The following is a 144,179-nucleotide window of genomic DNA, read 5'->3' on the forward strand; positions in this document are numbered from 1 at the left end:
TCTTAAAAGAATCCTCTGTCAAATAATATTTGCAAGGGCTTTTTTATGATGCATAATATCTGCTTTTCAGAAGCTTCAAGGAAAAGGAACATTTTTCTTGTTGAGATTTTTCCTGTTGCCAGTGAAAAGGGCTTCGAGTTTTAAGGCTAACTGCAGGAATTCTACTAGTACTAAGAGAATAAAAGCTCAAAAGTGGTACAATAGTATTATCAAATGCAATACAGAATGTAATATTTTTTATTTACATTAGCAAACTGCATTCCTTGAATTTTGAGCTTAAATACTCTTTTGGAAGCCTCTGATTTTACCCAGCACTCCATCTACTGTGCTTCCACTGCCTTTTGCTTAACTCTATTCATTACCACTGTTGATCCGTGGTTTTCAAACTTTAGCATGCAGTAGAATAATCTAGAGCAGTGTTTTTCAACTGCCAGTCTGTGGGCTGCTGCCAGTCTGTGAACTGATGCCGGTCCACCAGAAATTTCGTGTTGGTTTGTGAAAGAGTTAACTACCCTGATGTTGTGTTAAGATTATAGACCCAATAATCTTAGTCGAATTCACTAATGCTTAGTAGGGTGATTTCTGCCTTAGCAGTCCCCAAAATAATTCTCCTATTTTTCACAAGTCCCCAAGGTTGAAACCACTGATATAGATGGCTTGTTAAAAACAAATTGCTGGCCTGACCTGTGGTGGTGCAGTGGATAAAGCGTCACCCTGGAACGCTGAGGTTGCTGGTTTGAAACCCTGGGCTTGCCTAGTCAAGGCACATATGGGAATTCATGCTATCTTCTCCTCCCCCTGCTCTTCTGTCTCTATCTCTCTCCCCTCTCTAAAATGAATAAAATCTTTTTTAAAAAATTGCTGGCCGCAGCCTTGGAGTTTGATTCAGTATCTGGTTGGGCCTGAGATTTGCATTTATATAGATTAGCTGTTGCTGCTGTGTTGAGACTACACTTTGAAAACCACTGAGCTAAACTACATGCTTCTGGAGAGCAAGGGAATGCATCATTTTATGTTTAAAGCATGCAGTTTAAAACAATTTCTGTACATTATGCTTGTACATCTTGATATCCTCAAATATACAGTATAGTGAATATATGAAGGAAGAAATGAATGTAGCCATCCTTACAAACTCTAAACATTCTCCTTAAATCTATTAACTTCACTTTGAGCCTTTCATTCAGTCTTGGAATGAGTTTGCTTTCTAATATGTTGGGATCAAAGCCAATCCAACATTACTCTCAAAACTTCCCTCCTCTTCACCCCCCAATAAAGTCTTTTTATCTTTACACCTTCCTTTCCTCACCATGTATCCTGTAATATTAATGTTCCTTTACATTCTGAAGCTAGATTTTTCTTACTCTCTTTCTAGTCCCAAGAACTTCATTTATAGTTCCTTCTTTTTTCTGGTATCTTTAGATTATCCCTTTCCATTGGTTCCTTTCCTCTGCCTAGAAATGAAAATGTGTTCCTATTTGGTGACGATGGTTTTGGATATAACTGAAAGAATAATTGACTATTGCTTTAGCAATAGGGACCTTTATTGGCTGACCTGACTTGATGTCCAGAGACTAGACAAACTCAAGAGTTAGCAGAGCTAAATCACATACTTGAATTGACTCCGGTTCCTTTCACCTGCTCTGCCTTTCTCAATGACAAGGGCATTTCCTTTGTGTTTTTTGTACCCTTTGTTTTAATTGGGACCACATGCTTCCTTCATGAGAGTAGTGTGAGGTAGGTTGGAAAGAAATCCAGAAACTCTCATGAGAACAAGCAATAACTTTCTCAGAAGCCTGCATTAAAACTTACCTCTCACCTGCCAGAACTGCTCTACAGGCACATTCCTGAAACAACCACTGACAAGGGAGCTAGAATTAACTGGAGCTGGAGCTGAGGCTCAGTTTCCTTCCTTTGGGTATACATGGCTGCCTGAAGATAATATGGCCACTGGTCAAATTTGAAGTTGTGTTTGGAAAGAAGGGAGGATTGATAGGCAATCAGTGATTTCCACTGCACCTAGCTTAAAAAGAGATAGTGGTTGGAACACACAACCTGTTATTCTGGTTACTGTCATATTTTGTTTTTGTCTTTTATAGTCAAAGTTATGGAAAATTAACTTTACACCTACTTGCGCATTGCCTCTTCAATTACTAACTTCTTAGTTCTTATCTAGAGTTTTTCTCATCACCTCTTGGGAGCAACTCTATGAATGACCAATGTAGTGGGCGTTGTTAGTCACAACCACAACTTCTCTCTTCACTGTATATCAGCCAGATAGGACTGACCTTAATTGCAGCTTCAGCAATGGGTCATTATCAGTCTAAGACTACAAAAATATTACTATTTCCCTTTTTATCATGACCATTTAGGGAGGGGTAAGCCAGTCAATGCACAGCATTTCCTTGGCTAGAGTAATTGGCTCAGGAGTGAGCACTGACCTTAGGTTGATCTGATCAGATGAAACCTCATACTTATTTCAATGATTGAGGAAGAAGAAGTGAGTGAAGAAAGACTTTCTTTAATCTGATACCAGGACATCTGCTAGTCTGGTGACGAAGTCAAGACACAGAAGAGGGTGTGTGTGGGGGTGAAAGTGGATAGGAAAAGGAAGCAGAGCCAAAGAATCATAAAGAAATGGAGCTGGAAGTCTGATTAAACTGCCTGAAGCCTAACCTTTCTCTAGACCAGGGGTAGTCCACATTTTTATACCTACCGCCCACTTTTGTATCTCTGTTAGTAGTAAAATTTTCTAACTGCCCACCGGTTCCACAGTAATAATGATTTATAAAGTAGGGAAGTAACTTTACTTTATAAAATTTATAAAGCAGAGTTACAGCAAGTTAAAGCATATAATAATAATTACTTACCAAGTATATATGTCGGATTTTCGCTGTTTGGCAGAATAAATCTTTACAAAACAACTTACTATAGTTATATCTATCTTTTTATTTATACTTTGGTTGCTCTGCGACTGCCCACCATGAAAGTTGGAACACCCACTAGTGGGCGGTAGGGACCAGGTTGACTACCACTGTTCTAGACTCTTAATTATTTATAATTATAGTTTTCCTTTATTTTACAGCCAATTTGAATTAAAATTTATGTTTATTACAACAAAAATATCAACTATTAATTTTCATCAAATGCTTGTCTAATTGCCGAATCCAACCCTATTGCCATTCCTATCCACCCATTGGGGCATTAGATATGCTTGTTATCATGATTTTGGTGTGCTCTCATGGATATATGACTGAAAATGGGTCAAACATTACTCTAGCCTGACCAGGCAGTGGTGCAGTGGATAGAACGTTGGACTGGGACGCAAAGGACCCAGGTTCGAAACTCCGAGGTTGCCAGCTTGAGTGCGGGCTCATCTGGTTTGAGCAAGGCTCACCAGCTTAAGCCCAAGGTCGCTGGCTTGAGCAAGGGGTCTCTCGGTCTGCTGTACCCCCCCCCCCTCAAGGCACATATGAGAAAGCAATCAATGAATAACTAAGGTGCTGCAACGAAGAATTGATGCTTCTCATCTCTCTCCCTTCCTGTCTGTTTGTCCCTGTTTGTCCCTCTCTCTGTCTCACACACACACACTCCATATATATATATATATATATATATATATTCAGTTCACTGTATGTCAGCTTATATATCCATGAGTCTTTTAAAAACAGTTAAAACCAAGCCCTGAATTTTCGGTCCGTATTTTCACTATTTCCCATTTTAGGGCCCTAAAGGCAGAAACTAAAAGCAACTTTGAAGTTTCTCCCTTTCCCAGCAATTTATTTAGGGAAACCCTTTCCCAACAGAATCTACTTGCCTCCTCACTGACATCTCAATCAGCCGCTGGGTGTTTTCTCTGGGTGTTTCCCACTAGGGGGAGCAAGCGGAGGAGGTCGAAGCCTAAGCCTCTCTAGGTCAGACCCCCTGGCTGCATAGACTTCCGTTCCTGATCCGTACAGCTTCCGGGGGAACGTGCGGGCTGCGGTACGCGTTCCTTGTGGGACGGTGAAGGCTGGAGATACTCGGCCTGGAGGGTTCTTGCTTTGCGGGCTTAGGCGGCCGGAGCCGCCTCACTGGGGAAGTGCATAGATCTCACCGTTGCTTGGAGAGGTCCTTTCTTTTCCACCGGAGCGGAGGGAGAGTGCTGCCATGGCGGCTCCGCCTCAGCCCAAGAAAATCGTAGCCCCTACGGTGTCCCAGATCAACGCGGAGTTCGTGACCCAGGTACGATTGGGCGAGTCCGGTGGGTGTGAGGGATGAGGGCACGCTAGGTGCGGGGGATGACGGAGAAAGAGGTCTTCCTGCCCTGAGGAGTTTACGTTCCGGGGAAGGCAGACATCGAAGGAAAGCTACTGTGCGAGCTTTGCTGTATTAAAGTCGCGATGGATTCACGGAAGGTGGAACACCCAGTCTACCTTTGCCTGGCAGGAAGGCTTCGTAGCAGAGGTGATGCTGAACTGATGGATGAGAAAGGAGTAGGCTTTTTCTTAGACGTAGAGCACCAGGGTTTTTGCGTGGAGTGACAAGAACCTGCTCCAAATAGGTGCGCCTGTGAAGAGAGCAGTCCTGTGGTCTGCTGTGGTTTACTGTGTTGCATTGTGAACCAAAGTTGGCTTTGAATAGGGAAGCACAATCTTCTGGCCCTCGGCAACATTCTTAATCCTTATTTGTGGCTTTGGTTATTGCATGAGTGCAAATAGCTTCATGCAGAAGTTGTGACCCCACCTGCTACCTGGTTCTTGACTTGGAGGATTTGCCAGGGCAAAGCCTTGGAGTCATTTTGAGCCCTCCCCTTCCCTTAACCCCACGTATTCCTCATCCTGAATACTCTTAACTCTCTGCTTCCGCACATCTGTTTACCGTAAGCCAGGTTGCCATTGATGTACCTAGGCATCCTGACCTGTCTTCTTTTTCTTCTTGCTATCCTCCAGCCTGTTCTTTATATTGCTGTCAGAGTGATTTTACACAGGTACAAATCTGATAATATTACTTACTTTTCAGATCTTTTAGAAGAGTTCTAAGTGCTCTCGGGATAATGACCCAAATCCTTCAGAATGTCCTGTGATCTAGCTGTGCTTATATTTAGTTTCCAGTTGCTTTCCTCTCCCTTTCTAACTCTGTGCTTTAGCCATCCTGAACTTCATTTCTTTGAATGTGCCTGCTATCTTTAACCTCCTGGCCTTTCCACATTGTTCTGTCTGCTTGGAATACTTATCCCCCCCCCCCCCTCCTTTCTTTATATGGTTAATTCACTTCTGTTCATCTTCATTACTTTGGAGAGGCTTTTCCTCACAAGGTATACTAGATTAGATATTCCATTTTTCATATATATATTATATGTGTGTGTGTGTGTGTGTGTGTGTGTGTGTGTGTCTTTTTCTGAAGTTAGAAGCGAGGAGGCAGTCAGACAGACTCCCACATGTTCCCACCTGGGATCCACCCGGCATGCCCACCAGGGGCCGATGCTCTGCCCATCTGGGACATTGTTCCTCTGCGGCCGGAGCCACTCTAGCGCCTGAGGCGGAGGCCGTGGAGTCCTCTTCAGCACCTGGGCCAACCTTGCTCCAATGGAGCTCTGGCTGCGGAAGGGAAGAGAGAAATAGAGAGGAAGGAGAGGGGGAGGGGTGGAGAAGCAGATGGGCTCTTCTCCTGTGTGCCCTGACTGGGAATCAAACCCGGGGCTTCCACACGCCGGGCTGAATCTACCGCTGAGCCAACCGGCCTGGGCCCTTATATCTATATTTTTTTGTGGTAAAAATCATTTATTGGTTTCTTTTTCTCAAGGAGCTTGTATTTTAGAGGGAGGGATGACCCAGACAAATGAGCAGTATCATTTCAGGCAGTGGTAGGTGGCGCGATAGGTGCTGTCAGGGAAATGAAACAAGGTGTTGTGACAGGGACTCGGTTGAGGTGTATGAAAGGCAGTCAGGAAAGTCCCCTCTAAAGTGACATTTGGCCTAAGACTTGAATACAAAAACAACAACAACAAAAACAACAGTTTTGGGAAGAGCAGAAGCAATCCAGGGAATAGCACATGCAGATGGTCTTATGATGTGAAGATAAAGAAAGCCAGGAGAGCAAATATAAGAAATAAGATGGAGAATGGTATGAGATGAGGACAGAGAGTATATGAGGTACAAAGTTTGGATTTCATTCTAAGTACAGTAGATTTTCATTGCAATCAGTGGATAATTTTTTTTAGAAAGATCACCGTGACTAATGTGCTGAAATTGAATAAGGTAGGAGAGCAAAAGTAGTAATAGGGTTCCCATTTCATCCAGGTAAGAGATGATGGTTTTCTCTACTTTCAAAGATTGAAGTAAACCAATACTACACTGAACCTGGAAGGACTACGATTTCATGATGATAGATTGTGGAGGAATGGAAGAAGAGACAATTGAACATAGTTTGAACAACTGGGTGAATAACTTGGACATTTACTGTGATAGGAGAGACTGGGAAAAGGGAAGGTTTAGTGGGAATGACAAGATTTCTGTTTTGGCAATGTCAAGTCTGAGATTCCTGTTGACATTCAATTGAAAATGTTGAGAAGGCTCTTGAATATGTGAGTCTAGAGCACATTGGCAAGATCTGTGTGTGAACATCAATTTGGAAGTTATTCACTCAAAATGGTGTTTAAAACTATAGGGTTGACTGAGATGTACTATAGAATGTTGTTTGTAAACATATAATATTTATTGTATCCTGCTTTTGATTGTGAGAGCTGAGACTAGGGAATATGTCAGTTTTATTACCCCTGTACTGCCAGCACCTAGCGTTGTATTGGATGCTGTTACACATTGTATAATATGTAAGTATTTGCTTAAGGAGTGAGTGAATTAATGAATAAGTGTACAGTACCAGGTCATTAAGATGTAGGGAGAGGAACAAACAGTCTCAGCAGTCTAGGGCCATGATAGCAAACATTAATGCTTAATATTTGACAGGTAACTATTTTTGACCACTTAGGCTGCAAAGATGTCTTTGCACATGTCTTCAGGGAGTTCACAGTCTGTGGATGGACACTTTAAGAGACAAAGAACTCATTATTATAGTCCACTGTGATAAATACCAGAATACCGACGTGAGGGAAATACTTTGAGAACAAAGTTTTAAATGATTATATTTGTTTAAGGAATGAATTTTCTCATTGAGAAAGTGCCATTTGAAATGGACTTTGAAATATAAATAGGAAGGTGGGGAAATGGGTTTTCTAGGTAGAGAGTATGTTAGGTGATCTTCCTTCCCTTCCCTTCTCTTTCTCCTCTACCTCCTCCATCTCTTCTACCTCCTCCTCTTCCTCCCTCTCCCCTTACACACGTGACCAGAGAAAGTGCTTTTAATTATTATTGAATGAATGAGATGTAGAGCTTAAAATTTAGTATTAAGATTACATATCTGAACTTTGCCATGAATTTTTTGTGCTACTGTGTTTTTATTTCCTTTTTGCCTTTAAGATTTTACTTTGAACAATTTGTGCTGTCGTAGCTATACAGAGTGGAGAATGGGAAGAGTTTCTATTTTACATGAGACTAGAGAGTGTGGGAGAGGGCAATATATTCCTGGTGGTAGAGGTGTCTAAGAGGTCACAGGTTAGACCCCAAGGAAAAGGAGAAACTCAGAAAAAAAGAGACATGATACATACCTAATAGATGTTTGCTAGATCTTTAATGAAGTAGAGATGGACAGTAAGCAGTTTGGATTAGAAGATGGGATTTACATATTTATTTGGAAGTTCCTGAATCCAAGAAAACATCAGATTCAGTTCCCTTAATGGTGTGATGTTAGGAAAGAGGGCTGAGTTTGGTGATGCCTATAGGGAACAGAATGAAGAAGTGAGGATACCACAGAATAATTGGAGGTGAAGTATTTTCTTTTGAGTTGGAGGGTGATTGATAATTTGGGAAAGTGTCATATGAGTGGGCCATTATTGTAATGTTTTGAGACTTCCTCAGGGCCAATGTCCTCAGTGCTTGAGAGGTTCTTTAAGTGTATCTACTGTGGTAGATACTTAGCTATGGTAGCAAAGGAGACATAGGTCCCATCTCTTATGTTTTCCAGTTAAGTTGGCAGGAAAGATAGATAGCAATCACATGGTGAATAATACAGAAAGAGAAGACTATAATAGTGATATTTACAAAATGAAGAGAAGGGAGAATCAATTGATCACCATCAGGTGGGGTTGAAGAAAGCCTCAAAGAGGTAACATTTCAGATTTTACTTCATTCAGCCATTCATCAGCGATTATCTGAGTGCTTCCAATATGCCAGCCACTGCAAATTAATCTTTTTATAAATATATGGGGTCTTTGTGATTGCCAGGGTTTTCTACTTTTCAAGAGATTGTAGTTAAGGTTCTTTTAAAAAAACAACAACTCAGTAAGACCATGTTGTTTCTTGAATATTATGCAATCCAGCTAAGTATCTGGAGACATGGTATATATGCATGTAAAATTCACAATTTCCAGGTAAAACCCAATCTGCTGACATATGACCTACCAACTCTTCTTATTCTCTGTAATAACTCACTGATAGATTACAGTTTTTTAAGGTTTTGTTTCGATGTGTAATCATTTAAAGATTTATTTTAGAAATCAACATTATCGAAGATTTTGATTCTGATTTTTAATACTGACTCAACTGTTAACTAATTGTAATGTTGGGCAGCTCACTTTATCTAGACTTGGCTTTCCTTATCTCTGTGCTGAAGAGGTTTGACTATGGTTATTAACTTGGCTCTGTTGTTTCCCTGTGGGTAGTTAAAAAGTATGTTATGTTTTTGTTTTTTTAAAATCACAATGGCAGGTGGTGGTGCAGGGCATTAATGGTATTTAGTGGGATACGGCAAAGGATGTAAACTGGCCTGCAAGCCAATATAGTTCCCTTAGAGGGTAGAATTACTCTGTCCCCCAGTGTCTGTAGTACCTTGTTAAGAAACAGCTTGTCACTGAGTGATCGCAGTGTTTTAGCTCTACAGTGCTATGAATCTGTGACTTACTGTATATCTACTGTTTCCTTTTGCAGTTAGCATGTAAATACTGGGCTCCCCACATCAAGAAAAAGTCACCTTTTGATATTAAGGTAAGTATGGATTTGCAACATATTTTTTGAATAGGTCTGCTCTTTGTAGCTCTCTCTCTCCACGTTTATTTTATTGATTTTATAGAGAGGAAGGGAGAGAGCAGGAGGAGAGACAACATCTGTTCCTGTATGTGCCCTGACCAGGGATTGAACTGGCAACCTCTGCGTTTAGGGGTGATGCTCTACCCAGAGATAGTCAACCTTTTATAGCTACCGCCCACTTTTGTATCTCTGTTAGTAGTAAAATTTTCTAACCGCCCACTGGTTCCACAGTAATGGTGATTTATAAAGTAGGGAAGTAACTTTACTTTATAAAATTCATAAGCAGAGTTACAGCAAGTTAAAGCATATAATAATAATAATAACTTAAAAAGTACTTTATGTTGGATTTTCGCTAAGTTTGGCGAAATAAATCTTTATAAAACAACTTACTATAGTTAAATCTACCGCCCACTGTGAAAGCTGGAATGCCCACTAGTGGGCAGTAGGGACTAAGTTGACTACCACTGCTCTAACCAACCGAGCTATCCAGCCAGACCAGGGCTGATCTTTTTTTTTTCTTGTTTTTTTTTTTTTTGTTTTGTTTGTTTGTTTGTTTTTTTGTATTTTTCTGAAGCTGGAAACGGGGAGGCAGTCAGACAGACTCCCATATGCACCTGACCGGGATCCACCCAGCATGCCCACCAGGGGGTGATGCTTTGCCCATCATGGGCGTTGCTCTGTTGCAACCAGAGCCATTCAAGCGCCTGGGGCAGAGGCCATAGAGCCATCCCCATTGTCCGGGCCAACTTTGCTCCAATGGAGCCTTGGCTGTGGGAGGGGAAGAGAGAGACAGAGAGGAAGGAGAGGGGGAGGGGTGGAGAAGCAGTTGGTGCTTCTCCTGTGTGCCCTGGCCGGGAATTGAACCTGGGACTCCTGCACGCCAGGCCGACTCTCTACCACCGAGCCAACCAGCCAGGGACTTCCAAAATTTTTTTAAAAGTTAAACTACAGTTGTCTAATTGTCAAACTAATAATATTTAAGCTAGAAAATTTGGAAAATCTGGAAGGTACCGATAGGAAAATAAAAATCACTGCTAAGAGATAACCTCTATTATAATTTTATTGAATTTCCTCTAGGTTTTAAAAAAAATTGTGTGTGAATTTCCTACTTAAGACTCTTAGGTTGTTTTAAATTTATTATTATTATAAATGACAATTTAATAAAAATCTTTGTAAATAGACAAATTTTCCTACAGTTTTTGAAAGGTTATTTAAAATAGCATCTATTGTTTTCTCTTTTATTTTTAGGTTGATGAACTGAGATAAGGTATTTAATAATGGTCAAAGAAGTGGGAGTTGTTTAGTGTGAGCAGTGGTTCTCAACCTTTCTAATGCCGTGACCCCGCAATACAGTTCCTCATGTTGCGGTGACCCCCAAACCAAAACATAATTTTGGTGGCTACTTCATAACTGTAATTTTGCTACAGTTATTATTTGGAATGTAAATACCTGATATGCATTATGTATTCTCATTGCTACAAATCAAACATAATTTAAACAGTGATTAATCACAAAAACAATATTTAATTATATATTGAGAAATATTTATTTCTAATGGACCTCCTTACCTAGTGTATTGGGGCTACCATTCTGTAAATAGCTGCTTAACTAATGGGTCTATTTTTTTCCAGATTAGTGGCAAGTTTTCTATAGAGAACAGTGTGAACTATGTCATAGGATACACTGCAGTTTCTGCACAGCATGGTATCTTTCAGGGCTCTTTCACACTATAAAGCAGCGGTTTCTGCGGTGGAATCCACATCTCATTTACTTTGATGGGAGACCCGTGGATTCCGCAGAAGAGAGATCCCCTGTACGGCAGAAATGCAGTTCCAACACATTTCTTCCTCTCCTATTCAAGTCAATGGAAGGTCGCAGCAGATTCCACTCAAATATAGAGCATGTTGCTTAATTTTTTCCACGCTAGAACTTTTCCTAGAGCAGAAAAATTCCAAAGGTGGAAACCACCACCCCCAATAGACTTCTATAGGAGGCAGATCTTTTACACTGCAGAATCCACACAGCAGATTCCTCAGTGTGAGGCCTCTTTCACTCTATTGGGGGTAGGAGGCATGTCTTTTACACTGCAGAATCCACACAGCAGATTCCTCAGTGTGAGGCCTCTTTCACTCTATTGGGGGTAGGAGGCATGTCTTTTACACTGCAGAATCCACACAGCAGATTCCTCAGTGTGAGGCCTCTTTCAGTCTATTGGGGGTGGCGGATTCCACCTTTGGAATTTTTCTGCTCTAGGAAAAGTTCTAGGGTAGAAAAAATTAAGCAACATGCTCTATATTTGAGCGGAATCTGCTGCGGCCTCCCATTGACTTGAATAGGAGCGGAAGAAATGTGTCGGGAACTGTCATTTCTCCGCCTCTTATTGAAATCAAAAGGAGGCTGCGGCGGATTGTGTGGTAACCCGAGATTCTGGGGAGCTCTCTTCCACAAAATCCGCCGCACTCCCAATGAAATCCATAGGAGGCAGATTCAATGCCTGAAACCGCTGATTTCAGCAGTTTCCTCATTCAGAATATGGGAAAATAGTGGGAGATATGGGAGATAATTATACATTGGGGAACAGTGTGCATCTTATAGTGGTCTCTTATAGTATAAGACCGATGTAGTTCACACTGTGTAAATGTATGGTGCTTTGTGTAAGTGTAAGCTGCTTTGTGTACTGTGTAATGATTACACACAAAGCACCTTACACTTACACAGTATTGTGTGTATGGTGTGTGTACTGTTTTTACATTATTAACCTTTTTAACACCAGCAGGCTGTCTCGCAGGCTCTCTTGGCTCTCCACCTCTTGCCTCTCTGCCTCCTAGGCTTCTGTCCTCCAGCAGCTGCGCTGCTATGGACTGTGGAGCGTCCCCCCCTTCCCCCGCCCCTTAGGCCCCGGAGGGATGGTGCAATCACGTCTGCGCATGACCGCAGGCATTCAGTTTGGAACGCATGTCCATAACGGCTGCATTCAAGCTGAATAGCGCTGCTGCAGACAGTAGTGCGGCTTCTCAGCGGCTAAAGCCATTGGAAATATGTATTTTCCGATGGCTTTAGGCGACCCCTGTGTTTTGGTCGTTAGACCCCCGCTGGGGTCGCAATCCACAGGTTGAGAACCGCTGGGAGGATTAGATGACTAAGGACCAGTAATAATCAATAAAGGAATGGGCTTAGGGTATAGTTGATACAATTTAGAATAAATGAAAGGGGAAAAAAATCCTAAATGTTCTTGTTGAAATGGGTTCCTCAAGAGGGGTCTTTAAATGAAATGGCGCTGACATATTGCATTCCATTTAACAAGTAATGAGGATTTGCTTAAGCTTTGCCAGTATGAATTGAATTGTAATGTTTAAGGCACTCTTAGTCAAACTGAACCCGAAATTTCTTACATTATTTGAGCTTAAATATTTTATTTGTAAATATATTTGTTTTGCCAGCAATCCCATTTTATATATCAGGAGGATATTAATAAACATGGCACATATTAATTCTTAATTATCAGCAGGGTTGCTTTCTTTTATTATATGCTGTTTGTATACATGTTTGTGTTTCTATATGTTGGGCTTGGGGGTTTCTAGGAACATTTTTTATTAATAACAAAAATATTTTGGTGACTCTGCTAGATTGAGTTGAACCTAATTATATTAAGGTTTTTAGAAATTAAATTTATATCCAGAATGTTTTAGTTAACACAAGTAATAATTCTAAATGAACCTATATATGCCTGTTTGGTATTTAAGGAAGATTATGCCCTTTATTTTATTATTTAATTTGAATTCTGATAAAAAGAAAAGCAATAACAGAGAATTTCCTATAGGATGAAAAGACTTGCTTGCTTCATTGTTTCCCTGTACCACCCACATTTATTTAACAAATGTACTTTGAGCAGTTAAAAAACATAGTTACGCCTGACCTGTGGTGGCGCAGTGGATAAAAGCGTTGACCTGGAAATGCTGAGGTTGCCAGTTCGAAACCCTGGGCTTGCCTGGTCAAGGCACATATGGGAGTTGATGCTTCCAGCTCCTCCCCCCTTCTCTCTCTCTCTCTCTTTCTCTCTCCTCTCCCTCTCTCTCCTTTCTATAAATTAATAAATAAAATAAAATAAATTAAAAAAAAACAAAACAAAAAAAACAAAACAAAACATAGTTACCATAAAATAACAACATATTATACCATGTTAAAGGACTTAATAACGTTACAGTAGGATTTTTTCCTGTTACTACTTTTACTACTATGACCTCTACTGATAACTATTAAAGGCTCACCATGTTACCATATTATTGTCTCTGGCTCTGAGTTTTTTGTTTATGTTTATTTATTTGTTGCTTTCTGTTTTGTATCGCACACATGAGTCCTTTTCCTTCTGACTTATTTGGCTTAGCACCATACTGTCAATCGATACTCTCAATCCGTCCATGTTGTCACAAATGGAAGTATTTCATTTTCATCTTTTCTTATTCCTGAGTGGTATGTACCACATTTTTAAAATCTAATCAGTCATCAAAGGACACTTAGGTTTGAACACATCATTTTAATGATCCTTTCTAGAAATCTTTTATGTAGATATGTTTTATTATTTATGTTTTCTAGTATTTTGCTTCCTGTTAAGACATTTTGAGAAATGTAATGGGATTATGAAAAATCTCAAGTATTATTTCAATGGCAGTAATATTTGATAGCTTTCTTAAACTAAGCTATTTTGTGTAATCCAAGTAATTGATAAACTCTTTAATAGGGTTTGAAAAAAAGTTGTTTGAGAGAGTAAACATTTTTGTATTTTTTATAACAGGTCATTGAAGAGATATATGAGAAAGAGATTGTCAAATCAAGGTAGGAATGAATTTAATTTTCATATATAGAGATTACATTGGACTAACTTGGATTTTATCCCAACTTCTTAACTAAGTGTGATCATAATTAGAATTTTCTTTTCTTTTTTGATTTGCCTATCAGGGAAATGGTGACTAGAAAAGTTTTTATCCAGTTGCTGAAGAGTCACAAGGGTTTATTTTGTTTTTGAAGGAATGTGAGAGAGAATAAATATGGAAATTGTTTTAATTTCAGTTCAACTAATACTAATTTTCTGGTTAAATTTTTTTTTTTTTTTTTTTTGGTATTTTTCTGAAGCTAGAAACCAGGAGAGACAGACAGACTCCCGCATGCGCCCGACCGGGATCCACCCGGCACGCCCACCAGGGGGCAACGCTCTGCCCACCAGGGAGCGATGCTCTGCCCCTAAAGGGCGTCGCTCTGTTGCGACCAGAGCCACTCTAGCGCCTGGGGCAGAGGCCAAGGAGCCATCCCCAGCGCCCGGGCCATCTTTGCTCCAATGGAGCCTCGGCTGCGGGAGGGGAAGAGAGAGACAGAGAGGAAGGAGAGGGCGAGGGGTGGAGAAGCAGATGGGCACTTCTCCTGTGTGCCCTGGCCGGGAATCGAACCCGGGACTTCTGCACGCCAGGCCGACGCTCTACCACTAAGCCAACCGGCCGGGGCTCTGGTTAATCTTTTTAAAAGAGTGTTTAAAATTTAAAAGTAAACAAATTTTACTTTATGTATAAAATACATATTTTATTTTATACATAATATATAAGTATATGTAATAAAAATAATTATTTTGAACAATATAAAAAAGGAGGTAAGTATAAATAAATCTTCTGGGTTTTTTTTGTGTTTTTTTTTGTAATTTTCTGAAGCTGGAAACGGGGAGAGACAGTCAGACAGACTCCTGCATGCGCCCAACTGGGATCCACCCGGCACGCCCACCAGGGGTGAAGCTCTGTCCACCAAGGGGCGATGCTCTGCCCCTCCTTGGCATTGCTCTGCCGCGACCAGAGTCACTCTAGCGCCTGAGGCAGAGGCCAAGGAGCCATCAGGGCCCGGGCCATCTTTGCTCCAATGGAGCCTTGGCTGCGGGAGGGGAAGAGAGAGACAGAGAGGAAGGAGGGGGGGGTGGAGAAGCAAATGGGCGCTTCTCGCCGGGAATTGAACCCGGGTCCCCTGCACGCCAGGCCGATGCTCTACTGCTGAGCCAACCGGCCAGGGCCAATCTTCTCTTTCTTTTTTTTTTTTTTTTTAAAAAACTTTTTTTTTTTTAATTTTTTTTTTAATTTTTATTTATTCATTTTAGAGAGTAGAAAGAGAGGGAGAGAGAGACAGAGAGAGGGGGGAGGAGCTGGAAGCATCAACTCCCATATGTGCCTTGACCAGGCAAGCCCAGGGTTTCGAACTGGCGACCTCAGCATTTCCAGGTCGACACTTTATCCACTGCGCCACCACAGGTCAGACAATCTTCTGTTTCTTAACCTTCAGATTATTTATGTATATGTTTCAGTCCATTACCACTCCAGATTAACAAGAGAGAGTTTATGTTCTATATACTGTTCAGCATCATGCCAAAAAACAAACAATAAATCCAGTGTGTCTTGGATATGTTTTCATATCTGCACCTGTAGACATATATGCTCAGTGCATATTTTAAAAGGATAAATTGACTAAATATGAAATAGAAGTATTTATGTTATAAATGTCACAAACCTTTTAAAATCTCAAATTTGATATTTTTCATGTGTTCTATCTTCTGAGGTAAATTTTGCTAAATATTGTAAAAGCAAGCATGGCAATGTCAAAATAAGAGATTAGTTTTATTTTGTTTTTGTTTTTGGTTTTTTTCTTTGTTTTAGGGAGAGAGACAGGAAGGGAGAGAGATGAGAAGCATCAGCTCATAGTTGGGGGACATTGTTCATTGATTACTTTCTTGTATGTGCCTTGATAGGAGGGTGGCTCCAGCCGAGTCAGTGACCCCTTACTCAAGCCATTGACCTTGGGCTTCAAGCCGGTGACCATGGGGTCATGTCTGTGATCCCACTCTCAAGCTGGCAACCCCACGCTCAAGTTAGATGAGTCCGTGCTCAAGCTGGTGACCTCAGGGTTTTGAACCTGGTTCCCCAGCATCCCAAACCTGGTTCCTCAGTGTCCCAGGCCAACACTCCAGCAGGGGTCCCCAAACTTTTTACACAGGGGGCCAGATCACTGTCCCTCAGACTGTTGGAGGGCCACCACATACAGTGCTCCTCTCACTGACCACCAATGAAAGAGGTGCCCCTTCCAGAAGTGCAGCAGGGGGCCGGATAAATGGCCTCAGGGGGCCGCATGCAGCCCGCAGGCCGTAGTTTGGGGACGCCTGATTCATTGTGCCACTGTCTGGTCAGGCTAGTTGTTTTACTTTAACAATTGTTTGATGAGCCTGTAGAAGTACGCAGGGCCAAAGACCATGTTAAAAAAATTTTTTTTTAACTTGAAGAGTAAGGGGAAGCCAGTGAAGAGTTTTAAGCACAATGATAATATTTTTGAAAGACTGTTTGGAGGGAGAAAGAGGCAGGAAATTAGGTGAGTATTATAGTTGTTGGGTTCAAAATAATGATGGCTTGGATTAGTGTAGAAAGTTGGGATGAAGAGAAGTTGCCATTTTGAGAGAGAAGTGAAGAGATGGTTGGTGGTTGGATGTGGTGAGTGAGGAAAAGGGAAGAGTTAGTGACGACCTCAAAGTTTTTGGCTTAGTTGCTAGGTGAGATTGGTGCCATTACTGACTTTTGTTGTTGTTGGGTAGGCTTGGGTATGGGTCATTAATTCACTTTTGTAAATGTTGAATTTTTGCTACTAATGAGCCATGCAGTCGGGTATCTGGGTGTCGAGCTCAGAAAAGAGGACTGAATTGAACCCACTTTATATCAACCATCTTTTCTATGCTAAGGATACAGTGTGGAACATGGCAGTTAAAGTCTCAATTTATGGGACTTACCTTCTACTTCTTGTCTAGATACAAAAGATATACAGATATGTAATATCAACAGATAGTAAATGCTATGTTAAAATAAAATGTGGTTAGAATTTACTGACTAAGGTTGCTACAATATTTTGGATTGAATGATAAAAATCTAAAGATAGGACATTTGAGCAAGTATATGTAACAGATGACTTGTTGGTCTGAGAGTCGGTATGGATGAAATTTCTTGAGGAAACTTAACTAAGGATGAGCAGGTAAATTCTTGCATCCTTTTTTCTTATATATTGAGGATATACCAATATGAAAATTACCTTGAACTTTAAAACTAGTTCCCTGCCTCTTTTCAGAACAGGCTTTCAATCTAGTGGATAGTAATTGCTTGTGTTTTTTGTTTTATTTGAACCTTTGTTCCTCCAAGGTAATTTTTGTATATTTAAAAGCTACCAATGATTTTTAAGTTATCTAGACTTGAATACATTATTTTTAATTGCTGAAAGAGGTAACCATCATCGACTGGGCTCAGTTGGCTCTATCATGGCACTTTTAACAGCCATATTCTCATCGTGTACCATTTTTAAATATTTGAATACAGTGAAATGATTGCATTCTGCCTGCAAGTCTCAAAGTTTAAAAAATTAAATGCACTTTTATAACATAAATTATACTGTATATTTAAACATTTTTTATTTTTATTTTATTTTTTTATACAGGGACAGAGAGTCAGAGAGAGGAATAGATAGGGACAGACAGACAGGAACAGAGAGAGATGAGAAGCATCAGTCATCAGTTTTTCATTTTGACACCTTGTTCACTGATTGCTTTCTCATATGTGCCTTGACCTTGGGCCTTCAGCAGACCGAGTAACCCATTGCTCAAGCCAGCGACCTTGGGTCCAAGCTGGTAAGCTGTTTTTGCTCAAACCAGATGAGCTCGCACTCAAGCTGGCAACCTCGGGGTCTAGAACCTGGGTCCTCCGCTTCCCAGTCCGATGCTCTATCTACTGTGCCATCTCCTGGTCAGGCTATTTAAACATTTTTATTTTAATTTTTTTTGTATTTTTCTGAAGCTGGAAACGGGGAGGCAGTCAGACAGACTCCCTCATGTGCCCGACCGGGATCCACCCGGCACGCCCACCAGGGGGCGATGCTCTGCCCATCCAGGGCATTGCTGTGTCCTGACCAGAGCCACTTTAGCGCCTGGGGCAGAGCCAAGAAGCCATCCCCAGCGCCTGGGCCATCTTTTGCTCCAATGGAGCCTTGGCTGCGGGAGGGGAAGAGAGAGACAGAGAGGAAGGAGAGGGGGAGGGGTGGAGAAGCAGATGGGCGCCTCTCCTGTGTGCCCTGGCCAGGAATCGAACCCGGGACTTCCGCACGTCAGGCTGACGCTCTACCACTGAGCCAACCGGCCAGGGCTATTTAAACATTTTTAATGATTGTTTTTTAGATCAGTGCCTTGTGGAAGCTTTGTTTCTATGTTAATGTGCTCATTATCTTTATTATGCTCAGACCTTCATTATTGGGGAATGGCTATTTATTAACTTGTTTGTACTCTATCAAAATAAGTCATTTATAGCCATAAGCACTTTTTTTTTTTTTTTGTGACAGAGAGAGAGGGACAAATAGGGACAGACAGACAGGAAGGGAGAGAGATGAGAAACATCAGTTCTTCATTGCGGGACCTTAGTTGTTCATTGATAGCTTTCTCATATGTGCCTTGACCTGGGGGCTACAGCAGACTGTGTGACCCCTTACTCAAGCCAGTGACCTTGGGCTTCAAAATAGCAACCTTTGGGCTCAAGCCAGTGGCCATGGGGTCTGTCTATGATCCCACACTCAAGCCGGCAACCCCGTGCTTAAAGCTCATGAGCCTGCGCTCAAGCCCGGATGAGCCTGCACTCAAGCCTGCAACCTTGGGGTTTCAAACTTAAGTCCCCAGCATCCCAGGCCGATGCTCTGTCCACTGCGCTACCTCCTAGTCAGGCTATTCTCAGGAAGTTTTAAAAATAAAATAAGCTACTCTGAATCAAAAATATATAAAAGCAAAATTAGCTTTCATCAGTGCATATCTAAATATGATCATCTAGTATGTGAGTCAATATTAAAGCAAGACTCCAAAGTACCGTATACATTTATAACTAGAAATGTTTGTATTTTCTGTTTAAATATTTTTATTATCTTATATTTTCAGGTTTGCCATCAGAAAGATAATGCTCTTGGAATTTAGGTGAGTTAAAAGTCTTTGATGAATTTAAGAATGACAACATGATTTTACTTTTAGCTAAATTTTCTGTGCATTTCTGTATAAAATGGTATGGTTAAGAAAATAATTCTAAATTTTTAAGATTTATGTTTATGTGATTTGCTTATTTTGGAATATGTGTATGGTATCCTTTGCATTCTAAGATGATGCTCCATTGTCAGTTTCACGTGTATTTTGAGTTGTTTCTCACTAATTAAGATAGGGTGCGCTGAGCAATTTCTGCACTCTTAGTTCCTCTAGTGATCAGTGTGAGTAAGTTGGAATGCATTCTATGGCCACTTTTTTCTTCCAAGCTAAGTTGTTATTACCAAGGCAGCTTTGTTCTGACCTAACCACTTAAAAATATTTCAGACTAAAATAACAATTTTTAGATCATGAAGGTAGATTAGATTATAACTAGGTATGTCCCATAGGCTGGAAGTAAAAGCCAGGGGTTTTGTTGGTAGTAATATTTACTAGTTATTGAACACTTGTCTTGTATCAGGCAAAATATTAAATATTTTATATACAGAGCTCTTGTAGCAACCCTGAGATTCAGTATTATACTTTCTATTTAGTGGAGGAAGAAACTGAGATCAGCGATATTAAGTAATTTGTTCAAAATAATGCAGTTAAACAGTTGTCAGAGCTGGGGCACCTGTGTCTGATGCCAAAGCTCATTTTTCTGCTTCTCTACACTACCTTGAGGTGTATCTACATCAGAGGTCAGAGACTGTGTTAGCAACTCTCACTCCACCCACACACTGATTTGATCCTCACCAAAATAAAAAATGGCATGAAATAGGTGTTCTTATCATTTTTACAGAGAGAAATTCAAGTTTATAGTTGTCAATTAACTATTAACTAGTAAGTTAACTGCCTCCTATATCCTAATAATAGTATTGTATTGAATACTTGATCTCATTTAAGGTCTAAATAACCCTAGTAAGATCTTCCTTATTTTATAGGCAAGAACACTGAGGCTAGAAATTGGAATCATCTGACCCTTAGATTGATATGCCCTTTTTATTGTATCATGCCATCTTTCAAGAAGACAAAAAAATTGAGAGGATCCTGATAAACAATTCGGAGGAAATCAGAATTCTATGGTTCTGGCAAATATCAAATACCAAGAGCAGTGCAGGAAGGAGAAAGCAACAGAACAGCTGGCAGATGCCAGTGACAGTGAATGACTTTTAATAACTGAAGAACTGGGTTGTTAGAAGCTTTTATGTAATTTCTATGTGACAATGCAAATTTTGAACAGAGCAACTGCAAGTAGCAAAGAAAGAGTGAAGATCTTAAAATCTGCTGGAGAAAGACATTACTCGGAAAGGAGGAAGGAAAATAGATTAAATGTAAAATTCTCAATTGTAATAATAAAAAAATAATAGAATGAGATTAATACATAGAAAAACATAACTATCAACCTAGAAAGAATTTTATAACCAGCTAAATCGTCATGAAATAAAGCTATATCAGACACACTAACAGACTACTGCTAACAGTAGCTCACTATAATGGACACAATTCAGGAAAAAGAAGTTTAAACTTATAAGAAAGGAATGAAATTAATCTTTATGTATTTTATTTATGAAAGAGTGCTCTAGTCTCTAACTTGAGACCTTTTGACCATTATTTTGAGTAAAATGTTACTTATCCAGTTTCCTAGGTTCTCACAAATTAAGCAAGAATAATTGTTTAAGGTAGACTCATGGAAATACTGAGGTGAGCAGACCTTCGAAGTGTTAAGAAGTAGTGGAAAAATTGTGATGCATAGTGGAATCGAAAGCACTTAACTGTGTGTGCACATGCACACACGTATAAGTGATTAAAATGTGTACATGGAATGATTTAAAGTAGGAACTAAAAAAATCCTGCTTTTTAAAATTAGTGCTTTCAAGTACTGCCCACTACAGTAATCAATGCTTATAACTACCCAGAATGATAAAAAATGACTAAGTTATGTTTTGTAAATCAGAAATATGTAATTTGTTTAGGAATATTCTCACCAAAGTTTTTGGTTTTTTTTGTTTTTTTTTGTGTGACAGAGACAGTGAAAGAGACAGAGAGAGGGACTGATAGGGACAGACAGACAGGAAGGGAGAGAAATGAGAAGCATCAATTCTTCTTTGCGGCACCTTAGTTGTTCAATGATTGCTTTCTCATACGTGCCTTGATGGGGGTAGGGGGGTGATACAGCAGAGCAAGTGACCTCTTGTTAAAGCCAGTGACCTTGGGCTCAAGCCAGCGGCCATGAGGTCATGTCTATGATCCCACGCTCAAGCTGGCAACTCTGTGCTCAAGCTGTGAGCCCGTGCTCAAGCTGGATAAACCCACACTCAAGCCAGAAACCTTGGGGTCATGTCTATGATCCCACGCTCAAACTAGTGACCCCGTGCTCAAGCTGGATGAGCCTGCACTAAAGCTGGTGACCTTGCTGTTTCTAACCTGGGTCCTTTGCATTCCAGGCCAACGCTCTATCCACTGCACCACTGCCTGGTCAGGCTAGAGTCTTAAAATAATCATTTTGGCATCTTGAGAGGAAAAGTGCTAGTTATTTTTAAAACTGACTTAATGTTGAATACCTCGTAAATTAAATATTATAAAGATTCTTTTGGATTGTTAGGTATATTTCTTAGTTTCTGGAAGTCATTTGGTTTTGATAGAAGTTAGTGTTAATTTCTCTGATACATTTATCTGTGAAATTTCCCATCATTTTATTTTAGAACTGATATTTGTTAGATGTTTTTATTTTTTACTCTACAGAGAGCCTTAGATAAGGGACTCTCTAGTGTTCTGCTGGTGATAATTACATGTCAGTAACCTTTGATGTCTTCCTGTTTGAAATATAAAATTCTTATTATCCAAAGCTGCATTTGCTGTACATAAGTTTGTAGTAAGTAGCAGTGACCTAGATTACTGGTAAATTTGTGAATGATTCTCAATATAAATATAGATACTAAAAATGTTTTCAGGAGGTTGTAAATAATTATGCTTTTTCGGGTGAATGACATATTGCAACTATTAATAACTAATGAAATATTCTGTGCCTTTTCACTCTTCACAGCCAGTACCTTGAAAATTACCTCTGGATGAACTATTCTCCGGATGTGTCCAGCAAGGCCTATTTAATGTCAATCTGTTGTATGGTGAATGAGAAGTTCAGAGAAAATGTCCCTGCATGGGAGGTAACAGACTTAAATTATTTCATACTGTGCTCACTTAAGCCGTTACAAAGTAGTTGGAACTATTTACTGGTAATAAGTAATGCTTTTGGAACAGAACTGTACCCAATAATAAAGTAAATGTTAAGAAAAAGAAATAGATACATGAAAAATAATACTGGTTTCAATACTTTCTTCAAACTCATTTATTATTTAAAAATTATTAATGTGGAGTTGTTTTTTCTGCTTTGTGTTTGAAACAAAGAATGACACGGGTTATAAAGACTTTTACATCAGATAAAGTAAAGTTTATATTGATTAGCATAAATAGATAATGCTCAAATGAGCTAATATAATTTCCTTGTTTGACAACTGAGAAAATATATTTGTAGTTTTTTTTTTGTTTTGTTTTGTTTTGTTTTTGTTGTTGTTGTTTTTTTTCTGTATTTTTCTGAAGCCGGAAACGGGGAGAGACAGTCAGACAGACTCCCGCATGCGCCCGACCGGGATCCACCCGGCACGCCCACCAGGGGCGAAGGTCTGCCCACCAGGGGGCGATGCTCTGCCCTTCCAGGGCGTCACTCTGCCGCGACCAGAGCCACTCTAGCTCTTGGGGCAGAGGCCAAGGAGCCATCCCCAGCGCCCGGGCCATCTTTGTTCCAATGGAGCCTTGGCTGCGGGAGGGGAAGAGAGAGACAGAGAGGAAGGAGGAGGGGGTGGAGAAGCAAATGGGTGCTTCTCCTATGTGCCCTGGCCGGGAATCGAACCCGGGTCCCCCGCACGCCAGGCCGACGCTCTACCGCTGAGCCAACCGGCCAGGGCCTATATTTGTAGTTTTATATGTATAAAGTAGTGGTTCCAAAGCCAAGACAGATGTTTATATTGTAATTTCAGTTTTCTCTTTGCCACTGATTTGGGATCTGTTTTCCTTTTTTGCAATTTCTGATAGCTTGACATTTTCTCTTTGCTTAGTGTAATAGAGGCTTGGCCAGTAGAGGTTCAAAATCTAGGTTTTCTTTGGCCACCATAAAAATGTCAGCTCATCAAGAGTCCTTTTCTCTTTCAGTTATTCCTTTTTAAATGAAGAAAAGGCATGGATACTTGTCATCTATTTTGAGGGGACGGTCTCCAAAGTGAAGAGATGTTAGGCTGTTTGAGATGAAAGCATGGCCACATCTTTCACATGTTCATTAAGTGACTACCATCTTATGGCAGATTGATCCCAAAGGAAAATATGGGCCTGTGTCTTATTGAGAAATCTTAGGGATTTCTTGGAAGTTGCTTCAAACTACTATAGAAAAGGAGAGGGAAAATCTTTTGAGCCAGAGAATGATCAGTTTGCATATTATAAAGATTTACTTGAGTGATTTGAAATAGAGAAATGGCAATACAGATTAAGAGAAGAGGTTGCACAGAGACTTAGAAAGTAGAGTTGATTGGATTGGATAATTGAAGTAGCTTTGGAGAAGAGTACTATTTTCTTTCCCTTTTTTTTATTTTCTTTTCCAAGTGAAAGGAGAGGAGATAGACAGACTTCTGCATGTGCCCTGACTGGGATCTACCCGGCAACCCCATCTAGGGCCAATGCTCTGTCCATCTGGGGCCATGCTCGCAACCGAGCTATTTTTAGTGCCTGAAGCATAGGCTCCACGGAGCCATCCTCAGCACCTGGGGCCAGTGCACTCAAACCAATCGAGTCATGGCTGTGGGAGGGTAAAAGAGAGAGAGAGAAAGAAGGGGGGGAAGGTGAGGGGTGGAGAAGCAGATAACTTCTCCTGACAGGTAATGTCAATGGATGTCCTGGGTACCTGACAGGGAATCAAACCCTGAATATCCACACTCTAGGCTGACAATCTACCATTGATTCAACTGTCCAGGGCCAGAAGGGTACTATTTTCAATAATCTTTCAGGCTTGGGCAACTGAATATAAAAGATGGTAATGCCATTTACCAACATTGGTAAAAGAGGATTGAGGAATACCTTGGAGGGCACAAAATTGTTAACTGAGTTTTGGATTGACCAAGTTTTAATTGCCTTTGTAATATCTAGAATGAACTTGTCTAGTAAAGAAATGTAAGGATTAGAGCTAAAGAGAGAAATCTGAACTGAGGATATGTACAGGGGGTCCTTGGGTTACGACAGTCTTGACATAACGACATTTTGAGTTTATGACACTCGTGCCCATGAAAACTTTAAAAAATTGAGACATGAGTGTTTTGGCTTACACCGTTAGTATCATACTTACAGACTATGTGGGCGAACTAGTTTGGTTGCGCCTGGTGGAAGAATATGCAGTAATGAGGCGTATGAGTTGAGGGGGTCGGTATCCCCCAGTACACTTATCTGTGCCATTTTAGACTGTTTAAAGCACAATTTTCCATTTGTGTTAGGCTAGGATGTGTTTTGACTTACACCAAAATTTGGGTTACGTCACTGTCATAGAAATAGAACTACGTCATAACCCGAGGACCCCCTGTATTTGGAATCATTAGCATACGGTAGTTGAAGTAATAGGAAGGGTAGCAGAATGAGGCTAGAACCCTAGGAGCACTGCCAAATGAGTGACAAAGGAGGAGGAACCTGGATCGCACTGAAAAGGGGCGGGAAAGAGTCCATTGGACTTGACACTCATAACAGCGTCACGGGCTGCTGTGGGTGGAAGCTTGTTTCAGAGAAATGACTGAAAGAGCTGGTATGGAGCATACATTTGGAGCACTTTTCTATGAAAGAAGAGAGATGTGGCAGAAACTAGATAGGGAGGTAGATCAAAGAGAGATCTGAATATTTTTACATTAGTTATACTTTTAAAAAAATTTATATGTTAAGAGTAAAAAGGGAATATAAAACTAGAGAGGTTGTTCTTGTTAATTAGAGTGTACGTGCTATAATTTTGCTGAAGATGTTGTTTTTGTTTGAATCAGAATTAAAATACTTTATATCCTGAATACGACAACAGAACCTAAGCTGATTGTAGGCATTATCTACAGAAGAAAAAATAAAGGAATTAAAGCCAGTATTTATTAGCCAAAGTTCTGCAACTCTCAGTAGTCCAGAAACATATATTTATTTGACTTACTACTATTAATTATAAGTAAGCAAATGATCTTTTCATTATTACTTGTTCGTTTGTTTTTTAATAGGTTCCTAAAAAATGTCTATCAGTACTTGTTTAAAAGAGAAAAAAAATTGAGCAAGCCATTTCTGAATTTTTTTTTTTTTTCAGACTTTCAAGAAGAAACCAGACCACTTCCCATTCTTTTTCAAATGTATCTTGAAAGCAGCACTGGCTGAAACTGATGGTGAATTTTCACTCCATGAACAGACCGTCTTACTGCTTTTTCTTGATCACTGCTTCAATAGTTTGGTAATTTTACTTTATCTTTGGTGGAACTTTCAAATTTTCTTGTTCTTTTAAGCTGAACGTAGATAAGGTTACCTCTGTAGCCAACTCTTCATTCATAGTAATGGAGAATGAAGATAATGCTAACAGTTTAATTTCAGCCAGTTCTTAATTTTATAAGATGTTTGCTTTTTAATAGATGTGGGCTTACTCCTTTTTTCTGTTTTACTTAAGGAAAAATGATAATGAGAACTGAAATTCTCCAAGCTAGAACAGCAAAGTCTGGTTAATCAGAACTTTGAGCAATGAGATCTGTGCTATAATCTACATACAAGAATAGTTTCATTATTCTTCAGTCATACTTCTGCACAGATCCGCGGTCAGTGGGAGAGTTGTTTGGAATTAACTAACTGGAGGCACTTTGAAAACCTCTTGGGTTGTATATGATGCATTTCTAGTCTTTCATAAGATTACCTTTTTAAAAATTAAATATTTACAATAATTAATATTTTATTTGCACTTTCCTACTGTGATTTTCTAAATATATTTACTTATCTATTTAAAGATAAGTGCTTCTGACTTGATAGTGCACTTAGACCCCTGCAGGAGAATGCATGGAATTATTTCTTATGCTGAAGACTGACTGTTGATTGACAGATACTTCTTACCTGTTTCCATGTAAATACTACCCCACATCGATCTTGAAAAGGCATTAAAAAATAGATAAAGTCCCCTTTGAATGCCACTATTACCTCTTTAACATTTATTAAACTAAAAAAGGAAATACAGCCTGACCAGGCAGTGGTGCAGTGGAACAAGTGTTAGCCTGAGACGCTGAGGACCCAGGTTCAAAATCCCAGGGTCTCCGGCTTGAGTGCAGGCTTACCAGCTTGAGTGTGGGATCATAGACATGACCCTGTAGGTGCTGGCTTGAGCCCAAAGGTTGCTGGCTTGAGCACAAGATTGCTGGCTTGAGCAAGAGGTCACTGGCTTGGCTTGGCTGGAGCCCCTGGTCAAGGCACATAGGAGAAAGCAATAAATGAACAATTAAAGTGCTGCAGCTTTGAGTTGATGTAGCTACAAGTTGATGCTTCTCATCTCTCTCCCTTTCTGTCTTATCTGTCCCTGTCTGCCGCCCTCTGCTAAAAAGAAAAAAGAAAAAAAAGAAAGCAAATACAAATAAATGTAATTCTGATTCCTTATCAAGAATTGAATAAAAACAATATTTAGTTAGTTGGTGCTAGGTTTAATTAACTTAAGAGCTAGCTTATTGAAATACGAAATACTTTTATTTTTTTCAATATACTGTCAATTCTCATTTTCTGAGGTAGTTGTGTTCTTTAAAATTGCTGCGAGCACTCAATTAACTAAAACAAAACCATTCTTCCTAAGGGACTCCACTGTAGGGTTAGGTTCAACAGGCCTCTCTGGTCACATTTTCATCAGTCAATACATAAGTTTATTTTATATGCTTTTCTGTTTAAAGACACTTTATGTAATGTATATTGTTAATTCATTAACGTTGAACTCATGGCAAACAGCGGTATAACTTATGTCTGAATGAACCTTGAATAACATATTTTTTCTGTAACGTACATCTCACACCCTAGTTGAGCCTAGGAACAATAGACAACACTTTGACCCTGTTGTTGGGGGCCATTTTCAATAGCAAAACCACCAACAAAAATCACACAAGTGTGAAAATATAGCACTTTGTAGACAAGGAAAAGGACACTTATTTATAGAGCTGAAACAAGCAGACAGCCAGAAGTGTGCATGTTGGGCAGCTCCCATTGTTTGCAGCTGTGTGCTGTCTGTGCTGTGAAAGCGTCAGGAGTATTGAATTTGGGGTTACAAATACATTTTTCCAATTAGATAAATTCATAAATCTAGAATTTGCAAGTAACAAGGATTGACTGTATCTTTTGAAACAAAATATCGAACTTCTAAGTATTACAACATCATTAATTTGAAAGTACTTGTGGCAGAAAGTACTTTCTCCCTAGAACTTGAAAAGACTTAGGTTTAAATTCTGGTTTATTATAAACTTGTTTTCTTCATACTTTACACAGGAAGTCGACTTGATACGAAGTCAAGTACAGCAGCTTATCTCCCTCCCAATGTGGCTGGGCTTACAGTCTGTAAGTATCTAATTTCAGAAACTTACTTGTCTGGGTTATGTGTGTAACATGGGGTTGTACACTTTATATGTAGCTTTAATGTGAATATAACATGGAAACTAAAACTTCCCTTTCCTGCTTAAAAAATTTAATTTATTATGCATTAATCTCATCATAAATGGTTTTTAAAGTTCTTAGGTTCAGATTAATATATATTTTACCTAATTTCTGTAGTGTAAGGTGAAATAAGGTAATATCTATTGAGCTCATATAGAAGAGCCTTAATTTAGCAAAATATGGTTATTACGTATGTCTTTGGATGAGACTCAGACATGATTGGAATGTACATAGAGCTATAGGAGAAGGTCTGAATCATGTTTAATATTAATGACTTCCTTTTGTCACTCGATCTTCATTAGAAATACGTACTGATATCAAAGTCAAATTAAAAGAACTGACCCTGGCCGGTTGGCTCAGCGGTAGAGCGTTGGCCTGGAGTGCGGGGACCCGGGTTCGATTCCCGGCCAGGGCACATAGGAGAAGCGCCCATTTGCTTCTCCACCCCCCCCCTCCTTCCTCTCTGTCTCTCTCTTCCCCTCCCGCAGCCAAGATTCCATTGGAGCAAAGATGGCTCGAGCGCTGGGGATGGCTCCTTGGCCTCTGCCCCAGGCGCTAGAGTGGCTCTGGTTGCAGCAGAGCAACGCCCCAGAGGGGCAGAGCATCGCCCCCTGGTGGGCAGAGCGTGCCCCTGGTGGGCGTGCCGGGTGGATCCTGGTCGGGCGCATGCGGGAGTCTGTCTGACTGTCTCTCCCCGTTTCCAGCTTCAGAAAAATACAAAAAAAAAAAAAAAAAAAAAAGAACTTAGGGAGTAATGATAAAACGCAAATTTCAGTGAAATATTTATTCAGGATTCCATTTCCCTCTTGTGAGTGTTTGCAGACACTCAGATACGTGAGCTCATTCATTCGTACCAGTTGATGAGGATGAAAACAGGCATGTATAAATAATTCCTATTAAGTTAAAAACCACTAAGTGCCATATGAAAGAACATGGTGATGTGGACATTACCATGTCTACTTGTAATAATGTTTTATGTTCACTATTCCAGATTCATTTTTCAAATTTTTCAATCATTTTGCTCATAAGTTTTAATGCTCATATTTTTCAAACTGAAGCTAATTTTAGAAAGGAAGAAGGAATTTAAATGATTATTGAGCTTAAAAATCTTGACTAGAAAGGCAGTTTCTTTTGTCTTAATTCTTTTCTGTTACCAAGTGCTAGAATGGAACAGTGTTTTGAACTGGAGTTTTAGTTTCTTGGTTCCCAGGTGTGGCCGCACTGCTCTCAGGTGTCACCCCGTTGCTCTGTGTTGTAGTCGTGTGTTAGAAAACTAAAAGTTGATCAGTCTTTATCCTGGTAAACTTGGAGTTACTGGTGATTTAATATCTCATTATATATTCTTTCAGGCACGATTGGAATTAGAATTAAAAAAGACACCAAAGCTAAGAAAATTCTGGAATTTGATTAAAAAGAATGATGAAAAGATGGATCCAGAAGCAAGAGAACAGTATGTCAGCCAAGCTTCGTTCCGTGCTGGTTTATTATGTCGGGTTGTGGGTCGTAGTGATGTTGACTGGTTTGCCATTCCCTTTGGTAGTGCTGAGCAAATTAATGATCCGAAATGTTCTACCATGTTTTCCTTCTTCCCCTTCTCTCTGCCCCAGGGTAAATCCATCTTCCCTTCCTGCCCCAGGCTAAGTCCATCTTCCCCTGCTCTCTGCCCCAGGATGAGTCCATCTTCCCCTTCTCTCTGTCCCAGGATAGGTCCATCTTCCTTTTCTCTCTGCCCCAGGATAGGTCCATCTTCCCCTTCTCTCTGTCCCAGGATGAGTCCATCTTCCCCTTCTCTCTGTGCCAGGATAAGTCCATCTTCCCCTTCTCTCTGTCCCAGGATAAGTCCATCTTCCCCTTCTCTCTGCCCCAGGATAGGTCCATCTTCCCCTTCTCTCTGCCCCAGGATAGGTCCATCTTCCCCTTCTCTCTGCCCCAGGATAGGTCCATCTTCCCCTTCTCTCTGTCCCAGGATAAGTCCATCTTCCCCTTCTCTCTGCCCCAGGATAAGTCCATCTTCCCCTTCTCTCTGTCCCAGGATAAGTCCATCTTCCCCTTCTCTCTGTCCCAGGATAAGTCCATCTTCCTTTTCTCTCTGCCCCAGGATAGGTCCATCTTCCCCTTCTCTCTGTCCCAGGATGAGTCCATCTTCCCCTTCTCTCTGTCCCAGGATAAGTCCATCTTCCCCTTCTCTCTGTCCCAGGATAGGTCCATCTTCCTTTTCTCTCTGCCCCAGGATAGGTCCATCTTCCCCTTCTCTCTGTCCCAGGATGAGTCCATCTTCCCCTACTCTCTGCCCCAGGATAGGTCCATCTTCCCCTTCTCTCTGCCCCAGGATAGGTCCATCTTCCCCTTCTCTCTGCCCCAGGATAGGTCCATCTTCCCCTTCTCTCTGTCCCAGGATAAGTCCATCTTCCCCTTCTCTCTGCCCCAGGATAGGTCCATCTTCCCCTTCTCTCTGCCCCAGGATAGGTCCATCTTCCCCTTCTCTCTGCCCCAGGATAGGTCCATCTTCCCCTTCTCTCTGTCCCAGGATAAGTCCATCTTCCCCTTCTCTCTGCCCCAGGATAAGTCCATCTTCCCCTTCTCTCTGTCCCAGGATAAGTCCATCTTCCCCTTCTCTCTGTCCCAGGATAAGTCCATCTTCCCCTTCTCTCTGCCCCAGGATAGGTCCATCTTCCCCTTCTCTCTGTCCCAGGATGAGTCCATCTTCCCCTTCTCTCTGTCCCAGGATAAGTCCATCTTCCCCTTCTCTCTGTCCCAGGATAGGTCCATCTTCCTTTTCTCTCTGCCCCAGGATAGGTCCATCTTCCCCTTCTCTCTGTCCCAGGATGAGTCCATCTTCCCCTACTCTGCCCCAGGATGAGTCCATCTTCCCCTTCTCTCTGTCCCAGGATGAGTCCATCTTCCCCTACTCTGCCCCAGGATAAGTCCATCTTCCCCTTCTCTCTGCCCCAGGATGAGTCCATCTTCCCCTTCTCTCTGCCCCAGGAGAAGTCCATCTTCCCCTACACTGCCCCAGGATGAGGCCATCTTCCCCTTCTCTCTGCCCCAGGATGAGTCCATCTTCCCCTTCTCTCTGTCCCAGGATGAGTCCATCTTCCCCTTCTCTCTGCCCCAGGAGAAGTCCATCTTCCCCTTCTCTCTGTCCCAGGATAAGTCCATCTTCCCCTTCTCTCTGCCCCAGGATGAGTCCATCTTCCCCTTCTCTCTGCCCCAGGATAGGTCCATCTTCCCCTTCTCTCTGCCCCAGGATAGGTCCATCTTCCCCTTCTCTCTGTCCCAGGATGAGTCCATCTTCCCCTTCTCTCTGCCCCAGGATGAGTCCATCTTCCCCTTCTCTCTGCCCCAGGATAGGTCCATCTTCCCCTTCTCTCTGCCCCAGGATAGGTCCATCTTCCCCTTCTCTCTGTCCCAGGATGAGTCCATCTTCCCTTTCTCTCTGTCCCAGGATGAGTCCATCTTCCCCTTCTCTCTGTCCCAGGATGAGTCCATCTTCCCCTTCTCTCTGTCCCAGGATGAGTCCATCTTCCCCTTCTCTCTGCCCCAGGATAAGTCCATCTTCCCTTTCTCTTGTCCCAGGATAAGTCCATCTTCCCCTTCTCTCTGTCCCAGGAAAAGTCCATCTTCCCCTTCTCTCTGCCCCAGGATAGGTCCATCTTCCCCTTCTCTCTGCCCCAGGATAGGTCCATCTTCCCTTTCTCTCTGTCCCAGCATAGGTCCATCTTCCCCTACTCTGCCCCAGGATGAGTCCATCTTCCCCTTCTCTCTGCCCCAGGATAGGTCCATCTTCCCCTTCTCTCTGTCCCAGGATGAGTCCATCTTCCCCTTCTCTCTGTCCCAGGATGAGTCCATCTTCCCCTTCTCTCTGTCCCAGGATGAGTCCATCTTCCCCTTCTCTCTGTCCCAGGATGAGTCCATCTTCCCCTTCTCTCTGTCCCAGGATGAGTCCATCTTCCCCTTCTCTCTGTCCCAGGATGAGTCCATCTTCCCCTTCTCTCTGCCCCAGGATAAGTCCATCTTCCCTTTCTCTCTGTCCCAGGATAAGTCCATCTTCCCCTTCTCTCTGTCCCAGGAAAAGTCCATCTTCCCCTTCTCTCTGCCCCAGGATAGGTCCATCTTCCCCTTCTCTCTGCCCCAGGATAGGTCCATCTTCCCTTTCTCTCTGTCCCAGCATAGGTCCATCTTCCCCTACTCTGCCCCAGGATGAGTCCATCTTCCCCTTCTCTCTGTCCCAGGATAAGTCCATCTTCCCCTCTCTCTGCCCCAGGATGAGTCCATCTTCCCCTTCTCTCTGTCCCAGGATAGGTCCATCTTCCCTTCCTGCCCCAGGATAAGTACATCTTCCCCTTCTCTCTGCCCCAGGATAGGTCCATCTTCCCTTCCTGCCCCAGGATAAGTACATCTTCCCTTTCTCTCTGCCCCAGGATAGGTCCATCTTCCTTTTCTCTCTGCCCCAGGATAAGTACATCTTCCCCTTCTCTCTGTCCCAGGAGAAGTCCATCTTCCCCTTCTCTCTGCCCCAGGATAAGTACATCTTCCCCTTCTCTCTGCCCCAGGGATAAGTCCATCTTCCCTTTCTCTCTGCCCCAGGATAAGTCCATCTTCCCTTTCTCTCTGCCCCAGGATAGGTCCATCTTCCCTTTCTCTCTGCCCCAGGATAAGTCCATCTTCCCCTTCTCTCTGCCCCAGGATAAGTCCATCTTCCCCTTCTCTCTGTCCCAGGATAAGTCCATCTTCCCTTTCTCTCTGCCCCAGGATAGGTCCATCTTCCCTTTCTCTCTGCCCCAGGATAGGTCCATCTTCCCTTTCTCTCTGCCCCAGGATGAGTCCATCTTCCCCTTCTCTCTGCCCCAGGATAAGTCCATCTTCCCCTTCTCTCTGCCCCAGGATAAGTCCATCTTCCCTTTCTCTCTGCCCCAGGATAGGTCCATCTTCCCTTTCTCTCTGCCCCAGGATAGGTCCATCTTCCCTTTCTCTCTGCCCCAGGGATAAGTACATCATTTGTCTTCTCCCTCCCTGTTGTCCATAGTCTGTCTGTCATCAGTGGTTTGTAATTTTCTCCACAATCTTCAGGCTGTCGATACAACTTTTCTTTCTCTTTTTTACTCCCTCACTCTTTTTTAAATTTTTTATCAAGAGAGAGACAGATAGGCAGGCAGGCAGGGAGAGAGGTGAGGATTATTAACTCATAGTTGAGGCACTTTTTAGTTGTTCATTGATTGCTTCTCATATATGCCTTGGTTGGGACCTTGGGCTCAAGCCAGTGACCGTGGGGTCATGTCTATGATCCCATTCTCAAGCTGGCAACCCCGTGCTCAAGCTGGCGAACTTGGGGTTTTGAACTGGGGTCCTCAGTGCCCCAGGCTGACACTATCCACTGCACCTCCTCCTGGTCAGGCCACTTCCTCACTCTTAACAATGACTTTTATATGTTCTAATCATAATTTATTCATTCGTTCAACAAATAATCAAGTGTTTATGATTTTTTTCCCTCTATTATTGAAGGTATAGGCGATATAGCAGAGACCATAATGGAGAGTAATTCCTGCTCTCCTTAGCATAGATCACCATCTAATACATAATACACTAAACAATTTATCTGTTTAATGCAGTTTTCCCCAAGAGCAGGCATATCTCAATATGATTTACCCTTAACCTCTCTTGCCCTGACTTCTGTACTTTCCTGTCTTTATATAACTCTTTGCTGTATACTTCTGTTTAGATACATTGCCATGAATTCCAGTTAGCCTTAACCCAGTAATACTCACTGTTTTTTCCTCCCAAACTCGCTTTTTTGCCCATTTCCTCTGAATTTTTTCAGCCATTTGGGCTTGGAGCACTCTGATTCTCTGATTCACTATTTATCTGTCCGGTCAGCCAGTGCTTTCAGATTCATCGTTTCCTCCGTCCCTCATCTCCTGTCTTGTCTATTCACACTGCTGTTGCCTAGTTGAGGCTTGTATAGTCTGTAAGTCCAGTGGCTGTGGCCATGCAGATTCACATTTGATTCGGGCAACAGTGAAGGAAATGTGGAGCTGGAAAACAGTGGGCCATTCCGTTTATTAAAATCTCCTAACGGCAGACAAGCAGACAGGCAGGGAAGACCGCTTCCCTTTCTCCCTCTGGACTCACCCAGACTCACCCAGACTCTCAGGCCCCCACCAGCAAAACAGCACCCCCAGCCAAACAGACCAGGCCGAAATCTCAAAGGCTCTCAGGCCCCTCAGCTCTCTCTCTCTCTGCACTCTCCAGCAGAACAGGCTGGAGGAGGAAAAAACTCTTCTCCAGCAACTAATACAACCAACGGCCCCTCCCGAGCAGGGAGGCAATCCGCAATTTGCAATATGCTGCCCTGGGGGCAAGCACCCAGCCTTCCATAGACTGTACACACATGGCGCTGCCCCATGCCAACGCAGAACCCAAGCGAGCAAACCTAAACACACCGGTTTACCGAACAGCCTCTTGACTAAACCACTACAGTAAATTCCTGTGATGTTTCTTGTAGCTTTCCTAAAATAATGAGCCTAACTAGCCGTCTTCATAGGAAATTATGTGTACTTTGTCTTATTTCTACTAACAAGTATTCAGTGGTTTCCTAGTTCCCACAGGATAAGCTCTAAACTCCTTACAGTGGCATCCAGAAACCTCCAGCTATTTCTTGTGTCTCTCCCACATTCCCAGACTAGTCTCTTTATTATTTCTTAACAAATACTCCTTCCCTAAGGGCACTTTCCTCTCCACTCCATTTCATTGAAGGTTAACTTTCTAAACACTCTTCCAGAATGGCTGCTTTAGGCGGTGGTGTGGTGCTTTGTTTGGAATTCTTGAATCATGCTGTGTTTTTTATTTTATTTTATTTTATTTTTTATTTTATTTTAAGTTTTTAATTTTCTGAAGCTGGAAACAGGGAGAGACAGTCAGACAGACTCCTGCATGCGCCCGACCAGGATCCACCTGGCACGCCCACCAGGGGGCGATGCTCTGCCCACCAGGGGGCGATGCTCTGCCCCTCCGGGGCGTCGCTCTGCTGCGACCAGAGCCACTCTAGCGCCTGGGGCAGAGGCCAAGGAGCCATCCCCAGCGCCCGGGCCATCTTTGCTCCAATGGAGCCTCGGCTGCGGGAGGGGAAGAGAGAGACAGAGGGGAAGGAGGGGGGGGGCGGGGGTGGAGAAGCAAATGGGCGCTTCTCCTATGTGCCCTGGCCGGGAATCGAACCCGGGTCCCCCGCACGCCAGGCCGACGCTCTACCGCTGAGCCAACCGGCCAGGGCATGCTGTGTTTTTTATTGAAACACCAGCTGTTTTGTGTAAAGGTTAGAAAATGTACCGTTGTTTACTTAGAGTTTTATTCTACAAGTAGACTTAACTAGGTTCCCCCACTCAGTTGCTGTGTAACTTTGGGCAAATAACCTCATGTGTTTGAGCCTCATTGTGAAATTGAGACAATAGTACCTATTTCATAGAATGGTTTTCTGCATTAAATGAGATTGTTTTTATGAAGTACTTAACACAGCTCATCCTGCCACAGTAAGTGCTCAATGAACATCAGACAGTTTTATTAATTACATACTCGTTTGTTTTACTGTCTTTATATTCTATAACTTGTTATTTTGTATTGCCAGCAGGACTGGCATAATTATTTGCAGCTATCCAGGACCTGATGATTGTTTGTGAATTAATTGGTACCTAGTGCATCCTAAATTAGTAAGGATTAAAAAATTGTTTTTTAAATTGACATTTAATATTTAGACATTTTAATACTCTATTATATTTAATACTTTGTATTAAAGTATAAAACTGCTCATCTTATTTTAATTGCACACTTAAATATTAGATTTTTAACATTAAGGGCAGGCTATAAATAAAAATTTGAAAACTCTTTTCCTGTCCTGACTTTTAAGTCATAAGGTAAAACTTTTACATGAAGAAGAGATAGGTGCTTTCCTCGGTGGCGTGCTAGGCCAGTGATGAGGCGGCTCCTTTTCATGTGCTGCTGTAGTTCCGTTTGAAGGAGACGCTGTGTGCTCGCCATGGCCCCAGTTTCAGAGAGAAAGGGAACATGTGAACAGTGTAAGAAAGGCTTGTTCAACATTTTTACTTTGGAAATTATTTTTAAAATAATGGTCAGTGCTTTCTCTCTGATTTTAGAGCCTATCAAGAAAGAAGATTTCTTTCACAACTCATCCAGAAGTTTATCTCTGTGCTGAAGTCAATCCCACTTTCTGGTAACTGTCTTCTTTTTCTCAGCTTATTTGCGACATTATTTAGATGACCTGTAGGATTTACTAAATTTTTCTCTAGAAACTGCTCTTTGAATGATTTTAAATTATAATGACAAAGTGTGTGTTCTCCTCCTTCCAAATATTACCAGTCTAAATATCATGACTGCCAGGAAAAATGATTTCAAGTGACATTAAATACTGTTTGGAGAGGAAGGGGAGATTTTTTTTAAAGTATGAGATACAAGACAAAATGGGAAGGATTTCCCTCCATTGTGGCCCCCATTTATTGATGGAACAAATATAAGTATATACTACGTAGAGTATACACTTTGAAATATATCATGACTATGCTATATATAGATATATGCACGGATAAATATAATATAGATAGGGTGTGCATGTGGGTGTTATATGCTTATATGCCAAGCCAATTACATTATGCTGGATTTACAAGATCTTTATAAACAAATAGGAAATGCAAATAGAATATTATTTATTTAATCAAGGTGAATATATGTAAGATGTTATTGGTTAATAATATTTTGTTTTCTAAGTGGAATATAATCTAAGAACAGCTCTATAGATGTACCATAGTTCTGTTTTTGCATTAGAGATTGTAGCTTTGTTTAAACTAAAAATACAACAGAATTACTTATAAATACTGACCCTCTAAATATAATATGTATTTCCGATGGTTTTAGGCGACCCCTGTGTTTTGGTCGTTCGACCCCCGCCGGGGTCGCGACCCACAGGTTGAGAACCGCTGCTCTAAATAGTATTTTACAACTGAAAAAATCATACCTGTAATTCAGTGAGGAATAATACTAATGCTATAAATCAGTTATACCCAGTTTACTGTCAGCATCTGTATAAAGAAAAAATTACCATATGCTTGTAATCTAAGTCACTCAATATTATTATATTTAATTCTTTTAGTAAAGCTGCTTCCTTAGAATAGGACTTTGATTTGGTTTTCTTACAGCATTAGTAATAATGAGTGCTTAAAATTACTTATTTGTAATAATTAGGTTATAAAAATTGATGTCTCTATGGGATGTTTATCTGTCGTCATTTAGGAAGGTTTGACAATAAAGTAGCAACAACATAGGGCCTGCAGTAATTTTAATAACCATTAAACCACTGACTGTTGCCATGGTTATTATGTATTGTCAGAAAACAATGTCTTAGATTGATCTTGAGCTCCAATCAGAATATATTAACTCGCTACAAAAGAACAGACAAGATGCTGAAAACAGTGTGTCAGTTCACAGAGGCTATAAAGATGGATAGATTATATATAGTTAGGAAACAGAAAAATGATTTCCAAAAGAATAAGAATTGTAGTTTCATTTTACAAGGCCATTAAAAACAACATGTCCTTATCAGTTGTTATAAAGGAAATCTGTATAGGATGATCTGAGATGCCAGGACTGCTGTCAAAAGAAAGAAAAAAACAATACACGTAGGAAGCAAATGATAGGCTATATTGATGTCTGAGATCAGGATAAGGTTTCAATTCTAAATGCTATTCCCAGCAGGGCAACTAATTTAAAAACACGCAGCTTTATCCACCAAAGCTCAGAGTTAAGTGCCAAGCATCATATTTAATCTTTAAGTCATTGCCATAATTTTTTCAAGCTGTAAATAAAAATACTGAATATAGAGTTTGCTCACATTTTAAAATTAGGCAAAAATATTTTTCTTTGTTCATAACAGTAACGAAAGATAGCAACAGAGGACTAGTTTGAATGGATCTAATTTAGAAGTTGCTCCTTTAATTTCTTTAGTTTCAACAGCTATGTGGCCTAGACTGTGTTGCAGAGACCTGGATTCCAGTTCTAACCAGCCATTACTTTCTTCTACATTTTTGTCAAGTCTTCTTCTTTGGTCCTCAGTTTGTTTCTCACCTGGAAAATGGAAAGCTAAAATAGAAGTTCTCTAAGATCTTTTCCAGCTAGAAAGTCTGTGGTTATGTAATCTTAGACTTTGCTCCAATGGGGCCTTGGCTGCAGGAGGGGAAGAGAGAGACAGTGAGGAAGGAGAGGGGAGGAGTGGAGAAGCAGATGGGCACCTCTCCTGTGTGCCCTGGCCGGGAATTGAACCCGGGACTCCTGTACGCCAGGCCGACGCTCTACCACTGAGCCAACCGGCCAGGGCCTTGTCTCTTTTTTAATAGAAACAAACTCAGCAGGAGGGTGTTAGCTAGTAAAATGGTAGACCATTTCTGGCATTAGGGAAAGCAAACTTGTACTCTGAAAGCATGTCATATTACAAGGTTGTAATTATTTAAAAACAAAAGTATAAATGTTTTTTAAGGTAGTACATTAATACTTATAAATAGTATGAATAAGATAGTGATTTAAAAATATTTTATTGCTCAATGTGTCATTGACACTTTAATGTCGAAAGGAATACATGTACAGTCGGAAAAAAGTCATAAAAATTATCCCTTTAGGTTTTTTTTTTTTTTTTTTTTTTGGTATTTTTCCAAAGCTGGAAATGGGGAGAGACAGTCAGACAGACTCCCGCATGCGCCCTACCGGGATCCACCCGGCACGCCCACCAGGGGCGAAGCTCTGCCCACCAGGGGGCGATGCTCTGCCCCTCCAGGGGTCGCTCTGTTGCGACCAGAGCCACTCTAGCGCCTGGGGCAGAGGCCAAGGAGCCATCCCCAGCGCCCGGGCCATCTTTGCTCCAATGGAACCTCGCTGCGGGAGGGGAAGAGAGAGACAGAGGGGAAGGAGGGGGGGGGGCGGGGGTGGAGAAGCAAATGGGCGCTTCTCCTGTGTGCCCTGGCTGGGAATCAAACCCGGGACCCCTGCATGCCAGGCCGATGCTCTACCACTGAGCCAACTGGCCAGGGCCAGTTTTTTTTTTTTAATTGATAGAAGAGGAGGTAGAGAGACTCCCAGATGTGCTCAGACCAGGATTCACCCAGCAAGCCCCTTACGGGGGATACTCTGCCCCGCTGGGGCATTGCTCCATTGCTCAGCAACTGAGCTATTTTTAGTGCCTGAGGTGGAGGCCATGGAGCCATCCTTCGCACCTACAGCCAACTCACTGGAGCCGATTGAGCCATAGCTGCAGTGGAGGAGGTGGGAAAGAAGAGAGAAGGGTGGAGAAGAAGATAGTCACTTCTCTTATGTGCCCTGACTGGAATTGAACCAGGGACCTCCATACACTGGGCTGACACTCTGCCACTGAGCCAACTGGTCAGGGCCCCTTTTAATTAGTTTGATGTGTATCTTTCTACCCATTTTCTATGTATTTTAGAGTATCTTCATATGTGTACATGAACACATATATGTGTGTGTTTATGCATATGAAAGTAGTTCTAGAAGCTTAGTATGTGAAGACAATAAGGAAAGTGAGCCAAAAACTGATATAAAACTGCCTTTCTAGTTTTTATATCTCAAGCTTTTTTGAAATCCAATCATTAGGTTCAGATTTTTAAAGATATTTTTGCAAATCTTATTTTTATAATGTGTTTCTGATCCAAGCTAGGTTTTTCATTTTCTCATATTTGTAGAGCTAAATATAAGGGTAAGGCTTATCTTTTTTTGAAATCTAAGTGAGGTCCTTACTCTGACCATAGTCCAAAATGATGATTAAGAGACAAGTGACCTTGTTTAAATAACTGCAAATTTTAGCATATAGTACCACAGAATGACCTAAGTAAGAAAATTCTAACATGTTTTCTCCATTATGCCTAGAACCTGTCACTATGGACAAAGTTCATTACTGTGAAAGGTTTATTGAACTGATAATTGATCTAGAGGTAAGAGGTGTGCAGTGATCTTTCTGTTACATAATTATTAAGGAGGCTAAAATTAAGTATATGACTACATGTGAAATATTTTTTATCACATCAAATTGGCTTTTGGTTGTATGCATTTCAAGGTGTGTCATAGAGAAAAAAGTCAAAGGCAGTTCACCCTTGAAGTTTTCAGATGGCTGCTCTTTGTAGAAAGGAACAGTATTTGGTATAGTTGTTAAACATGACTTCAGCAGTGTCAGTTTCTTTTCTGTCACATTTTAACAGCCCTTCATAGAGGTTGTTTTTAGTTTTTGGTTTGTTTTTTTGGGGAGAAGACGGGAGATAAGAGACTCCCGTGTGCTCCCAACCAGGATCCACCCAGCAACCCCCGTTGCCAAATCAACCGAGCTATCCTCAGCATCTGGGGCCGATGCTGGAACCAGTCGAGCCACTGGCTGCGAGAGGGGATGAGAAAGAAAGAAGGGAGAATGGGAGGGAAAGAGAAGCAGATGGTCACGTCTCATGTGTGCCCTGACCAGGGATTGAACCCTGGACTTCGCACACCAGGCTGATGCTCTATCCGGCCTAGGCCTCATAGTTTTAAATAGTGGCTGAAGTCATGGGTGTATGGCAATCTCTGCAGTAATCTCACTTTTTAAATTTCCCTGCTGGTGATGAAGAGGGATAGCTGCTATTGTCTGTTCTTAAAATTAAGACTCTTAAAAAGAAGATTTTAGCGCTCACTTCGGCAGCACATACACTGAAATCAGAACAATACAGAGAAAATCAGCATGGCTCCTGCGCAAGGATGACAACGCAAATTTGTGAAGTGTTCCATATTTTAAAAAAGTTTTTATACTATTAGGTAAGAGATTCTGATGGAAAGTTCAGGTGCAGAGTTGGTGTAGTTCAGATTGAATTTATTTTCTTTCCTTTCCCTCTTTAATGAAAAAAATTGAAAGAAAATTCTTTCTGTCCTAAGTTTATCTGGAAAGGTAGGGTGTTTTCTTGACATGAGGATTAGAGTATTACAGTAGCAGTCATTCATGAGATGTCATTCAAATTCTAGCTCCTACAGTAACCAGTTTATGACCTCTGAGGGTCTCCACCTTACCTGTAAAATGGGGGTGCTGCATTAGACTAGTGGTTTTCAAGCTGACTGTCAGCGTTTCACAGAATTGTCTTGCTGACTGTCATAGGGGGTTATGGGAAGTGAAAACCAGAGGAGTTTCCACTCAGGGTTCCTCACTTCCTTTTTTCTCAAAGCAGCTCCATTTTTAAATCTATAGACAGTGCATAGTAAATATTGGTATTTCATATAGGGTTTTGCTTGAAAAGTGCTGGTTGAGGTGTCTGAGATTTTTTTCAGTGCTGTAAATTTTGAGAAATATTAACACTGAGTTTATTACAGCATAGGCCTTGCTTTATGCATGGTGTCTTTGGGAGACTGAAAGGTATTTTGGTTGTGATTAATACTTCTAAGTTAAATATTAGTACTTTCCACCTCTAGCTGCAAAGAACCTGCAGACTGACTGCTGTGCTGTGTACTTTCCTAGGCCCTGCTCCCTACAAGGCGCTGGTTTAATACCATCCTGGATGACAGCCACCTCTTGGTTCACTGCTACCTTTCCAACCTTGTTCATAGGGAAGAGGATGGCCATCTTTTTTCCCAGGTGAGCATTGAGCTATCTGAACATGCATACTTTTTTATTTCTACATCGATTTTTTCTTTGCTTTGAAACAGGGAGTACCAGGGCATGACACAAATTAGTTTTGTACTGAGTTGAATAATGACAATTTCTAACTAGTCATTTTAAGTAAAATCAAGTGTTAATGTTCAAAATGAATGCATTCTTGTATAGGTGGTCTCTAGTACTGATATAACCTTTTGTTAATCATATGTGATTTTATTATGATTTCACTAAATTATGTGTGATTTGGTTCCATATAACCACTGTGGACTATAACAGATGATGAATATTAATAACAAGTGAACTATGCCCTCAAACCATGGCCCTCCTCCTGTGAGGCGGCGGTGACAGGCAGGTGTTAGCGTGGAGAGTATGTGCGCTTGTCTGCTGAAGGCACAGGCGCTCTTTTTGCTGACGGGGGCAGGAAGATGAAGTGTTAGGGTTTTGTATTGCCTATAATGTCATCCAGAAGAAAAATCTTCTAGCAAACTTTTCCACTTGTCTTTCAATGAGATCACAATTAGACATACAATTTTTATGTGTTTACATATCATAAGACTTTTTTTGTGTGTCTGCATGTTCCTTTAATTTTTTTATTAACTCCCAGTGATTTGACACATATATTAAAATATACTGAAATCCTAATATCTGATATGCCATAGATTAGAATTAATAATAAAGATTTGGGGTGAAGGCAGCCAGTGAACTCTTTTGATGCTGCTGCCACAGGGGGAAAGCAGGCCTCCATTAGCAGCAGGAACCAAGCCAAAGAAAGGGCTTGATTGCCATGGAGACCGGGAGAGAAACAGATTATTTAGCTTTCCACATCTTGCTGTTTTTCTGTCACAGAGGCAGCACATGGAGAAAAGCATCTCCAATCTTGAATTCCAAGCCCTCAGTCAGAAAATTCTGTGGCAGAAGTAAAAGATCTCGGGCACTCCCTCTAGTGGTAGTTCTATACATTTGCAGTGAAGTAGATTTAAGGGTTTTGTTTTTGTTTGTTCATTAAAATGATTGCCTTCCTTTGATTAGATCCTTACTGCTCTTTATTACTGGGATCAGAGCTTAAGTTTTCCTCTGTATAGGTAGACCATGTGTATGAAATAAACAGCGATTTATTCACAAGGCACATACATGCCTATTCTTATATAAATAAAACACATTTGGACATACTCTGAAATGTTTGTTGCACTGTTTATATTACAAAGTTTTTCAGCACCTCTGAGAAGGTAAATGACTTATTTATTATTTGTAATAAATAGTGTTTGTTCATGTTTTCGGGCTCTTATTTCACACAGTTGACTAATTTAGATGTATCCTTTCAGCTTTTGGACATGCTTAAGTTCTATACGGGTTTTGAGATTAATGACCAGACCGGGAATGCTCTGACGGAGAATGAGATGACTACAATTCACTATGACAGAATCACTTCTTTGCAGGTAACTGGATGCATGGTAGCCTTTGCTTCTACTCCAGCAAGTCAGCTCATGAATAAATTGGGATTTGTATAGTACAGATAGAAAAGGTATTAATTTAATACTGTTTTCATCTTGAATTTTTAGTTCATGAAAAAGAAAATGGCTTTCTTTCATAGGCCTCATCCTGAGAATCACATACTGAAATTTGACAATTGGAAATATTAATTACTAGGCCAATGTAGTACATTTAAGTATCAGTTTTTTATTATGAAAGAAGATATTTCAGCATTGGACAAGGCAGAATAAACATTTAGTACATTTTACAGATAAACACTGGTAATGAAATTTACCAACACAGCTCGGATGTGAAAACTGTCCCTCGTTCCATTACTGATCTCATCTTACTCTTGCGCGCCATTTCCTCTGGGGGCAGAAAGAAGCTTTTCTTGGTCAGTGTAAAGTAATTCAGTTCTTTCCATTCTAAAAAGTCATTTTTTGGGTAAAGACTCAGTCAAACTTAAGTTCAATTGTCTTTCATAGTCAGTTTCACTCCCTCCCTTTTTCCCACGGCATCTGGGTGCGCGAAGGCAGCTAGCCTCACTGGAAGGGAGTGACCTGCACTGTCCCGGCTCAGATGTCTTGACGTGCTTTTCTCAGAGCACTACTGTTCTTGTCCTTCTTCGTCAGCCTTTGAGTGACCACAGCTGATAGGGCATGTGGTCTGTTCTCCTGGCATGGGCGAGGCATGATGGCTGCTCACGAGAGCTTGGCTGTCCCCCAGGTGCCGAGGCCCAACTTTGTTCGCGATGGTGCTAAACCTCTGCTGAGAGCTGATTCTCATTCATTTCCTAGCGTAGCTCACTCTTCAGGTTCGGGTTGTGGGGTCATTTTGCCATTGTCTGTAGTAATCCATGACATGCTCATTCATAACCTTGGCAACCTTCTGCATGATCCACTCTGGGGCACATGAAACCCTCTGGATCAGGGGTCCCCAAAGTTTTTTTACACAGGGGGCCAGTTCACTGTCCTTCAGACCATTGGAGGGCCGGACTATAAAAAAAACTATGAACAGCCTGACCTGTGGTGGCGCAGTGGATAAAGCGTCGACCTGGAAATGCTGAGGTCGCCGGTTTGAAACCCTGGGCTTGCCTGGTCAAGGCACATATGGGAGTTGATGTTCCAGCTCCTCCCCCCTGTCTCTCTCTCCTCTCTCTCTGGCTCTCTCTCTGGCTCTCTCTCTCTCTCTCTTTCCCCCTCTCTCCTCTCTAAAATGAATAAATAAAATAAAATAAAATAAATTAAAAAAAACAAAAAAAACCCTATGAACAAATCCCTATGCACACTGTACATATCTTATTTTAAAGTAAAAAAACAAAACGGGAACAAATACAATATTTAAAATAAAGAACAAGTAAATTTAAATCAACAAACTGACCAGTATTTCAATGGTAACTAACTATGGGCCTGCTTTTGGCTAAAGAGATGGTCAATGTGCTCCTCTCACTGACCACCAATGAAAGAGATTCCCCTTCCGGAAGTGTGGCGGGGGGCGGGATAAATGGCCTCAGGGGGCCGCATACAGCCCGTGGGCCGTAGTTTGGGGACCCCTGCTCTGGATCCTCTCGGCCACACGGGCATCAAGGAAGACGAGGGATGGTATCTCAGGTCTCCTGTCTGATCAGCACAGTGCCGCTCTCTCTGTTCTCCTGCAGCTTATCTGTGTGGGCGGGGAGCACCGTAAGGCCCTCTCTTTCCTGCGTTCCAAAGTGAAGCAGGACTCCAGCATGCTGTGCTTTTGGCCTCTCCCTCAAGCTGTCATTTTAGTGGGAATTTTCCTTGAAAACTAAATTTTCTTCTAGTTTTGTTAGGCCAGTTCTTGATGATAAAGTGTTTTGTCTTTCTCCTCTCCTATCAATGAAGCTGGCCTTCCTGTACATTCAGAGTACTACAAGTTTAGAAACAAAAAACTGAACATTGACTTCTTGATTTATGCATTCCTCCTAGAACAATTCTAGTTTTTTCACATTGTATTGAATGAACACTTTGGCTGACTAAGGCAGAGGTCACATAAAAGAAGCATAAAAAAACCAAGTGCATTAATATTTTAAAAAATGTTTTCATTATAGAGTATATAATTGTAGTTGATTGTATTAATGCATAGACATTAATCATTGCTTCTTTTTCTTTCTGTTCTTCTCTAGAGAGCTGCTTTTGCACATTTCCCTGAACTCTACGATTTTGCCCTCTCCAACGTGGCAGAAGTAGACACTCGGGAGTCCTTGGTCAAATATTTTGGTCCTCTTAGGTAAGGCAGCATGAAGAAAACTGAATTTTAATTTTCTTGTAATCAATTTTGCGCTAAATTTAGGTAATGGTACTTATGGCCCTATTTATTGACAAGTAGAGCTAGTGCTTTTCTCTAGCATTTTATATCTTTGAGTCACTTATATATAATTATTCATCTCCTTTTCTTGGTAAAATTTATATTTTTCATAGCATACAACCTATCTGTTTCTGTCTTTCTCTATCTCTGTCAATCACACACACAAAGAAAGTTAAATAGCATACATTTGTTTACTATATGGTGGGTACTCTGCTAAATATATAAATAACTTAATCTTGAAAATATTCATGTGAGAGGAGTAGGTATCATCTTCCATGTGAAGTAGTTGAGGCACAGAATAGTTAAGTAACACCTAAGACACATAGTAAATGGCAGATAGGATTTGAACCAAGGTAGTCTGCTTTCTGAACCCTAACATTAAAAAAATTTTAATTGAGATATGATTGACATACAACATTACCTTAGTTATAGGTATACAACATAATGCTTGGATATTGGTATAGAATTCAAAGTGATCACCACAGTAAGTCTGGTTAGCATCTGTCACCATGCATAGTTACAGAATTTTTTTCCTTTTTTTAAAAAAATTATTTATTTATTTATTTTACAGAGACAGAGAGTCAGAGAGAGGGATCGACAGGGACAGACAGACAGGAACGGAGAGAGATGAGAAGCATCAATCATTAGTTTTTCATTGCGTGTTGCAACACCTTAATTGTTCATTGATTGCTTTCTCATATGTGCCTTGACCGTGGGCCTCCAGCAGACCGAGTAACCCCTTGCTCAAGCCAGTGGCCTTGGGTTCAAGCTAGTGAGCTTTTTTTTTTTGCTCAAACCAGATGAGCCATTGCTCAAGCTGGAGACCTTGGGGTCTCGAACCTGGGTCTTTCGCATCCCAGTCCAACGCTCTATCCACTGCGCCACCGCCCGGTCAGGCAGAATTTTTTTCCTTTTGACGAGAATTTTTAGTATCTACCCCCAGCAACTTTCAAGTATGTAATACCACATTGTTAACTATAGCCATCATGCTGTACAACATCCCTGTGATCTGTTTATGAACTGGAAGTTTGTATCTTAATGCCCTATCAGCCCCTGACCTCCTCCCCTTAGGCAACCATCAGTCTGTTCTCTGTATCTATGAGCCTCTTTTTTTATTAGAGTCCACATATAAAATCACACATTCCTGATGGGAATTCAAAATGGCAGTGATACTTTAGAAAATTTCGACAATTTCTTGTCAACTTAAGCATGCAGGTACTGTATGATGTAGTGTTCTCACAGACATGCCCGAGAGAAATGAAAACTTACATTCACACAAAAATCTACAGAAATATATATAGTGGCTTTATTTACAGTTGTCAAAAACTAGAATATACAAATATCCTTTAACTGGAAAATGAATAAACATACTGTGATATATATACCCATAATGGAATATTACTCAGCAATAAAAAGATACAAAATGTGGGTGGATCTCAGATGCATTATGCTGAGTGAAACCAACCACTGTGAAAAGGCTATGTGGCCCTGGCCGGTTGGCTCAGCGGTAGAGCGTCGGCCTGGCGTGCGGGGGACCCAGGTTTGATTCCCGGCCAGGGCACATAGGAGAAGCGCCCATTTGCTTCTTCACCCCCCCACCCTCCTTCCTCTCTGTCTCTCTCTTCCCCTCCTGCAGCCAAGGCTCTATTGGAGCAAGGATGGCCCGGGCGCTGGGGATGGCTCCTTGGCCTCTGCCCCAGGCGCTAGAGTGGCTCTGGTCGCAGCAGAGCGATGCCCCGGAGGGGCAGAGCATCGCCCCCTGGTGGGCAGAGCGTCGCCCCCTGGTGGGCGTGCCGGGTGGATCCCGGTAGGGCGCATGCGGGAGTCTGACTGTCTCTCCCCCGTTTCCAGCTTCAGAAAAATACAAAAAAAATAAGAAAAAAAAAAAAAGGCCTCGTAATGTATGATTCTACTTCCTTGACCTGGACAGAGGACAGTTACAGAGATTGAAAGCCAGGGGCCGGAGAGAGGGGGGAATAGAGGGTGTGGGTGACTAAACTACTCCTGGAGTGGACAGCTGTCAAGCCCATAGTGGCAAACGCAGATTTCCCAAAATGCCAGTTTTTCATTTTGAAATTTAAATTTTATCTTCAGCAACAAATACTGTCGGTTTTATTTCATTCAAATTAAAATTTTTTCAAGCCATTTATTTAAGTCTGAATAAATAACCATCATTTGTTAGTTCTTTCAAGTGAACATTGGGTACAAAATGTACACTTCCCATTTTGTCACACAGAATTTTTAAAATACCCTCAAGGATCGAAGTTTAATAACTGCTTCATCAAGGAAGTTCTTAAAACTGGCTTTTTGTGTTGTTTTTTTTGAAAACTGCCTGTGGCATGAAGAATGGTATGACTACCTATAGTTCTGGTTGGTGTCACTACCCTGATCCATGTCAGCAGTTTTACCCACTATGGCTTTTGCATTGTCACTGTTTATGTAAAGACAGTGAAGAAAATAATGTTTTAGCATTAATATAAAAATACGATGTCCAGCCTGACCAGGCAGTGGCGCAGTAGATAGAGTGTTGGCCTGAGATGCTGAGGACCCAGGTTTGAAACCCTGAGGTCACCAGCTTGAGTGTGGGGTCACTGGCTTGAGTGTGGGATCATAGACAACCCCGTGGTCGCTGGCCTGAAGTCCAAGGTCGCTGGCTTGAGCAAGGGGATCACTGGCTCGGCTGGAGCCCCCCCCTAATCAAGGCACATATGAGAAAGAAATCAATGAACAACTATGAGTGACGCTTCTCATCTCTCTCTTTTCCTCTCTCTCTCTCTCTTTCTCTCTCTCTCTCTCTCTTTCTTTCTTTCACTAAAAGAAAAAGAGAAAAGAAAGCATCCATACACATCCCCTGAAAGGCTCTGGGAGGTTATCAAAAGACATTTTGAGAACCCTTTATTAGGAGTTTAACTTTGATTTTATACATTTTGATATTTTATATTTGCTTCTCATGTCATGGGATTATATTTTCTAGGTAAAACTTTTTAAGCAATCTATAAAATTACATGTTTCAGAAATTAAGTAAGTTGTTAATAAAGTATTTTGATTTGACTGATTTCTATTCTGCAGTTCAAGTACACTCCACCAGGTGGCATCATACCTCTGCTTGTTACCAACTCTTCCTAAAAATGAAGATACAACTTTTGATAAAGAATTTCTTCTAGAATTGCTGGTAAATACATATTAATGTTCTCTGAATTTTGCATGTGGTCTTTCCTACCTTTTTGAATCATTCTTAAAGATGTATATTGGTACAGATTTTTTTTTCCAGGCTAAAAATAAGATCATTTACTCTTTGGAAGTTATATTTTTTAGTTTTATCTTTCTTTTCTCATCTTAGATTTCTGTTTTCAAATCTTTTTACCTCTTAAAACTTCTGTATGGCATGAATTTATTCCATGCTAACATGTCTGAATACATGTATGTTATGCATGGAGTCAGGCTTTGGGGACACATCGATGACTGACACTTTCCTGCTTTTTAGAGGCCACAGTTACACACTGTTCTTTAAATACAGCTTCTGGAATATGAATATTAAGCCATACCTTTTTTTTAAGTCATACCTTCATCACTAGACAATTTAGCAATGCTTAGAAATAAAGTTACCAGTAACTTAGTGGTTTAAGAACTTGAAGGACTTTCTTAATCATTTTGGGAAATGAGGGCTTTAACCTCAAACTAATACTTTTTTTTAGATAAAGTTCTATTTATTAATGCAGTTTTAGGTTCATAGCAAAATTGAGGGAAGGAGATATACTTTATTTTTAACTTTAGCAAAATTCTTCATAAAATGGATGAGTATCTAACCATATTTCTACTATGAAAATTTAGTTTGTTTGCAGTGTTTACAATGACAAATAATGAAGCAGTCCTTGTACATGCCTCTCTGTGCCTGTAGGTAGACATTTAGGGACATACCTAGAAGTGAAATTATTGAAGTGTATGCTTATTTAAATTAAAAAAAATTTCCATTGATTTGAGAGAGAATGGGAGAGAAAGAGGAGTGAGAGATGCTTTAACTCATTTCGCTTAATTGTTCCATTTAGTTGTGCCCTCACTGATTGCTTCTCCTATGTGCCCTGACTTGGGGTCAAACCCACAACCTCTGGCAAGCTGGGTCGGCGCTTTATTCACTGAGCCACCTGGCCAGGGCTGAAACATTTGCTTATTTAAAAAATAAAAGATGCAGCCATATTATCCTCTAGAAGGTATATGTTCCCCCCAACAATGTATTAAAGATGTCTACTGAAGCTCTTACTAACATTGGATGTTATGAATCATTCCAGTTTTTGCCAGTTTCATGGCTAAAAAAATAGCTTGTTTTAATTTTTTGTTTCCTGACTGCCAGAAAATTGCGTTGTTCTTATGTTTTAGACTTTTTCTATACCTATACAAATGTACACAGTGGATGGATGTATACATATAACCTGGAACAATAATGGGCACGTGGGTTTGTGAGCTATCGTGTTTTTCACTCCGTAAGACGCACCTGACCATAAGACACACCTAGGGTTTTAAGGAGGATAATAAGAAAAAGAATATTCTGAACCAAATGGTGTGTTAAAATATTTAATAAAATATCATATGTTTTGCTCCATAAGACACACGAGCATTTTCCCCTCCACTTTTAGGTGGGGGAAATGCGTCTTATGGAGCGAAAAATACAGTATATTCCAAGCTGATATTTTAATGTAGGGCATGAAGGATAATCCCTTACTGTAGAAAGAAAGATGACATGCTGGTTTGGGGGAGTAACAGGGAGTGACTTGCAGCAGATGTTTTAAGCCTGGTGACAGGTGGGTAAGTGCCGTTTGGAGAGAAGTCCTTGGGAAGGGTTTGAAATTAATTCCTGTATGGAAAATACTTTTTATCAACGTATTTACTTACTTGAAATATGTGTCCTGGGTCATCATCTTTGCCTTCTTATGAATCACTTTTCATTTTCTCTGACTACAAGTGCTTTCTAAAAAGTCCTTGTCCTATTTCCTGGCAATGTAAAATCTCTTGTAAGTCAGGTTTTGGGGATTAATAATAACTCCTTACTATGGAAAGAAACAAGGATTTTTCCAGGAGTTTTTCTAATGGAAAATAATTCTGAGTATGAAGTTGATTCTTTTCCTTTTTAGAGTCTTACAGCTAAAATTTCATCTTTAAAATTTAAATTGTTATGCCAAAGGAAAATAACTTTTAAAATTTATAGGCTCCAGTATTGTTTCTTTTCTTTCATATTTCCTTCTAATAAAGGATTTCCTCAGGCTTTGAATTCTTCTGTCAAATTATGATTTAAAAGGTGAAATATGCAATTATTTAAGTGATAACACACTATCTTCTTTCTTAAACTAATACTGTCTCTGCTGAGGAGAATGTGACACATTTTTCTAATATATCATTATTTTAGCATCTGTTAATTATGCAATAAACTTATTTCAGTATTTGAAATAAAGCACTCTAATATTAACAATGGAAGGGGGCCCTGGCCGGTTGGCTTAGTGGTAGAGCATCGGCCTGGCGTGCAGAAGTCCCGGGTTCGATTCCCGGCCAGGGCACACAGGAGAAGTGCCCATCTGCTTCTCCACCCCTCCCCCTCTCCTTCCTCTCTCTCTCTCTCTCTTCCCCTCCCGTAGCCGAGGCTCCATTGGAGCAAAGATGGCCCGGGCGCTGGGGATGGCTCCTTGGCCTCTGCCCCAGGCGCTAGAGTGGCTCTGGTCGTGGCAGAGCGTCGCCCCCTGGTGGGCAGAGCGTCGCCCCCTGGTGGGCGTGCCAGGTGGATCCCGGTCAGGCACATGTGGGAGTCTGTCTGACTGTCTCTCCCCGTTTCTAGCTTCAGAAAAATATAAAACAAACAAACAAACAAAAAAAAACCACAGTGGAAGGGTACGTAGAGATCATCAAGTCTAACTCTAACATACTACAAATTAGGCCGGGTTAGTAACAGACTTTCCCACATTGTTTAGCAAGTTAGTAGAAGAGTGAAAACCATCCCCTAGGACTTAGGGCTCCCTGTTTTCTCACATAAACCACTGCTGAGTGCTATGGTGCTGGAGATCTTGGTGTGTGCCAAGCACTTTGACACTATTTTACAGTATTTCATTTCCTTTTCATAGAAACCCGAGAGGTGACTGACATTTTATCTTCTTCACTGAAAAGAAACTAAGGCCAGGGAGGCTGGAGTGACGTGCCCAGCTTTTACATAGCTCAGAGGTAGCGGGACTGGAGTCGAGCTCACCTCTGTCTGATTCAGAAGACCGTCACGATGGATACCTCCTTTTTCTTTCATTATGGGGAAGATGTGGGATAAGGGAACTAGATCTCTCATTAAGTACTACAGTATCTGCAAGACATGAAACTTCTCATGCCGTACTTTTGGTGAATTTCTCCATAAGTTATTTTGATTAAAAAAAAGGATGCTTCTAACTTTGTGCCTGAACTTGTTCTTTTAGGTTTCTCGTCATGAACGTCGAATTTCTCAGATTCAGCAGTTGAATCAGATGCCTTTGTATCCAACTGAGAAAATCATATGGGATGAAAATATTGTCCCAACGGAGTACTATTCAGGGGAAGGTATGGTAAAGAATTACAGGATCCAGGTGTAACATGAAACTTAGTTTAGAATTCATATGTAACTAAAATACTCCTATGCACTATATATTAGGGTAATTTTATGATACTCTCAAGTTCAACTTTAGAACCTAGAAACTATTTAGTATTTTGAATGCTTAGCATTAGGATTTTTATGAAATTTAACAGTGTGTGTGTGTGTGTGTGTGTGTGTGTGTGTGTGTACACGTGTACCATCCTGTGAAATACGACCATAAAGCAATAAAATTGTGTTGTAAGAACACTTAGTAACACAGAAAGTATAGCTTTTCATTTTGTCACCATAATAGGCTTTGTTTTGTAGGCTTTGTTTCTCAAGGACTTTTTTAGAGGCTCTTTTAAATTCCTTATAGAGTCAAGTAATGACCACCAGGAAGAGACATCATCATTTATTAATAATAAACCATCAGTTTTGATTCAAAATGGTATTGCCTAGTTTGTTTACCTGCCTATTTTGACAGATTGTTTCTAAATGCTTTTGCTCATCCTCTAAGGATGAGAATTCACACAACTGAGCACATACCCAAGTGTATTCTGACACATTTTGAGGACATATTTCAAAAAAGTTTGAGGAAATCTTTTGACCAACAGTATTACATGTGGCTATTTTAAAGATATCACCAGTGTAAGTATTGGTACATTTATTTAAAAGTAAAACTATGACTTCAGAGTGATAACCTGAGCCATAACTTCAATAAACCCAGTGTACTAAAATTTTACTAGATTGCAGAATAGGCAATCTTCATATCTTTGAATGTTCTGATGGTGGTTAATGCATTCTTTTCTCACTTTTCTAGTTTGTTCATACTTAAAGCATTTATGACCATATATGTATGGCTTCTAACACTTTGACTAATCAGTCCCTAAAAGGCAAGGAACACTTAAGAACATTTTGTCTTTTTAGTAAATTTATGTGTCCTTAAAAATGTAAGCAGTCTTCTATCTACTAGCTTTTGGTACTATTTAACGATGATGCTAGTCTTTGAGTTTAAAACATATTTTGCTTAATATAAAGTATTACTTTTCTCTTACTCCCATGGTTAAAGAATTTAAGTGAAAAGTAATACTTCTTAGAATTTAAAGTCTTTGCATCTTTCGTTGAGTGAAAGAATTTCAGAGCAATATTAGTTGCCAAGTGGTTGGACTCTCAGCAGCTGTTTCAGAGACTGCTGCATCGTGCTGTTGCTCTTTACAGACCATGATGGCCTGTGTTGTGGGGCACGATACCTGGCGCTGTGCGTGGGCCAACATCAGAGCTGTGACTGCACGCTTATGCAAGCTGCTTCCAGCTCCCGAGAGAAAGTGCAGAATTAGGACAGATGTAAAAAACACAGTGTAAAAACTGTAAAGAAAAGCTTTGTAAAACTTTGCCTTTTTAAAACCTTTTTATTGTAAAATAAACACAAATATTGAAAAGTCACACTATAAATGCAGAGCTTTTCTGATTATCAGGGGAAACTCCCCGGAACCCGTGTGCCCACCTTGTCAGCTGTCCTGGGACCCTCCCGTGTGCCCCTTCTGGTCGCTGTTTCCTCCCTCTTGAGTGTAACCATTTGTTTCTTGGCTTTTGTAGCCATCACTATCTTGCATATTTTAAATAGTTGTATCACCCTTGTAGATCCCTGGACCCTAAAGTTAGTCTTACACATTTTAATAATGTCTTTTGCTTTACAGGTTCCCCCTATAGCCTTCCTTTTCTTTTTACTGAAGAACCTGCATTGTTGGTCTGTATAGTGCCCGTAGTCCAGCTCTCTATGCCTGAACTCGGGCCTGTCCCTCTGCTCTTGATTCTTCTAGGAAACTGGCAGCAGAAGCTCAGTCAGGCTGAGGCTCTCTTTTCCTGGCAAGATTCTTAGTGTGGTGTTGTATTTTCTTTTTTTTTTTCATCAGAAGGTCCATAATGTCTGGTTGGCTTTTTTTTTTTTTTTGGTCACATTAGTAGCCATTGCTGCATAACAACTAGATTTGTTATAAACTGGTGACATTTTATTGTCTTTTCTTTTTTAATAAATATATGCTGTCGAAGGAGATGCTGTCTCTCAGCCTCTGACCTGAAAGCAATTGAATTAGATTTAAGTTAGAGTTTACTAACATAAACGATGTGAAATTTTTATGTATCAGTATTTCTTGCTCTTAGATGTAAGTATAGATAGGGATGGATGATGAAAATAATATGAGTTACCAGTAAAGTATGTCTGGTTTCCTTTTTTTTTAACCTTTTGATATTGTTGATGAATGCTTGGTCACTTATTATCTAAGAAAGGTACTGTTAAACGAAGGTAATGGAAAGAATGTTGTTCATTAATACAGTCAAAGAAGGGAAATAACCCGGGATGACATGTACAATCAAGGCTTAAAGTCTAGCGAAGACAGAGGCTCAGAAGAGCACAGTGGTGGTCCCTGGAGATAGATTTGTACGGTGTAGTATGCTAATTCAGTTTTCTTGGTAATTTTATCTTGGACTAATTTTATGGTAGCATTATTTATTTTGAGATATGTCAAGTGTAAAGAATTTTTAAACTACTTAATGTGTCAGAGTATCTTTAGATACATTTTAGAAGCACTGTTTGGATAGAAATTACTGATATGCAGATTATAGATATTAAGGAAATTAATCTTTTATTTTCATTTCTTAACTTGGTTTCACTTATGTGTAGAAGTAGAAAAGACCTTATTAAATATGCTGTATTTTACACATTATTAAATTAGGTTCTTACCAAACCAATGATGCCTTTTTTATAGAGAGAACAGATGTCTGATTAAAAAAAATAATTCAAATATGGATGTTATTTTTCTTTTCAGGCTGTCTTGCTCTTCCCAAGTTGAATTTGCAGTTTTTGACTCTACATGATTACCTTCTAAGGAACTTTAATCTCTTCCGCTTGGAATCAACTTATGAAATTAGGCAGGATATCGAGGATAGTGTCAGCAGAATGAAGCCATGGTTAGTAAATTGGTTCTGCTTGCAATGAAGAGATGCAGCAGTGACTGCCTGGAAGCTCATTTATGTCTTTAGAAATAATATACCTGGCTTGAAGGTGCCCTCCAAAATGAGATAGTTACTCTTGAGAAATTCTTTAATGTGAATCAGAATATATCAGAAGTGCTCAAGTATAAAATCTGGGTATTTGGGGAAGGGACTGGGGATAAGGGAAAAGGTCATTGTTTTGTGGGGTGAGGGAGTCAGTGTAAGGTCAGTGTCAGGAGTAAAGGGGAAAGGAGATGGGCTGGCCTGCCAGGCCTGTACGAGAGCAGGATAGTTGAAGTCCTTGAGACGCTATGATCAAGGAGTATTCAGCTACTCCGCCTGCTCTGTGGCTGTCACCACTAGCCTCAGCCAGCCTGTCTAAGGAACCTGGCAGGAGGTGAGGGGTGTTGCTGAGCATTTCACATTGGAAAGTCCTCCCCGGTCCTCTGTCCATCACTTGCCTTGAAGAGATTAAATCACCAGCATTTCCTTTTAGGGTTGGTTGAGTAGTTCTTGTTATTTGAGAGACTCTTCTGCTTAAACTCAAATCCCCACCTGCTAGCTCATTCCTTTAGCTAATTCCTTTTGCCAAGAAAAGTCTTTCATTCTAGTTTCTATGGGCAGTTCTGCAATATATTTGTGAAGGTTAGTTTTGCTTTTTAGATATGACTGACTTTGCGTAAATACGCTTGGTCACTATTTTATTCTAAGTATAAAATGATGGAAATAAGTCACATATCACAAGTGACTATAAACGAGTAACATCTATAAATGAATATTTGTTACATTATAGTTACCCTGTGCATACATATACAATTATACTGTATTCTTTATGAAAAGCTTAACATATTTTTTTTGTTTTGTTTTGTTTTGTATTTTTCTGAAGCTGGAAACAGGGAGAGACAGTCAGACAGACTCCCGCATGTGCCCGACCAGGATCCACCCGGCACGCCCACCAGGGGCAACACTCTGCCCACCAGGGGGCGATGCTCTGCCCCTCCAGGGCGTCGCTCTGCGGCGACCAGAGCCACTCTAGCGCCTGGGCAGAGGCCAAGGAGCCATCCCCAGCGCCCGGGCCATCTTTGCTCCAATGGAGCCTTGGCTGCGGGAGGGGAAGAGAGAGACAGAGAGGAAGGAAGGGGGGGCGGAGAAGCAAATGGGCGCCTCTCCCATGTGCCCTGGCCGGGAATCGAACCCGGGTTCCCCGCACGCCAGGCCGACGCTCTACCGCTGAGCCAACCGGCCAGGGCCAAGCTTAACATATTTTGAATGTGAACTGATTCAGGTATCTTTCAGGCTTCTCCCCTTCCTAATTATAGAGAGCTACATGGACACTGTGATTATGATCTATTTTTTTCCTTTTATATTTTATTTCATACACAGTTCTATTTTTTAATTTTTTATTATGTGCATAGTTATTCTGGATGAGACTATAAAACACAACATAAAGTATTTTTTACTTAATAATCAGTTGAGTCAGTAGGCAGGCTAGCACTGTGACATTTGTATACCCGCTGGCTGGTGATCCCTGCCTACAGCTTTGCTGAAATTATTGCCCATTGTTTGGACTCGGGAATGCTTGATCAGAAGGCTTCCTTAGAATTTATGGTTACCTCGCATTTCCATGCTCAGATTCTGGACCTACTTTGGCCATTTTGCAAAGTAGGGATTTATTAACTAGCAGTTTATCAAATAGAATTCACTTATATTTTACTTAAATGCCAAATAAAGCAGTAACACAGTTCTTATGGTCTCTTAATAAAGGAATTTTTTTCTTAACTTACATTTTCTGCTAGGGGGAAGAAAATGTCACTTTTTGTAGTTAACTTGTGATACTAAATTTTTCTAATTTTATTCCTAATTGTCAATGATTAAACGATGAGATCTCAAAAGGGGCTGGGTTTCTTTCTGTTCCCTGTATCCTGAAGGTAGCAGATCGCAGAGGCAGTTTTCCTCGTTGCTCAGTTCTGATGATAATGTTTTCAGACGGGGACACTGCTGAGCACGATAAGAGAGGGTGTACTGATGAGGGGCTGAAATCTGCACTTCTCAGTGCTTCCTGGTGCAGGTGGACTTCATGGGGGAGAGGATCAGGGAAGGCTGATTAGTGCTCGCCGGGAGGTGGGAACAGGGATCACTGCAGTTGGCCGAGAGGAATCTTTTCAGTATGCTGGAAATGTTCTGAAATTGGATCGTGATGATGGATGCACCACTTTATAAATTAATAAAAATTATTGAATTGTACTTTACAGTGAATGAATTCCATGGTATGTAAACTATACTGTAGTAAAGTTGTAAAAAATAGGGGCAGTGAAAGGCAGTTATTACAGAGGGTTTAGATATAAGGTAATGTCTTTTAGAAATTGTCCCAGTGTGAACCAAGTCATTGGATTGCAAAATTTTTATTTTTAATTAGTTTTACTCTGGTATTATGAAGTTCTACAAATTTTTGTTAATGGCACAAAGCCTTTATTTAGGATGTGGTTTATCTTTGTAAGCATGTCATTTTTGGCAGTATTTCAACTTTTGGAGCATTGCTACAGTTTTTATATTACCGATTTTCCAAAATACTATCGAATGTAAAAATTACAGCACTACTTAGACTAATATAAGAAGAAAGAATGAGCATTTGGATGTTAGTAGGTCTGTTTATTACAACCAGCTTGATTATTTGTTCCCCAGTCCATGGTAGCAGTTTTTAAATGATTTAAGTATTATACCCTAAAGAGGGCATTTGCATAGATATTATCATTTGTTTGCTTGTTTTTAATTATTTTAATTTTAGCTTGTTCTAAAATGTTTTTGAAATACTTATAGTACATAAGATAAAATTAAACAGTTGAGACTATTTTGAAGAAGAAGGGAAAAGAATAAGAATATAAAATAAAACTAAATGTGTTTTATTCTTTGACAAAATGGCTCAGCTTTTATATACATAGAGCTACCTTTTTATCTGAGGATTTGGGGATGTTCCACTATTTTCCTTTCTTTTCTAAACCGTGTTTGCCTGTTTCATTCTGCCATATGTGTGTGTATGTAGACATACACACACAGAGAGAGAGAGAGAGAGACTTAGATTTTTTTTCAAGTGTAGAAATAAGGGTTACTAATGTTAGGGCTTATATACTAGCTAGACATGTGTTCTTACTAGTTTTACTTATCCAGAAATTATATTCTGTTTGAGTAATCATCTGCTTCTTTGACTTCCAGGCAGTCTGAGTATGGCGGTGTAGTATTTGGTGGTTGGGCACGAATGGCTCAGCCTATTGTGGCTTTCACTGTGGTTGAAGTTGCCAAACCCAACATAGGTGAAAACTGGCCTACCCGAGTTCGTGCAGATGTTACCATCAATCTGAATGTCAGAGATCACATCAAAGATGAATGGGAAGGTAATAACTATTAGTAAAAAATATCATGGATCGTATTAAGAATGATTAAATATTCTAAAACTTTAACAAAATCATAAAATACATTTATATCAGAGTGTTTTGAAATTTTCAGTTGTTAGAGCTGAAAATGTTTTAAGTCTTGTTAGTGAGGTAATGTTTATGCATTTGTATGATCAATATAAAAAGTAAAGATATGGAAAGTAAGGCTGCAAAATCAAAGTCAGATGAACTCAAAAGAAATTTTAGGGGGATCTAGCAAAACAGCTTAGAAATAAGTAATGATACTTAATTGCACCAAGTGAGGAAGTCAGAGAATCAGGGAAATCCTGTGAACTCAAGGGTAAATAATGGCAGAGAAATTAAATTAAGGGTTTTTTTCTAGTTTTCATCAGGCCAGATTTGAGAGATAAGAGTTCTACAATTAGTTTATTTAGGGGCAGATATATTCAGAGTTACTAAGTCAAATAGAATTAAAATGTCGATAACACCTGTGCCAGAAATGGCACATGAACTGGGTTTTGATTGGCACTTCTATATTTTCCTCCCAGCTGTCTATGAGAGAGAGCTCTTGCTGTCTTGTGAGAAATAGCAGCCTGCATTTTTATCTCCTTTCACCTTCTCGGCATGCCAGGAGGAAAGGGATAGTCTCTTAGTGGTTCAGTTTTCAGAAATTACTGCTCTTGATAGAGCTGTTTATAACCATAGGGACTATGTGATGTATTTATCACATAATTCTGAAGGAACCAGAACAAAGCTGGTCAAATGCGTAACAAATGGCCACTGTAGTGGGTATAGTTTGTGACAGATTTTGTGACTCCAGTTTCCTTCAAAAGAGTTCCAAACTGAGTGTTATATATCTAGAATAATGTGTACCTTTATTATTTCTGGATGTTGAGAAAGGTGTTAAGTTGCTAGAGAAGAGCTTATATTTATTACCCTTCAGAGCTTAAGGAGGTATTATAATAAACAATAAACACCGTTTTACATAGTAGGTAATAAACCAAAATGATTTATTGACTACCCCTACATGTAATAGTAAAAATAAACTAAAAAAAATTAAGACCCTTTACAAAATTTATAAGTGACAGATGGTAAGTCTGTAGTATGGTGTTAAGTGCAGAAGATGTTGTATCCAAACTCCTTCTCTCCATTATTCTGCAGACTGCTATCAGAAGGACATCAGTCTTTTGGGGAGGGGGTGAGGGAGAGCTCTTTTTTTCTTTTAAACATTGACCTCTGGTAGAATAAAAAATAGATTGGTGAATTTTGATGGGCAGGGTAGAGAACAATAGGGTATTGTGTGAGAAACAATTTATATTTTGAGTAACAGTAGGAAGAAAAGTATTTTCGAGGAGGCTAGAGCCAAAATTCAAGACCCAGTATTGATCGCATATAGAACAACCAAGTAGAAAATTGAGGCAACAATTTAGAGCAGGGGTCTCAAACTCGCGGGCCGCATGCTGCCCGGATTGTGCTTGTTGTACTGATTTTTTTGTTGTTTTCAACTGCAGTGAGAAAAGTGTTGCGTAACAGTTGCCTTTTGTAGACCTAGTGCGGCCCGCGGAACGGCTGTGATCTTGCTCTGCGGCCCACATGCTGAGTTGAGTTTGAGACCCCTGATTTAGAGTGAGGTTCTGTAAACAGTAATGAATATTACCCTATAAAAACAGAACAGCTTTGAAGAATTTAAGCTAAATACTCTAATAGGGGTCGTCAAACTTTTTATAAAACTGCCCACTCTTGCAGTGCTGGTCAACCTAGTCCCTACTGCCCACTAGTGGGTGTTTCAGCTTTCATGATGGGCAGTAGCAGAGCAACCAGACTGCGCCGCGATTGGCCCACCATGAAAGCTGGACTACCCAGTAGTGGGCGGTAGGGACCAGGTTGACCAGCACTGCAAAAGTGTGCAGTTTTTATAAAAAGTTTGATGACACCTGCAACATTCTTCTTGTTCCTCCAAGAATCTGTGAGGTTCAGGCCCTTATCTTTTCCATATCTCATTTAAAAGTAAGGAAACAGAATTAAGAAAATTGAAATTCAGATCCTGCTCCGAAAGGCACATTCACAGATGGAATGGATATAGAGGTTAAAAGGAGTGGTAGTTGGGTTCATTGTATTTTTAATGTGGATCTATAATGTCTCACAGTAGAATGCTCTGCTTTAGGAGAGTAGAGGCACTCAACCCTCAGTGATACCAAAAAGTGACATTGATAGGGACTAAATTACTTCTCACATTGCTTCTCAGCCTTTTGGCTAAGATCAAGTATAGTAAATTACTTCTCAGGGCCCTTCCTTGGCTCTAAGTCTTAGAAGTTTTAATGAATAGTTCAGATCAGAAGTAAAACAGGCAGTACAAGTCATAGTAGAACAGTTCCCCTTAGTTCTCATTGCTTCTCATGATTATTGCATAGAATTTGTACAGAAATAAAGTTATTACTATACAGTGTGTTCGTAAAGTCATGGTGCACTTTTGACCGGTCATAGGAAAGCTACAAGAGACGATAGAAATGTGAAATCTGCACCAAATAAAAGGAAAACTCTCCCAGTTTCATACCTATTCAGTGCAGTTCAATGTGGGCTCATGCACAGATTTTTTTAGGGCTCCTTAGGTAGCTATCCCGTATAGCCTCTACAGACTCGTCACTGACTGATGGCCTACCAGAACGGGGTTTCTCCACCAAACTGCCGGTTTCCTTCAACTGCTTATCTCACCGAGTAATGTTATTCCTATGTGGTGGTGCTTCGTTATAAACGTGCTGATATTCATGTTGCACTTTGGTAACGGATTTGAATTTAGCGAGCCACAGAACACACTGAACTTTCTCTGTACCGTCCACATCTCTACTGGCAGGGCCGTGGGCTGCTCCGCTGTATACATGGTGTAACGTCATTATCTGTGCATGCGCACATGCTGCCACATCATCCTACAGAAACTGGGAGAAGGGTTTTTCTTTTATTTGGTGCAGATTTCACATTTCTATCGTCTTTTGTTGCTTTCCTGTGACTGGTCAAAAGTGCACCATGACTTTACAGACACACTGTATATCAAGAGTTACTCATTTTATCATGCTTGAACCCACTTCATATTGAAACAAACCAAAATGTTCCCAACATTCACATTGCTGATTTGGTTTAGTTGTGTATCTTGTTGCCAAGGTTATGAGTAAGCAGACTGTTTAAATTTGCATTTATGTCATATACTGGCTGACAAAATCAAATCAGAAAGGAAATAAGATTAAGTGGTATGACATTATATATTGTACGATCTCATTTTATGTTCCTTGTCTTCCACTGTCTACTTTTAGTAGAGCAGGGAATCCAGTTGAATTTATTACTCGGTCAGGTAACTGAGAAGACATGGACTTTGGCACAACTCTCTTATTTCTTGACATTCACTTATAAAAATTTTCAGTATTTGCCAACTAAAACTATATATATTTAGCCATCTTTTCAAGAAGTTATCTGTAAACAGTACTATTATGCTTTGATGAGTTATTTTTGAGTTGACCTTTTTTGGTGAAATATCCTTAGACTGTTGTTGGGATGACGGATAGTTTAAACTGATGTAAGAAACCTGTTAAATATGATATAGATGGATTATATGCCAACCATATTTTTGGTTACCTATTAAGAGTGTTAAAAATAAGAATGAAGACAGGCATCCAATTTTGGAGCTGTAGTCTGACTTGGAGGACTTATTTAGTAATGTATTCATGGCATAAAAGTTTCAAATTTTAATATAAAGAAGCTTTCATTTTAATTATTACTATCAAACATTGATTATCATAGGTTATAGGAAAGCCCATGATTATATTACAATGAAGATATAATCATTGACCACCTCTATTTTAAATGTTTTTATATATATATATATTTATATATACATTCCAAAAATAAGAGGATGAGAATTTGCTAACCAAAGACTAAAATCAATGACGTTCTGATAAGTGAAAATGTCTTATGTTTTACCAGGCCTACGTAAGCATGATGTATGCTTTTTAATTACTGTGCGCCCCACAAAACCGTATGGTACCAAATTTGACCGGAGGAGACCTTTTATTGAGCAGGTTGGCCTGGTTTATGTCAGAGGCTGTGAAATCCAGGGCATGCTCGATGACAAAGGACGTGTCATTGAGGACGGTATGGTGATCTGTGTTTTTGAAAGAGTGTGTACATAATGATAAATTCCTTTGCCTTTTTTACCTTTTTGCATTTTGGGTGATATTTTTAGTTGTCTTATATACTAAACTCAAAGGGTTATATATAAAATATGTGTAGAGTACCTACCACCCAGTTTTAGAAATAAATAATACGGTTTCTGAACCTTGTATGTTAGATAATGGAAAGGATAGGATCTTTTGATATTATCTTTATTTAAAACGTCCTTTTATAATACTTTACAATATTGCTTTTATCGATATATAACCTCTAAAAACCTCATTATAGTTGTTCAGTGATATATTTGTCCAATTTATTTTTTAAGTTTTATGGATTTGATTCATTGTAGGAGTGGTTCTCAATTGGGAATAGCACTACCTTGAAATTTGAAATGTGTGCTGGTATTTACATTGTCAAATGACAGGGGTAGGGGTAAGGGTAGCGGATGGTGAGCTATTGGTGCTTGCTTGTTGGGTTCCAGGGGTGCTAAGCATGTAAGCAGAACTATCTTATAGAAAGAATTACCCTGCTTGGGATGCCAGCATCACCCCATTTAGAAACATTACCTTACAGGGTTAGTCAGCTCTTTGAGTTCTTAGGCTTTTCACTGATTGGCTTTGTAATTTGTATGTTGTCTTGACGTTTTTGGTAATACTGTTAAATTGTAATTGCATCCAGGTCCAGTGCTTATTTTATAATTTGTTTACCAAACTTCTCATAGAACTTGAGAACTTGAGTTCTTGAGTTAGCTTCTATTATCTGTGATTTCAAGATTGTACTATTGTTAAAGGGCTGATAATTAGGTTACTTTTATCACTATAATAAAAGAAAAATAGGAGAAGGGAATGGAGGATAGTTGGAATAAACATAAAGCCACATACTAGGGCCAGAGTTGGAGGTCTAAGACAAAAAAGAATAAACCTCTGAGCTTTTAGCCGTTAGTGTATGAAATCTCCTTTCATACCAGTGACACAAGCAAGGTATGGAATGTGGAAGACGTAAAGGTGCTCATCTAAGTACCTACTATGTGTAGGCAGTAGTAGGAGCTGCGAGTGACTGACAAGGGGAAGGTCTTCTAGGGCCCCGATTGTAGCTAAGGTCATATACAAATAATTGCAGTTCCTGGCATTGCATCATAACCATTACAGGACCATTCTGGGAAGAAGTAGTAAGGATTTAGAGAAAGGAGAAAATATTTTCAGCTTTTGGGAATTTGAAATGAATGTGTGGAAAGCATTGCAGTCAGGGGGACTGGCTGGAGTTAAGTCTGGACAATATTCTCATCATTTCTAGAAAAGGAATACTGCTAGCTTACTTTGATATTTGAAAAGTGTATATTTCACTTAACAAACCTTTTCAAAATGTTCAGGACCTGAACCCAGACCCAATCTTAGAGGAGAGTCAAGGACATTTAGAGTGTTTATGGATCCAAACCAGTATCAACAAGATATGACCAATACTATACAAAATGGAGCAGAAGATGTGTATGAAACTTTCAATATAATAATGAGGAGAAAACCAAAGGAAAACAACTTTAAGGTAATTTGGGGGCTATATAACTAAAAATACTATATAATTTAAAAAACTTTTAAGACAAATACATAGATACTAGGTTTAAGCGAAGTGTTAGGAAACTAAAGATCACTGCTTTTTTGGTTCTAACAGTTCTCTTAGATTAAATATTAAAACTTAAAGAAATTTATCTGCTAAATCTAATTTTGCCTTTTGATAAATTTAGAAACTTAAAATATGTATTAATTGATGTGTTATTTTAAACTTTAGCCTCCTTACTTCTTGTGTATTGGATACTGTTTGTGCCCAGTATGAAGTGAAGAAAATTGCTTGTTGTTTGTGTACTGGGACTTCTTGTATGAATCAAAATCAGGTGTGCTTCCAAATCACTATGAATACTGATTTGCAACCATAGGGCTTTGAATTACTCTGTGATATAATGTATTCATACTTGACTCATTGGAGGGAAAAGGAAGGTTTAGGGGGGCTAATGAGTTTTACTTTTATAATAACTTTATGTGGAGAGGAGTTTTAATAAAGGAAGATTCTTAAAATTATTACTTGAAAAATCTTGAAACTAGATCATAAAACTTAAACTTTGAGCAGTTTTAGCATTTGGTAACACTAGCTCTTGCTCAAGTGCCTTCTTTTCTATCTCCACCAAACAGTGCTTCTTAAACATTATCATTTGATTATCCCTTTTACTCATTGGGGTTTTTTTTGTTTGTTTGTTTGCTTTTTTTTTTGTTTTTTAAGTGAGATGGGGAGATGGTGAGACAGACTCCCACATGTGCCCCTCCCTGGATCCACCAGGCAACCCCTGTCTAGGGCAGATGCTCTAATCAATCGAGCTATTTTTAGTACCTGAGGCTACCGAGCCTCAGACCAGTGGAGCTATCCTCAGCACCCGGGTTGATGCTAGAACCAATGGAGCCACTGGCTACCAGAGAGGAAAGGAGAGAGAAGTGGGAGAGGGAGGTGGAGAGAAGTAGACAGTCGCTTCTCTTGTATGCACTGACTGGGAATCAAACCTAGGATATCCACATGCTGGGCTGATGCTCTATCCACTGAGCAAACTGGCTAGGGCCCACTGTTTTGATTAAAAAAGAAAACCTCGCATACAGAGGGATTTATTTCCCATTTCACCCTGTTGTTGAAGACAAAAGAGTAGTAGCCCTTGATTTCTGTGTTTCCACATTCTACATTCAGTTCCTCAATCCTCCACTGATGCCATGTCTAAGACCCCTCATCTCTCACATTCCTGCTGCCAGGGTTGACTGCGCTCCTCTTAGCCTGTTCTCCATGTAGTGACTGGACGTCAGCTATACCGGATACCCCTGTTCAACACTCGAATGGTTTCTTATCACAGTAGAAAGTTGTTACCATAATTCGAGAGGCCTCTTCATTGCCTGTTTTCTGACTTCCTCTCCAACATGTTTTTCTAACACTTTCCCCTTAATTACATGCTAGTCACTGACCTTTTTGCTATTCTTTAACCATCTAAGCCTTTGTACATGGTTTGTTCCCTTAATTTATATAGGCAACTGTGTTTAAATGTTACCTCCTAAGGCAACCTTACCTAAAGGAACATCTCCCTTTCTCATCATTCTTTATCCAGTTATCTTTATGTTCTTTTACAGCCTTTGTTATACCTGATGATTATGTATTATTTATCTGACTTTGGAATGGCTGTACATTGTTGTTCCCAGTGGGAGGATTCAGCCGGTTTGCGCTGGTTCGGCTAACCATTGTTAAAATGGCACTTGTAATCAGGGTTCTCTCTAAGGCGGGGTTTTTCAAAGATGGACATAATATGTTCAGAGAAGAGATGTCACCTGTTTGTAATCTATCAAACACAATTACCATTAGTCTAATTGGCCTCTGAAGGAATGGAGCCCTACTTCTACAGTGAAAATATAGTTAAGGATAAATCACAGAGCCAAAGATGCTGGGATAAAAGTGAAGAAAATTGCAATTGAAGATGCCAGTCAAGAAGCAGTATGGAAATAGTTTAAATAACAGTTTTATTGTTTTTTATCAGGTATTATTTAATATTTTAAAATTCTTATAACATATTCTAGTTTTATGTGCCTCTTTCATTGTTCTTATTTAAGTATTAAATGCATGAAGTAATAAACTACCTTTTGGTATATCTTTTTTTTTACACTTAAAACCATCATTAGGGCAGAGAACCAGTAGTTAAATTATATGAATCCCACCACTGGTCATTTCTCTGACATTGGAATGTAAGTTTATGAGGGCTGGTCTCTGTTTTGTCTGTATCTGTCTTGTTTTTCTCAGTAATGATTGAATTTGTTTATTTAAAAAAATGAAAAGTTTTTTATATTTATTCCTATGACCATTTTTTTAATACCTACTATGTGTCTGGTATTGTGTTAAGTTATATGGAACTAATAAAGATGAGTAAGACATAGCTTATACCTTTAGGGAGCTTAGACCACTAATAAGGGAAGTTAGAAATATAGACAGATAGCTATCATGAGAGCTTACAAGGTGCCAAAAGCCATTAGAAAGAAAATAAAAAGTGTCCCAAAAGTTCGAAGAGGCATTCAGGTTCTGGTCCAAGAAAAAGGAGGAATGCCTAACTTGCCTGCGTTTGGGAAAGGAGGAGTGCTCCTTTGGTATCCGGCGTTTCATTCTAGACCCAGGCAGCATCCCTCATTGATTTCCTCTCCTTTCTGATTGTACAGTCTGTCGTAGTTTGGGTTCTTCACTGCTTGCCTGAATAGTTGCACAAAATAGCCTCTGTCGCCTGACCAGGCGGTGGCGCAGTGGATAGAGCGTCGGACTGGGATGCGGAAGTACCCAGGGTCGAGACTCCGAGGTCGCGCGCGGGCTCATCTGGCTTGAGCAAAGAGCTCGCCAGCTTGGACCCAAGGTCGCTGGCTCCAGCAAGGGGTTACTCGGTCTGCTGAAGGCCCACGGTCAAGGCACATGTGAGAAAGCAATCAATGAACAACTAAGAAGTCGCAATGCGCAACGAGAAACTGATGATTGATGCTTCTCATCTCTCTCTGTTCCTGTCTGTCTGTCCCTGTCTATCTCTGCCTCTGTAAAAAAAAAAAAAAAAAATAGCCTCTGTCTCTACCCCTACTGGCCTCATGGTCTGTCACCAGTCACCTGTTCTTCATATGCTTCCACTGATCATTCCACTCTGCTTCTCAACACATTTCTGTGACTTAACATTAATGACGACATCAATCAAAGCTTTTTCACAAATCCTTTACTTGAACTAAATTGAAATGCTACTTTTCCTCCATGAAAACTTTTCTAATGTCCAAAGTCTCCCCTACATCTGTTTACCTGTCACCCACCTCAAGGTGTGTTTCTGTGGTATTTCATAGTATTTTTTACTTTTTGTCACATTCTGCAGCTTTGTATCATTGTTAAGGTCATATTATCTCTCTGCTAGAATCATAATTACCTTAGAGAGTAGATCCTTCATCTTATTCATCATGTGAACATATTTATCTATCCATCCATCCATCCATCCATTTTCTCATCCCTAATTTGAACTGACCCACATCCCTGCTCTCATGGAAACTATGTTCTAGTGCTGATTAGACAAATGATAAGTAACCAAGCACATGAATAAGAGTATTGCAAGTGGCTCTAAGTACAAGAAAATAAAACAAGGCAGTCTGGTAAGAGTGTGATTGACACACACTATCCAGTTACTTTGTTATCCTGATGGATTATATAGCATTTATGATATAAAAATGGCTGGTTTGGTTATTTCAGTATTTGAAATTAGCAGCCCAGCCTTCTGATTTACTTATGTGGGATAGCTTACTTTGTTGAAATAATTATTGGAAAGTCTAAGAATAATTGCCTTGGCTTTTAGTAATTAATTTGAACAATGTATATATTAACTACTGTAATGACCTTTTATTATAGTCTTGATTCTTCATCCTGAAATTTTATTTTTATCCTCACTATTTTTTATTCTTTATTTGTAACTGCTAATTTTACTATTTCTAAATTATAATGCATTTCACACTTGAGACATATATTAATGTGCTTCTGGTGGTGTGTGTTGTTAGCATTGAGGAGCTATAGACTATATAAAGGGGAAGTAACTTCAGTAGTTTCTAAGAGGAAGCATTTTCTTTAAGGGTTTATTCTATAGTATTTTCTTGCTGTTGTGTAGACCTGATTGGATTTTCATCCTCTCCAACATAAGTCAAGTAGTCAACTCATTTGACATTCTGTCTAAATGGACTCCTAATGGATAAACTGTTCTTGCTAAGTTTGGTCTTTTGTTTAACTCAGTGTATGGTATCAGCTGAAAATATAGCTGTTGATTCAGTCTAGCCAAGCACCTGTCAACAAAAAATAGCTTCTTGCCCTGAAACACTCGGGAACTCTGGATTAGTGCAGCCAGCTCTGCATTCCATTAAGTGTGCACATTTGAGATGTCTTCCTGACACAGTCCTTTGCTGTGCTTTTGTTCACAGGCTGTGCTGGAGACCATTCGGAACCTGATGAACACAGACTGTGTGGTACCTGCCTGGCTACATGACATCATTTTAGGTTATGGGGACCCAAGTAGTGCACATTATTCAAAAATGCCTAATCAGATTGCCACCCTGGATTTCAATGATACGTTTCTCTCCATTGAGCATTTGAAAACCAGCTTTCCTGGTCACAATGTTAAAGTAACTGTGGACGACCCAGCTCTACAGATACCCCCTTTCAGGTACAGTCAGAACCGGATGTGCTCCTTCCAGGCTTCTCGTCAGTCTGACGTTGGCCACTGGGACTCAAAGGAAATTTTGAGCATTGTATCTGGATTTTGTTTGAGCAATCATTTACATAATCATAGAAGCATATAATTACTGTACTGTGAAAAATTTATTTTATTTGACTATTTCTCATTATTTGTGTAGTAGTTGTGAGACTACAATAAAAGTAGGTATATGTCTTATAAGTGATCAGTAAATGCTTGTCTGTTGATTCAGTCTAGCCAAGCACTTGTCTGAAGAACACTATATGAAGATATTTATAGCATCTGACTGAAGAAATATGTGTGCATATTATATTTAATCTGACACTTAGCCATGCGATTTTGAACTTTTATTTTTAAGAAAAAGTTGTTTTTATAACCATGCTTGCTTTCACAAATTTTAAATATTTACACTATAGTAATATTTAATGTTCTAGGAGCTTTGGTTTTTAAGTTTGAGTAGAAATAGAACAAAGTACCTAAAACACTGATTGGTGTTCCCTGAATTCCAGTATAAGGGTTAGTGGCGAAGCACTCAGTGCACCTATGAGTGGTAGAAGAGCACTTTCTTAGTGGGAGATCAGAACACGCAGTTTTAATTGCCTGTTAGATATAAATATAATAATTCTACATATTAAAAACATTCATCCTCTTAACATCTAAACCTAGTCTTCCTTCATATTTTCCAAATCCTATTGGCAAAATCATTCTTCTAGTTACTTTGCCTTGAAATATCTGCATTATTTTTGAATATTTTTATTTCTTTAACTCCTGCTATGTCTTACAGATTCTGTCTTGAGGACACTTAATTTTCCATGTCATTCCTGACTACAACCTCTCTAGGCCCTCAACACACTCAGTCTCTGTGGTGGCTGTGTCTTTCCTGCTTCTGTCTCACTTGAACTTCATACATGCTTTACTGCTGGAACCATTTATTCCCTAGCTAAAAAAACTGATTTTTTCTGTTGCTTATCAAAATAAGGGCTGACCTCTTAGCTTTTTTGTTTCATAACATTTTGGGGGGTATCATTCATCCTTTCAGAATGGTAAGAAAGACTCGGAAAGTGCACATAGGGAATTAATGTTTTAGTTTAATTTTAGGGTATTCATTGCTTTCCCAGGTATCTGTGGGGAGTTGCCTCCTGAGTTGTCCCTGACCCCAGGCTAAGAACACCCACCTTAAAGCTTGATATTCCAAAGGAGTCATAACAAGGCTCCAGCCTTTCTCTGTAGCCATATTTTCTCTACTGTGTCCCCAGTCCAACAAAACTGTCTGCCTGTCCTTGGCCTGCTGCTGTTATCTCTTTATTCATGGAGTGTCTTCCCTCCCATGTTTGTATGTCTGAATTCTTTGAAACTCATCTTAGATGCCACTGCTCCCATGAAGACTTTTTTAATGAAAAGGACAGTGTATAAAGCCCTTTACATGTGACATAAGAGTATAAATTTCTTTTTTGATTATTTTTTTACTCAGATGCAATTTTTTAATCTGAAAGCTCTTAATACATTTTAGTGCTTTTAAAACTTTTTTTCAAAATTCATGTACAGTGAGTTCCTTTAGGTCATAAATATTTCTTAGTGATTTGATTATTCTTTATACAATGTCATGCACAAACTAGGTGCTTGATAAATCATTGTTGATTGTAAATCTGAACAAAATTTTTGGTCTTGTAGGATAACTTTTCCAGTAAGAAGCGGAAAAGGGAAGAAACGGAAAGATTTAGATGGGGACGATGAAGACACGGAAGAAGCAAAGACCCTGATTGTTGAACCTCATGTTATTCCTAATCGGGGCCCTTATCCTTACAACCAACCCAAACGGTAATGGTACTACCCGTGCTAATTGTAATAATGAATAGTTTGCTATTTCAATTGGATTTGTAATATTTTTTTTATTTTCTAATTCTATTAAAATTCCTAGAAACTTCTGTTGCTTATACCCTCTTTCCTTCTATCTTCTGTCAGTCGGCTAAATAGCTTAGACATTTTGGCCATACTGTAGTCGTATTTCAAAAAGGAAAATTTTTAGGTACCATGAGAAATAAATACTAGAGGGATAAGTTAACTTGTCATAAATAATAAAGTGACATCTTTGGAATTAGATTGTGAACTAGAACTTGGACACTCCACATGAGGTCTGAGATGGGCTGGGTGTATTGGAAAATAACTGGAGTCTTTCCACAGGTTTCAATTAGTTTAGTTTTTTTGTGTTTTTTTTTTTTAGATTTATTTTTATTAAATCTAATGAGTGACTGGTTAATAGGATCATATAGGTTTCAGGTGTACATCTCTGTGGTCCATGAGTTGTATATTGCAGGTGTGGCCATCGTCCAAAAGCAAACCATTTTCCACCACCATATATTAGGTTCCCTCTACTCCCCACCTTCCCAATCCCCTTTGTTTGGTAATCAACATAGTATTGTCTATGAGTCTCATTTTTACATCCCACGTATTAGTGAAATCATATAGTTCTTAGCTTTTTTCTGACATTTCACTTAGCATAATATTCTCAAGATCTATCCATGTTGTTGCAAATAGTATTTCATCTTTTCCTGTAGCTGAGTAGTATTCCTTTGTATAATTGTACCACATCTTCTTTATCCGGTCGTCTATTGAAAGACATTTTGGTGTCTCCATATCCTGGCCACTGTGAATAATGCTGCGATGAACATGGGGTGCATATGTCTTTGCGAACAGATGTTTTCAAGTTTTGGGGGTAGATGCCCAGTAGAGGGATTGCTGGGTAATATGGTAATTCTATTCTTAATTTTTTGAGGAACCACCATACCAGTTTCTTTGGTCTACGGAAGTGCAAGAGTGAAGTGTCATTCAGAAGAGATTATTGGTTCAGTCCTGTAAGATAAAAAAGTTCTAGAGGTCAGCTGTACAACATTGTGCTTATAGTTAACAATATTGTACTGTACATTTAAATTTTGTTAAGAGGGTAGGTCATGTTATATAATTTTACCACACGTACACACACGAGCGCACGCACACACACACACACACACAAAGGGTCGGCGTGAAGAGCTAGAAAAGATTGGGAGAACAGGGACAAATGCTGAGCAGATGTTTGTTTATTTATTTATTTATTTATTTTGCGTTTTTCTGAAGCTGTAAACAGGGAGAGACAGTCAGACAGACTCCCGCATGCGCCCGACCGGGATCCACCCGGCACGCCCAACATGGGGCGAAGCTCTGCCCACCAGGGGGTGATGCTCTGCCCATCCTGGGCGTCGCCATGTCGCGACCAGAGCCACTCTAGCGCCTGAGGCAGAGGCCACAGAGCCATCCCCAGCGCCCGGGCCATCTCTGCTCCAGTGGAGCCCCGGCTGCGGGAGGGGAAGAGAGAGACAGAGAGGAAGGTGCGGCGGAGGGGTGGAGAAGCAAATGGGCGCTTCTCCTGTGTGCCCTGGCCGGGAATCGAACCCAGGTCCTCCGCACGCTAGGCCGAGGCTCCACTGCTGAGCCAACTGGCCAGGGCCTGAGCAGATGTTTAGAGCTGGTCATTGTCTAAACTTTTACTCTCATTCATCTGTATTGTCAACGAACTTTTTATCTACTCTTATTTTCAGTAATACAATCCAGTTCACGCATACACAAATAGAGGCCATCCGTGCTGGAATGCAGCCTGGGCTAACTATGGTAAGCGCATTACTGTTACACATGTTTTTACATGGATTCAGACTAGAAATACTTCAGATTGTTAGTGTGTGTGTTCTATTTGAAGCGCACTAAAGGCCAGCTGAATTTTAGTGTCTTTAAGTGCTTGTGGAACCTGATGCATCTGGAGGTCTTTCTACTCATGTCAGTGTTCCTTGGTGAAGGTTTATTAGAACATGGCTGTGCCATTTGTCTAGGTATTGCCTATGGCCGCTTTTCTGCTACATCAGCAGAGTTTAAACACTTGTAGAAGAGATGGTGTGGGCCACAAAGCCTGTAAAATGTTTGCTTGACTCTTTACAAAATGTCTGCTGACAACGGATTTAGATGTGTATTTAAATTCCAGACTTTTAGAGATTGTCCTATTAACTTCAAGTTACTGGTATCTGTTATAAGTTCATTATCAGAGAACATACTTTATATGATTTCAACTTTTGGGGTTTTTTTTTTAAGTTAATCTTGTTTTTTGGTCCAATATATGATCTCTCTTGGTAAATATTTCATGTGTACTTGAAAAGAATGTGTATTGTGATGTTTTGGGGTGGAGGAGTGTCCTATGTTTGTCAGTTACTGTAGATTCGTCCGGTGTTCAGCACTTCTCTGTCCTTGCTGGTTCCATCTATTTCTGTTGATTACTGAAGGAGGAGGACTGAAGTTTCCAATTATAATTATGTTTTTGTCTGCTTCTCCTTTAAGTTCTGTCGGTTTTACTTTAGAAATTTTAAAGCTTTATGATATGTGTATACACATTCAGGGTGGTTATGTTTTCTTGGTGAATTGATGCTTTTATCATTATGTAATATCTCTCTTCATCACTGGTAATTTCCTGTATTGTAAAGTCTTATTTTGATAATAATATAGCCACTACAGCTTTCTTTTGAATAGTGTTTACATGACATATCTTTCTCCATTTTTTTTTATTTCTAACCTTCCTATGACATTTGAAGTGAGTTTCTTGTAGACAGCATGTAATTGGGCATGGTACTTCATCCATTCTAAGTCTCTGTCTTTTAATTGGTATGTTTAGACCCCATGTAATGTACTTACTGATGTGTTTGGCTTTTGATCTACCATTGTATTATTTATGTTTGTTCCCTTTGTTTTGTGTTCCTGTTTTCCCTTTCCTGTCTTCTTGTGAGTTATTTAGATAAATTTTAGTTCCACTTTTTAATTGATCTATTTTGCTCTTTTTATATAACTCATAATTTTTCTTAATGGCTGCTCTAAAGAATTACAGTACAGTATCCATACTTAACTTTTCACAGTCTACTTAAGAATCAGTATTTTGTCTCTTAAGTTGAATGGAAGATCCTCACCTCCATATATGTCCCTTTACCTTCTTCTATGTTGTAAATGTCATATCTATGACATATTAATACATTGGAAATGCTATCAGGTGGTGGTACAATTTTTGTTTGCAAACATTAAACATTTTAAAGAACTCCAGAAAGAGCAATCATCTTCTATTATATTTAACGTTAACCCTTTATCTCAAGTTTCCTCTAGTGTTATTTCCTTTCTGTCTGAGGGCTTTCTTTTACTACTCTGAATATCAGGCCGGCCAGCAATGAATTATCTCTGGTTTCTTCATGTGAGAATGTCTGTAATTCATGTTCATTCTTTAAAGATCTTTTTACTGGTTGTATAATTCTGCTTTGACAGTTCTTCCTTTTCAGCACTTTAATAACATTATTCCACATCTTTCTGGCTTCTAGGAGTTTTATAATCAGAAATACAGTTATTTGAAATATTATTTTTCTATGTAATGTATCATTTTTGCCTTGGGTTGATATTAATATTTTTTCTTTGTCTTTAGTTTTTAAACATTACAGTTTATCTAGGTATAGACATTTTTGAGATTATTCTGTTTGGGATTCACTAAACTTGATTCTGTAGAATTATGTCTTAACAGATTTAGGGAAAATTCGGCCATTATTTCTTCAAGTACTTTTTCTATACTATATATTTCTTCCTTTTTTACCTGGGACTTCAGTGATATGAATGTTAAATGCTTTAGTATTACAGATTCATGAGGCTGTCTCTGTTTATGATTGTTTTAATCCTTATTTTTTGCTTGTTGTTTAGGCTGGGTGATTTCTGTTGGTCTGTCTTGAAATTCACAGACTTTATCTTGTCCATTATGCTGTAGAACTCCTCCACTAGGTTTTTAAACATTTTGTCTTTCAGTTTTAGAATTTCCATTTTCTAACAATGAAATAATTTAGTAGTTTGCTTTGTGTTCATCTCCTTTTTAGGTTGTGGGCCCACCAGGTACTGGAAAAACAGATGTGGCAGTTCAAATCATATCCAATATATACCACAATTTTCCAGAGCAGAGGACTCTGATTGTTACTCATTCCAATCAGGTAAGAGAGAACGTATACATGTGCACATAATGCATGGAGTAGACCTGGGGAAGGTAAAGAAGGAGCAAGAATACAGGAAAGCACAGTGGAGATTTATGCTGCTGTGATAACCTGGTCATAGGTGCATAATACCAGGACAAGCTGATGCGTATAGTGTTTGCCAGTGAGTGACTCTTTGATTATCACTAGTCATGACCAGATTGTATTGAAGAAAATATAAAAACAATCTTCTGTTTCTATTTGAGGGGGTCAAATTGTGGAAAAACCAAGAAGAATATTTAGATGTGTAGTACAATATTTGGATTAAATTGTCTTTCCTCCATTTTATGTGCTAAGCTAGAGCTTTTACTTTGAGATCAAAAGCATTAGTAGCATTTTTCTGCTAGTAGAACACAAATATTTCTAAAAGACAAAGTCCAAACTGGTAATACTGAATTGAATTTTAAATCTTTGTGAAGTATGCATATGAATATCTTTATTACATGAAAGGACTATCATATTTTTCGCTCCATAAGACGTACTTTTTTCCACCAAAAGTGCAGGGGGAAATGCCCGTGTGTCTTATGGAGCAAAAAATATGGTATTTTATTAAATATTTTAACACACCATTTGGTTCAGAATATTCTTTTTCTTATTTTTCTCCTTAAAACCCTAGGTGTGTCTTTTTAAATTTTATTTATTTATTTGTATTTTTCTGAAGTTAGAAGCAGGGAGGCAGTCAGACTGACTCCCTCATGTGCCCAACCAGGACCCACCGGGCATGCCCACCATGGGGTGATGCTCTGCCCATCTGGGGTGTTGCTCTGTTACTGCCGGAGCCATTCTAGCGCCTGAGGTGGAAGCCATGGAGCCATCCTCAGTGCCTGTCCTCAGCGCCCGGGCCAACTTTGCTCCAGTGGAGCCTTGGCTGCGAGAGGGGAAGAGAGAGATAGGAAGAAGAGGAAGAAGGGTAGAGAAGCAGGTGGGAGCTAATCCTGTGTGCCCTGGCCGAGAATTGAACCGGGGACTTCCACATGCTGGGCCTATGCTCCACCACTGAGCTAACAGGCCTGAGCCCTAGGTGTGTCTTATGGTCAGGTGCGTCTTATGGAGCGAAAAATATGGTATTTTAGGCTGCAGGTTCAGGACAGCTGAAACAAACTGCTTTCTTATAAATAATGGCTGAAAATTTATCTTTGTGTCTACCTGTTTGATGTGATAGTTATTCTTAAGCTGTCACTATCATAGAAAGGAAGGAGAACAAGTTTAACATTTATTAGTTCTCATGTAAAATGTGGCAGGCAGCTCTCAATGTCCTGAAACATCTTATGAACCTCTGAAAGTACTTGTTTTCTCTGATTCTGTATTAATAATGGTGACTTTAGTTGACCAGTTCTGTAAAGAGTTGGATCTAGAAAGAGCCACTGGGATTTTTAGAATGCTAAATTGTCAATTTTCCTGGGTTTTCTTTTTTTTTTTTTTTTTTTATCAACTTTTAGTTGACAAGTTTTAAAATCAATAGATACTATTGTGTTCATTAACTTATTGTGTTTTTATATCTTTGAACTTTATAATAGTGGCATTTAGCACACTGCACGTGTACTAAAATTGCACAGTGGAGAGGGTTGGTTGAGATTTTATCTTGGTAAAAGAACTGTATAAAGACTTATTTTTCTTTTATTTAGTAAAATTTAGTGTGTAATATTTTTTCATATTCAAATATTCTTAGAGTGAATAAAGAATAATTCATGTATCTTTTAGGAAGTCTTGTCATAACTTGATAATGATTTTCTATGGTATCCTCTATTAATGATTGACTTGTGGTAGCATAATTATAGAGAAGATTATTTGCAAAAATAGCCAAAGGCTAATTTTTTCCTAGGGGCCTTTTTTAATTGAATTTATTGGAGTAACATTGGTGAATAAAATCATACAGGTTTTAAGTGTACAACTCAGTAAAACAGCATCTGCCCAGAGCATCGTGCACGCACCACCCAAAGTTAACTCCTCCCCGCCCTGTTCATTCTCCCGTGACCACTCCCACCTCCCTCTCCTTTCTGAGTGCCTTTGTGACCCCTTAGTCATCAAATCATCTTTATTGATGTCTATCAAATGGTTGATCTTTCACAAATATTTTGTTTGCCAAATCTCAGTTTGCATATATAACTCAAGCAGTTTTCCAGCATCACTGTAATTCATGGCGAACTCTTGCATTTTCCCCTGCGATTGTACTGTAGGAGTATTTTTGTCCTCTAAATCCATGTGGTTCCTGCATTTGGGTAGGAAAACTTTGGATAGTGAGTAATGTGATGTGGTCTGATCTTTTGACCCACTGGTTTTGGCAGAAAAATATTAAGATTTGGGGTCATTTTTGGTAAATTTTGGTTATCTCTTTAGTTCCTGAGTTCCAAATGGTAGAATTTTGATTGCAAGGGATATCTGTATTTACATTATATAACCAGGATTTTGACAAGTTTGGATACTGACTTGAAGGGCAGGATTAAACTGATGATAAATTAGAAGCGATGTTTGAGTAGGGACTGAGTTTTATATTATTTTATTTTTCTTAAGTGAGAAGAGGGGAGGCAGAGACAGACTCCCATATATGCCCGACCAGAATCCACCTGGCAAGCCCCCTACCAGGCAATCTTCTGCCCATCTGGGGCGTTGCTCTGTTGCGCAGCAACCAAGCTATACGTAGCGCCTGAGGTGGAAGCCACAGAGCCACCCTCAGCATATGGGGCCCACTTGCTCCAATTGAGGCAGGACTGTAGGAGGGTAAGAGAGATAGATAGAGAAAAGGGAGAGAGGGAGGGGTGGAGAGGGTAAGAGAGAGATAGAGAAAAGGGAGAGGGGGAGGGGTGGAGAAGCAGATGGGTGCTTCTCCTATGTGCCCTGACCAGGAATCAAACCTGAAATATCCACACACTGGGCCGCCGCTCTACCACTGAGCCAGCTGGCCAGGGCTGGGGACTAATTTTTAAATGACATCTTTGTCAGCATATCTTTCCATACTATGAAACTTTAAACTTTCTGGAAAAGCTTGTAACTATAGATGTTTATATAATAAAAACTAGAATTTGAGGAAACCCTAAATAAGAATATTTCATAAGTAGAAAGAAGTGACTTCTGAATGGCTTTCATCAGAAGAGTTTGTGATAAATGAGTGCTCATTGTTTAGAGATCTTTAGACTTTCAGTCTAAGGTTAGAAGGATGCACTTACCTTTTCACTCTGTGGCCTACTTGATGTGTTCTACCTACATGCTCACCGCCAGAGAGTCCTTCTCCAACCACAAAAACTTTTCAGTTTTCTGCAACTCATGGAAATGTTGAGCTAAATGAAACGATATGGTTATTATTTTAGTAATTGTTATTACTTGGAAGAAATAGAAACTGAGCCCAAAACCTTTCTTTTTTCATAACTTTTAGAAGCAGGGATTTAGTAATTAGTTTTTATGATTTCAGTTATTCCTTTGGCCATTATACACAGGCAGAAATGTCAGAATTCAGTAAAAATAATATTTTGTTCAAATTACAAATGGACTAATCTGTTTCCTTTTGTGTTTTGTTTTGATTCTTGTCTGACTGTCAAAGCTTATTTTCTTCTCTAATTGTTAGTTGTTGTTACTTTTAAAGGAATGCTGATTCTTTAAAACTCACCACCACCCTCCTTGTTTTATTCTCCAGGCCCTGAACCAGTTGTTTGAGAAAATCATGGCTTTAGACATTGATGAGCGCCACCTCCTACGTCTCGGTCATGGAGAAGAAGAGCTGGAGACAGAGAAAGATTTCAGCAGGTGAGCAAATGCGGTTGAGTTTTGAAATAGTATACAAAAGAATTTTTAACCCTCTTTTGTTTTTCTTGACTGAAGAAATATCTGGAGAGGAGAGCAATAAATAATCCAACTTAATTTTGAAAGGTTCTGAGGTAACCTACTTAGACTATATGTTGACCTAAAAGTCTAGGTGTGATCTCCCTCAGCTCCAGTTCTGTAAATTTATGCCATTTTTCTCCTCAAGCATACATCTATTTTAGTGAAGAGAGTTACTTTGTTCATCATGTTAAAATTGCAGATTGCCATTTACTTTCTGTTTATTGAGTTAATTTTTAATGTTGTCAAATCCAAATTTTACAACTTACATGATTTTTTTTCATGTTCATCGAGACATTTAATTTGCATATATTTTAGTCACCAATTAGGAAGTTGATTCATTTAATTAAATGCAATGGAAGCCTGACCAGGTGGTTGTTCAATGTATAGAGCATCAGCCTGGAACACAGAGGACCCAGGTTCGAAACCCCGAGTTCACAGGCTTGAGCGTGGGGTAATCCGGCTTGAGCACAGGGTTGCTGACAGAGCATGGGATCATAAACATGACCCCATGGTGGGTGGTTTGAGCTCAAGGTCACTGGCTTGAGCCAGGGGCCGGTCACTCTGTTGTAGCCCCCTGATCAAGGCACATATGAGAAAGCAATCAATGAACAACTAAGGTGCCACCACGAAGAATTTGATGTTTCTCATCTCTCTCCCTTCCTGTCTGTCTCTGTCTCTTTCTCTCTTGCAAAAAAAGGAAGGGAAGGGAAAGGAAGCGAGGAAGGGAGGGAGGGAGGGAAGGAGAAAGGGAAGAAAGGGCAATGTAAGCCTTGGAGTTGTTATTATTTCAGGTACTTAATGCCAGTTTGGCTGGACTTTATGCTTAATATTGTGCATTCTAAAGTGATTAAAGTTTTTTACCATTCAGACTTCTTCTGCTGTTACTATTTTGGTGTTTTTCTTCAAGCTTGCTTTATATTTCATTTATATTTAAATCCGTTTTTAAAGTATAGTTTTAGACAGATGACATAATTAACAGCTGCACATATTTAATACAGCCATTGGCTATGAATGTGACCTTTGATTAAATTGATCACAGACATCAAAAGACAAAAAAGAGGGTTATATTATTATGTTGCATCTACATCGAGTTCTTGTATTACAGAGCTCACCAAACATTTGTTAGCTTCTAAAAAGTCAGAGGGCAAAGAACAACACACATTAAGTTATTTGCAGCTCTAGATTCTTAATTTGGGATCAGCTAGTGATACTTCTCTGAACCCTCCCTTGGATATCTCTACTGGAGGGCTGGAGTCTAAAATCAAATAATTCAGAATTCAGCGAACATATAGGTGCTGATGGTACACTAACTGTTATAATTTAGTCATGCTGTGGAATTTATAGTTTTTATAGAATATTATAATAGAACAGAAGTAGGATTTTAAAAATGATTTTAGGTACTAGAACATTTCTAGGGGGAAGAAATACTTTTGCTTTCTGATACACAAACTAAACCAGGTCGTTCCATGTGTGCTTGATCGATTTAGTATATTCTTTTGTTTCCCTTCCTTTGTCTTAATTAAAAAGAAAAATTATGAATATTGTTTCACAATAAAAGTGATATCATTTTTCATGAAGAAAAAAATTAAATCTAATGAGATAGTAGAGAGGCAGTGATCATCTGTAATTTCACTAATTCAAAACAAGTGTTTGATAGTCCTTTTTAAAATAATCAGCTGTAATCGCTGTTATTTATAATTTTGTGCATTGCTTTTTTAATTAATAGAAATTTTTGAAGTATAATTTTACAGAATAATTGAACAAATTGAATGTAGAGTTCCATTGGATATTGTTTTTTAAATTTAATATATGACAAGATTTTGGCATTTTATTACAGAATCTTTATAAGTGTTCCCAGTTTGTTCTTATTACCAAAGTGTTTTTTATAGGAAAAGTTTTAAACTATAGATAAGCAAACAGAAAAATACATATTACCTGATATAATGTTTATATCCTTCTAACTTGGAAAATTCTTACAAACATATACCAGCTCTTACCTCTTTATTCTTGCTCATTGCTTGCTGCCTCAAAGGTTAATCTGAACTCTGGAGTATCTAGGAACATGACTTCTTCCTTTGTAGAATCTTTAAACACGAGCAGCACTTACACTATTTTAATCTTTCTTATTGTTAAAGAGGTATAGGGTGCACTGTGTTATAGTAGAGGGAGTATATATAGGCTTTCGAATCCAATTCTGGTTCCATTGCTTTTTTTTTTTTAACTATATATCTCTGGGCCAAGTACCGTCCAAATTTTACTTCTCTTATTCAGCGAATGTTTATGAATCTACAAGGTTCAAGTGCCAAGCCATATGCTGTTATGACAGAAGGAAAAAAACACTTTTCTTTCTTTCTTTCTTTCTTTCTTTCTTTCTTTCTTTCTTTCTTTCTTTCTTTTCTTTTCTTTTCTTTTCTTTTCTTTTCTTTTCTTTTCTTTTCTTTTCTTTTCTTTTTTTTCATTAAGTCAGAGTCAGGGAGGCAGAGACAGACTCTTGCATGCGCCCCGACCTGGATTCACCCAGCAAGCCCCCTGTCGGGTGACACTCTGCCCATCTGGGGCTACTGCTCCATTGGTCAGCAACTGAGCTGTTTTAGTGCCTGAAGTGAGGCCACTGAGCTATCCTTAGCACCTGGAGCCAACTTGCTCAAACCGTTTGAGCCATGGCTGCGGGAGGGGGAGAGAGAGAGAGGAGAAAGAGAGAGTGAGGGGGGGGGCATGGTGGACAAGCAGATGGTTGCTTCTCCTGTGTGCCCTGACCAGGAATTGAACCTGGGACTTCCACATGCCAGGCCAACGCTCTACTGCTGAGCCAACTGGCCAGAAAAAATAACTGTTCAAAGCCTTTAGAACTAATCTACTTTTGTGATTGTATAAAACAGTGCTTCAAAGCAGTCAGCCTATAAACTGGATGTTCTTGGTCTGTGATGAGATGAACTGGCACCAGAATGCACTATACTGTTTGCTTCTTTGTTTTTTTATTTTATTTTTTTAAATTTATTATTTATTTATTTATTCATTTTAGAGAGGAGAGGGAGAGACAGAGAGAGAGAGAGAGAGAGAGAGAGAGAGAGAAGGGGGGAGGAGCTAGAAGCATCAACTCCCATATGTGCCTTGGCCAGGCAAGCCCAGGGTTTTGAACCGGTGACCTCAGCATTTCCAGGTCGATGCTTTATCCACTGCGCCACCACAGGTCAGGCTCCTGTTTGCTTCTTTGTAAAGGTCTTCTTATGGGAAAAAAACTGATGGCTGAACTAAATGGTATAGTTAGTGATGTAGTTGATTCTCCTTCCTCACAGACCTCTTAATATATTTGCAGACTGGCACTGATCCATAGGGTACACTTTAAGTAGTTTTGGTGTAAAATGATCTAAGAACTACTACTTATAGTTAAATATAATCTGTGTCTTCTATTGTTTTTTTTTACTTGGCCATTTATAGTTTATAATATGGTTTTCTTGAATATCATGCTGACAGTTCCCTTGAAGTTCTCTTCCTTACATAATTTTGCCTTTTTTCCTTATTTGTAACTTCTAGGTATGGAAGAGTTAATTATGTCCTGGCTCGAAGAATAGAACTTCTAGAAGAAGTGAAACGATTGCAAAAAAGTCTAGGGGTTCCAGGAGACGCTTCATATACTTGTGAAACTGCAGGCTATTTCTTCTTGTATCAGGTAAGAAGTTAAGGGTTTTTAAATCATACTTCACTTAAATGGTCTTCAGTTGGAAACTGGAATGGTTTTTTGAGATCTTTCTTAAAACATAATTTTTTTCTAGTGAATAGATTAAAATACATGCTGTTGTCAAAGCAGTATTTGTGAATGTTAAATGTTTGTGTTTCCTGTAATATTCAGTTTTCTTTGCTAACTTTGATGATTCATTCAGTGAAAGGCCAGTGTTGGGGGTCTTTAAAATTTTTTTTTCCTATAAAACAAGTTCAATAACTTAAAAAAAAAATTTTTTTTTCCTTTTTGCTATTGAAAAAGTTTCTAGTCTTTTTTTCTTCTTCTTCTTCTTATTATTATTACTGTAAATATTCTAGCTACCTAGTGGTAACAAAGTACAGTTTTATACTTACTTTTGCTATGCATATTATTCAGTTAATAAAGAAAAACCTAATATTTTAAATTTCCAGAAATTGTGTTTTAGAATTAATTTTAAACTAGGAGTTTAAGTTAAAACTTTTTCTGACTTCAGTTTAGAGGTGTGCTCTTTTGCTTTTGTTGGGTTAGTTCTTTGTATATGAAACCAAGGAGAAACAAAGGCAGATAAAGTGAATACAAATACACTTTAATAGTTGGTTTATTAATAATTTTAAGTGGACCAAGGCTTAAGCAAATAATGATTTTTGTCTAACTTCATTCTCTGTACTAATGCTATTTGTGTGTTTTAGGTATAAATAAATTATAACATTGAAATTTTAAAATATATATAAAAGAGTGGATTTTTGTGCTTATTATAGGTGAATACACAAAGCAGTTTAATCCATTTGAAATGAGCATAGATTTTGGTTTCTTCTGAAATAGGGAAGCTGTGCATCATCCTGCAAAGTAGTCTGCATTAGACTCAGACAATTTAGAACTTTGAATAACAGACTAAAGATCATGCTTAAAAGCATATTTGGCACAAAATAAAAATCACTAGACTATCAATAAAAACTACTTTTAAAAGTAGGAGAAACACTGTCTAATTTATGGAGGTTTAAGTAATCAGTTTGGGAAATATGAACTTGAGGCGTCACAGTAAAGATCAACAGTTTCAACATGCAAAAAATCACATTGGGAATGTTGTTTAAAAGGAAATTGAGGGGGTGGTATTGGTTGAGGGAGGTGGAGGGATAGAGCACAAAAAAGGACAAAAGAAACAGAGAAAAAACTCATAGACAACAGTGTGGTGGTTGCCAGTGGGTGGGGGAGATGGAGGAGGGGGTATAGGGAGGATAAATGGTTATGGACAGAGATTTGACTTGGTGGAGTGAACACACAAGACAGGGTACAGAGGTGTGGTGTAGCATTGGGCACCTGAAACCTATATAATTATGCTAACCAGTGTCACCTCAATAAAATTCAATTTAAAAAAAAGAAGGAAATTCTCAAGATTTTTAGAGTGGCATCTAAAAATCTAAATTTTTATTTAGCCTCCCAGATAGTCTTCTTAAGGACCACACTTGGAGAAACACTGAAGTTGTAACAGAAAAAGACCGGAAAATTACAAAACTTGAAGTTAATTAAGTAGAAACTTTATGGTAGAGGCATAGCTAACATTATACCAGGATGTAATTGAATTCTATCACAAAAGTCATAAATGAGCTTTCAAATGGATACACAATTTAACCAGAAGTTTTTATAAATCTATCAGAGAGAACTAAAATAATCACAAAAGTCTGGGAGAATGGTTAAGAACCAAATGGATTTAAAAAACTACTAAAGCTGAACTTTACCATATATGAAGAAAAACGGAGATCATAAAAAATCTTCATTTGCTTTAGGCCTCAGTAATAAACTATCTTGCACAAATGGAGAGTCTGAAATGTCTGAGATCAACTTTCATGAGATGACCCTGAAGTTTTCCCCCCACCCTCTACATTTTTGATTAAAGCTGTTTTTCTTTATAATCTTAAAGGTTACTTTTATGAAAGAAGGGCTTTTCCATTACTGCTTTGATAAGAAATAGTTATTTTGGGTCAAAGATTTCTTTTTATGTACCTAACATCTTGTTTTTACTAATGTTTTTTACTTTATCATTCAAAAAAGATAATTAGCTAACAAATTTTACTTCAAGTCCCTTTTTTTTATAGGTAATGTCTCGTTGGGAAGAATATATCAGCAAAGTAAAAAATAAAGGTACCATGTCGCCAAATGTTTCAGAAGTCTCCAAGTTCTTCCCTTTTCATGAATACTTTGCAAATGCCCCTCAACCCATTTTTAAAGGTCGATCTTATGAAGAAGACATGGAAATTGCTGAAGGATGTTTTAGGCATATTAAAAAAATCTTTACACAGCTTGAGGTGAGGATTCTCAAGTTCTTTTACTTTTAAAGGTTTTAAATGTAGTTGTTTTTTGTTTTGTGTTTTATTAAGTGAGAGGCAGGGAGGCAGAGAGACAGACTCCCGCATGTGTCCCACCAGGATCCACCCAGTAAGTCCCTTACCAGGTGATGCTCTGTCCATCTGGGGCCGCTACTCCATTGCTTGGCAACTGAGCTATTTTAGCACCTGAGGCAAGGCCATGGAGCCATTCTCAGTACCCTGGGCCAACTTGCTCAAACCATTTGAGCCATAGCTGCAGAGAGGAAGAGAGAGAGAGAGAGAGGGAGAGAGAAGGGGGAGGGGTAGAGAAGTAGGTGGTTTCTTGTCCTGTGTATCCTGACGGGTATCGATCCTGGGACTTCCACACATCAGGCTGATGCTCTACCACTGAGCCAACCATCCAGTGCCATTTTTTTGTTGTTTTTTAAGTCAAGTAAATGAAATACTCAAATCTAACAAACCGGACTGTTACTTTTAAGTGAGCTTATTGTAAATATTTATAGTTCTAGTTCAAGAAATAAGTCAATATTAAGATATGAATTGAATGCACATTATTTTGTCTTTTCTGGTATTAAAAGTCTTAATATTCAAGAAACAAATGTTTTCATCAGAAGATTCAACAATGGTTCTTTGAATTGGAATTTGAGACTGCCACATGGCCGGTCTGAGTTCTTCTTGCCTCTTTTTCAGGATGCAAAAGTGGAGGTTGCTGGTTAGGCAGGATGGTAGGGCCTGGCTACCCAGGGGAAATAGAATCAGCACTGTACCAGAGGACAGAGAAGACTGTGTCCGGAACCCAGGGACCGAGGCTGCTTCCTGCTTTTCTCATTGCTTACAGAAAACATCATTGGGAGTCTAGTAATCCTGTCAAGGGATCACATTCAGATTTAGATTCCTCAGTAAGAAGGTTTAGGATTGTTCCAGGTGAAAGGACAGAGAGACTTTGCCTCTTTTATCTTTATAGTCATCCTTTGCCAAATCACAATTTACTTTTTGCAGTCTCACTGTATCGCGGATTTTTAAATTGTATATATCTAATTTTGTATTGTGGACTTTTCGCTATATTGCGAGATTTTGCGGTATAGATGTATTTTTATATATTTATTATTTTAATTATTTTTGCGGTAAAATAATCAAAATAAGTGGAAAAGGTTAATAACAGTGTGGGGAAAGACTTATAAGAGTGTGAGGAGGGTTTATAAAACCTTAAAAAATATATAAATAATAAAATAAATATAAGGTCGCTGCTTTGCAGGTTTTCGCCTATCGCCAGGAGTTGGGGGAGTTCTGAAACCTAATCCCCGCGATAGACGAGGGACCACTGTATAGTACTTTTAAATATGATTGTCTCCCTATATTCTAGAACAGTATCTGACATATAATATGTGTTCAGTAAATATTGGTATCTTGATATGTGAAGTGGATGAATGATAAATACTGAATAATAGTTTAATAAATAAAAATTAAGACCTGCAAAAAATATTATAGTATATTTGTAATTATATAAACAGAAAGTAAAAGGATAAAAACATATAATTATTATAGTAGTTATCTGGTGAGGGGATGGGGACAAGATTATACAGGGTACCTCACCTATACCTGTAATGTTTTACTTATATAAAAAGCAAAACTATTATTTAAAAAATCTGAAGTATGATATAATGTTTAGATGTGCTAAAATGTGTTATTGGTACTCTGTTGGGCTTGTTGACTCCTCACATCCCTCTGTTGCTCTGCTCCATGGCGGATCCACTGCCATGCTAGGGCTTATCCTTAGAGAGATTCCCCACCTTCCCATGTTAGCTGACTCTTGCTGGGTTTAGTCTATAAGAAATATAGTAGAAATAGAAGAAAAGGCGAAGCCAGCTTATTTCTCCACCACCTCTCTCTGCCTGGGGCTTTATCTCTTGTGTGACCCGAGTTTCTGCTGGCCCGGCCCTCTGTGATACCAAGAATAAGCAGGAACCCTTGTCCCTGGGCTCTGATAGCACTGTCTCCTCTTTTGTCCTTCTTTGCCTAGGGACGTCATAACTTTCTGCTGTTGCTAATCTCTGGGTTACTTCACTGGTCCCTCATTGGCGTTTCTGCTCATCTGTGACCTGTGTCACCAGTCCCCTGCACTAAATCCTCTTTGTTATGAATACTTGAAATAGTTTCAGTTTCCATGGAGGAACCTTGAGTCATAGAGGTAGTGTAGTGATTGATATTTTAGGTAGTATTCTTGTTGATGTTGTACATGTTTAACTTTATACAAAAAAAGTCCAAATTATAGCTTGAATGTCAACTACTATTTGAATTCAGTTAGTTCCTAATTAATAATGAAAAGAATTAAGACTTTTTAGGCCTAGCTTATATTTATTATAGTTAAGTTCTGAGGAATAAAGTTTGATTAACTGGATTGTGTGTGTGGTTATATGCATATATTATGTTTATTTTCCTAAAATAATCTCTCACCGCCCTCTCCTACCCTAACAGGAATTCAGGGCCTCTGAGCTGCTTCGAAGTGGACTGGACAGATCTAAATACCTCTTGGTGAAAGAAGCCAAGATTATTGCCATGACCTGTACTCATGCTGCTTTAAAACGACATGATTTAGTCAAGTTGGGTTTCAAGGTAAAGACTTATGTTTTAGTTATTTTTTTCTTTTTTTTTAATGTAGACCATTTCCCTTGGAGATTGGCTCACTTTTTATTGAAGTTTGCATTTATTTGTTTGTTTTTTATTTAAGTTAGAAGAGTGGAGATAGACTCCCACATATACCTGACCAGGATCAACTTGGTGACCCCTGTCTGGCTCTGATGCTCTGCCCATCTAGAGCCCATGCTCGCAGCTGAGGTATTTTTAGCGTCAGAGGCAGAGGCTCCATGGAGCCATCCTCAGCATACAAGGGCAATGCATTTGAATCAATCAAGCCATGGCTGTGGGAAAGAAAAAAGAGAGGGAGGAAGAGGATGGGGGAGAGGCAGATGGTTGCTTCTCCTGTGTGCCCTGACCAGAATGAAACCCAGGACTTCCACATGCCAGGTCAATGCTCTACCACTGAGCCAACCATCCAGGGCTGAAGTGTTCATTTATAATTACTTAAAAATGTCTCTTAAAAGTGATAATAACTTCTTATATTGATATTAGTGAACTCTAAATGTAAGTTTTCTAAATCAATAATATGTCCATTAAGTAACATTATAACCACATGATTATCTAACCAAATCCTAGTTCTTGTTAAGGTAGATTGATATAATTTCACTATGTGCAAAAATCTTTGAACAGAACTAAAATCTGTAAAAATAATATTTGGCACAGTTTTTCACTTATTAAACATCTATATGCTTGCATTGCTCATGTTTTAAGCATATATTCAGTCCCACTTATTTGTTAATTCAATAAATAAAAAGCCTTCCATGTGAGGATATGGAATACTCTTATTTAGACTGTAAGGATGAGGTATCAAAATGACTTCATCGTGTGATAAAGACCAGAGAGCTAAAGGGGATGACATAGCCTGTTAGCCTGTGACTCAGTTGAAATGGAATGTAATAATTGAGCAGTAAATTGGAATTTGTAGACTCTGACTTTGCTTGTGATACTGACCTAAACACTGATTTTAGTGCAAATCATTTACCTTCCTTGTAACTGGTTTATCTGTGCTTATTTAAAATAGGGTTTGTGTGCTAGTTTGCACAGCATTTGTTCTTGATAAAAGTGACTGACAATTTTTAATGTTTTGAATTTACTGAGAGATAGGTGCTAAATAAAGTCAAAGTGATAGAATTGTTATCCTGGATGAGAGGTTCCTCAGGCGTTTAAATAGGACAAATATAATTTATTAAAAGGTAGCATGACGTTAACCTTTTGCAAATTATTAGTGAGAATGTTTCATCTAAGTGTTTTATTATTGGAACTGACATAACCCTGGCCGGTTGGCTCAGTGGTAGAGTGTCGGCCTGGAATGTGGAAGTCCCGGATTTGATTCCTAGCCAGGGCACACAGGAAAAGCACCCATCTGCTTCTCCACCCTTCCCCCTCTCTTTTCAATCTATCTCTCTCTTCCCCTCCCACAGCCAAGGCTCCATTGGAGCAAAGTTGACCCCGGGCGCTGAGGATGGCTCCACTGCCTCCACCTCAGGAACTAGAATGGCTCCGATTGTGACAGAGCAATGCCCCAAACAGGCAGAGCATCACCCCCAGTGGGCGTGCCAGGTGGACCCCAGTTGGGCGCATGTGGGAGTCTCTCTCTCTGTCTCCCTGCTTTTTACTTCAGCAAAATACAAAAAAATGTATATATATATATATATATATCAGTTCAATAAAAAGGGAACATGCTGCGATTATAACCAGTATATTATGCTTTCATGAAGCTTTCCACATGCATATGCTAAAAAACATTACTTGTAATTTATCACATTTTCATTAATCATTTTCTTTACTTACATGTGCTACACATCTAAAGATAGCGTTGGTGCTGATAGTATCTCTTAGATGTTTTATGTTTTTAATTTTTTTTTTTTACAGAGACAGAGAGAGAGTCAGAGAGAGGGATAAATAGGGACAGACAGACAGGAACAGAGAGATGAGAAGCATCAATCATTAGTTTTTCGTTGCGACACCTTAGTTGTTCATAGATTGCTTTCTCATATGTGCCTTGACCATGAGGCTACAGCAGACTGAGTAGCCCTTGCTCGAGCCAGCGACCTTGGGTCCAAGCTGGTGAGCTTTGCTCAAACCAGATGAGCCTGCGCTCAAGCTGGCGACCTCGGGGTCTCGAACCTGGGTCTTCCACATCCCAGTCTGACGCTCTATCCACTGCGCCACTGCCTGGTCAGGCTGTTTTTAATTTTAAAGTTTTATTTTTATTCAGCTTATACATGTGTGTGGTTTAAGAGCTTAAAAACCTATAGGTCTACTTAAAAATTTTAAAAGGCAGTTCCCTACTCCCTGATTCTCCCCAACTATCCAGTCCTCCGGCAGTTTCAGTATTTTCTTTGTTATTAATCTGTATCAATAAAGAATGTTAAATTCCATTTTAGGTATTGTCTTTGACTCTGTGCTGTCCCCAAGGAGACATGCATACACATTTGTGGTCTTTCTTCTTCCTAATATTTCCAGTAGAGTTATGTCATAATTTTACTTTGTGATAAAAGCTCTTTTTTAAAAAGTAGAGTGTATAGATATATTTTTACAGTTAAATTGCATTACAGTTTTAGAGATATTCAAAATGCAGGCTCTTTAGGTTGTCTCCTTTAGCTTCTGCCCTTCTGTTTTGCATATTGTGTCTGTTATCCTGGGAGTCTATGCAGAGACTTTTGTGTAATGCAGCTTTTGAACTCCTCCTTCTAAGCTCCCACCAGGATGACCTAATTAATCATTGTAATAGAGAAATTCAGTATCAGAGTTAGAGAAGATGTCTAGCCACATGTCTAAAGCTTTTGTAATATATGGAACAGTGCAGAATTGAACTTTTAACTTTCATCATGTTCAGTGGAAACCCAGCTCAGCTATCTATCTTTCACAGATATAGAGCAAGCATATTTTGATAAAAATGAGTAGTGCAGATATTATAGGCTATATAAAGTTAGTTTAAAAAGAGAGAGTTAACTAAGCATTAAGAGTAAATATCCTCTACCATCCACTTTCTTTCAAAACAAAATAAGAGGAGAAAACCTTGTAAAAAGAAAGCAAAGACACTCTAAAAGGTACCTAGTGAGATCCTCAAAGAAATATCTTAACAATAAAACAAGGAGTAAGATACGCTAAATAAGCCCTGGCCAATGGGCTCAGTGGATAGAGTGTCACCCCAGTGTACTGATGTCCTGGGTTTGATTCCCAGTCAGGGCACACGAGAAGCAACCATATGCTTCTCTCCCTTTTCCCCTCCCTGCAGCCAGTGGCTCAGTTGGTTTAAGTGTTGGCCCCAGGAGCTGAAGATAGCTGAGTTGGTCTGAGCAGATCAGCCTGAGGCACTAAAAATAGCTTGGTTGATTTGAGCATCAGCCCAAGATGGAGGTTGCCTGGTAGATTCCAGTTTGGGTGCATGCCCAGAGTCTGTCTTACTATCTCCCCTCTTCTCACTTAAAAGAATGGAAAAAAAAAAGATACACTAAGTAGCAATCAGAATTAGAGGGGAAAGATAAAACATGTTGAGAATTAATCTACAAGAGATTTAGGCAGATAAAAGTAATCAAAGCAAGAATAAAATTTCAATATGTGGAGAAAGACTTTATTTTATTTTACAAATGTGCAGTGTCTAACATTACTGTAAACTGGACTAGAGGGAGGGTATAGGCATCAATCAAGTAAATACACAGAATAAAAATTGTGATGTGCTGGGAGACAAAGGGAAAGAACACGTGAAACCCATTTCAGATTGGGAGGGTGGTCAGAGAAGGCCTAGATACTAGTGGGGGTTAACCTGACACTTCAGGAATTAGTAAGAGCCAAGAAGACAGAAAGTAAAAAGAGAATTGCATCTGCTGAGGACCAGAGGCTGGGAAGGTTTTGCCATTTGAGAAAATGAAATACCATATTTTTCTCTCCATAAGATGCACCTGACCATAAGACACACCTAGGGTTTTAAGAGAGAAAATAAGAAAAAAATATTCTGAACAAAATGGTGTGTTAAAATATTTAATAAAACACCGTATTTTTCTCTCCATAAGATGCACAGGTATTTTCCCCTCCACTTTTGGGGGGGAAAGTGCATCTTATGGAGCAAAAAATATGGTAGATCACCATGGTTAAAGCTTACTAAGTAAGGAGAAAGATGACATATAAAGTAGGAGAGGAGAGCAGGGGCCAGGTTGCCAATAGGCCATAAGTTAACACATCTCTTGCAGGCCACATTAAGGAATTATTTTCCTAAGACAACTGCAAGCCAATGAAGGGTTTGATGCCAGGGAGGTGAAGTGATTTAGGTGGTGCAAGACCAGAGGGGAGGGACTAGTAAAGAGATTGCTTGCAGTAGTCAGAGTAGTCGCTTAGACTAGAGTGATACTGGTAGTAGAAATGGAGAAAAATGAAGAGATTCGAGAGAGAGATTTTGAAGGCAGAATTGACATCGGTGGTATATGGGATGCCAGGGCCTGAAACAAGAGATTGTTGAGTGCTGGGTAGGATTAATAAGAAAAAAAATTTCCCAAAATACTACTTATGATAAGAATACTAATGGATAAGTACAGTTTGATAGTTACAAAATAGTCATGGGGATGTAAAGTACAACATAGGAAATAATAGTTAATAATATTGTAATAAGCGTAAGGTGCCAGCCAGGTGGGTACTGGAAATATCAGAGGGAACACGTATGGTTGGCTAACCACTATGCTGAATACCTGAAGCTAATACAAAATAATATTGAATATAAACTAATTTTAAAAAGTTTTGAAGTAAAAGGGAAAAAAAGTACTGTTGGTATTGACCTCATATATGTACATATATATATACACACACACACACACACACATATATATATATAATCATAATTGATTCTTGTTTATGTAGAACTTAAATGCTATATACAAGATCTCCTCAATGCAGTTATATATTTAGGGCAGTGGTTTCAACCTTCTTACATTTGGGGACTGGTGAAAATAGAATTATTTCAGGGATCTCTAAGGCATCACCCTGAGCATAAACGAATTTAACTAAGATACTTGGATCTAAAATCTTCATACATCAGAGTGGTTAACTCTTTCTCAGACTGGCATGAAATTTCTGGCAGATCAGCGATTGAAAAACATTGATTTGGGGGGCTTCCTAGAGGTTCAAGACCTGAATTGGAGAGGCAGAGGCATAATGATAAATAAGTGTGAACTTGCTCTTTGAATAATTCGTATGTTGTTATTTTTATCTGAAATTATTGAGGGTTGTTTTTTATTTTTGGCATGGTAGTTGTGGTTATGATGGTAATTGTTTGGCTTTCAAGCTGTCTTTTTTACAAGCTTTTATTTCTTTCTCTTTCTTAGTATGACAACATTTTAATGGAGGAAGCTGCTCAGATATTAGAGATAGAAACATTCATACCTCTTCTTCTACAGGTAAGGTACTGATGTCTGAGACAAAGAAAATGGAATTTTAAAATTTTCAGGGGCAGCATCAGAAAACTAGATAATTTGGGGGTTTCTAATTGCCATCATTATATGTTCTCCTAAACTTCATAATGTTTAATATTCTGTTTTAAGCCTCTGAACTTCTTTTAATCTAGTCGCTGGTTATTTAGTAGTTTGTATTGTATCTGAAAGTAGTATTTAAAAATTCAGTTTATAAGTTTTGAAAATATTTAGTAATTTTAATCAAGAAAATTGCATTTTTATGCAGTTTAGAGTGAAGATATTTTTACACTTTGTTTGATAGAGTTGTTTTTGGAATTATTTTTGTGTTTATTAAGTACATTGCTTTTTTTATTTTATGCCTACATTTTTTGAGCTAAATGATGATGTTTAAGTATGTTTCTTATTGTATAATAATCTTTACTATGGAAAGATTAAAGACATAATGTGGAGTTCTCAATTTAAGAATAGAGACTGCTCTAATTTATAGATAAATTGGGTTCCAAAGTACTTTCATAAGCCAAGTTATTTGGGACTTGTAGTTTATTTTATCAGGATATATTTCATGGAGCAAGGAGACAGTAGGAAATTGAAATAGCAGCTTAGGGAATTAAAGGAGGTATAATTCTTACTGCTTTGGGGTATTCAAAATTGACTCTTGGCATATAATTGTGATAGAAGGTGTTTACTTTGACATCATTTTATTTCCCATCCTGGGCATTTGTTTCTTTTGCCGCACCTTTGCCTAATTCTGACCTGAGCCTCCCAGAACTCTGGGTTACCCTACCTGTTAAATAGGTAAATTGCCTTCTTAATCCACCCTCCTTCCTCACACCTGTCAGCCAAGGGCAGTGGTACCCACACTTGATTCATCATAAGTCAGCCTAATTCTGCCAGATTCCTCTCTGTGGAGCTGGTGAATATGAAGAAGTAGTGAGCTAGTAAAGCCATTTTGTGAACAGCAAGAATCTTGTGCAGTACATTGGAGACTAGCAGGGCAGTGTATCAGAGTATTTTGCCATTTCCTCACTTGTCATTTCTAGAATCCTCAGGATGGCTTTAGCCGACTAAAGCGGTGGATTATGATTGGGGATCATCACCAATTACCTCCCGTCATTAAGAACATGGCCTTTCAGAAGTATTCCAACATGGAGCAGTCTCTCTTCACTCGCTTTGTGCGGGTAGGAGTTCCTACCGTGGACCTCGATGCCCAAGGGAGAGCCAGAGCAAGGTACAGTGGTGGGGGCTGAGGGAGGGGTTGCTCCCATCTGAGGGCATTAGTTCCATCATCCAAGTGCTTGATAACATCTTCTCTGTAAGCTCTTCGCACTCCCTGCTGTCCAGGCACCTGCCGTCTACAAATCTGAAAGCACTTTTATTTATTGCCTTTGGCAGGGGGTGTGAATTAACCAAATTATGTTTTCCACTGTCCCTTTTTTCTGCGTGCCCCTGAAAGACAGTTAATACCGTGTTAAAACATGAAACTAAAGGTGAATAAGAACACACCAGTTCTCGCTTCATAAAGTATACAGGCCCCATCTCATATTTACCTCAAAGTTATTCTACATTTACAGACTTTTCCCTATTTTTAATTTGAGTAAAAATACCGTTTCCCTCAAAGACCACAGTGGAGCTGTTGTTTCTGTAATAGCGTGTGTCTTCTGATTTGGTTAGGCGAAGCAGGGAGGCATAAGTTGAAAAGCTTGACTGCTAGAAGAGTGAGCATAGCACAGGTAACACAAAGTTAAGAGGAAGAGCAGGGTTTCTCAGAAACACCCTTCTGTATGTTGAACGGGATTTGACCTTGCTAATCTTTTCTGTGGGGGGTTTGTCTTTGGAAAGCTTGTGCAACCTCTACAACTGGCGGTACAAGAAACTGGGCAACTTGCCCCACGTGCAGCTCCTGCCGGAGTTCAGTACAGCCAACGCTGGCCTGCTGTACGACTTCCAGCTCATCAACGTGGAGGATTTCCAGGGAGTGGGCGAGTCGGAACCTAACCCTTACTTTTATCAGGTAAGAAAAAAAAGCTTTTGAGTTCATTTTGCTGGGCTAAATTACTACCTAAATCAGTGATGTAGAACCATTTGGCTAGTCACTGAATAAAGAAAAGTTAGATTCTCTCCTCACATACAACAGGAAAAGTTTACTTTCAGAATGATTAAAGATATGTACACAAAAGAAATCATAAGTGAACTTTCTAGAAAGAAGAAAATATGGATGAATACATAATGTTGGGGTGAGAAAAATCTTATTAACCTGGTTACCAAAAGCAAAAATCATAAAGAAAAATATTAGTTTAAGAAGAAATGTATGTTCAACATTTAATGAACAATGGGTTGAAGTCTGAATGTATATAGAACTCTTATAAATCACTTAAAAAAAATCAGTGTCCCAGTAGAAGAATGCAGTAAGGACAAGAATATGCAGTTCACACACACACACACACAAGACATAGATTTATAGCAAGTACAAATCATTGGAACATGTTTTCATCTCTGATAATACTTTGTTGGAGTACTTTTGGGGATATTTTATACTCATGCAATGCTACTAGGAAAGTAATTTGAGAGACAGATTGTCAGTATGCATTAAAAGCATGATGCTCGCACTTCTAGAAATTTATCCTAAAAAATAAATTAGATGAATTTGCAAAGACTTATATGCTAAAATGTTTATCGTTTTGTGTGTGTGTGTGTGTGTGAATTATTTTGGGAATGAGAACCTAAATGTCTTATCAGTACAAATTAATTCCTTAGTCCCTATAATGAAATACTGAACTGCCACTAAGAATGATAGCATTATAACTTGGTTTACTGACAGGAAAATGCTTATGCTGTATTAAATTTAAAATATCAAGCTTTAAGTATGTCTAAAGTGTCACATTTTATGTTTAAAAAGGAACATAAAATTATATACTAATAATCTATACAGAAAGATGTAGCAGTATGTATACCAAAAGATTTGTTCTTTTACCTGTATTAGAGTTGATGGTTAGATAAGTATAGTTTGCTATTGATAAGAAAATTGATAAGATTTACAGCCATGTGGCTTCTTTTCCCTCCTGTCTTGCAAAGAACTCAAAATTTAAGAGACAAGTCAAGCTGTAAGTGTCACCAGAATATAAATGATTTTTTTAAAGGTCTTGTTATTTTCCAGTTGCTTTGACATGTCTTTCTTATTTGCTTTTCATGTTTTGCTTATATTCTCATTTTACTTTCTTCCCTCACCTATTACTTTCAGTTTAGTCTCTACTGAACTGGACTAAATATAAATAATAGCCTTTGTATGCTCTCTGACTTCAAGTTCAAGTAAGCCTTGGTTTTAAACACATCCCCCCAAATTTTTAACAAGTCTAACATCATGGTAAGACAAACTGACCAATTTGGGAGAACAAACACAAAACACAAAAAATACCATAACATTTGAAGAAGGAAACACATTTTGTAAAAATTGAGAAGTGACTACAGTACTGCTAGATATATATGCTATTAGACTGGATTTTATACTACCTTCTAAGACAGCTACCTTGCTCCTTTGTGTTAATGTTCCTTTCTGTTACTATATTTCCAGTACACAGTAGCAGAATATTAGGAGTCTGTATTGTGATTGTTGTGGTCCCAGAAATAATTATGTCTTTAAGTTGGGAACTTTTATTTTATGATGTTCCATATATTACAGATATATTGCAAATGTCAAAGGGTAATAATTGCATTATTCTGTGTTTATTTATCAGTGTTAATCTAGGATAAGGTTATTCATCAGTTTTGTGTAAGATGTTCACTTGTCCAAATTATTAACTCTTCACCTCTTAAAGTATGATAAATGAAAAAGTTGTGCTAGTTACCATTTTCTCTATAAAATTGAAACAAAAGGAAATCAAAGCTCAGTCTGATTATATTTGCATTACAGAATCTTGGAGAGGCAGAATATGCAGTGGCCCTCTTCATGTACCTGTGTTTACTTGGTTACCCTGCCGACAAGATCAGTATTCTGACAACCTATAATGGGCAAAAACATCTTATTCGTGACATTATAAATAGACGATGTGGGAGCAATCCATTGATTGGAAGACCAAATAAGGTAATTTTGTGACTATAATACATATGTTCTCTTATGATGTTGATAAGATGGAAAGATTTATATTTATTACAAGTTATTTATATTGTTCCACTTTGTCTTTTTGCCGTCTTTTAAGACATGAGAAAATGCAATAATAGGAACTCTAAATAATTCTCTGGCAATCCTGTAGACAGTGTTATTGGTTTGCTTTGAACTTCTGCCTCAACTACCACACTGAAGACTTTTATTGACAATAATCAGAAATAAACATTTCTAAAACCTTGTATTGGCAAAATGATGGATAACAAAATTATGTTATTCAGATACTGTTAGAGTAGAAATAAGAATAAGAATTGTATTCTTTTTTGTTTTGTTTGCTATGGTGTAATTTGTACTACTTTGTATTGTATGTTGATAGGGGAATGCTTTTTCTTGAATATAAAGGAAAATTGTAAAGTTCATCCAGACCTAGGATGTTTTTTTAATTATGTGTAGCATAGGCATAATTACTTAAAGTTAATAAATTTTTATTTAAGGAATTTCACATGTTATGATTCCTTCTACTGCTTTAGTTCCTCCTGAGTTTGAGTCTTAATCCCTTTTAAAAATAATTTTTGCTCAATCTACAGTTGTTAGGTCAGTCAGTCTTATCTAACAGAAATATAGGATGATCATGTGATCACATCAGACTTTTGGTCACTAGCAACCCGGAAGGACAACCCAGTGACCAGAGGACATCTGCAAGACTACAGAGCCCTAAGACAGCTCTTGAAACTCTCAGTGATTACCGATGGCTGTTACAAAATCATACCTAGCTTGTGGTATATTTATATTGGCCAGTGCTGATGTAGGAAATGAAAGCCAGTGAGGGTTAATAAAATGTCCCCAACAGGCTGAATGCTAGCGAAGAAGCAGAAAGGAAACTTAGTGGGAAAACTATTTTGTGGTCATGTCCACGTAAATGAGGAACTGCCAGACCCAGGACATTTTTTTACGTTTTTAATTATGTGATACGATGAAGTAATATCAAATAAAAATGAGTATGCTTGATTTTTATCAGTAAAGGGTTAAAAATTTAAAAGAGTAACAAAACAGATAGTAATGATGGCTGTATAAAAGCTTTCGCCTTTTCTTGGAAATAATCCAAAAGTAAGAGGAAATCGGGAGAAGAGAAGAAGAACTTTTCAGTGAGATGACCCAGGGAGGGTGACTAATGTTAGGAAGGAAATGTGGGAAGAAGAGCATTTAGGGACTAGTCTTGAAAGTGCTAGTAAAAGTAACCTTTTGGAATGTGAGGGTCACTCTGAAGGGTAAGAGCCACATCCCTGTTATTCAACAGTGGATACAGGAATGGGGTGAGCAGAAGCTTTCCTCATTCCAGCCTGGCTCAGAGAAGCCTACAGGCGAGCTATGTTTGCAGTAGTTTTATTTGTAAGTAGACCATCTCTATAGTAGCACAAGGAAAGAGAACCTTCTGTTGTGAAACCATCCAGCCTTTAGAAAACAGTACTGCTCACTCCAGCCTAATCTCTTGCATAATAAGTAGTTTCTTTAAGAAACCATTCAGTGATGAAAATAGTGGGGAAAAGGAAACCAACACAAGCTCGATTAATAGAGGAATAAAATCAGATAAAGAACATCAAAATTACTAATTGACAAGATGCTTGTTTCAGAAAATATGTTGGCCTGGAACAGATGAAAATTTTGAATACACATTTGGCGTTAAATGTTAGAGTACTTAACGAAGTAATCATATCTGTGAGGGAGGCTACAGTTAGAGAAATTGAAGAACTCAGGAAGAGATGAAACGTGAACTGGAGGAAACTAAAATGAAACCGTAGAGTTGAAGACAAAATAGAAAGGACTATGATGAGAAACAGACACTGTAAAAGCAGTGGTTTTCAACTCTTTTACAGTGAAAATAGGAGAATTATTTTGGGGACTGCTAAGGCAGAAATCACCCTGGGAATAAGTGAATTCAACTAAGATCAGTGGGGCTGTAATCTTCATATAACATCAGGGTGTGGTTAACTCTTTCGCGGACCAGCAGTAGAGAAGCACTGCTACAGAACACTGCATATGGGATACAGAGAGAAAAAATAAAAAACTAGTAACTTTGAAATATAGAAAGTTTAGAAATAAAAGGACCTCAATATCTGAGTTTTTTTTCCCATAATAACAGAAAAACTTAAGTAATACAGAACTTGGGGTGGTAAATACACAATATAGTGTACAGATGATTAATTGTAGAATTGTGCACCTGAAATCTGTATAATTTTGTTAATCAGTGTCTCCCAATAATTCAGTAAAAAAAATAATAAAGAAAGTTGCTCTTTCCTACAATAAAATGAAAGTAGCAATGCTCCAGGGTGTCGTCACATGACTCAGTGATGTCATCAAAGACCAAGTTTCATTTCATCCTTTTGCGCGGCCATTCCCCATTTGTGAGCCCAGTTCTTAGATAAGCTCTATGTATGGTCAGGCTGGCAACAGAAATTCCAAGTACGACATCCACACACAAGAGCAAAGAACTTGTGTCCAGAATATAAGACTTTTATGAAAGTCATTGTTAAATGAAGACACCCAATACTAAACTGGCAAAGATATTGAACAGATATTTCACACGTGAAGACAAATGAATGGCCAGTAAGCCTGTGAAATAGTGCTTACCATCATTCTCTGGCAGGGAAATGCAAACAGAAACTACAATGAGGTACCACTACACACCTAACAGAATGGCTAAAATTATAGAGATTGACATATACTAAGTGTTGGCAAGGATGTGGAGCATTGCTGGTGGATGTATAAAGTGGTATAGCAACTTTGAAAAACAAAGCTTATAAAGTCATAAACACACTTTCCATACAGCTCAGCAATTTCACTCCTAGCTTTTATCCAACAGCAGTGAAAATATAACAAAAATATTAATACAAGATTGTTCTTTACGGATTTATTAAAAATAGCCCCAAACTAGAGACAGCCCAAATACAGTGAACAAGTAAATGGATAAACAAATTGTGATATGTGCACTCAGTGGAATACTGATGAGCGGTGAAAAAGTATGAGCATAGGGATGAATCTCAGAAACATTATGCTGAGTAAAAGAAGTTAGACAAAAAAGATACATAATTTATGATATTTCATTTTTACGGAATTCTAGAACCAATGAGGAAAAAAATCTATAATGACAGGACTATTATAAAAAATCTATAATGACAGGTCATTGGTTGCCTGGAGTTGGGATGCAGATTTGACAACAAAGAGGTCTGAGGTGTTGGGAATTTTTATTGTGATGGTGGTTATATATTTAGAATTTATCAAATTTTACACTTAAAGTGAGTGAATTTTATTGTATGTAAATTATACCTCTGTAAAGTGAACTTAAAAAGAATAGTTAACTTTCTAAATGTAGGATCATGATTGTAGTGTGTGCAGGATAAACATTTAAACTTTTTGTGATATAATGAAAAGGAGATAAATGGCTGAGTGCCAGTGTGAGACCAAAAGCTCCCTGAGCTTCCTTATTTGTACACGTATTTCCAAACTGAACAAGAAGTATTAGGAAGATGACTTGCTTATTTTTTGACAGAGGAATTCTGTAGATGAGAACTAAAAATATATTAAACAGTAAGTGAGCAAAATAAGTTAATTGCTGGGCATCAAACTGGGATATTGGAAAATAAGTTAGACACAGTCCCTGCTTCATGGAGTTGAGTAGTTTCGTGCAGAAAGAATGTTACAGAGGTGAAGATGAATGCCCTAAGTGTGACTAAAATAGGGACATACCTTATCCGGTTACTGTGGTTTATTTCATAGTTAGTGTTCATTAATGTGCCCTTTGAATTTCAAGTATATGGTCATGTTTGTTTTGGGATTATTTTGAAAGAAATATTTTTATGGCCCTGGCTGGTTGGCTCAGTGATAGAGCGTCGGCCCGGCGTGTGGATGTCCTGGGTTCAGTTCCCGGTCAGGGCACACAGGAGAAGTGCCCATCTGCTTCTCCACCCCTCCCCCTTTCACTTTTCTCTCTCATCCTCTCCCTGTCTCTCATCCTTTCCCTATCTTTCCTCCTCTCTTCTCTTCTCTCCCCTTCTCTCTCTCCCTCTCTCTCCTTCTCTCCCACAGCCATAGCTTGATTTTAGCAAGTTGGCCCTGGGTGCTGAGGTTGGCTCCATGGCCTCTGCCTCAGGTGCTAGGAAGAGCTCAGTTGCTGAGCAATGGAGCAATGCCCCAAATGGGCAGAGCATTGCCCCCTAGTGGGCTTGCTGGGTAGATTACAATTAGGGCACATGCAGGAATCTGTATCTCTGCCTCCCCTCTTCTCACTGAATAAAAAAGATTTTTATTTCTAGTACATCATTTAAACAATATTTCTAGAGTCTTATTATTGAAAATATACCATGTTTACCATTTTTTTTCTTTCTAGGTGACAACTGTTGACAGATTTCAAGGTCAACAGAATGATTATATTCTTCTTTCTCTGGTACGAACCAGGGCAGTGGGCCATCTGAGGTACGTATGGCAAAACTGTCACAATATTTAACTTTACTATCTTCTTCAATTTTAAACTTCTGTTACTCAGTTGTTTTACCTTTTTTTAAGTTTACAGTTAATTGTTATGGAGGCTTTTGGTGCTATATGTTGGAATGTAACAATATCACGTACTCTTCATAGTTAACCATTGCATTGCTTCTGATTTTTTTGAATCCTAAATGTTTTAGTAGTTTAAACTTCTTTACTCCTCAGTAACATTTAGAAAAAACATTTTATTGTAAAATCTTAATACAGCACACTGTATCTGTTAGAAACACAGTGTCAGAAACTTTACTGAATTTGTCACTACCCGTGCGACGAGTGTATTCCAGGGTCTCGAGCAGGACAGTACGAAATTGATGAATATAGATAAAGAACTAAAGACATATAAAAGATGAGTTTCTGCAGGAAGCCACAGCTCATTGCCAGCAGTAACTTTTGCTCTGGCAGAGCCGCAAAAACATCACCGCCCCCAGAAACTGCACCCTTCTTTATTTACCGGGCAAAGTGGAAATTAGCATACAGTTTCCGAGACAACTCAAGAATTCCACCAGGTACAGAAAACCCCCCACCAATACCTAACATACACAACCTTACTCAAAGAAGTAACTTCCTTCCAGTCCTTCCGGGGAACACAGGAGGCAGGACGAGCCCTGAGGCACAGCCCCTTGCAACCCAATCAGGCAGTCTGCCCAATGGGGCGTTGGGCAGACTGTCAGCTTACAGTCAGCTCCCAGCACCTCTGTCCCCAAAATATCCAAACTCTAAAATTTCTCTTGGCTTTTCAGTCCCCAGCATGAATTAAAGGAAGTAAAGTGTTTTTAAAAAAGTCTCTCCAGAATGAATTTTTTGTTGCATAGGATTTCTGATGTTTCCCCACACAGCCTTCCAGCTTCAGTGTTAGAGGGCAAAAGAACCCTTTGTTCTTCCAGGATTCAGAATTGTCAGAATAAAAATAGTCTATTTTTATTATTTACTTTGATATATTTATGTGTTAGAGATTTATGGGAATAATATTTCCTTATTACAAAGCAGCCAGTTAGTTTTATATAAACCTTCATTTCATATGACTTAAAAGCAAAACTATATGGAGAGTTCATTTTATTATTTTATTTGGTGGATAGAAAAAGAAAATTCTCTTAAGTTCTCATGATGTTATCATTAATCAAGATCTGCTTGGAGCTTAGCTCAAAGATCATGTTCCACTAGAGCAGAGGTCCCCAAACTTTTTACACAGGGGGCCAGTTCACTGTCCCTCAGACCGTTGGAGGGCCAGACTATAAAAAAAACTATGGACAAATCCCTATGCAAACTGCACATACCTTATTTTAAAGTAAAAAAACAAAACGGGAACAAGTACAATATTTAAAATAAAGAACAAGTAAATTTAAATCAACAAACTGACCAGTATTTCAATGGGAACTATGCTCCTCTCACTGACCACCAATGAAAAAGGTGCCCCTTCCGGAAGTGCGGCGGGGGCCGGATAAATGGCCTCAGGGGGCCGCAGTTTGGGGACCCCTGCACTAGAGGAATAAATTTTATGTAAGAGAAATCAAAGATAGAATGTTTCAAGAAATTGTTTGAAGACCATAGCATACTAAAACAGTTTATTTTTGCTTATTTAAGTGTCAAGCATGTATTTGGAGACTTTTTTTTTTTAAATAATTTTATTTTTTTAATGGGGTGACATCAATAAATCAGGATACATATATTCAAAGATAACAAGTCCAGGGTATCTTGTCGTTCAATCATGTTGCATACCCATCACCCAAAGTCAGATTGTCCTTCGTCACCCTCTATCTTGTTCTCTCTGTGCCCCTCCCCCTCCCCTTTCCCTCTCCTATTCTCCCCCCCCTAACCACCACACTCTTATCAATGTCTCTCAGTTTCACTTTTATGTCCCACCTACGTATGGAATAATGCAGTTCCTGGTTTTTTCTGATTTACTTATTTCGCTTCGTATCATGTTATCAGGATCCCACCATTTTGCTGTAAATGTTCCGATGTCATCATTTCTTATGGCTGAGTAGTATTCCATAGTGTATATGTGCCACATCTTCTTTATCCAGTCATCTATTGATGGGCTTTTTGGTTGAGACTAACTTTTTTTAAAGGCAGTTTTATTTCTGCAGTGAGATTGTAGCTAGCTGCTAGCTGAATGGGGCATCATTAGGACTTAACATCATTAAAATTTCTCAAAAACTCACAGTGTGAGTATATGAGTTCTTCCCTATTTTTTGCCTGACTTTTCTGAAAATATATTTTTAAAAAAGATAATGGTAGTAAACTACTTATAAGTGAAAGATTAAAAAAGAACCTGATTGCCTGACCAGGCGGTGGTGCAGTGGATAGAGCGTTGGACTGGGATGCGGAAAGACCCAGGTTCGAGACCCCGAGGTCACCAGCTTGAGCATGGGTTCATCTGGTTTGAGCAAAGCTCACCAGCTTGAACCCAAGGTCATTGGCTCAAGCAAGGGGTTACTCGGTCTGCTGAAGCCCACGGTCAAGGCACATATGAGAAAGCAATCAATGAACAACTAAGGTGTCACAACGAAAAACTGATGATTGATGCTTCTCATCTCTCTCCGTTCCTGTCTGTCTGTCCCTATCTGTCCCTCTCTCTGACTCTCTCTCTGTCCCTGTAGAAAGAAAGAAAGAGAAAGAAAGAAAGAAGAAAGAACCTGATTGTCTTACATATCACAATTTTCTAAACAAAATACCATTATTCAATAATCAACCTTTGTACTTGTGAAAATGTGTTCTTGAACGTCTAGCATCTTTATCAGGGGTGCTGGTGATGGTTTGGGGGGAAATGTCAATTTAATTACTATTTATGCTTCCAGTTATCCAAATTCCTTTGGTAGCTTAGCTAGAATTTTATCAAATTCTTCATAGAATATTTTGGTTCACAAGGATAATCTTTTAAGTCTTTTATTATCTAATATTTTGTTTAAGTTTCAAGAGACCAAAGAAATGTTTTTCTCTTTTAAATAATAGCTTTATTGAGATATAATTCACATACTATATGCAATTCATGTATTTTACAAGTCAGTGATTTTTTTTTGTATGTTTAGAGTTTTGCCACTGTCTTCACTATCAGTTTTAAAACATGTTCATCACCCAGTGAGAAACCCTATACTTAACAGCAGTCACTTCCTTCCCCTCTCCTCCAAGTCTTTGGTAACCACTGTCCTGTCTTTGTAGATTTGCCTGTTCTAGATACTTTGTTTAAATGGAATTGCTTGGCATAATGTGTTCAATGTTCATTCATGTTGTACCATATATGAATACTTTATTCCTTTTTATTGCCAAATGATGTTGCATTGTGTGGATATATCACATTTTATTTAATATTTATCAGTTAATGGCTATTTGGGTGTTTGTTTTTTAAATGAGAGTCAGGGGGACAGAGACAGACTGTCGCATATACCCCGACCAGGATCCACCCAGCAAGCCCCCTACCAGGTGATACCCTGCCTATCTGGGCCACTGCTCTGTTGCTCAACAACAAAGCTATTTTAGCATCTGAGGCAAGGCCATGGGACCAACTTTGCTCAAACGATTCTAGCCATGGCTGTGGGCATGGAGGAGCTGATGGTTGCTTCTCCTGTGTGCCCTGACCAGGAATCGAACCCGGGACTTCCATACATTGGGCAGATGCTCTACCACTGAACCAACTGGCCAGGGCCAGCTATTTGGGTTTTTTTTCCCACTTGTGGCCATTGTGAGTAATGCTGTGAACATTCATGTACAAGTTTTCATGTGGACATGTTTTCCTTTCTCTTGGGTGCAGTGGTCATGTGGTAAATCAGTGTTTAATCCTTTTCATTTTCCAGTGCCTGTTATATTTCTTTTGGCCACATCTTTTTATGCAGAATAGACACCTCAGGTGATTGTTTAGGAGCCAGACTATTCAGCTTTAGTTCCAGAGACCTATCTTAGGACTCCGTGGAGCTGTTTTAGAAGCCGGAGTACAGAGATACTACTAGTCCCTTTTCCAAAGTTCATTGTTCTTGTTTCCAACCACCTGATTTGAATAGCTCAGGTACCAGTAGAAATGCTCGGGTCTTAATACAGAGCAGTGAAACTAAGTTTTCTGAATTGTCTTCTTAGAACGGGTTCTGTCAGAATGATGGCTTGTTGTTTTGTATGCTCTTTCTGTCCAGCCACATTCTGGGGACTATGAAAGGAGGTGGCAGTTCTCATTGCCCTGAATTCAAGATGCAGCTCCAGAGATCCCTGTCTAGTCATTAACTTTTTTGTCTAGTACTTTGTCATGTTCATAGTGTTTAGTCATTTATTTAACAAATACTTAAAAATCAATCTGTTATTTGGTAGTGTGCTGGGTTCTTGATATATAGATGGAATTGTAATCATTTTCTCTACCCTCATGGAGCTTAAGAATCCAGTGGGGGAGACATTAAGCATATCCTTAGAAGACACCTACATTTGAATCTGCAGGAGATTCTAGTCTCACTCTCCTCATGTGCAGCGGAGGTCAAGCTTGTAAGGTCACTTTACTGCTTCCAGTGCTGAGAACAAGAGATGAGTCCCCAGGGTGACCAGTTCAGTAGCGCTGTGGAAGCCTGTCTCTGTGCTCTGCCTAGGGGGTTACAGCCTCTGGATGTGAAGGGGAGACCTAGACATTATAACAGAGGGATTGCCATGAAGGCTGCAGTTTAGGTCCTGCTACCACTGCTACCATCTTTCTTCCCTGACAACATAGTTTTCACTATGCTTCCCTTTATAATGTTTGTGTGAGAACGTATGCCAAGTGTTTACAAGCACTGTACATCTAGTTACCACTATTGGAACCACCCACCTGCAGCATGACCCCACGGGGTTCTCAGGAAATGTAGAGAAAATAAAAAACAGTTTGGTTTACAGTAACCTAAAACATAATATTTCTTCATGACCTCAGCTTGTCACAAATGTAGCAGATATAGGTAGTTTTATTTATTATTTATTTTTTAGGGTGAGAAGCATCAACTCATTGTTGCTTTCACTTTAGTTGTGCATTGATTGCTTCTCATACCTGCCTTGACCAGGGCTGAGCCAGTGTCCCCTTGTTCAAACCAGTGACCTTTGGGCTCAAGCTGTCAAGCTTTGGGATCATGTGGACAGTCCCCTGCTTAAACTAAACAACCCCACGCTGATAAGCCCAGGCTTAGAACTGGGACCTTGGGGCTTCGAACTGGTGACCTTAACATTTCCAGCATTTCAGGCCAAAACTTTATTTACTGTGCCACCACCGGTCAGGCAAAGGGATATACTTTCTCCTGCCTAAACGGACATCTTGTAGTTTTGTGTATGTGGAGTGGAGAGGGTATCCTTGGTTGTTATACGATCTTTGTAACATCTGATCTCTGTAACACTAATACTTTATTTCAAGGATCAGGGTAATTTTACCAGACTTTATTATTATTCATGAAAGTCTTTTTTTTGTAGAATACTCATAAATTTAATTTGCCATTTAAGAACATCTCAAGAAAACAAACTGTCCTCTTTATTTGAAACCAATATTATTTTTTACTAAAACACATACCAATATAATTAATATATAGCCCTCCTTTTATAAATTTATTTGATTCAAAGTTTTGAAAACATATCCCCTCTAAGAGATAAAGAAAATTGACACAATTTATTAGATAGTTACATATATAGTTACATCATTCAATTTAGCCAATTTTATTTTTGTTTATGTGAACATTGATTACTTAGGTCAGGCATTGAGCCTAAGTACTAGAGTAAATATGAATAAGACATGGTGTTATGTTATGTTATGGCATATCATAATTCTGTATGTTTTTATTTATAATTATTACAAATAAGAATAAAATAGTTTGGTGAGAGTTATCTAGGAAGTAGAATTTGACTTTGAAGAGCCTGGGAATTTTGTATGTGAAGAGCGGAGGAAGCGCTGGTTCAGTCTGACTGCCTAGTGGTGACTGGCACTGAACTATACCATAATACCAATATAGCAACACAGATCTTTTATATCCGTGAGTCCTCCTGCCTCCCAAACCAACCAACATAGAGATTAGTAATAAAGCATTAACTTTGTACTTGGTTTACTAGTCACATAATATTGATTAACTTAATATTTAACTCTGTTAAGTTTTGAAGAAACTTTTTGCTTGACACACCTTAATAATATTGAGTGGAATATATAAGAAAAAGAAAAAGCTACATAAATATGTTATTAATCCTGATGTATGTTAATTAATTTTGTTTCCCAAAGGGATGTTCGGCGCTTAGTGGTGGCCATGTCTCGAGCCAGACTTGGACTTTATATCTTCGCCAGAGTATCCCTCTTCCAAAACTGTTTTGAACTAACTCCTGCTTTCAGCCAGCTCACAGCCCGCCCACTTCATTTGCATATAATTCCAACAGAACCTTTCCCAACCAGTAGAAAGGTAGGACTTCTTTTTTCATTGTATAGAGCTGCATTCTCTTATAGATGATCACGTAGGCAAGGAACATCATCAAAAAAATCATCTAGTCTGGTTTAGAGTATTGCTTTCATTAAGGAATTAAATTGAACTTTCTATATAAAATAGTATATGCCAACATTTATGAGTACTAAGCATGTATCAAGCAATTAGTTCTTTATATTCATTATCTCTTTTCATCTCAGCAACACCCCTGTTCAGTAGGTTTTCTTATTAACCCAATTTTATGCATGAAGGAATTGAGAGAGAAGTAGTTTGGTCATGCATCTAACAACAATCCAAGATTTTAAACCTCAGGCAGGCTGACCCCTGGTATCGTACTGTACTACCTCTCTTTGGCTTTCTTAGGAGAACTTAACTGATTATATATTTGATAATAGTAATAAATGGTTTAGCTCTTGGGGAAGCCTTAAGAAGCTTACATTCTGGGAAAATGTGGGAGGAAACAGCACATATACTTCACAAAAAGATACAGTGGTACCTTGACACACAAGCACTTTAAATCACGAGCAATTTGAGAGACGAGCAGTCACTCATGGAATATTTTGCTTTAAGTCATGAGCGGATATTTGAATCACGTGCTTCCACCACCCTCCACTAGATAGCTTGCTGAATGTTCTGAGAGGGAGGAAGAAACAAACTTCCATGGAAAAGTTTTTGTTAAGACGGCCTATTAAGTGAAAGCAAGGAAAGTGTGGCAAAAAAGCCAAAAGTCCGTGAAGAAAATGATGATTGTTGGGCAAATGAGCTCGTAAAATTTGTATTTTCTGAGTTTGCTCACTTTATTGTTAAAAATAGCACTGGGCAGCTGTCTGTGAAATTGCTAATTACCTTCCTGCTTGGGAAGGGCCATTGTTATGCTAATAATGTCTCCTCCCCTCTGCCAGCATCTTCACCTGACCTTGAAGGTAAATACTCTTCATAAACCAGTTATTTCTTTACATTTTCTCTTATTATGTATATATATGTATTTATTATTTATAAAGTACATTCTCTTATTTGAAAGCATATAAACCAAAAATTCATAAACCAAAACCACCTAGCAAGCCCAACCAAGCAGATGGTTGTATCCCTGGGTTTTTGGGAACTGGAATAGATTAATTGCATTCCCATTAATTTAAGTGGGGAAATTCGGTTTGACACATGAGTAAATTGAGTCGTGAGCTCGGCCATGAAAAGAATCAAACTCATGTATATCATTCCCTCCTCATTCATCCCTGCTACCGTTTTCCCATCCCTCCTTCCTTCTCGAACCCTTTCCCCTCCATTTCCTCTTCCCCCTGCTCCCTCCCCTATAAGTAAACAATCTCTTTAGTTTCTGGTTCATTCTTCATATATTCCTTTTGCACAAAGGCGCAGATACCTGTTTATTTTCTTACATAAAAGCATACTATATAAACTTGGACTTTGCTTTTTCATTTAATGAAATATCTTAGAGATCCATTGGAATTTAAATAAAAGTTTTAAATGTTCACAGTACACTTCTGTCTCCTGAAAAGGAAACAAGATTAATTTCTTGTTTGTTTTATAATAATGCTAAGCACTTTTTTTGTTATGTGGCTGTAGAGAAATAGGAGGAAAAGGTGGGGAGCTGTGATGGGATGGGGTCATGTGAAGCCTTGAATGTCAGTCTGAATTCTGGACACACTCCTGGGGTGTTGAGGTTCTCAGTCTCTTGTAGGCTGATGATGAAACAGGGAGATTCCTGACAAGAGGTCTGGGGCAGAGCCTCTGTGTTTTCAGGTTTAACAGACTCCCCAGTTGCGTCATTTCCAAGGGCTGCAGGGACACACCTGGAGAAACTTGGATGCAGCTCAGGCGGTCCCAGGGAACAGAAGACTGAGAAGCTGGTGCATTGCACAGCACCATGCGCTAGAGCCTGGGGGCTGCGGGCAGAGAGCATCCCCCGGCCTCTGCTCAGGAGACAGTGGGGGCAGGGAGGGCTCACCAGCTAGCACTGCATCCTGGAAGAGGCTGTTCCCAGCAGAGTCACCAGAAAATAGGCAAACAAAATAAAACCCACTTCATGTTTTAAAGGCAGTATTTTATAGTTGTAACAGCATGGCAGGCTTTGCACACAGATGTGACCGTGGCAGAGAGTGACCATTATCAAAAGAATACCTGCTTACATGCAATCCTACCCTCCTGCTTAATCCTAGGAAATGCTATTTAATGTACTAAGTATTTTTGACTTTATGTGCTTTAAATAATTTATCACTTTATGGTAAAATTATTTTTCTTTTTCTCTTTTTATTCATTCATTGAGAGTACGGGAGGCAGGGAGACAGACTCTCACATTTGCCCCGACCAGGATCCACCTAGCAAGCCCATTATGGGGCAATGCTCTGCCCATCTGGGGCGTTCCTCTGTTACTCAATAACCAAGCTCTTCTTAGCACCTGGCGGGAGGCCATGGAGCCATCCTAAATATCTGAGGCCAACTCACTCCAATTGAGTTATAGCTATAGGAGGGGAAGAGAGAGTGAGAAAGAGAGAGAGAAGCAAGAGGGGGAGGAATGGAGAAGCAGATGGTTGCATCTCCTGTGTGTCCCAACCAGGAATCGAACCCAGGACTTCCACATGCCAGGCCAATGCTCTACCACTGAGCCAACTGGCCAGGGTCCAAATTCTTTTTATTTTTAGAAGTTTTTTACCTTTATGGTTTTCTAAATTGTTTCTATGGTAAGAATGGGTGAGACTTTATAAGCATCTTATAATTATAAATAGGAAACTTGTTCGTCTTCATTCTAATCCAGTTTAAGAAGAAGTGCAAATTTTGTATTTTCTTTGTTTACTTCACCTGCACTGTAGGGCATTGTTTCTCAGGTTGGCATTGTTTCTCAGAAGTGACTCCATTTTAATCAACTTACTCTGTCTCAGAGGGGCTAGGGCAGGGGTCGGGAACCTTTTTGGCTGAGAGAGCCATGAATGCCACATATTTTAAAATGTAATTCCGTGAGAGCCATACAACTACCCGTGTACGTTACACATTATCCAATAAAAATTTGGTGTTGTCCCGGAGGACAGCTGTGATTGGCTCCACCCACCTGCAACCATGAACATGAGCGGTAGGAAATGAATGGATTGTAATACATGAGAATGTTTTATATTTTTAATGTTATTATTTTTTTTATTAAAGACTTGTCTGCGAGCCAGATGCAGCTATCAAAAGAGCCAAATCTGGCTCACGAGCCATAGGTTCCCGACCCCTGGGCTAGGGTCTAGGCCTGTGTGCCTTGACTTCTCCCCCAGATGGTTCTGGTAGATACCACAAAGTTTACACTTTTCCCCCCATTGATCTGAGAGAGAAACAGAGAGAGAAGCATCAACTCACCATTCCACTTAGCTGTTTCATTTGGTTGTGTCCTCATTGATTGCATTTTGTATGCTCCCTCACTAGGGATTAAACCTACAACCTCGGCGTGCCGGGACAACACTGAGCCACCCACAAGGGCCCAAAGTTTACACTTTAGGCTACTGTTTGCCAACATTTTTGACTGTATACTTTGTTAGTAAAAATTCCTTTGAATATTCACCTTCATGACTGACAGGCTAGATATTGTTAGCTTCTAATTATAAATATTAGCTTCTTATATCTTACTAGAAAGCCCGGCGGTCATACGAAATGACCTTTGTTCTAGATATTATGAATTGTAATTAAAATGATTTGTGCAAAGGTGTCTGCTAATTCAAACTGAATTACCCAGGGCAGGCGGCGAGGACGCCCCTTTGCTTAGTGCCCCATGGGGTTTCCCCCTTCTACTTGCTTAATTGCTTAAAGTAGAGTGCAATGAAGGAAACCACTGGCGGTACATCTCTTAAGAGTCACGGCTAGCTCAATAAATAAAGGTGATTTAAATAATAAAATGTTAATTCACATGTCAAAGATCTCTTTGTACACAACATTTCTTGTGTAGATCTTTCCATCATTTTTAAGCTCGCCTTGCAGAGGACCATCAATTATTTTTAATTTTATGTCCGTTCTTTCACGAACTCTTGAACAGGCAACATAAAGTTGACCGTGTCCAAATGCAGGCTCAGGTAAAAAAAATGCCAACATGCTTAAGCGTTTGGCCCTGAGACTTATTGATGGTCATAGCAAAGGCAAGTTTTACAGGAAATTGTCTATGTCTCAATTGAAACGGCAACCCTGTTTGAGATGGAGCCAAATCAATTCTTGGAATGACATGTATTTCACCTTTAGAGGAGCCAATCAAAGACTTAGCTATTATGACATTATTTTTCAATTGGAGGATGCAAAATTCCAGTTTGATGGTAAACTTGACCATGAAGTCGAAAGCAATAAAGTCCTGGCCCAGGCAAGTCAATTGGTTTGTTTCCCATGGACGCAAAAGCAAACAAACTATTAATGGATCGAATGCTATCCATACTGTTTGCTATTTGGATGCTGATTAGTCAATAATTTATTCAAGAGTGGTGGATAATTCTCAATTAGTGGAACTACAATGTTTCCATACTTGCAACATTGAGAAAATCCTTTCTTGCCACGGTCAAATCGATTAGTTTCTAACTTGAAGTTTAAGGACTGATAGTGTTCACATTTAATATTCATGTCACCAGAGGAATGCTCAAAAATTAAAGTTTCTCCGTTTGAAACTCTTTTAATCCTTTTTGCGTTTTGGTCAGCATTACTCTGTCGGTTTTTTGCATTTCTCTCCTGCCTTTGTTCAAAGGACTCATTTTGTCGAGACAGGCTTTTTTGTCTTGCATCTGAGGCAAGCCTTGTTTCTCTATGCTCATCTGTCTCATTTTGCCGAGAAAGACGCATTTGCTCTGCGACTGAAGCAAGCCTTGTCTTTCTCTGCTCAGTGGTTTCTTTTTGTCGAGAAAGCCATTTTTGTGCAGCTTTAGCTCCTTTTCTGTCCTCTTCAGTGCTGTATTTTCTAGAAGGCATTCTTAAAAGAAATTACGTTAAGACATAGTTTTTATGTAAAACAGATGATTGCCAATGCAAACAAATGTTCACCTTCCCCCTGACACGCTCAATTTGCGTTCAGCCTTAAATTGTTTCAAAAGCAGATGATTGCCAATGCAAACAAATGTTCACCTTCCCCCTGACCTGCTCAATTTGCGTTCAGCCGTGGCAACTTCACCCCATTGGCTAGTACAGTTACGCAAGCAACCAATAAGCTATCGGCGACAAGCAGACACTTAATCTGCATATAATAAAGATAAAAGAACATAAATAGGAATAATAATTTTAATGTTTTCTTTGTGAATAATCTTGAGAATTGTCTTTGGAGTATATACAGTATTAGAGACCTTTCTTTAGACAATGTTGATTTTCTCTCTGTTCAAATGGTTACTTATCTCTTTTTCTCCTACCATAGCTCATATTTTATATACCAGCTTGAAGCTGTATTAAAAGCTAGTGACTTTTAGCTCCCTCCTAATCTCTACATTTTCTAAATTTAGATTGATCACTCTCTTTATTCTTTACTGGACTCTCACACTTACATCTTTATGTCCTAAAACCTAATAGTGCTTACACATAAAATAGAGACATGGGCTTCTGTTGTAGTGCTAGCTTTTAGTGTTCTTCACTATATATTTACTTCCTTTTTGCCTTCTTCTAGAACGGGGAGAGACCAGCCCATGAAATCCAGGTCATAAAGAACATGCCCCAGATGGCGAACTTCGTGTACAGCATGTATATGCATCTGATACAGACCACACACCACTACCACCAGGTGAGGGTCTCCAACTGACATCTGCTTCGGAAAGAATCTTTCCTTCTAATTTAAGTAGCCAGTACATAATATTATATTAGTTACATTAGTTTCAAGTGTACAGTAGAGTGATTTGGCATTTTTATATTTTACAGTGTGATCAAACCACTAATTATCTGTCACTGTGCAACATTATCACAACAGCATTGACTGTAATCCCCTACACCTCCGAATAAATCTTTAAATACATACTGATTCCTTATGAAAACAAACTAAACCAAAGTGGGTTGTTATTATTCATGTAATATTCATACTTTCAAAACATCTTCATGTAGGTATAATTTAGCGTATTATAAATTCCACGTTTAAAGTATTCAATTTGATATGCTCTGACTATATGTATATACCTGTGAAACCATCATCACTATGAAGATAATGAATGTATTTATTATCCCCAAAAGTTTCCTCATGCCTCCTGCTAATCCCACTCATTTTTTACTGATCCCTCTCCACCTCTTCCAAGCAACCATACAGAGCTGCTCCAGCATCTGAGGGGACAGACTTCGTGTGTCCTCCTGCGCCCTCCCTGCCACAGCTTTCTCAGGCTTGGCTCCTCCCTACCCCCAACAGGGAAGGGCCCCTTGATTGAAGTTGGCCCTTCTCGAGCTGGTGTGTCAGACAGTCCTAATCAACCAGTTTTTCCAGAAATATGACAGCACCTTCTTTGGCTAAAAAATCTAATAGGTTTTATATTACTTTCCTTTCTAAATATTTAATAAGTAGTTGATCATTATTTGTAATATCTCAGTTGGCATGTTCTTGGAGTCAGGAAAACCTAGGCCATTCTTGTCAGAGTTGTTTCAGCTGTGATATAAGATGTCCAGCAGTGTCTGGAGAACCCCAGAGTGAACCCTGTTTATTAGGAAGGTAACGTAGGTGTGCGAGTTTAATTTTATAAGCCAATGTCTTTTCATTTGAGTTAGTTCATATTGGTCTTTTCTTTTTTTTTTTTATTAGACTTTATTACAGCTGCCACCTGCAATGGTAGAAGAAGGTGAGGAATTTCCAAGTCAGGAAACAGAACTGGAAACAGAAGAAGAGGGCACACCTGCTCAAGCTGACGTACCTGGTCTAACAGATATCAGCTGCACTCAAGAAGCATTAGCCTCTCAGACTGAGACCAGCCCCGGTCAGACAAGAGCTGATTCCAGTCCAGAAGCCGTCTCTGCTGTCCCCGAGCTGACCACTGCAGTGGAGGGTGGGACCTGAGGCCGTACCAGCAGAGGCTGAGCCCCCTCAGGATGCCACACCTGCCCCAGAGAAAACCAAATAGTCAAACAGCGGCCTTTCTTAGGGAGGACGTTTCATTTGTAAAGTCAAAGTAAAATTACTTTTTGTATTTTATATTTGCTCTGCCAATATAAAGGTAACAATTAATGTTCAGTTTTTATTTTTGTTAACTGGTAATCAGTGTTTGTTCTTCTTGGCTATATATTTTTTTTAATTGTGTGTGTAAACAACTCATTTCATTTGTTCAGTTAGAAGGGTAAGTAATCCTTTGATATTTTTTCTCATTAACTGAGTGCATTTTTAATCATACCTACATTAAAAGAATTTTCTGTAGAATATGTGAGACATACTTGGTTTTTTAGTGAACATCTATAAAGAAAAAGACTATCACTGGAAGTACCCATAAATGTCCCTAAGCAAGTGATAAAATTGGGGAGGAAATAGTTTCCTCTATCATGGTATCAGATGCTCAACTTGTCTTTTTTCTTTTTTCTTTTATTTAGAAAGTTAAATTTAATGAGGTGACATTGATTAATAAGATTACATAGGTTTCAGGTGATCATTTCTGTAGCATTTGAACTGTTGATTGTGTTGTATACCCATCACCCAAAGTCAGATCCTTTTCCGTCACCGTATATTTGTCCCTCTTTAGTCTCTTCCTCTCCCTCCTTCCCTAAATCTCCCTCCCCCGGTAACTACTACATTTTTATGTCCATGAGTCTCAGTTTTATATCCCACCTCTGTGTGAAATCATATAGTTCTTAGCTTTTTCTGTTTTCTGATTTACTTATTTCACTCAGTATAATGTTCTCAAGGTCCATCCATGTTGTCATAAATGGCAGTAGGTCATCATTTCTTATGGCTGAGTAGTGTTTCATAGTATATATGTATCACATCTTCTTTATCCAGTCCTCTATCTAAGGGCACTTTGGTTGTTTCCATGTCTTGTCCACTGTGAATAATGCTGCGATGAACATGGGGCTGCATGTGTCTTTACATACCAGTGTTTTTGAGTTTGGGAAGTAGATAGATACCCAGTAGAGTAATTGCTGGGTCATGTGGTAGTTCTATTCTTAATTTTTTGAGGAACTACCATACTTTTTTTTTTTTTTTTGTATTTTTCTGAAGCTGGAAACGGGGAGGCAGTCAGACAGACTCCCTCATGCACCCGACCAGGATCCACCTGGCATGCCCACCAGGGGGCGATGCTGTGCCCATCTGGGGCATCACTCTGTTGCAACCAGAACCATTCTAGCACCTGAGGCTGAGGCCATAGAGCCATCCCCAGCGCCTGGGCCAACTTTGCTCCAGGGGAGCCTTGGCTGCAGGAGGGGAAGGGAAACAGAGAGGAAGGAGAGGGGAAGGGGTGGAGAAGCAGATGGGCGCCTCTCCTATGTGCCCTGGCCGGGAATTGAACCCGGGACTCCTGCACACCAGGCCAACGCTCTACCATTGAGCCAGCCAGCCAGGGCCCATACTTTCTTTCTTAATGGCTGTACTAGTTTACATTCCCTCCAGCAGTGAATGAATGTTCCTTTTTCTCCACAGCCTCTCTAACACTTGTTATTATCTGTCTTGTTGATAATAGCCAATCTAACAGGTGTGAGGTGCTATCTCACTGTAGTTTTGATTTTCATTTCTCTAATAGCGAAGATGAGCATGTTTTCATATATCTGTTGGGGCCATTTGTATGTCCTCTTGGGAGAAGTATTCAGTTTCTCTCCCCACTTTTAATTGGATTGTTTGCTCATTTGTTACTGAGCTTTGTGAGTTCTTTATATGTTTTGGATATTAACCTCTTATCAGAGCTGTTGTTTGCAAATATCATTTCCCATTTGGTTGGCTATTTGTTTTGTTGTCAGTTTCTTTTGCTGTGCCAGCTTTTTAGTTTGATACAGTCCCATTTATTTTTGCCTTTACGTCCCTTGACTTTGGGGTCAAATTCATAAATTGTTCTCTATGGCCAAGGTCCATGAATTTAGTCCTATGTTTTCTTCTATGTAATTTATTGTTTCAGATCTTGTATTTAGGTCTTTGATCCATTTTGAATTAATTTTAGTGCAAGAGGACAAACTGTAGTCAAGTTTCATTCTTTTGCATGTGACTTTCCAGTTTTTCCAGCACCATTTACTGAAGAGGCTTTCTTTTTTCCATTGCATATTTTTCGTTCCTTTGTTGAAGACGAGTTGTCCGTATACAGGTGGTTTTATTTCTGGGCTCTTAATTCTGTTCCATTGGTCTGTATGTCTGTTTTTCTGCCAATACCATGCTGTGTTGATTATCATGGCTCTGTAGTATAATTTGAAGTCAGGTAATGTGATCCCTCCAGCTTTATTCTCCTCACTCAGGATTCCTTTTGGCTATTCGGAGTTTTTTATGGTTCCATACAAACCTGGCAATTTTTTTGTTCCATTTCTTTAAAAAAATGACATTGGGATTTTTGATGGGGATTACATTAAATTTGTATATTGCTTTGGGTAATATGGTCATTTTAACTATGTTGATTCTTCCAGTCCATGAATGTGGAATATTTTTTCATTTCTTTGTGTCTTTTTCAATTTCTTTCAACAGTGTTTTGTAGTTTTCAGTATATAGGTCCTTCACATCCTTTGTTTTGTTCAGTTTATTACTAGGTATTTTATTTCTTTTTTTCCTTTTTTTTTGCAATTGTAAAAGGAACTGTGTTTTTGAGTTCATTTTCTGAAATTTTATTGTTGGCATATAGGAAGGCAATAGACTTTTGTATATTGATTTTTTATCCTGCAACTTTACTGTATTGGTTTATTGTTTCTAATAGTTTTTTAGTGGAGTCTTTGGGGTTTTCTATGTACAGGATCATGTCATCTGCAAAAAGTGATACCTTTACTTCTCTCCAAATATTAATGCCTTTTATTTCTTTCTCTTGCCTGATCACTCTGGCTAAAACTTCCAGGATCATGTTGAATAAAAGTGGAGAGAGTAGACAGCCTTGTCTTGTTTCTGATTTTAAAGAAAAAGCCTTCATATTTTCACCATTTAATATTCTAGCTGATGGCTTGTCATATATGACCTTTATTATATTGAGGTACTTTCCCACTATACCTATTTTATTGAGTGTTATAAACATAAAGGGATGTTGTATCTTCTTGAATGCCTTTTCTGCATCTATTGATAGGATCATATGACTTTTGTTCTTTGTTGATGTGGTGTATTATGTCGACCTATTTCCATATGTTGAACCATCCTCGTGCTCCTCTGTAATGAATCCCACTTGATCGTGATGTCCTATTTTTTTAATACGTTGTTGTGTTCGTTTTGCTAGTATTTTGTTTAGGATTTTTGCATCTATATTCATTAGAGATATTTGTAGGATGTCTATGGCCATACCACCCTGAATGTGCCAAATCTCTTGTTGTTTTTTAACCTTTATTCCTCAATATAAAGGCATTAACAGCCATAGTATACAGATTCTCAAATCCATCACAGAGGTTTCATGTAAAGTATGTCCGTAAAGTCATGGTGCACTTTTGACCGGTCACAAGAAAGCAACAAAAGACAATAGAAATGTGACATCTGCACCAAATAAAAGGAAAACCCTCCCAGCTTCTGTAGGATGATGTGGCAGCATGTGCGCATGCGCAGATGATGACGGAACACCGTGTATACAGCGGAGCAGCCCACGGCCATGCCAGTCGAGATGTGGACGGTACAGAGGAAAGTTCAGTGTATTCTGTGGCTTGCTAAATTCGAATCCGTGACCAAAGTGCAGTGTGAATATCGGCGCATTTATAACGAAGCTCCACCACATAGGAATATCATTACTCGGTGGGATAAGCAGTTGAAGGAAACTGGCAGTTTGGTGGAGAAACCCGCTCTGATAGGCCATCAGTCAGTGACGAGTCTGTAGAGGCTATACGGGATAGCTACCTAAGGAGCCCTAAAAAATCTGTGTGTGAGTCCACATCGAACTGCACTGAATAGGTATGAAACTGGGAGAGTTTTCCTTTTATTTGGTGCAGATTTCACATTTCTATCGTCTTGTTGCTTTCCTGTGACTGGTCAAAAGTGCACCATGACTTTACGACACACTGTATTTCCTTTCCCCAAATTTCATAATGTTTCAGAACCGGCCATGGTGTCTGTTTCTTCCTGGGACCACTCCAGACCTAAAGGATCAGAATCTCAGGGTCAAGGCCCAAGAATCTGTACGTCAGTAGGTGCTTAGAATGTTTGAGTTGCTGGCAGAGGGGCGTCGGGTAAGGCTGGTGAGGCTGAGCAGGATTTGTCATTCAGCTAAACAAGAAAGACCCAGAGTCTGGGCAGTGAGAATCGGGGAGCTTGTCCTTTGTTCAGAATAGAATTCTCCCACTGCATGCAGAGGCTCTGACTTTTCTGCCCCGTTCAGCTCTTTGGGTAGACAACCAGCCACAAGGAGACCTTAAGGTAAAATGTGCTCCAGATTTGAGAGAGCAAAGATGCCAAGACAAGCTTCTCAAGTGTGGTTTGCAAATCAGAGGCAATGGTGTCCATTGAAGGTTGTTAGACATTCAGACATTTGGGCTCTCTCTACCGTAGACCTATTAAATTTGAATTTGCATTTCTGCAAAGTCCCAGATCCATAAACACTACCTAGTTCGGAGGCACTGTGCTGTCCTCACATGAGTGAGAGGTAGAATGATAATATCTGATGGCAGAGTTAACTGAGCATGACTAATGTTTTCTGACAAGGACCCCTGCTTATAAGGTCCCTGTGCATGGTGGCCAGAAAAGAGATGAATATGTATACTTTGGGAGGAAGAAACTGCCCACTAGTTCTCTCTTCCCCCATTTTGACTTCTGCTAGAGAGGCTGAGAGGGGCATTTCCCCAGAGTATTTCCTGTAGTGCATGTACTTGTACTGGGCTTGACCAGGTCCAAAGAACGCAGCCATTGAAATGCTTCTGATCCTGACGCATTGAAGGAAGGCTGTAACTTTAGGAAATTAACCCCAGAAAGTCACCTCAATGGTGCAGTATTTCTGAGTTACTAGCGTTTGCTCAACTGTACCAGGCTGCAGTGGACAAGGTCCACTTTCCTCCGGTGTGTCATACCGCATCCGCATGCTTGTGTGAATGTGGGATGAGTGAGGGGACGATGAGCGGAGTGAAGCACCAAGGACGCTGGACTAGGACACAGCTGTGGTAGTTTTCAGTGAGGATTGAGCCAGGTAGTCTGTTGCATAATTTCTCTGATTATAAGAATTTGAAGCAGGTGTTGTAGGCATCTGTCTGAGGACTAGCACTCACCTAATTGTTGTCCTTAGTGAATCTGTGGAATCAGGCTAAGCAAGAGGGAAAGGAGCTTTACCATATTATTACTATCTTTCCTGGAAAAGACTGATTTTTCTCTCTGCCATGGAGAGGATATGAATCATGACACCTGCAACCAAAAGCAGCATACTTTCATGCTACTTTCTCATTAAGTAAAGCGTTTCACAAACACTATAAATCACTGTCTAGTTGGGTCACCATACCTTTTTCTTTGATGCTTGATTTCCTATCAGACTCAAAAGAAAATTTAACTAGAAGGTGGGTCCTTTGCTTATGTCAAAGAATATTCTTAAAGGATTACAGTGGTGGCAAATGAATTATTTTAAATTATTTAATCACTGGAAAGTCTGCTGAGTTGCTGTTAACTGTAGAATTTTTACAGGAACTTAAAGAGATCAACTGTGAAACAGTGAGGACACTGTCAGGTAGCCTCAGCCACGGTACAGTGGGGGGTGGAGGCGGAGTCCAAGCTGCAGCCCTGAGGTAGTGCTTTGTTTATCCTTTTCTGTCCAGCCCACAGGAGTGATTGTTTCGTAAATTTTTGAGTTTTCTATTTAATTTAGGACTACTACATACAGGTTCTCTAGCCATGTGACCATTTCACTTGCATGTTCCCATTGCTCTCCCTCCTGTTTTTCAAATCTGAATATGCAATGATTTGGAATCTATTTTTAAAAACAGCCGAAAAGATGCCTGCCTAGAGAATGAATGTGCAATGATGCATTTCAGTATTTAGACTTTTTTCCACAAAATGCTGAGTTAAGAAAGTTTATTACCAGCAGTTGAAAATAAATAGTTCCATTGATTTGGGCAAATGAATGAGAAGATCTAAACATTGTCAGGTCTCTCATTGGTGTGATGATAGAGGTTGAGATGTTTCGCTAGGTTCTGGGAGAAATGGGCCATTTCTACTCCCATATACAATAAAATGAAGCCTTTAATGATGAGGAGACAGCGTGATGCCTTAAAACAGGCCTTTGACTCACTCGGACCTGGCTCACATTGTAACCTAATTTATTCATCAGTGTTTGGATTGACCTTGGACTGGTTTTATACCTCTCTAAGCCCCAGTTTTCTTTAAGTACAAAATAAGGAAAAGATTTGTTTGTTAAAGAGGTAATGTGTATAAAAATATCTAGATTCTAGGTCAGTAGTTCTCAAATTTTTGATGTTGAGGTGCATTTAAAATCCTACAAATAATTATAGGCGCACTATCTACAAATTTCTGAGAAATATGTTATAATAATTAAGTCAAATATTAAAGAAATATAAAATCCAAGTGTGCTTTTTTGGTAATTAAACAAAATAAATATGACAAAGTTAAATTTATTCTGACATTAAAAGACATTTTTATGTTTACATTTTTTGAGTTATGCTTTTTAGAATTCGTAAAAAAGGGGTGAAAAAATAAACGACAAAAAAGTTATCTTTTTATATATATAGATACATTCTTAGTAAGATTTAGTAAATTCGGCATATCCTGGCACGAATGTGTTGTTTTTTCATTCTTCTGTTTATGAGAAACATGAGCCTGATGTGTCCTAGTGATTTCTTCAATGTTTGGGCATACATTTGAAAGGCAATCTCTCATTTCCTCGTCAATACACTGAAGAATTCCTCTCTTTTTACTCTTAATTGTGTTGAGTGCAGAAAACCCCCACCATGCATATCATCTTAACTTTACACCAAACAAAGGATAGAAGAAACTTGCCTCCAGTCTTTCCGGGGAACATGGGGGGTAGTGTAAACAATCCAGCACCACAGCTTGACAGCCTTTTGTTACCTAATCAGGCAAGTGAGGTGGGGGGTTGGGCATACTGTCAGCTTACAGCCAATTCCCCACACCTCTGTACCCCAAAAATCTAAATTCCAAAAGCCCTGTTGGTTTTTTGGTCCCCAAGAGGCACATATTTCTTTGTAATACCATAGGACACACCTGGAAATCTTCTAGGTTGCACCAGTGTGCCCTAGCGCACACTTTGAGAACCACTGATGTATGTGCTCAGTTAACATTAGTCACTCTCTTCCCACTTTTCCCCGTATCTTTGAGACAATGTAGGACATTGCCAACCAGTCCTGTGCCTTGGGTGCCTAGCTCTGCAGCCTTATCCAGGGAGTGTGGAAGAGGATGAAGACGGGGACATGTGATGGCACTTGACCTTTGAGGATCAAACATCAAGTCTGCAGATTAGGAACCTCTGACTCAGTCTGTCAGGACACTGAGGGTGGTCTCTGCTGAAAGTAGAACTCTTGCAGCTCAGCATAAGCAGAGGGAAGACGCTAGGTACCGGCATACTTTGAGGTACTGATAACTTCCATCAGTTCTTAATCCTACCCCCCCCCCCCCCCAAGTCCATCTGTATTGCAGTTACTTAGTGTGTGCCTGGAATGCACTTTTTCCTTTTTATCTTGAAGCCACTCAGATGGTATTTTTAGAGATGGTTCTTTAATTAAAGTAAGAGAAAAGAAATTTTAAAAGCCACTGACCCCTTTGCACAAGCAATTAAAGACAAGTAGTACCCTGTTTTCTATTTAAAATGCTTGGCAGTTAGCCTTTCTAATTATGAAGCTATCATGTTAATAGATGTTTAAGAGTAATGCAACTGGAGCTGCACTGAGCCAAGGGTGGAAATGAACACACGGGACCATTTCTTCCTCATCCATTGGTACTCTTGTGCCCAAGAAGGGTTTTTAATTCGGTGGGATCCAGATACTTTGGATGCTTAATTTTACTTCCCGGGAAAAACCAGAGCTCAACCCCTGGGTATGTTAATCCTAATCCGGAGGGACTCGAAACATTGAAAACACGAACAAAATCCGTCGATTACACACCAAAGCTTTATTGTCTAGCTTGGCCAAGCGGCGGCAACTCCGACAGAAATCTGAGGGAGAGCACGCCAGCCCTTTGTTCTACTTAGTTTTTATAGCTTTGCAAGCTGGGAAGTATAGAAGCAAAAATTGTAATTAGGTGCCCTTTACCACTATTGGTTATAGTCATATGTCCTTTAACATGATAGGACCATGTTCAATTTGCAAGCCATACATCATTTACAAGTCAACACAATGGTAGAAAGATATCTCTTTACATATTAAAGACATTCCTATATTTTCTAGTGTTTATCTGCCATCTCTCTGTCCAGAGTCAGACGTATTAACCACATGCATTTACATAGGAGAGGTAGTTTCCATGGGGACAAATGCCCGCAAATGGCTCATTGCTATAAGAAAAGGTTTATTTTGGCTTTTCTCTCCCTGCACCTGGCTAGCCATTCACCCCTTTCCCCACAGGCATGGTGGAATGTCTGGGGATCCATGTTTTCCTCCCGTTTGCATTTACAATACAATGCCAATCACACAGTACAGAGACTATTCTCACAGTTTCTCTGCACACCTTAACCCAAATTAATAAAATGTTCTCCAAGCCTCTTAAAACAATATTAATTCTGTAGCTTTTGGTACTTTACAACACCTGCGGGTGAAATGGCTCAGTGGCTCCTCACTTTGTACTTACATATAAATATGGCTGACCCCATTACTTCTCAATATATAATATATATTATAGGAAACACTAGTCTTGAAACATAATCTGAAAAACATGCTCCATAATCAAATAAGTTTAGGAACATAATGAATTATTATCCCCCTTTTGTTGAATCACAATGTATTGTTAGCTCATTAAAAGTTCTGAAAATTCCTGCTAGATAAAAACTCATGTTTAACTTTAACTTAGAATTTATCAAACTTATTGGAATGTAGAACATTTTTTAAAATAAGACACCTTAAGGGACCAATATTTTTACACGAGTAATTGAACTCCAATTGCTTCTTGGAAAATTAAGGGGATCATACTATGCAACCCTAAAATATGTCACTTCGGCATAAAGATTGCTTTGAGTTGAAGGGAATAGCGAGGCAGTAGATGCAGGAGAGACTGTCCTGCTTCTGCCTAAAAGCAGGACATTAATTTCCCTTTGTGAAGGTGTCTCCTCTCTTCTGGTACTTAGCACTGGAAACAGAGATGATAGTGAAATGAGTCTGCATAAACAAACCTTAACTAAACCCTTATTTTCATCACTTTCCACATATATTTCCTTTGCCACGATTCTCCACCCCTAGAAGCCCAAGCCCCTTTCCTTTGCCTGCTTACATCCCGGTATCACCCTTTGTGAAGATGGTGTGTGTGCTTCCACGCCTGACTGCTTCTTTTGACTTTTCACTTCCGTTCTCTGTAACCCCTGTGGAAATAAAGTTTCAAATATCAATTAAATTTGCTTTTATAAACTTGACTATTTGGGGTTTTTTATTCTGGTTTTTATTTCAGTTGTTTACAAGTATGTGTACTTTTTCTCCTGTTAATCTGTCTTTTGTCACTTTTAATTCACAGGCTCCAGCCACAGAACTTTAAAGTAGAGAAAAAGTTTTTCCTCCCCTACAAATAAAAGACTAATAGTTTTTTCCTATAAGTAACCAGAAGTTGAAGTAACACAGCTGAAGAAGAGACTAGAGGTGGTTTGTACAAAATGTCATACTGTAGTGTTCTTTGTTGGATGTCATGTGATATTAATAGCAATATCCTGAAAATGCAAATGAATAAAAGTTTGGTCATTGTCCCATGACACTTCTCATGTGAGCCTTTGACAGAAAGGTCACTGAGCATTCTCTGTTTTACTTTGAATTTTAGACCTCAGCCCTTCACATTGGGCTTTTCTCATTTCTTACCATGCAGTGGAGGAGCAGTTCATATTTACAGTGTGTCTTATTTTCTCAGTTCTTTGTTTCTTTAAAAAGTTTAAATGTTTGTTTTCTTAAAACAACTTAAATTTCAAAAAGGGTAAGTAATAGCCAATAGCAGTAGGCCAAAAATAATAGAACAAAATTAAGGCAAGTATAAAAACTGAAGAAAATCTCCCTTTATAAGAATGTTTAGCCCTGGCTAGGAGTTCAGGTGGTTAGCGCGTCATCCCTGTACACCAAGGTTGCGGGTTCCACCCCCAGTCAGGCGCACACAGGAATCAAGCAATGAATGCATAAATAAGTGGGACAACAGATCCATGTTTCTGCCTCTCTTTAAAATCAATGAATTTAAAAATATATTTAAAAAATGTTTAAAATTGAAAACCCCAGAAGTTGCCTTGCTTCAGACATGTTGAATTCCCTCTTGGTTGATCTCCAGAGAGGACTGTCTCCACAACCCCGAGCTTGGGCGTCTTGACTTCACGGCACACTCACCCGACCCAGCTCCTTGGCGGTACCTCTGAGGGGAAGGGTCTTACAGTAGCTACTTCTCCTGGGGAGATGCTGCATGTAATATAAATAAATAGCTTTTTTGAAAAACTGATTTTACTGACATTTTTCAAAGTTAAGAGTTCTGGAGGAAAAGTCATATTCAGTACTATTTTTTTCTTCTTCAGTTCATTGGTTCATTTGTCCACTTGGGGTAGGAGGTCCTTCCAGTTTATAATTCAGTTTACAAATAAGTGTGCTTATCGTATCACTGTATTTTCACTGCCCCTTTGCTTCTAGGAGCACCTTCTGGATCTGGTTTCTTCTAATCCCAGTCTGCCCCAAGAATAGTAGTGGGACAGGAATAGACCTAGCTAATTTGCATTTTGTTTTGCTGGTTGACTACCTTTCATAGAAGTGAATTGAGTTAAATATAATAAGAAGTTGGAAGATCTGTTTGAAACTATCCAATTGTTGTGCATTCATAGACTATCAAGCACCTACCGTACGACAGGAAACAATACCCCATTGATTGATAGATGAGAACTCCGAGGCATTGGACACCACAGTCACTGAACCAGGACTAGACCCACCATCTGACTCAGGCAAATCCTTCATTATGCAGTTCTTTAAACTTACATACTTGAGACAAATCAAAGTAGAAAGAGCTATATTTAACTCTGCACATAAACCCACTAAAGAATTCCTCCCAAGGTTAGAGTAGCAGAGAGGAGACTACCTTGTCAGGATCAGAATAGGAAATACGAGGTGTATAGAAAGTAGGCTTCAGTGTTCACAGTGTTCACACTTATGGGTGAAATCCAGATTAATACTTGTTTTGGTTTGAAAATGGTATGAGAAACATTATGGGAAGGGACTAGTAAATAGTATTTAATCTGTCTTCAAAGTGCTAATTATCCTAAAGCAATTTGATTTTTTTTTTTTTTTTGTATTTTTCCAAAGTTAGAAGCAGGGAGGCAGTCAGACACAGACTCCTGCATGCACCTGACCAGGATCCACCTGGCATGCTCATCAGGGGGCGATGCTCTGCCCATCTGGGCCGTCTCTCCATTGTGGCTGGAGCCATTCTAGTGCCTGAGATGAAGGCCATGGAGCCGTCCTCAGTGCCTGAACCAACTTTGCTCCAGTGGAGCCTTGGCTGTGGGAGATACATAAGAGTGAGATAGAGAGGAAGGAGAGGGGGAAGGGTGGAGAAGCAGATGGGCGCTTCTCCTGTGTGCCCTGGCCAGGAATAGACCCGGGACTTCTACACAGTGGGCCAACACTCTACCACTGAGACAACCGGCCAGGGCCTAAAGCCATTTGATTTTTAAGTAGAGTCAGAACAGGTTAAATAACAATAGTTTTTAAAGAGTGTAATAAGGGGAAAGAGCATTTGCCAAGACTTGCACTTTATTTATTTTTTATTTTATTTTTTTGTGGCAGTGACAGAGAGTCAGAGGGACAGATAGGGACAGACAGACAGGAAGAGAGAGAGATGAGAAACCATCAATTCTTCGTTGCGGTTCCTTAGTTGTTCATTGATTGATTTCTCATATGTGCCTTGACCAGGGGGCCACAGCAGACCAAGTGACCCCTTGCTCGAGCCAGCGACCTTGGGTCCAACCTGGTGAGCCTTGCTCAAACCAGATGAGCCCGCGCTCAAGCTGGTGATCTCGGGGTCTTGAACCCGGGTTCTCCACATCCCAGTCCAACACTCTATCCACTGTGCCTCTGCCTGGTCAGGCAAGACTTGCACTTTAAATTACCATTATACATCAAATGGTTCAGCCTCCCAATTTAACTCTACTGATCACAAAGCCAGCATTAGCACATCTGGAAGCTAAAATGATCATCCAAGTGAGTTCTCAGGAGTAAGTCTACTTTTAAAACAACTCAGTCATCGTGAAAAGTGTTTTAGAGGCGGCCATTGCAACTTGAACTAGTTAAATTCATTCAATAAACGGGCAAACTCATATGAACAAGTAGAAACATGTCTCCACTGCAGAAATACAGTCCTAGCTTTGATGAAGAGTCATGACTGTCAGCTGGCATTGATGCCTAAATCGATCAGGTGGTTTTATTATATTTCATAACACTATTAATATTGAGCATGGAAAGTGAAATTATTGGTTCTTGCCTATACTTAACAGTTACAGGGGTTATCTGTGGGTGCCTGGCTAGTTTGAAATGTTGCATGCAGGGCAAATGAATGCAAAGTTCTCTTGCTTGGTGCTCTCAGAACAGATGTAAAGTATCCTCTCTGAGGAGTTTCTAAATTAGTGGGCCTTGCTTGAGACAGGAAGTTTTACATTTCAGTAGGCACTTCAGGATCCTGAGGGATATGTTTGATAATATATGAAATGTTTACATTTATTTTTAGGACAAAATGACACTAGAAGAAAGTATTTTGTGTGTGAAATATATAAACTTTTGGTTCTGATGCTAGCTATATCTGACCACTTTTTTCTGTTATTTATTTTTTTAGTGAAGCATGTTAAACATTCAGAAAAGTACACAAGTCATAGGTGAACAACTTAATTAATTTTCATAAAGTGAATGCAACCATATAATCGTCACCCAAATCAAGATATATAACATTGCCAGCTTCCAGAAGTTTCCTCTTGGGCCTCTTCCTGGTCATTCTCTGCCAAGAGACACACATCTTGGTTTGGGGCTTTATGTAAATGGAATCATACAGAATGTATTTTTTGTGTGTGTGTCTCCTCAAATAGAATTCTCTGTAACGAGGTAGGGATCAAGATTAACCGAGCACTATTTAGAATACTTTTCCCTCACTGCCCTGTCATGTCATCTTGGTCGTAAATCAGGTGATTGTGTGGGCTATATTTCTGGAATTGTTCCAATGGTATATTTTTCTATTCTTGTGCCAACATTTCACTGTTTTAATTACTATAGCTTTATAATAAAACTTGATATCTGGTGGTGTGTATCTTTTAGCTATATTGTTCTTCAAGATATTGGCCATTCTTAGTCCTTGTATAAATTTTAGAACCATCTTGTCAATTCTACCAAAAAAAAAAAAAAAAACACCACTTTTTTTTTTTAAGTGACAGTCCCGCATGCACCCTGACCAGGATCCACCAGGCAACCCCTATCTGGGGTTGATGCTCAAATCAACTGAGCTATCCTTTACACTTTAGGCTGATGCTTGGACCAACTGAGCTATCCTCAGCTCCTGAGGCCAATGCTTGAACCAATCGAGACACTTGCTGACATATGGGGAGAGAGAGAGAAGAGGGAAAGGGAGGAAAGAGAAGCAGATGGTTGCTTCTCATGTGTATCTTGACTGGGGATCAAACCCAGGATGTACACATACCAGGCCAATGCTCTATCCACTGAGTCAACTGGCCAGGACCTAAAAAAATTTCTTTTTTACCTTGCTGGGATTTTTATTTGAATTGTATTGACTATGAATTAATTTGATGAAAATTGGCATCTTTATGATCTAAGAATATGGTATCTCTTTTCATTTACTTAGGCCTTTTTAATTTCAATAATCTTGGCCATCTTTTGTTAAATTTATTCCTAGGTAGTTGATCATTTTATGCTAAATGAGACTTTTGAATTACATTTTGTAATTATTTGTTATTGGTGTATAGAAATGCCATATATTTTTGTATGTTGACCTGGTATATAGCAATCTTGTTGAATCTTTTACAGTTTTTAGATTCTTCTGGATTTTCTACATATATAATTATGTCATCTGTGAATAATGGTAGTTTTATTTCTTCAATCTTTGTACTTTTATTTCTTTTTTAATCTATTTTTTATAAAATAATAGTTTATTTTTCTTTACTGCTTTATTGAACTATTGAGAAAAATTTATAAGTAAGAACTGGAATTTTAACTCTGACTCAAAACCCCATCATTCTCTAACCTGCTTCAAAATATATCTGGCCCTGGCCAGTTGACTCACTGGATAAAGCAATGGCTCAGACATCCTGGGTTCTATCTCTAGTCAAGTCACACAAGAGAACCATCTGCTTCTCTTCCCCCCTCTCTCTCCCCCTTCTCTCTCTATTCCCCTCTTGCAGCCAGTGGCTCCATTGGTCCGAATGTTAGCCTCAGGCACTGAAGATAGCTTGGTTGATTTGAGCATTGGCCCCAGACAGGTTGTCAAGTGGATCCCAATTGGGTTGCATATGGGAGTCTTATCTCCCCTCCTCTCACTTAATAAATGAAAATAGATATATAGATCCACTTTGTATATTTATCTACAAAGTTCTAGCTCAGGATAGGTTATACTATCTATGATGATATTGGAAAGGTTGCTTTATGACACTGAGATCACCATAGGTCATAAATCTGCTTTTCTCTCTGTTCTATGGTGATGATAAACTCTTTAGTCAGTGTTTTGCTTATAACAGCCATAGAGTGAGTTTGTTTTAGGCACTTCCTCTTTGGTTCAGTCACCATGGTTATGAATTTATTTGCACCATGTTTATTTAAACATGTTTTAGTTACTTATGAATCCAGGGCCAGAGAAATCTCCATTGGTGTTTATTCCTTATTTCCACCATAGTCCATTTAATTTAGAATATCATAAGGATATGTGCTGATGATCATTTCATTATTTATTACAAGAGTTGGTATTCCTCTAGCACCAGAAGAGAAACCAAGGAAACACTCTCATCTAAGCAGTATTCAGAGTTGTGCTGTTGCCATTTGTCAGCTCTGCTTATGTAATTCAGAAGAGCACTTACCAGTGTTTAACAGACTTTTCCACAGAGAGGGTTGGGTGTATAGCACCCTGCCAAGTTCCACATTAGTTATGGAGAAAAGCCATTTGTGTTCTGAAATTGCAAATCAACCAGGCGATCACCACATAGAAATAGCCCCCATGAAAATAAAGCAGTGCTATGTTAGAAGCCTTAATTGTGTATATTTATAGATCTGAGTTTAGTTCCATTTGGAAATTTTCACATTTTACAGTAACCTCTGATTACCAACATGCTCAGAGGATGAGGGGGTGGGATGTTTCATCCACTGAAATTTCGTGAGTAATGGGGAATTAGTCATAAAGAATTTTTCTGTCCACCCTTTGCTGAATGCCTTTCAAAAATTGCTTTAGTCAGCTCTTAAGATCAGAAGGCCACGTTTGAAGTGGAGTTGTGGGCAGGAGCAAGGAAGTGGGTTCTTGCCAGATTTCTACATAAAAATCCACCATTAGAGATTCAGTCGATGGGTTAGGACCCTCTCCCCCATTAAAATGAAAAGCACTTGGGTGGGCTAACTGCCTATTAGTATTTTAGACTCAGTATTAATGTTTATGAGGGCACTTCCTGAGAGGAGATTTGAAAAGGTAGTGGATTCTTGAAGGCCTTGCGTACTTGGAGTGAGAGCAATTTCACCTGTTTCCAAATGCTGCACTTCTTCAATGCTTACTATCACTGAGCTGTGATAACTCAGCATTATGTTGATGTGTTGATGACTCAGATTCACACACATACACACACACACACACACACAAGCAAGCGTCTTCCTCACCCTCACGCTTGCTCCTGTGACATTTGCTGTCTCCCCTTCCTGTCACTCATGAAGGCCTGGCTGAGCAAACACTCTAAGGTGAGGGAAGGAGACACTTGGGTTACTAGAGGAAGAATAACCCTGGCACACAGGGCACAGCCGTGTGAAGGCCCTGGGCCAGAGCCTGGCCAGGGTGTTTGAGGTGAAGGAGGAGGCAGTAGGGGCAAAGGGAGGCCAGAAGGAACGTGTTGGCTTTTCCCATTGTTCACATTAGAAAGCTTAAGGTCGGCTTTCACTTCTTTTTCTGCATCTACATTTTAGTTCACTTCGTCCCCAAATACTCGGAAACATTTCTCGCAGTTGTGACCCCCCTCTCCGTTCCTGTTGCTATGGCAAGAGATCCATTCCTCCTAGAGTCCTGGGTCTTTTCTGTGGCACAGGAAATCTGTCCTCATTTTGTCCACAAATTTGTCCTCCATTTGTTGTTAGAGTGAGCTTTTTGGACCACGTGTCTGTCATGTGGCTCCCCTCTTTAATGTCCTCAGTGGCTTTCATTGTCTGTGTCAGCACTATCCAATAGATATTTCTGCAGTGATGGAAAGTGCTCTAATCTGTGCTAACGTCCACAGGCGCACTGGAAATGTGGTTAGTGAGACTGAGGAACTGAATTTTAAATTTAATTTTAGGTCACGTAAATAGTCACGTGTAGCTAGTGGCTTCAATAATATTGGAGAGTAAACTATTTCTGTGGTTTTTAATCTTTTGAGAAAGTCAAATTGTCCTTTGAGAATCTAATGAAAACATAATTTTTCTTTAGCAACTCAGTTACAATATTTTCCCTAGAATTCTTTTTTTTAATTTTTGTTTTTCAGTTAAAGTTGACAGTCATTATTACTTTAGTTTCAGGTGTACAGTACAATGGTCAGACATTTATATAATTTATGAAGTGGTCCTCTCAATAAGTCTAGTACCCACCAGGCCCCCCATAGTTATTACAATATTATTGACTATATTCTCTATACCGTACATGACATCCCCATGACTATTTTGTAAGTACCGATTTGTACTTCTTAATCCCTTCACCATTTTCAACCAGTCCCTTAACCTCCCTCCCATCTAGCAACCATCACTTTATTCTGTTACCTGTGAGTCTGTCTTTTCCTGGAGTTCTAAAGGTTCGTGGTTCCATGGAGCCATCCCTGGTTAAAATCCCTGGCCCACAAGGTAAAGTCCAAACCCATTTCTGGGGCTGGGAAACAGCATGTGGATAATGTCCTCGGTCTCAAGCTAGACTGGACGGGTGGGCTGTCCTGAACTTTTGGAAGCAGACCAGTGGGACGGGTCAATGATGATCAGGAAAGGAAGCCAGAGGTCAGTCCCCGAAGGCACTATTGAGTGTCAGGCAGCACAGCGTGGGAGTTGCGGAGAGCAGGGAGAGGTCGGAAATGCAGCGTCAGGTGGGTGGGGCAGCGTGGTCCACGCTGGAGGGCGTGGTGAATGAGGAGGGGCTGCCCCCCGCTGGCACACCCTCATCCCAGCCCACGTGCTCTGGTTCACCGTCACACATAGCGGGGCTGTCACAGTTTCCCAAATACACTATGTTTTCAGATCCTGTTCAGATGGCCTCTTGCTGAAATGCTTTCTTTCTTGTTGACCAGGCAAACTCCTCATTTTACAAGGTCAACTTCATCTCCTCTGGGGTGCTTCTCTTACCTTTCTTCCTTCATGGATCGCTACTCTTCAGCCACGCTCTCCTACCGCCATCTCTCCCCGCGTCCCAGCCACCCAGTGTGGGTTAGTATTGTAGTTTTGGAGTCAGGAGAATCTACATAAAAAGTTGCTGAAGTAGCTCTGCCGCTTGCTAACTGAGTGTCCCTGAACCACGCTGCGTTTATTTTCTCGTCTGCATAATTGGGGTAGAATAGTTGTTACAAGGACAAAACATGCTGGCACGGGAATTGCAGGCACACAGTGGAACTCAGTAAATAGTAGCTGTCATCACCGTTATTATCGTCGATCTGAATGGTGGCATTACCACATGATGTGATAGCTACTAGCTTATGAATGTTCTTCTCTCCCACATTAGATTGGACTCCAGAGTGGCTTTCCTGTTTCAAGCAGATTAGAAGCCACCTAATACAAAGAAGGAGCATGCGACCCGGTTCTCTGGTCAGAAAAGTTACAGGAATTTAGTCGGTTAAAAATTTTAGGGCACCCTTACTGTATATCACACTTGTCCATCCGACAGACGAATAGTACAATAAATATGTAGCACCCAAATCTGCTCTGCGTGGCTTGAAATGTCCAAAACTATCTTAACGCGAATGTTCCTCTCAGTGCTGGCATTGTCCAAGTCCCTGGCCTTTTGCTTCCCTTAGTTAGCAGACCGACGTCAGAGACGGCCCTGGAGACGGGACTGGCCCTGTGAACTGAGGGAGGTATAATCTGAGGCAGGAATAAACCGGAGACAGGGATGGCAAGGACCAGGATGCTGATGGTATTTATTGTGCACTTATGTGTCAGATAGTGTTGTATGTTTTACACAAATGATTACATTTGATTCTCATAATGACCCTTGGTTCTGTATTTCCCATTTTAGAGATGAGGAAATTAAAGTGAAAGAGATTAAGATACACACCCAAGATTTACACAACAAGTAAGTGGTGAAGCCAGGATTTTAACCAGGATATTTGAGTCCAGAGCCTATTCCTGTGACTGGTTCATGCATGGAGTACTGCCCCGAAGGGCAAGCCCTGGTTTGGGAAATGAAGGGGAAAGGCTGGTGTGTGGAGTTCTGTGAGACCCCCAGGAAGAAGACAGGGCTCCAGGGGTCTGGAGAGGGGCCTGAGAGACAGCAGGCGACACAGAACCCATTTGTACTTATTACTGAAATGTACGTGGTGAGTGAGCTGGCTCACTATAGCCTCTTTTATTTTATTTCCATCAAAAAGCTGATTTTAGCCTGACCAGGCGGTGGTGCAGTGGTTAGAACATTGGCCTGAGATGCAGAGAACCCAGGTTCGAAATCCTGAGGTCAACAGTTTGAGCAAAGGCTCACCAGCTTGAGTGTGGGATCATAGACATGACCCCATGGTTGCTGACTTGAGCCCAAGGTCACTGGCTTGAGCCCAAGGTCACTGGCTTGAGCAAGGCATCCATTACTCAGTTGGCTGGAGCCCCACAGTCAAGGCATGTATGAGAAAGCAATCAATGAGCAACAAAGGTACTGCAATGAAGATTTGATGCTTCTCGTCTCTCTCCTTTCCTGTCTGTCCCTGTATGTCTCCACCACCCCTCTCACACACACACAAAAGCTGATTTTATTTTCTTTTCATTTAATTTTATTTTATTTATTGGGATGACATTGGTCAATAACATTATACGGGTTTCAGGGGTACAGTTCTATAACACATCATCGGTATATTGTGTTCACCACTCCAAGTCAAGGTCTCCTTCCATCACCACTTACCTCCCCCTTTACCCTCTTCTACTCCGCCTCCCAACCTAGCCTCTACAGAAGTGAAACCCACTTGCTTTTCTGAAGATTCCCAGTGGGTGGGTGGTGTATGGACACATCGTCACGTGTTGCTGTGGGGAAAACTACACCCTCCTTTGGCACCACCAATGGCACCATCTCTGATGGACAGAGTTTACTCAGATTCCTCAATCCCATGCTGCTCTTAAGATGTGACTGATCGCTTTTACAGGTGTTAGCAAACCATAACGGGTTCACTCACATCAGTCCTGAAGCGGGGAAAAACCCAGCTCTTCCTCAATCTCTTTTCTTTTTTTCAGAAATGACTAGTAAATTGGCTTCAAAAAAAGGATGAATGACTGCCTGGCGCTGACTCACCACTCAGCTGAGACTGCCGGCCAGCAGGGCGGCCGAGGCATCTGCACAGCAGCTACCACCTGCTCAGGTGGCACTTGCTGGGGAATGGCTGCTCCAAAACCTCCTCTTCTTCTGGCTCAGGGCCCCGTGTCCTCCCTGGGTCCCTTTCTCGCCTCATTAGAGTTTGCTGTGACCTCCCAAGGTCAGAGGTCTAGAATTCCCGCTGCTCTCCCCAGATCATGCTCAGTCCCCTGTTCTCACAGACCCATTTTTTCCTCCCCCTGAGCCTCAAAGTCTCCATCCCTTCCTGGGGCAGGGGCTGTTGCTCACCTCTCTTCTCCTTCCCACTCCTACCTCAGCCCAACTGAAATGTTTCCTTCCTCTTTCATGTGCTGTGATGGAAAGGGTGTCCAGTAGCATTTTAGACTGAGAAGTCACAAGGCACAATCAAGAGTGCCATCAGCCTTGATTTGACCAGATCTTTAAGGATCACTCCAGCCCTAAACTGCTGGGGTGAAAACTTGCCTGAGGCTTCACACAATGACCTTGGCCATTATGGTCTAACTAGAACATCTCAAATTTGACCTCTGGAAGAAAAGTATTGTGCGTATTGGCAGAGATGTTCCCATGGGAGAGGAGCTGTGAGGAAGCACATCGGCTAAAGTCCTGTTTGGTATGGGGGCTGAGATGCCAGGATGTTATCACCAGCATTTCTTAAGCCTAGAAAGTAGCATGGCCCCATTTAGCAACTCATCAGAGACAGCTTACTGATCACAACGCGTCCATTTGTTTGGAGCTCCTGAAGGTGCCAAGTCATTGTGTTGCTCAGGGCCGGCATCAGTCATTACCCAGTAAGCTCCCAAATGCTCATTCATCTGAATGCAGTGAAATGCATAACGAAAGCTTCAAAGCGGGGTATTTATAGTTGGGTATTTTAGCTTTTCTTAAGCACTAGAAAAATTCATTCATTCTTCGCCATATCTAGAAAGCCAAGGAAATGCTATAATGTTTCTAAGCCACTATCATCACCACCATCTGTGGCAAAGGTAAGAGGAAACCAGTCTAGGATACCTCTCTCGGCCTCTCCCTGCTCCAGACGGTTTGCAGTGCCTATAATTAGTACTATTTTGGAAATAAAATAATTAAGTGGAAGTTCTGTGCTGTTGTTGATCGGAGGAAGCATCAAAGTATTGCACAAACCATCTTCAAACAGAAAGAGACTTTTTACAAGGAAACTAGATAGTGAAGCTTTCCCATATCTTTGTCCCAGGAGAACAGAATTCAGCAACCTGGTCCTCAGCTCCAGAGAAATAGAAGGCCCATCATGTCCATGCTGGAAACAGGCAACTGCAGATTACTCAGGTTCACAAAAAAATGAAGACTCGTTGCTTGTAGGCGGTCTATAAATAAGTGTATCCTCTGAAGACCGAATCTTGCAACTACGAGCCTTGAATAAAAAGTCAGTGTTTGCACATAGATCCACACCTGTGTGACAGGAATAACTTGTACCAAGGAGATGGGCCCCATCCAGAGGCTGTTCCCCACCCACACTGGTTAAGGGTTACCAACAGCTTCTGAATGAGGCAGAACAGGAGACTGATACTGGAATCCTCTAAAAGCCCTTTGTCATTGTCATTACATTTTTTCAGTTAAACAAGCCTTTTAGGCATTGTTATATATAGTATCTGGATTTTCCTACCCCATTGTGGAAGGAAGCCATACATAAAAGAATACTTAAATTATGGCTCCTTTTATATAAAATTTAGGAACATGGTGATAAGAATCCATGGTGATAGGAATCAAAACAATAATTGCTTGTGAGTATAGGAATTGACTGGAAGGGGATCTAAGGAAATTTCTGGAGTGATAGAGATGTTTTACATCTTGATTGGGGATATAGGTTACATGGCTGTGTACATTTCTTTAAAAACCCATCAAGTTACACATTAGAATACATGCATATCATATGTGTAATTCTAAGGTAAAATTTATAGAATTTTAAATCCATGTAAATGGGAAAATTACTCAAATCCTTAGGTTACTGCAATGGATAGCTATTTCCCAGAGTAGCCCCCTCATCAGAAGACATTCTCACCTCTTGGGTTGGTTTTCAGTTTCCTCTTCATTTCTAGTATCTGGGGGTTCCTTTTATTACAGAGACTTCTACACACTTATAAAAAGGATATACTTTATATTATCTGGCATTTCTAGTTGTCTGTCGTGGGATAGTTTAAGGTTATCCTAATACACTATCTGCTGGAACAAGAAGTCTTCACTTTCTCCAATGACTTCACCTATTGTATCTTTTGTCTAGAATTTTTATGTATGGCCAGACACATATACATACATACATGCATGCATACTTCCATAGGTATAAAAAAGTGTATCTATTAGTCAGTGGATTTGAGATTTTTATCTTGGATTAAAACCAGTGCTGTAAAACCATTGTCCAAAGTCTGTTAGTGAATAAGCCAGGTTATCTATCAACGTTACCTAAAGCCAGTTAACTGTTATCAGGAGTGTCGCTCTCAGTCCTGCACCTGAATGTTGCTAACTGAGCAGCATGCTGCCTAGGGAAGCATTGAAAAAGAAAACAGAAAACACCTCATGAAAACCAACATATCCTTTGGGAGGCTGACAGATGGCTATGTCATCTTCTATTCCTGTTTACCTTTTATCCTTTACCTTATATTTTTCTCCTGTGGTTAAGAACCATTTTTAACTTTTTCCTCCCAAAGGTCACATCTAACCTCTTTACTTTATGAGTTTCAGGAAGCGGTTGCCCCTAACTATGAGAATGATATGAACCAACATAAACAGAATCCAGTTTCATTTGTTACATGATTTCAATGCCTCTAAACACAAAGGAAATCGCCATTAAGATCACCGCTGCTATTTACATTGGCTGTTGTGTGTGCATGTGATGTGATATTTAGAAGTTCTTCATCTACTTTGTGAATTTCCTGACTGCTGTAAATTTAAACATCCCATGATATTGTCACACTAAAATTTTCATTTGCACTAAAATATTTTTAAAAAGGGAAAATGGCACCCAAGCTGTGAAAATTACATCATTTATGTGAGAAGTTTGCATCTACTGATGGCATGTATTAATGAGGATGTGAAAAATATAGTTACTGTGATGTTGGAGGTTTTCCCACATAGATGTGTGTGTGTGTGTCTCTCTCTTTCTCCCTCTGTGTGTGTGTGTGTGTGTGAGAGAGAGAGAGATTAAAATATATATGGGTATGCTTATGAGAAAAATATTTTTAAATGTATGTACATGTATGTTTGTGCAAATATTATATTACCTGATTCTAATATGTCCTTTTTTTCTCTATTTTAACATTTATAACCAGGTATGCATTTCACAGAAAGGCTTCTTTTCCCCTAAATATCTGTCATTAAATGAATGGTGGCATTCAGTGAATGAATGGTATTTCCCAATGACAAGCTTCCTAGCCATGGAAGTACTGTGCGCACACATGGAGAACTGAGACTTCGGTGGGCAGGGTGGCATTCTGGCATCCCAGTGCGGATTTCATCAGATACCTTGGTGCTCAGACCTACTAAACTCACGGGGAATTATTCACAAAAATCAACATTTTTTTGTTTGTCAGTTTGTGCAAACTGGAGACTATTTCAAACATGCTTATCAGATAACTCAAGCACAGGAAAAAAACACATTTGAGAAATATTTAGTTTACTAAAAAGTGTTGATTTGACTTGGCCAAAGTTTCAAGGCAGTTTTGCTAAATAAACGAAAATGTGGCCACTTAATGGCATAATGAGACACACAGACTGGGCGCCCCCTAGTGAAACACTGATAGTAGAAATAAGAAAATACATTCTAAAACTTGGGAAACTTGTACAATAACTCTTCCATCTTTGGTTCAGCCTGCTTTATAGTAGCAAGCACGTAGCTGATATCCAAATATTTAATGATTGCAAATATTTATTTAGTGAACTGTAGTTATCTGTCAAAAAAGAATAATTTTAATCTTTCAATAAAAAAATCAATCTGCAATGCTTCTTTTTACGCTATTGAATATTACAGTAGGTACAGATTAGCTGAAAATTTTAGGGTGCATCCATTCTGAGAAATCCATCTGGGAGACCTAAAATTTGACCCCTTATCCCAAGAGTCATTTCTTCCTCTCTAGTTAGAAAGGCTTACAAAGCTACTGAAATCGTGAGCACAGTTTTTTTTATCCAAATCTCATGTGTTGATTCAGTAAAGTGAGAATAGGACAACAAAATAAAAGTAATTAAAATGAAGTGTGGACAATTGAAAACACTAACTCTAAGTGGGAAATATTAGCGTAGTAGAATGTAGGTGGTGGCTTTTCTTATTTCAATTTTTAGCACTAACTGCCCAAAATATCTACCAAAATTCACATATCAGAAATAATACCAGATGCTAAAATAACATGACTTCAGACCTCACTGTTTATATGTGAATGTGGGAACATTTTAGCTATAAATACTCAATAAAAAAAAATGGGCTGGCTGTTAAATTTTTAATGGTAATACAACTGAGTATTACAAGACTATAAGACTATAGAAAAACTATACCTACATCAGCCATCTTTCCTGGTCTGTTGCTTGCAAAACTGTGTGTTCTCTAGTTCAATTCAATTCAGTTCCTCCCATATTTTCAAAATTTTCTAATAAGAAGATAACTATTTAATTCCTCCCTCACTTCCACACAGAAGTTTTGGTTTTGTGGTTTTTATTCTTGAAATATTAACAAAGCAAGTCAGAGTGGATGTAATTGAGAACTGAGTCAAGATATGGAAAAAGATGAGGAGCGTGAGATCACAGAGGTGAAGGTCTGGCAGACCTCTCTAGAATTCCCAGAACTTTGGGGTAGAGAGAAAAATCCCTGGACAACAGGCAAAGAATCGAGATTCTACATGGGGTACACAACCACACTGGAAAGGACCTTCAGAGTCATCTAGTCTGATGCTCTTCAAACTGTGTAGTCCTTGGACCAGCAGCACACAAATCATCTTGAAGCTTGTTAAAAATACAAATTGTCAGCTCTGGCCAGATAGCTTGGTTAGTTAGACCATCGTCTAGATCAGGGGTCCCCAAACTACAGCCCGCGGGCCACATGCGGCCCCCTGAGGCCATTTATCCGGCCCCCGCCGCACTTCCAGAAGGGGCACCTCTTTCATTGGTGGTCAGTGAGAGGAGCATAGTTCCCATTGAAATACTGGTCAGTTTGTTGATTTAAATTTACTTGTTCTTTATTTTAAATATTGTATTTGTTCCCTTTTTTTTTTTTTTTTTTACTTTAAAATAAGATATGTGCAGTGTGCATAGGGATTTGTTCATAGTTTTTTTTATAGTCCAGCCCTCCAATGGTCTGAGGGACAGTGAACTGGCCCCCTGTGTAAAAAGTTTGGGGACCCCTGGTCTAGATGCACAGAGGTTGTGGGTTAAATTCCTGGTCAGGGCACATATAGAAACAGATCAATGTTTCTATCTGTCTGTCTCTCTCTATCCCTTACTTCCTCTCTCTTTGAAATCAATCAATCAATAATTTTTTTTAAGTGCAAATTGTCAGCATCTTGAGCCAGTGACCTCTTGTTCAAACCAACGACCTTGGGATCATGTCAATGATCTTACACTCAAGCCAGCGACTTAAGCTGGCAACCTTGGTGTTTTGAACCAGTGAGCTTAGTGTCCCCAGGTCGATGCTCTATCTACTGTGCGACCACTGGTAAGGCCATCACCAGGTAACTGTAAATACACTGTAGTCTATCAAGCACTGAAGGGGAGTGCATAAGATATTGCCTCTTGTCAAGTGCACAAAAGAACTGTGCCCAAAATGCCCAAATTTTTTTGTTGAGGAAGGAAAAGGCTTTTTAATGCTTCTTGTATTCTCCAAACACAACCTGATTTTGCTAGAATATTGAACTTCGTGATAGATGGAAGGTGAGCCCCAGCACGCAGAACAATAAAATACATGGCATAGCCTCCTATAGGTCTAACATCAGTGACTTCAAGATAGTTCAGTTTGCAGATCCTGGTTGCTGTAACCCTATTACCAAGCACAAAATCCCTACAAAGACCAGAGAGCGAAGGTTTAGTGGGGGAGAGGGTGAGAAGGTAGCTTGGGCAATTTAGGTGACTCAGAAAACAAGGCCCAGAGCCCAGACTCTCCGGTTGCTTGTTAAACATTTCAGCTGTGGTGGGAGTAATTATACCATGGAAGTCACCAAACATTATAAATCAAGGTTTTATGATTTTTATTTAGAGAGCCAATTTCCCAGCACACCACTGTGGGAGAGTAAACAAGTCAGAGGAGAGAAAGCCCTGGAGTTAGTATGGGTAAAGTGCAGAAGGAGAAATCCAAGGAAGAAAGGACTGTGAAGTCCTAGAAATAATGCCACTAGAGACAAGTCATTCAAGCTCCCGATAATGACTGGGATTCACCCACTGGCTTCCTTTTTAAAACTCCTTTTCACAGGTCTGTCTCAAGAGTGGGAGTTCACTGAAGGTTCAAAGAGACCAGAGATGGGTCGGAATAATGTGGAGAATAAAATCATGAACTGACTAGAAAAATGTATAAGATGACCGGGCAGCTAGGGCTCTCTGGGGAAAATGTCACCATCAGTCTTCATCTGCTGGAGAAGCTGGTGACTGGGTCCCTCTAGGGTGGGACTTTTGTCAATCAGCAGGATATTATGTTTAATTACCATAATGTCTGCACCCAAACCAGCCTTTTCTGGTGACTTAATTTACCCTGTGCTTCTGATATTATCATACTTCTGGTTAAAAAACAAGTTTCTGGTAAAGAAGTGTGTCACTAGAATGCATTTCTCTCTCCTTAAGTAAACTGTTAAATCCACTTAATAAGCTGTATCCTTAAATATCTTGGCTTCAATCAGGCCATATTCCTTAATTTCCATTGAAAGCGTCTTGAACTTCCCCATCTCTGTGGCTTTGTTTTTTCTGTGCCTCTTATTTGCGTTGCCATTCCATTTCTTATACTCTTGGTCAACTCCACTCAGACCTCAAGACCAAATAATACCTCTCCAGGAAGCTTCCCCTGATTACTCCGACCTGAAGGACACTTTCTCTATTCAACAATGATTGTCTGGACAAAGTCCTTGGAGAGTGTGTCTTTTTTTTTTGTTTTCTTAAGTGAGAAGAAGGGAAGCAGAGAGACAGATTCCCACAGGCGCTCCATCAGAATTCACTGGGCAAGCCCCCTACCAGGCAATGCTCTGCCCAGCTGGGGCGTTGCTCCATTGCTTGGCAACTGAGCTATTTTCGCACCTGAAGTGAGGCCATGAAGCCATTCTCAGCACCCAGGGTCATCTTGCACCAACCAAGCCATGGCTGCAAGAAGGGAAGAGAGGGAGGGAGAGAGAGAGAGAGAGAGAGAGAGAGAGGAGAGGGAGGGGCAGAGAAGCTGATGGTTGCTTCTCCTGTGTGCCCTGACCAGGAATCGAGCCTGGGACATCCACAAGCTGGGCTCACACTTTACCCCTGAACCAACTGGCCAGAGCTGAGAGTGTGTCTTACACTTTTTTCAGATGAATATCAGGAGGTGTGATTTATCCACTGTGGAGTCCCAGCTATGGACACTTACGGCAGTTGACAGTTGCCTACAGAATGGCACTTGATAAAAATAACACGTTATTTTCCTTTTACTGTCAAGTTCCCCAGTGGTCTTCTAACTATGCATCCCCTGTGCCTGTTAACATTCTTCTCTCTTTGTTGTCTTAAACTAGATACTGTGACAATACTGGTGGCGCCACTACCCCTCCTTCCATCACAACAGTCAGCAAAAAGGATCAGCTGGTTTTGGTTCCAATCTAAATCTTTGCTTTTAGATGGTCAGGCAGCATAAAACCTAACTCAAACAACCAAGAATAATGTGTATTTATAATACAAGAGGCTTACCCTTATGAGGAGAAAGAGAAGAAATAAATATCTTAATAATCCCAACTGGTCTTTAATTAGCTGAACAGAAAGAGTATGTTTTGGAAAATGGGAAGAAGAGAGCAGGACAAGTACCCCCAGCGTCCCCTCCCTGGCCCTCTTAGGACACCCAGTCGGGTAATAGGTGGCCAGATCATGTGGGCATTTTTATTATATGTGTGGGGCTTTTTCCTTGAAGAAAAGGTTTTTCTTGTTGCTGTTTCTAGTTTTCTATTGTTTTTGGCCCCTAGTGTCTCATCAAATGCTCAGACTATATCATATCACACATTGACATGACCACACCTCCAAAAGAGCTTCTAATTATAAACATGGTGTTTATTTTCCTGGTCTCAAGTCATCTTTTTTTTTCTCATGCATACGAAATAAGGCACATTAGCTTTGAAGACTTGCTTACACTTTAATGGAAAGAATTTTGGTTGTGAATTGGTTGCTTTTTATTTCTGTTTTCATCTATTCCTTAACTGGCATATCTCAAATTCACTTTGGAGGTGAGATTCACATCCTACTTTCCGCTAGAGAAAATCCATAAATTAGCACTAGATTGGGAGCTGGCCCCAACTGTGAAGGCTGGGCAGAGCAACAGGTCCAGCGTAGGTCTCTGATACACTAGTGATTTTTTCTTCCTTTGGCCAAAGTCAAACTGTTTCCCCTTGTATTAACACATGTTATACGTGAGCATTTCATGCCCAGAACAAAGGCTACTCATCCCTTCTTCTCCTTCCTCTAATGTACACACATACCTTAGTTTTCTTTATTCAGTGCAACTCAACAAAATCTGGAGATAATTTTTGACAGGACAACAATTCTTTCTCAGTTCATTGCTCATGGAGGCAAGACCCAGGCATTACTGCCCCAGGTGACTCTGTGTGTGGCCACCGTTGAGAACAGCTGGCCTAGATTTCTGCTTGAGAACCCCTCTCTGCAAAACTATCATTGTTCCCTTCCTCATCTCTCACACACTCCTGCTTTTTTAGGTTCCCACCCCTTTTCCATTCCCTAGAGTTCCTGGGGAGTATCTCACTGGTGCTCAAGGTCAAGTGCAGACTGCTCCTCTGGCCACTGCCATGCCCAGTCCACTCTGGCCATCATTTGCTCAGCATTTGCCACTGGCTCCTGCCTGCCAATCTCCAGTCCTTAGACCAGTGGTAGTCAACCTGGTCCCTACCACCCACTAGTGGGCGTTCCAGCTTTCGTGGTGGGTGGTAGTGGAGCAACCAAAGTATAAATAAAAAGATAGATTTAACTATAGAAAGTTGTTTTATAAAGATTTATTCTGCCAAACTTAGCGAAAATCTGACATAAAGTACTTGGTAAGTAATTATTATTATATGCTTTAACTTGCTGTAACACTGCTTTATAAATTTTATAAAGTAAAGTTACTTCCCTACTTTATAAATCACCATTACTGTGGAACCGGTGGGTGCTTAGAAAATTTTACTACTAACAGAGATACAAAAGTGGGCGGTAGGTGTAAAAAGGTTGACTACCCCTGCCTTAGAGAAACCTTCTCCTGATGCTACATCTCAGGCTAAACCCCATTCAGCTTGGCTATGAATCTGGACTAGAGCGGAAAGCTAACTTCCCAAACTCTCTAAGTTCTGCTCTTCTACCTACTACTGCTAGGAGAAGCCTTCAGGCCCCATGAGTTTATTAAGACAACTGTCTTTGTTTGCAAAATGGGCCTTTT

The 144,179-nt window shown here is 39.5% G+C and overlaps 1 protein-coding gene and 1 non-coding gene across 2 annotated transcripts; both read left to right on the forward strand.

The window, feature by feature from the left end:
* The first annotated feature begins 3,967 nt into the window (after positions 1 to 3,967).
* Positions 3,968 to 121,347, forward strand: AQR (aquarius intron-binding spliceosomal factor). The gene is made up of 35 exons (XM_066277202.1): positions 3,968 to 4,221; positions 9,021 to 9,077; positions 13,912 to 13,952; positions 19,093 to 19,128; positions 22,214 to 22,334; positions 25,535 to 25,675; positions 27,724 to 27,792; positions 29,238 to 29,338; positions 36,033 to 36,109; positions 39,820 to 39,884; positions 41,420 to 41,536; positions 42,880 to 42,993; positions 45,174 to 45,277; positions 48,425 to 48,527; positions 51,796 to 51,916; positions 54,755 to 54,896; positions 58,131 to 58,309; positions 62,282 to 62,449; positions 63,837 to 64,006; positions 68,458 to 68,699; positions 70,401 to 70,547; positions 72,302 to 72,371; positions 74,645 to 74,755; positions 78,423 to 78,532; positions 82,145 to 82,280; positions 84,404 to 84,613; positions 87,110 to 87,247; positions 92,590 to 92,661; positions 93,717 to 93,904; positions 94,516 to 94,687; positions 96,584 to 96,754; positions 101,160 to 101,245; positions 107,511 to 107,685; positions 113,318 to 113,431; positions 114,428 to 121,347. The coding sequence occupies exons 1-35, from the start codon at positions 4,147 to 4,149 to the stop codon at positions 114,677 to 114,679; spliced, it is 4,395 nt and encodes a 1,464-aa protein (XP_066133299.1). The 5' UTR covers positions 3,968 to 4,146; the 3' UTR covers positions 114,680 to 121,347.
* LOC136336975 (U6 spliceosomal RNA) lies at positions 40,600 to 40,707 on the forward strand. Its single transcript, XR_010731707.1, has one exon. It is a non-coding gene; the product is annotated as a U6 spliceosomal RNA (small nuclear RNA).
* Positions 121,348 to 144,179: the final 22,832 nt, after the last annotated feature.

This window comes from Saccopteryx bilineata, chromosome 4 (genome assembly GCF_036850765.1).
Source record: "Saccopteryx bilineata isolate mSacBil1 chromosome 4, mSacBil1_pri_phased_curated, whole genome shotgun sequence".
NCBI classification, from domain to species: Eukaryota; Metazoa; Chordata; class Mammalia; order Chiroptera; family Emballonuridae; genus Saccopteryx; species Saccopteryx bilineata.

Excerpts from the sequence above, each read along its gene's own strand:
- AQR (XM_066277202.1), top strand. The coding sequence starts at position 4,147 with ATGGCGGCTCCGCCTCAGCCCAAGAAAATCGTAGCCCCTACGGTGTCC. Across the intron at positions 13,953-19,092 it reads AAAGAGATTGTCAAATCAAG|GTTTGCCATCAGAAAGATAA; the intron begins GTAGGAATGAAT and ends TTATATTTTCAG. Across the intron at positions 96,755-101,159 it reads TGATTGGAAGACCAAATAAG|GTGACAACTGTTGACAGATT; the intron begins GTAATTTTGTGA and ends TTTTCTTTCTAG.